This window comes from Telopea speciosissima, chromosome 9, assembly GCF_018873765.1.
Source record: "Telopea speciosissima isolate NSW1024214 ecotype Mountain lineage chromosome 9, Tspe_v1, whole genome shotgun sequence".
Taxonomy (NCBI): Eukaryota; Viridiplantae; Streptophyta; class Magnoliopsida; order Proteales; family Proteaceae; genus Telopea; species Telopea speciosissima.
In genome coordinates, this window is record NC_057924.1 from 1,722,280 (window position 1) to 1,846,701 (window position 124,422).

The following is a 124,422-nucleotide window of genomic DNA, read 5'->3' on the forward strand; positions in this document are numbered from 1 at the left end:
TTTTCCTCTTTGGAACCTGTGATGTGGTTACGATTCAATTTAGCTTCTTGCTATTTAATGGGTGGTTGTGTTAAGCTAGCAATCTCAATAAGGAAAGAGAAGGGCTTCGGGTTTATTGCCATTCTGATTACTTTAATCATGGATTGTTGCGTCCTTGGAATATGGAATATTGTATTATTTTTGCGTCATTGGAATGTGAAATATTGTATTCTCGTGTTTCGTAGTATTTCTCTTACCATTTATGATATCGAGATTCTCCTAACTTAAATAGAAAACCTAAACCCTCACCATTCTCATGTCTTAGGGTTGCAAAAATTGCTGCTATTTGTGAAGTCAGAGCTTCTGTTGAGAATCAGAGAAGCTTGGGAATGTCAATCCTGATGTGATCAATGTTCGTACAACGGATATTTGGTCAATTACCTAGGATAATTGGATGTTTTGTAATTAAGTGACCCTGTGTAATGGGTGAAATATCCTTTTTGCTAAGGTCCAAACTCACCATGTGTTTCTTTAGTCTATTTGTTATTATCTGGATCTTTGGTGAGCTATAAAATATCATGAGGTTGCGGAACAATTTTGGATTGGAAGAGCAGGTTGAGTACCATTACCGCCCCTACTGGAACTGTAACCAATTGGACTGGTCCTATCTATTAGACACAGTGGATGGGTCGATCTTCAGCAATTCTGTATCTGGTCCTCTGGATACTTATTCCTTTGTACCATCTGATCGATTCGAATCTGGATCAGTATTACCTTTTAATTATTGGGGTTTTGATACTGATTTAAATCCCTGAGGGGAATAGTTTGGTAGTTTGGTATATGAACCCTCCATATCCCAGAATATGAGAGAGAAGCTTTTCTCTCGGTATCCTTCAGGGAAAGCAAAGAAAGGCTTAATTCTTGTGCTCACTATCAGATATTAGAAAATTTTATTTCTATTAATATCTTGCTTTCTTACCTTTAAAAAAAGTTAAACTTGTCTGCAAGAAAAAACAGAAAATTGAGAACATGCAGGTTTCTTAAAACATACCTCTCTTTGCCCTCAATTGGGGTGTTATTTCCTTTGCAGATAAATTACTCCACCTTCTCCCACCAATAAGCTGATTTTACCTTCCTCTTTATATTCCAGCTATTAAAAGGTAGGTTCATGCCTACCACTCTTTCCCTTTTATGTGCCCTCCATAGTAGCTCAGTGATGTATCATTTTTTAACCTATCTTAGCAGGTGGACTGTAGTGGTGAAAACATGATGGTTGTGAAAGTTCGCCAGAATTCAACAGACTCTCCGAGAGCAGCAGAGGTGGGAGAAATAGACACTAGAGCCCCATTCCAATCCGTCAAAGCTGCAGTCAGCTTGTTTGGTGAAGGATCCTCGTCAGGGGAGAAACCTGCCATTAAGAAGTCAAAATCTATTTCTACAGAGGTATTTCTGAAATTGAGTCACTAGATTTGGAGAACTGCGACTCAAACTTATTGGTTTTTCTGATATTAATTAATTAGTTTGAAAATCTGAAAAATGAAATATCTATACCACCACTGTTTGATAGAAGGGGCTCACCTTCCTGGTCAGAAGGCAAAAAGTGGCTAATTGGATGTTCTTATGTTCAATGTGATGGTTATTTTGGCTTCTCTCTAGATCAAGGCCAGACATTATTAAGTTTGGGCCTAATTGACAACTCTAGACTATAATATGGAGACGGACTGTTAATTGGATTATGACACTCTAAAAGATTTTTTCCCCCATAGATATCCCTGTTTTACCACATTGGCAGATTAGGTTCTAGAATCCAATCCAACAGATGGGTGAAAGAGAGGGATAACTGTTAAATTAAACCTAGATAGTCTATAATCATGCCTCCCACTTTTCATCCTTTTTTTTTAGAAATTTTTATTTTTTGTTTAAGATTTTCTTTTATATGATACCAATGGTTCCAATAAATTATCTTAATTTGATTTGAAATGAAACTTAAGTTTCCCCTAGATACTTACTTTTAAGTAGTGGCATTTAATTGCCATAAAAATTATTTTAACTTGTGATGTATCATGCATTTGGCTGGTTGGTGCACACACTTTTAGAGCAATATTTTTATGTAATAGCCAGGGTCAATTGGATGTGAATTTAGTGTTATAAAGTCTTATATTGATGAGGTGATTCTCATTGGTCTTTAGAGTTCAAACTCCACAAATTAGGTAGAGATTACAAGTTCAATGTAATTGGGCTTGGAAGGCCAGGCTTAAATTCCCATTTCACAAACAAAATATATCCAATCCCAACCGTAGAGTAGCAAATTCTTGGCTGGCTGGACTCCAACAGTTCATACAGTGTTTAGAAGAATTTGAAAATACACATAATGCATTAATTTCAATTTGACGATATATGTCTAAGATCTGTGCTTCCAATTTCTTTTTGTTTTGCCACAGAAGGTATTGGCAACGGAGACACAACTTCTCCTGGCCCAAAAAGAGCTAAACAAGCTCAAGGAACAGTTGAAAAATGCAGAAACTACCAAGACACAAGCACTTGCTGAGCTTGAAAAGGCTAAACAAACAGTTGAGGATTTATCCAACAAGCTGGAAAATGTAAATCAGTCTAAGGAATTGGTAATTAAGGAGACAGAGGTGGCAAAGAGCCAAATAACGCAACTAGGAAAAGGGAACTCTAGTCACTCTGTCGGAACTGATGATGCGTGGAAACAGGAGTTGGACAATGCAAGAGAACAGTATGCAGCCACCATTTCTGAACTTGATGCTGCCAAACAAGAACTCAGGAAATTCCGGCAGGATTTTGAGTCATCCGTAGAAGGAAAAGCTGCTGCATTCCAGCAAGTAGCAGAAGCTGAACTTGCAGCCGAGGTTAATGCAGAGAAGGCCGCTGAGCTGTCGAAGGAGCTTGCAACCATAAAAGATTCACTTGGGCATGTGAAGCTTGCTTCTTTGCAAGCCCAGCAGGAGCAAGAAAAGATTCTTGAGGTCAAAAATGCTCAGAGACAGTCTTATAGAGCAGCCCTGGAAGAAGCAGAGAAGAAACTGCTATCTTTGAAGAAAGAGTTTGATCCTGAACTTGCCAGGAACCTCGAAGATAAGCTTGCTGAAACAGCTGCTGAGATCGGGGCTTTACAAAAGGAGAAGGAAAATGCCCAGGCTTCTGATATGGATTCTGTAAGAAATGTGACGTCAGAGCTTGATGGTGCTAAAGAAGCATTGCACAAAGTGGCAGAAGAAGAAAGCACTCTGCGGAGCTTGGTGGAGTCTCTCAAGGTAGAGCTGGAAACAGTGAAGAAAGAACATTCTGAACTGAAAGAGAAGGAAGCCGAAACTGAATCTATTGCTGGAAACTTGCATGTCCAGCTCCGGAAAAGTAAGGCTGAACTTGAGGCAGCCCTTGCCGAAGAATCTAAAGCCAAAGGTGCTTCAGGTGAGCTGATCTCTACCCTCCAACAGTTATCCTTAGAATCGGAAAATGCAAGAAAGGAGGCAGAAGAAACAAAGAGAAATGCTGAAGAGTTGAAGAAAGAAGCTGAAGCCACCCGTGCTGCCCTGGCAGAAGCAGAAAAGACACTACAGATTGCACTGAAAGAGACTGAAGAAGCAAAGGCAGCAGAGGCAAAGGCCCTGGATCAGATTAAGATATTGTCTGAAAGAACCAATGCAGCTCGTGCTTCAACATCAGAATCTGATGCAATGATCACATTATCAAAAGAGGAATTTGAGTCTTTTAGCTGGAAAGTTGAAGAATCTGATAAATTGGCTGAAATGAAAGTAGCCGCAGCAATGGCTCAGGTGGAAGCCATAAAGGCAAGTGAGAATGAAGCACTAAATAGGTTGGAGGCAAGCCAGAAGGAGATTGAGGAGATGAAAGCTACAACGGAGGAGGCTTTGAAGAGGGCAGAGATGGCAGAGGCAGCAAAGAGTGCTGTTGAGGGAGAACTTCGTAGGTGGCGTGAAAGAGAGCAAAAGAGAGCAGCTGAGGCTGCTGCTCTTATTCTTGAATCGGAGGTTTCTGCAGCTTCATCAACACAAAATGCCACGGTTCAGAAGCAGAACCAACCAGAGAAGGTTGTCGGTGTCCCTAAGCTGGATAAAACAAAATCTGGCTCAAGGAAGGTACTGTTGCCCAATCTCAGTGGTATCTTCACTAGGAAGAAGAACCAGGTTGAGGGTGCGTCTCACTCTTACCTCCCTGGGGAGAAACCAGTGTGATTTTTGTGTTTACTGATGACTGTTGTGCCAGTGTGTGAATGACATGAGGGGAAGAAGGGGGGAGGGGGTGGGGATGGGAAGAAAAACACCTCCATGACTTGGTTGTGTAAATTTCAGATCACTAGTGTCTATGTTATTACTTTCCATTGTCTATATCTGAAATATGAAAAGAATAATAAAACTAAATTCTGAAGTAGAGAAAAGAAGAACTTTCGGTGACACAGATAGTTTTGTGATTGTCCTTGGCTTACATAAATCATTAATTAAGGAAAAACATTGTAGAGAAATCTGGTAAGAGTGAGTGGGCAGACTTCTTTGTACCATAAAGGGAAGGCATAAATGATATTACACATCATAACCAAAAGTGATAAAAATCCATTCACTACCTAGTTTTTTATTTTTAGGGCGGAGGGGGTTGGGTTAGAATCATGAAATTATCACATCAGCACAAATGTAATAAAAATGAACCACCTAAATCTGAAATATGTGACTCATTCTGTATTGTTAACATAGCTGACCCCATTTAGTTTGGTGGGATAAGGTTGAGTTGTTGTATAATGTATTGGTATCACCCTATGATGGACTGTTGTGGGTTCTAATAGATTAGTCAACAACAACAACAAAAAACTCACCCTTTTTCCCAACTGAATGGGGTTGGCTACATGGATTTGTGTAAACAAAGTTAAAAAAACTGACGGTTACATAAATAAAATGAAATAAGACGAATGAAAAAACGAGAGATCATAAAAGATAAGTGAGAGAGTAAGAGGGAAGGAGAATCTCAGTTAAATGGGGTCGACTACATGTATCCTTGCTTTTCTAATAGGCTTTATCTGAGTTCATATTTGGGACAAGACCTAGACTATACATGTCCTTCCACACTACTATGGTCACAATTTAGAGCTGCCCCTAGTTCTTTTAACTCCTTCAATCAGGATCAACTCATTCCTCCTTACTAGGGCGTCCCTAAGCCTTCGCTGAATATGGCCATACCACCTTGGACGGCTTTCTTTGAATTTGTCATTGATTGGGGCAACACCCAATTCAACTCTAATACGTTCATTTGTCACTTTACCTTCCTAGTTTTGCCGCACATCCCTCAGTCCTAAAGAACTTTCTTTTAAGCTTTAAAGAGATACACCGATCACTTGTCAAATATTCTGCTGTTCTTTTTCTAAGATTTTTTCTTGGTTCTGTTTGTTTCCATGTAAGGTGGTGAAGAGAAAACTTTCCTGTAAAGTAGGATTATTCACTGTTTGTTTTGAAGTACAACATAAAAAATAAAAAAATGAAAAATAAATTTTTTTTAATATAAAATATTATTAACATTAAAATGTTTTCAATGAAACTAGAGCTCAGCATCTCTATCCAAATCTATAGATTACTTGCTAAGCACACAACATTTCAGGCAAATATGTTTATACATGTATGTTGCCTGTCTAGGAATAAAGAAAAGGTTTTCTTGAACAAGATCTGAGTATTGTTCTAGTAAATCCCCTTGTAGGGTTGCAATTGCTGGGCATGGTAGCGGTGGCAGATTAAGAGAAGGGTCTGAATATGACTAATAAAATTTGACATGTAACCACTCCATTTCCCCATCCATCTTTTATTAGGTCAGAAATGGGAAAAGATCCCAATTCTTCCAACCATTTAAAGCTCATATTTTTTTACTAAGGTTTACACTACTCTTTCTTTAGCTTTCTCAGGCAGAGATGGCTCCATCTGTATGTCAACTTACATAACCAAATTAGCTTTCCTATGAAGCCTGCATCAAGCTAATGCAAGCACGTACTATTACATCCCATAGCATGGACACCCACAATCTGGGAGGAGCTGCAAAACCCTACCCGTGGCCCTCATGTTGAGATGTCACAACATGATTGAGCCCCGAAGTGTCGAATTGTGATATCTTATGTTACATACACCATTTCCTCCCATCTCATTCACCATTGATTTTCAGGTTATCCGGTGAATGCGAGAACCCATTCTGATCCCGGAGCTTGTGGAACTCAGATTCAATGGTTTGAGCAATCTTCGTGTCTTCTGGGTTTGGCTCAGGCACATCTACATGGAAAGAACATTGTTTGATGGGTGCAACAGATTCTAGTCTCAAGGATTTCTGCTTGATGTAATTGTAGAGATCCTGATGAAAGGCATGGTCCAAGGAGAAGCAGTCATCCGTTCCATTAGTTGAATGCCGGGACGAACCCGAACCTTCTCTTTTGCAGAAATGCGGAAGGGATGCATGGTCCATTATCTACATACATGATGCAGGTTCACAAAAATTAAAGCTCTGTTATTGGATCATAAAGTGAGTATGATGATTAATAACGTGAATTTAATCGAGAATGGACCTAATGTCCTAAAATAAATCCTCCGCCAAGTACAATGACTTCCATATTTATATGCGGGCCTCATAAACTGGTCATATTAAAAAATAAACTACTTCACACGAAAAAATACATCAGATGATCTCACCTTCAGCAACTCAACTCTACCACACCCTTGCAGCACCTGAATTTTCCTCCTTGTCCGCTCTTGCAATAGAGGCTTAACTACCTGTCAAAAGTTTGGGAGAATGCACAAAGTTGGCATGCCAGCTGAGCTATACATTGTAATGGAAAGAACCACATATTTTACCCTTGCAAGAACTTACAAAAACAACAGCTGATGGGTGATTAAGATCTTGCACCGTATGCACAAAATCAAAAAACCACAACATAGAGGAACATTAGGTTTCAAATCCAGAAGAGAAGACAAAGGGCTAACCTTCCAACAAGCTGAAAATATGTATGGAGCATTCACAATGTAATATGTATCTGTCTTCTCTGGATAGTTTAGATCATCAACAGTAGATATAGCCGTCAATAGCTGCATTAGCAAATGATTTATAATAATGTTAAACAAACACTAAAGCCAAACTGGTTTAAGGTAGGAGCATACTTACATAGAAAATAATTATCTAAAAATAAGTAATTATCCAAAAAATGTTCACTATAAATGGAGACAAGCCTTTTGATCATGTAACTCTTACCAGAGAAATGCACATGAACAAAGATAAATATTGAAGAATCATAAAATGAAACAATAAATACTTAATGGGAAAATATACACTTCACAGTTGTTTGTGAACTAACATCAATTTCCTGCACATTTTTTGCTCCTAATTGCTCTTGGACAGGATACTAACAGAAAGATTAAAAATGGTCATCTCACTTATACTCCTTGAAAACTGTGGAAACACTTATTTCCCTCTAGAACATGTGCTCATGGACTTAAAGGTCACTTCATTGGGCTGCCCCTTGTCATTGACAGCAACAAGGGCATAGCTAACTGTTGAGGCCTTCTTTCTCCGATAACAGTTCTGCTAATATGACTTGTTCTAAGATGAGCTGTGGTTGGAATAAAGGTTTCTGAAGATGACAAGCACATCTCCTGTCTGAATGAAGTCAATCAAAAGTCAATAAACCCATCCTTACCTATGGCATTCAAATGGAAGAAAACTGATTTGACTTTTCTACGTCTCTGGACAGGTCTAATATCTTCTTTCCTCTCCCCTCATCTAAAGAATCATTGTAAACGGTACCAAACTAGCCTTCTCTCTGGTAGATCCCAACCACTAGAGATGCAGTTTTAAATGGCATTGTTGCTTGGCAGCACCTGAAAACCATCTGTGACTGGTATAATGTTGCAACACAATAGTAGATTAATCTAACACCAATCTCTGCAACTAAAAGGAGGCTTCTTAAGCTCAAGTCCAAGTGGGCACAACAGTTCAACTAGGTTAACGCCCACAAGGCCATCAACATGAGAGTAGTCATAGCTCACTTTTAGTGCAGAAAATAGGGTCGCTAAAGTTTTCTCAGCAACTTGAGCCCTCAGGGGAATGGGAAATGGAAAGGGACTATTTCCCTCATGCTCCAAGTACTACCTTCGTTTACCACTATACCCTGTCAAAGAATCTATACTTTAACTGTGCATTGATCATAGATTTTGTTCAAAATTGTGCTTTTAACCCTACATCAAGTCTCACTTCTACTACTGTTGATTTCAGGGCAAACTGGCAGAGTTTCGATGGCAAGTCACTGACAGTAATGCCAATTATCACTGAGATTTTATATATCAAAATCAATTCATGAATCAATTGAAGGGTAGAACATGGGTGGGGTTAAAAAAGAATCAACTGACCAACTCATCCCAACATTAGCTGATTTGGGTTGCCATATCAAAACCTTGGGGTGTGCTTGGGACAGCATATTCGTACCTGAACTCATGTCAGCTCAGGATGAGCTTGGGCTAGAAACTCATTTATTCAATATTTCAATCTAGACAGACTGTTCAACTGGTTCTCTAATAAGGATCAGTTTGGTTGGCTCCAGGAATGGCAGCAGGGCAGATTCAGTGGGGTTATCACCAATACCATTCACATACTCGCTTAGAATAGAGCAAAACCATACCTTACCTGCTCCACAAAACATGCACGGGGCTCCTAATTTTACAAGTTAAAGGGAATGAGTATCCACAGGCAGAGGTGTGGTGGGGCACGTACCCTGTGTTTTTCAAATACCATAACTGACCTTAACATGAAAATAGTTGCACTATACCTGAACCATATAGGGTAGGGCGGAGGTAGATACCCGCTTCAAGCCGCCCCATTGCCATTCCTGGTTGTCTTTGTGGGTCGAGGCAATTTTGCTAGGGAGATGGCCCAATTAGACCCTAACTTTTAAGTAGAAAATAAGCAAGCAAAATCATGCAAACCAAACCCAGAGAAAGGAAATGGATGGGTTCAGGTATGTCATTGTGTTGGAATTAGAATCCCCACAAGAGGCCTTAGAAAAGGGGATAACGAGGAGGGAGATTCAACTTGCTTTACCCCCTCCCTCTGGAGGGAAAACGGGGGGGGGGGGGGGGTGATGAAAATTTAGACCCTGCTTGCTTTTCCCCCTCCCTCCTCCATTTCCTTCCCCAAGCTACTTGGAAGTTTCCCACATAAAACAATTACAATTGACCAAAGAAAAAGGAGTTTCTAAAATCAATAGAAAATACCTTAATTTGGCTTAGTGCTGATAGCTTTAGACCAGTCATATCCAAAACCTTCACACAGGTGCCAATAAGATGCCCATATTTCTTTGTTGCTGAAGGCTACAACAAAATCTACTAAGTTACAAAAATGAATAGACACAGAAACTAAGCAGCTTTGGAATGTTATACTCACCAAAATAACACGGTCCCGATATTCATTAATTTGGATGTGTGACTGAATATAGTAATGAACCTATATGAAACAGAGTACAGTAAATTATCATAAAAACTGGAACTAAATGAAGGTATGCACAGATGCACCATGTAGTAAGACAACACAACAGAAGAAGCAAATCCCAATTTATGGGTGCTATTGAAGAAAATTCAATTAATTGTGTTGCATATACATGTATATTCCCTTGAAACTATATAACAATGACAGCCCTGTTTATCATTTTATGCCTGCCCCTCAACATGTTGGACACTGACAACATCTCGGCACAGCAGGAAACGTAATGAGGAGAGAGAGATGCAGGGATGTAATATAATCAAATTTGTTGGCATAAAGAAACACAATTCTAGTCACACCGAGATGACTGCCTAACCACTGGGGGCCTACTATGCCAAAAGCGAGAGAAACCCCATCCCTCTCTTTCCTTTTTGCCATGTCGCCACACAGAAGGGACATGGGGAGGTAAAAAGGGGGATCCTATCAACTTCTTCCGACCTAGGATAATAAGCTCATGGGCTTGGTCTTACTTCACCTCCTTTTCAGGGAGAACTAATGCTGTTGGGTATTATGGTTTGACATTGCTTCACACCCAAAATGAAGCGAGCTACGTCTGAGCTAAGCTTAGAGATGGAAGTCTTCTTTCATAATGGTAAAGGTCGTGATGCCAGAGGAATCATTACCGCAGGGCATAGAGGGGGAAGTTATAAGCGTCCGTTGTTTTCCTTTACTTTTAGAGAAGGAAACAGGGCGGCAGACTGGTTGGCAAATTATGCATGTGAATTGGGAACTAACTCTCTGTTTAGTTCTGATTCTACTATTCCTTTGGATCTCAGGCGGATATTGCGCAAGGATGTTACAGGTCTTCCAGTCTTGAGAAAGCAATAGGTGCTTTTTGGGTTTTGTAAGGGAGAGAGATCCTTTTTTTGAGTGAGTGACTTAGTTTGTTCTCCTTTTCAGGTTGGGGTAAGGCGGGAATGTTCCCCCCTTGTATTTATTCTATTTGATTGATTCTGATTTTAATAAAAATTTTAAGGGACAGCCCGGGTCCCAGAGAATGTTTGGGATAAAAAAAAAAGATGACTGCCTAACCCTAGCAGAATGATGCAGGTCCATGGATGTATCTGCATGTCAAGTTCTAGTCACACCAAGATGACTGCCTAACCCTAGCAGAAAGATACAGGTACATGGATGTATCTGCATGTCAAGTTCCAAGGCTTCCATGTTAGACACATACCCATGTACTTGCCACATATCCATCAGGTTTATGTAAATCTACACGATAATTTCAACAATTTTTTCCTTTTTGTCTTAATGACTAAAGCCATGATAAAGTATCAACCATTAATCTTTTTTAAGCGGAGTTATATTTTAAGAAATTTCATCAGAATCCTTAATCACTGAGCATAGATGTGTCTCAATTCCTTTAGGAGTTGCCTTTAAGGAGAAAAGCTGGAGAAGGTGTTTGTGTGGATTTTCCCACCATTCTAGACCTCTATTCATTCAGACACGACATTTCTCTGGTGGACGCAAACTTCTGTCTGACCCCTTTTCCATCTATAAGTTCCAAGCTCCCTTAGTGATACCATATCTTTTTCCTTCATCCCAGTCCACAGAAGGGCTCAGTGGTCTATCATTCTGGGAACCATTTGTGGATCTTTTAAAGCCGACAAAGAATAGAATTGTCAATAAAAGGAAGACTATGTTATCATTAACCTTTAGAGATTGCCCAGGGAGATAGAATAAGATTCAGTGAAAGATTTTAGCAACAGAGATAAAAAATTTCAGGTTCAGCATGAAATGGATAAAGTGACAAGCTACCATTAATCTTATCTGGGCAGATGCTACTTAAGAAGACATGAACTAACTTTTAGGAGGAGCTGTTAACACAAGAAATTTCATGATTTAGTGAACTTTGGCAAGTCTATTATTTTTGTACGAATCTAGCAGGTTAAATAAAGGTGGTTATCCTCTAGGTTATTTTTTTTTTACTTCTATTTTTCCTGACAAACAAATAAATGATTTAAGAAGACCACACACACGATCCCCATATTAAAATACTACATGCATTAGATCAAAATGGTTTGATCATCTAGAGTTTAGACAAAGAGAACGAGTTTTACCAAATTGTTAAATTATTTTGAAAAATACACACGTTCTTTTTGTTTCTCCACATTGTGAATCATAAGTCGTAATTTTTAGTTCAGCAAAAAAAAAAAATTAGCATCACAATAGTAAGACGGTAGAAAGAAACTAAAGAAATATGGTAAGCCTTACAGATGCTTTGTCATATTTGCTGAGCCCAACGCCAATGGCAAAAACGGGGACACCCTGTCAAAAAACCAAAGAGGCTAAAACTTAAAATGTGGACACAAGGGGAAAATTTGTAATTATCACAAAGGTGCTTTTGGTGGAATTTAGTTGATTTTGTCAACAAAGATGACAGCATTATTTAGCAAGACATTATACACCACACTATAATGGTATGATGCCAGGTGGAATTCAATAAAACTGCATGTATACCTCTTTTGTATAACCTGACATTCCTATAAGCTGCGAGTCACGCACTGCTCTATAGAGGTCTGTCGGAGAGATTGGTTTCTGTGCAAAGAAAAAGTAGTCAAATTAGTAGCATACAGGCACAATGCGAAGCATTGCATCTATAAGTTTCCTTCACAACAAGATCATCAAGAATCTTCTCAAAATACTGCAGTATAACTCTCCAACATTATGCATGAAGTTTTCATAGTAGTAGTAAAGATACAGGGCACAATCTTGCTGATTCAAGCCAAGGCTCTCTCCCATCTTATTTGTAAATCTTAACCAACTACGGTAATTTCAAGTTCTACAGCCTGCCTACCCTTCATATCAAGAAAATGTAATCTAGAAACGGTCATATACTTCCACATTTTCCACGATAGCATGAATATATGCTATTTGATGTTCAAGGATTGACTTATGAAGAGGAAATATCATTGCACAGAAGATAACACTAGATAATCAACAATTCATTTTTTTTATGAATATTCATGCACTGCATTCACAGCTGCTATCTACACCAACTCAGCAAGACAATTATGTTCTTTCTTTAAAATAATATATCCCACAAGTTACAACATGCAACAATTTAACCAGATCCATTCAATCAAACACTAGATGGCCAAATATATATTTTTGGCAGACAACAGAAGCAGCAATGAATTGTGCACATGCATAAAATGGGAAAGTATTTAAATTAGATTAGCTACATTGTAAGATGTAAATTTGATATTATTTATCTAGTATCATGAATTCTCACCGCCAATATATTGTCAATCTCATTTTGTATTCTCCAGTTTAAACAATCCACCAACTGAAACACAATAGGGGCATTATCAGTACAAAATAAGAAAAGAGAGGAAGCATATATTTTACACTTTGGCAAAAGCACAGTTCTGAAGATTAACAGAATCTCACCATTTTATGCGCTTTGGGAATATTCCACTCTCTTGCCTTGAGAAACCGCACCAAGGTTTCTTTCGGATATCCTTGATGCATATTCTGAATCATTAAGAAGCAAATAATAAGAAGAAGCATTTGTAAAACTCATAAATCAGAAAGTCTTCCCATTCAATGACTAGCCGTCAGGTATTACAAAAGACACAAGCAAGGTTGCCTAGAAACAGTATAAAAAAGAGCATCAAAGCCCGAAAACCAGACATTGACTTAGATGGCAACATTCACTGTGACCAATTACTTATTTCTAACCAACATGAGATCTAGGTTATCTTCTTATTGAATGTGATGACATCCCATCCGCCAATCTTCTTCTTTTTTTTTTTTAACTGTAACCATAATAAAGTCTACAGTTGGCATGAATTTTATACCAAGGAATTGTACCATGTAACCTGCAGTTTAACAGATATGAAAAGTTTCAATTCCATCATTTACCCTCCTGATACTCCTTCCGAATCTCTTCCCTGCTCCTTCCAGCCACTCATGACCTGGCTAATCTACTTAAGCTCAAGATTACTTGATGTGGAGCAACAGACATGAATATGTGAACCAAAATAATTCTTTAGTAGTTCTATCCTGTAATTTAGCTTGCTATGCGGGGCAGGAGAGGTTGACAATCATAAAAGAAAGAAACAAATGAAGAAGAAGGGCCCATATTATTTCATCACTAGCCTACTGAAAGAGATCAGGTAGTTCTAACAAAAAGAAAACCTCGCATCACATGGTTTCACTGAATTGAGGGTGAAAAGCACGTCAGATCCTCCAACTGCTGCACTAGATATGAGGTAAATTGGCAGCAAAAGTAGCCCATTGCCAAATTCCAGAAACACCCAGAACCCCGTGTGGTACAAATCAATTACAAAGCTCAAACAATTCTGTTTAATTATTACAAACATTATGGGATCAAACTTTAGTAACAACACAAAAGGAAAAACATTAAAAGGGCAAGCTCAAATTCGAAGAATGGCTGATTATATCTCAAATTTCACCATTTCAAAGAACAAAGTACCGCCTCGCCTAACTACATTCACAGAATCACAGTAACACTTCAAAGATACGATGAGTATGTGTGAGAAAAAACTCAAAATTTTTCATGGATCTTAAAATTAACAAATGGAACTAATCAAAAGAAGTCTTACAGCTGCACAACGCAAGCAAATAAACAGAGATCAAGTCGAGAGTACTACACCCAATGATCAAAAAATAATCCTCCAAATTCCCACCCGGAAAAAAAAAATACCATTACCATGTGAATGAAAAAAAAATAGTGTACAGTTCAAACGAACACAGATAGAGGTCTACCAACCTGAAAGGATTTCTTCAATGGCTCATCGACTGCAAACAAAGAGAGGGAGGAAGAAAAAAAAAAGTGAGAAAACTTTTTAGGGATTTTCAATCTAAGATCAGTGATCTTGAAGAAGAGAGGAGATCAAGTGAAGTTACCCTGATCGATTAAAGCTTGGAACTGCTTGATCGCATCTTGAGGAACGAGTCCCATTTTCCCCTTTTTTTTCCCTCTAAAACTTTCTCTAAGTTAAAGATATATATATTAAGTAAGTTGGATCAAAATTAGTTCTTTTTTTTCTTCTTTCTTTTCTCCTCTTTACTGAACAAAGAAGAAAGAAAGAAAGAACGAAAGAAGGAAAGAAACAAGAAGAAGAAGAAACAAGAGAGAGAGAGAGAAAGAGAAAGAGAGAAAGGCGGGCCTTGAGAACTCTCCTCTCTGAAGATTGAAGCTCTGACCTCTGGTGTATTTTATCATGAAAGATATTGCCAAAAAAAAATAAAAAATCTATATTACACATAATTTGAGTTTGTAAATAATTCAATCAAAAATATTAAAAGAATTTTTTTGGTAGGAATATACTAAGAGATAATTTGAAACGTAATATATATGACAATAATGTTTCGTCATATATATATATATATATTACTTAAATTTGAATTTATAAATAAAGAAAATGAAAGCTGTAGTAAAATTGACATCTTTGTCCATGTAGGGCAAAGCGTGTGCATTTAAGATCTTACACGCGTGGAGTGGAGGTGCTGAGAACGTTTAGCGTAAGGTTTCGTGACACGTATAAAAAAAAATATTCGGTATGATTTGGTACAGGTATTGGGTAAGGTATCGGTATGGTATGGTGTATTTTTAGCATTTTATCCATATCAATACCATATCAAATACCGATTCGGTACATGTATCTCATACTGAATTTATTCAATGCGTTTCGGTATAGATAATTCGATATAGAAACGATATCGATATACAGTACACAATTAACATTGACACCCTTAGCAGCAGGTTATTATTATTGTTAGGGGAAAGTTTTCATACATGGCTGTGTAAGGCGTGTATGTGAGAGGGTGAGAGTTTTCAAGGCATTAATTAATGAGTGGATGCTTACACGGCTGTGTATAAAAACTTCTCCCTTATTGTTATTATTATTATTTTTTTTAATCTTGGGTCATACCAATGAATCGGTTAATATTCACGATTGGCCTCAATCGATACTGATCCGCGATTCAGACAAATCAACAATCATATAGCTATGGGTGTCAATCAGTTCTCGATCCTATATTTTTTGTTCAATTTAAGATACAATATGTAAAAATGGAAATTGGATTTTATTCTGTTTTTTAAATTTGTTTCATTCGATCCACATACCGTTTTATTAATTTGGTTCAAATTTGATTTAAGTGGAATTATTTTATTGAAACAAAGGCCTTAATAATGAGCACCGAACCCCAACAACCTTCCCTGCGCAAACCTTTCCGTTTTGAAGCTCTCTGGTTTCAAGAATCCTCTTTCCATGACTTCGCCGCCAGGCTTGGACCAACCTCATAAAGGTATAGTCCTACAATGTCAAATATGATACATTTCAACAGCTTTCTCAAAACTTAACAAACACACATGATTTTGGGTTTAGTGTGATTTAAGATCAATTTATATGATTATACTCTACTTGGTTTAGTACAAACCGGTGATTTCTAGTCTAAAATCAAAATTGAAATTAAATTGAATGAATTTTAATTTTCAAAATCAAACTCGGATTGATTTTTTGCTCTCCCAGTTCAATTTAAATTTTAAGGGAAAAAAGTTTAGTACAATGCTAGCTCAGAAGTAAAATTACATAGTCCTCATACGAGGAGGTTATAGGTCATAAATGTTTCTCCACCTTTTATCGGATTCCAAAAGAGATTCCCTTATTGGTCCAAAACTGCATCACACTTTTAAATGATCAAATTTGGTTTTCGACTTTAAATTAACATTTTTTTTTTTAATTTAAAAATTAACTTCTTCGGGTAATAGTGCTTAGAGAAATATTTAAGGAAACAAAGCTGTTCAATGAACACATGATAGTCGCACATGGGGACCGGTGGTGGACCCCATTCCAAAAGGGCGTGGCCAGTGCACGGATTGGGATTCCGGCCATTGGGTGATCTCACATAGCATCTGGCTTACCTTTTTCCATAATTTCACACTTCTTATAGGTTTAAGCTTCGTTGTATTAGTGTATTCCACCAATTAAAAAAAACCAGTAGTATCTAATGATCTGGACCCACCACTAAATTGGGATTTACTGGATAAATTGGTTATGTGTGGAGGATTCCATTATTAATTTTTTTGGGAGAGGGTTGGGTATGGTGCCAGCTTTTAGTTTTCAAAGCAAATGGATCTTTTCCAAAAGGGAGGAGAGAGAATGACATATTCTGGTCACCTGACGGCTTGCTCAGCCTTTTTCTTCTTCTACTTACGAAAAGAGTGAAAAGAAGGGATCCGATTCCTCTCCACCGAGTGGAGAGCCCGATGAGGCATCTGACGATTGGACTGTGCCGCACACATCTCAACTCTTGCCTAGTCAACCATTGGGATGTGTGCGGCACAACCTAACCATCTGATACCTCATTAGGCTCTCCACTCAGTGAAGAGGAGTCCAATTTGAAAAGAAGAGGGAAGCTCAAAACTCAAAAGAAATCTTTCCTATACATATGTAGCCCCAGGTGATGAATTTGTAATTGGAGCCTTATGTTATCATTAACTTTCACCTTATTATACATATGATGAAAAAAATTTATTTTCCCCCATACTAATTAAAGGGTCAAATCTCCATGGTAAAGAGAGAAAGTGGATCTTTCGTAGATTACCACATGACAGTTTGGTGCTGGCTAGCTAGCAGTCTAGCACCAAATCTTTTCATATAAAAAATGCTAAAGTTAAAAAGAGAAATATATTAAAGTGGAAAAAAAATAAGATTACAGAAGTAACGTCGTAGTATGTTTGGATGGGAAACAACCAAGACTCGAATAGATAGATTCATCTTCATCTTCAACAAGAAAAACTACCTAAGGAACAAGACAACATGAAAGAACTTAAAGAAAACAAAATTGAGATATGCCAAAAGCATCCCACATGACATCATAATAAATAAGACCCGGATGATGATCAATAACAAATAACAAAAGCTGCCTTCTTCGTGAGGGCATCGACTACCACATCGCGCCAAATCCATTCATGGTGTCTACATTGTTAGTTGTTTATGTGTTGAATTTTATAAAAATTCTATTCGTTATATTTTTTGAAAATCGATTTGTTTATTTTATATAAAAAAAAAAAAAAACTAGAAAAATAAGAGAAAATCCCAATATATAATGGACACTAAAGTTGAATTATAACATATTTAGAATATGTATCTATTTGCAAGAAAAGTACCATATCATATTGTCCACATAATAAAGACTGCTGCTTGGGTAGTTGGTTGGAGCCTTGCAAGTAAAGTTCATGCTCCTTAGTAGGATGACAATATATATAAGGAAAAAGAACTCTGTCCTGGAGTGTGGCCTACAGTAGCACTCCTATGAGTCTATATCTCTCCTCTCCATATGAAAAGACACTTATGCCCCTTTATTTTGTGGAGGAGAGAGATAGACACATGGGAGTGCTGGCGTAGGTTACACTCCTGGATAAAAAACTAAAATCTATACTACAAAATTTTATCTACATTGTCTGATGTGTCTCCTATGTCAAATATAATACCATTAGTATATTTATTTTTTTATGACAACCATATATAATATTGGTCAACTAACATATACTGTCTTTTTTTTTTTTTTCTGGTAATAACTAACATGTACTATCTGAACATGATATTTTATGTATTGGTTATAGGAAAACTCTCATTAACTATTGCACTATTAAAAAAAAGTTTTAAGTAGAAATTTAAGGTAACAAAACAAACAATAATGGGAGTAAAATGGGAATCCAATTCCATTGACCAGATTTTATCACATGGCAAATCTAATGCAAGCTGTTATATGGTAAGGATACATAATATATTTGCTCATATTTCAAATTTGTGATAATGCAATAATGTTATCCATCATTTATTATTTCATATATTCTCATGTTCTTTTTCATTGTTCAAATTCTTCTCAACAAATTGTGTTTTTGGAATCTCTTTCTTCTTCCTTTTTTATATCTAGAGAAATGGAGCTAGTTTGATTCAATTATAGCATAATATAATTAATCTTTGTTAAAAAAATAAAATAGACACTACTTGAGCAATGATACCATTTATTTCTTCTTTTTTTTGGGGGGGGGGGGGGGTGTGCTTGTGGGAGCATAAAAAACACTTTAAAGACCAATATGGTGGGTGAAGTGGTGGTAATTAGTTGTTTAAATTAGAGTGGAAACAAAAAATTAAGGGAAGTAGTTTTTTGTCCAGGAGTGTGGCCTACGCTAGCTCTCTCATGTGTCTATCTCTCTCCTCCTCAAAATAAAGGGGCAGAGGTGTCTTTTCAAATGGGGAGGAGAGAGGTAGATTCAAGGGAGTGCTGGCGCAGGCCACACTCCCGGACAGAGAACTTTCTCCCAAATAATGTTTGAAACTACTTGATCCTTTACGAACTCCTCGTTTTCCCCTTGAGGAAGACCAAATTCTCACACTAGATTGGGATTGGGAACAACGGAAGAATCAATTCAAATCATGGATCTTCTAATTGAAAGAGATCTTGAAATTCTCACTAATTCTTAGTAGACCAAGTCAAAACAACTCAAAACATATGGATTTGGTATTTTGAAACTCGATTAGATTAAATTGAATCAAATACTTTGAAACCTAGATTGAGGTAAATCCCTAAAACTTTGAATTTTCTCAATAATAATTTTTTTTTTTTTTCCATTTTCCCTTATTTTTGGATTTGGATAACTGAATGCATGTCTATAAACATGATCAATGCATTCATCGCTGATTAGTTCATAGATTCAATTTTATATTTATACCTTATGTATCAAGGATGGCTCGAAGAAGTTTGACTTCTTGGAATTTTTTATTTTTATTTTTAAAATTTTATTTTGGGAATTATTAAAAAGGTAAAAAAACATGTTTTTTTAGTTTTATGAGAAAATGCTTTCAAAAAACATGAATTCATGAGAAATTGATGATAGTGACATTTTACTTTAATATTTTATGAAAAAAATTGACTCGAAATTGAATTGCACCAGAACTCATATTGTACATAAATTTGTCGCGTGTTTTGTTTAAAGTTGTAGATATTCAAAACTCCTTTGGCTTTTGAGGATTGATAATAATAGTTCATGGTTGTGGAATAGGGAAGATTTTATGTCAGCTATGCCTTTTTCTTTAGATGGGGATTAGGCATCCCTCATTATCTATCTATTATTTATGCTTGCGAAAGAAGAAAAAAAAAATGAGGACCCCCATTTCTCTTTACCAATAGTGAAGAGATTCTTTGTCTGTGTTGCGTTTAGATAGGACTCTAAAGTTAATGTCGGAGTTCTTACATTAAGAGAAACTTTCTCTAAAAAATAAAGTGTTATTGTATTGCCTCTTTCATTTCTTCTATGACGAAAGTTTTAAAGTTTTTTTTTTCCACTGTGGGTAATGAGAATCTAACCCTTGGAATGTCCTTATTCCTTCTTCCCTTCATCGTTCTATATCAGAAATAACTTTTGGCATTATTCTTGGAATTCCATCCAATAATCAAAATCCGTGGATAAAAAATTATCTCTTCAACGTGAGTGAAGGAAAACTCAATCTTTTTTCTTTCTATCTTTTAGTTTCTTTTTAAGATCAAATTTTCTTTGATCAGTGAGTTTGATCGATGTCCATAAGATATCACGCAATGTAGAAAAGATATGTTCGACCATTCATAAATAAGAGGAATGTTTTAAAAACTTACGATGATGGGTTTTCTATCACCGGAATACCGGATGGTCAATAAAAACTTTATTCTTTCTTTTTTATTGTTATAAAATGTAATAATCCATTTGAGATGAGAGAAGTTGCATCCGAAGTCCTTGAAAGTGCTTGGGCCATGCTTTCCCAATGTCCACTAAAGTCTCCAATGGCAATTTTATGGGACTTGATGTGGAAAACAACAACCATGAAAAGGAAATCTATAGACCAAGGTTCTTGCTTTTACGTAAAGTCAGATATTTTAATGCTTTCTTTTGTGGAATTTTTTTCTTTTTGCCTTTTTTTTCTTTGTCGTTTTAAATTTTCGTTTCTAATATTGTTTTCTGATGGGGAATGATAGGATGTGGCGATGCGTGGCACATGCAAAAGATGACACTATTTTATGGTTTTTTTTATTTTTTATGATAGACACTATTTCATGTTGGACTGTCTTATAAAAAAGAAAAGAAGAGAGAGACAAAATAAACAATCAGACAAACATGGCTGTCAACACGTGTTGAAGCTCAATTGATGCTCATCATAATATGTAAACCGTCGTATTAAAATCTTCAACAGTAGCCGGCGGGGTGGAGGTACACATTCGGTGGCACAGCAGAGACCATGTGTGCCATCGGATGTGCAATGCCGCCTTGCTGGTACTGCAGAGGATCTTGATCTATAAACGGTCTTGGTCGGTATCAGGGGAGTATCAGTCTCCCCCGATATCGATACTTATCGGTTGATATGATCGATATAATATTGATACCTTGATCCATGTCACACTTAGAGGTAACGGATTGTCTCTTCCATTCCTTCTTCTCTGATCTCCCTTCTCTGACATGTGATTCTACAATTGTTGATTTTTGGAGTTATAGAGTACTGGGAGAGGGTTGGGCACGCCGTTGGCTTTCCTTGAGCTAGCGGCTATGCCAATGGAGGGGATGGGATGAGGAGGCAAGTGGTCCTTTCTTTAGGAGTCGAGCTCAGCTCCTCATACGAGGTCGTTCAATGGGAGCTGACCTCCATTCAAATGGAATCCACTGGCATCAAGTGGGTCCAGTGGATTCCATCTGAGTGGAGGCCGGCTCCCAAGGAGCGACCTCGTACAAGGAGGTGAGCCGGACTCTTTCTTCAGGGGGTGGGAGAAAGACAAACTCATGGTGGGCATAGCACCAACATGCCCGACGTTTACCCTAGAGTTATATTTACAAATCCATAAAAAAAGAAAAAAAAAAAAAGAATTGAGTTTTCCTCCACCCATGATGAATGAGATTCAATTCCCGGTGGGAGAGAGTATCAGGAGGACATTTGGGGAACATACTGAAACCCTAGGAGGGGTCTGTGAACCCTAAGATGGTGGGTGATTCGTTCTCTATGGGTTGAGGGAAACTTAGTTCTAGAAAAAAAAGAAGGTATATTTACAGATTGGTTGGTTTATTCAGATTCTTATTACTTTCATATAATTAAAGACGTCCCTCTACTTGATGCCTTCATGTTTTGGGTTGGATTTTTTAATATGGTATCAAAGCCCATGTTCTTATGTTATTCTTCCTAAGTTATTTGTCCTTGTATAGAGTATATCAAAACTACATGTGACGAAGAGTGTTGAGATTATATGAGTTAACTAAATAATTATTCAAGTGCTCTTGTTGGATTGGACCCTCCAACAACAACAACTCTTAACTTGTCTTTTCTTCTATTCTATTAGTATATTAAGTTTTTGGGAGAAAGAATGCTACCTGGTTGCATGCGGTGTACAGTTCCTGGGCGGACACAAGGTCACTCGAAATAACCGTCGCGCCCCTATGAAAATGTGAAAATTCTTGAGGGTACGATGACCATTTCACACAGCCTTATGTCTAGGCAGAAGGGCAAAATACCGCACACAACCAAATAGCGCTCTTTCCTTAATTTTTTTCTTTAAATATTTGGTTTTGATCTATAGAATGTGTGATGTAAATTGTATAAGATAATAACGATAAATCCCTTTCTTTTCTTTGTTTTGCAAACTCATAATAACCCATATCTATTCTGGTGTTGTTATCCAAGAATTCGCCATATCGATGCCTCAAAAATCAAGATTGGTGATTGCTAATTTCACTCTAAACCAAAGGATTCTCAATCGGATTCTTGAGTGAATGGATCATCTGCACGTACGTACAAGTGAATGTACATCTGAGAGGCAACCACATGTCCCTTTTGTTTCCATAAATACCTCTCATCTTTTTATAAATGGAAAAAATGGGACATGTGTTTGCCTCTTACATACACATACACATGTACATATGTGCAAAGGTACTGAACTCGAATCTTGAAACCATAAGATTGATAGTTAAGGCCTCACCAACTATGATTGAAGATGAGTATAAATAATCTGTCATCATATACACAAATTGGCTTTGAGCATTGAGAAAGGTTGATTTAGATTATTTTCCAATCTCATGGTGACACATAAGGCAAACCACATTTGTTGAATAACACATGTTCTGCTATTACACTTATCTATCTACAACAAGGGTATAGATCACAAGATACAATGTGGATTTTCATCTTCTCAAGTGCGATGCATTATTCAATGCACCTTTAAAGTGTATTGGACGGTAACCACTACACTTAGAAAGATAAAAATCTAATGCACAAATGAGGTGCATCATCTGATGCACTTTAAAGGTGCACTAACTCGCTTGATAACCTTACGAGAAATAGTTTTTGGTGTTTTTCCGTTCTGAGAAATGAAAAAACACCCAAAAACCACTTGATAAGGAAGTATTTTTTGTGAGTGTTTTTGGAAATATAAATCAAAATTTATGCTCCCTGAAAGACTTTTGACAGAACATGTTGGATATGTTCTGTTGTTCTGTGCTGAAAATTAAAAGCTGTGCCCGATAATTTCGACAAGTCTACATGCCTTTTCATTTTCAGCATACGGAGTCCTTGGTTAAAAAAAAAAAAAAAAAAAGGAAAAAAGGAAAGAGAACAGTTCTCCAGAACAGATTTACCAAGCGAGTCAAAAACGGTTTCTCTGCACAAAAAATGAAAAAACTGTTTTGCTGTTTCTCAGCACATAACCAGAACAGAAACATCCGTAAGATTATCAAGCGGGCACTTAATTTCTATGTTTCTAGTTTACATATTTATGTTTTCCATTATAAATTATAAAAGGATTTATATGACATTAAATTAGGATTTGATAGAATTAGGATCGAATATATGCAGCTGGAATATAATGGTTGGTTGACCATATTTGGTAGATTTCGGCCATGGGTTATGATTTTGTCCAAATTTAGAATCCACCCTAGGGGTATATATTCTCTAATTTTTATGGGGGTGATTCACCCTCGAGAGTTAAAGAAAATAAATATCAAATTACTAAGTTCTCTTTCACTCATGGTGAATTCTTCACCAATGGTGATGTGAGGCAATGATTAGACTTTGGGTTTATCATTAACTTTCACTCTAGGGTTTTAAAGAGCTAAAGTGAGATCCAAATTGATTTTGATTGATTCTAATCCGATTGTCATTTAGATTATCAAGAACGGATCGAGAATCAATTAGATTCTACCTTAACTCTAGAAATGCAACAGATCAATCGCTCTGGATTGGCTTTGCTCTTAATCCCTATTGTTCTTGTTTCGAAATATCTTTCTCTAGGGACATTGGTCTTGGGTTGATGGTTGGGCCCACTGGTCGAAATGGTACCAGGGGTATGTTGGTTTTGAGTTCGAGACTCCTCCTCCCTTATTGCTTGCATCAAGTCATGTCTTTATTGGAATAAGTGTTGGTCTTTCGTAGACCCCTCCTAACCCCTTGTAGGTCTGTTGTCCTGACCCTTTCATGAGTTTGTCCTTAGTAGACCCCTTGTAGATATATCTTTCTTCAGAAAATCAAATAGGATGGATGAAGAGATTTTTCCTTCACCATGGAAGGAGAGAAAATGGGTGGTCCAATCTCAAAATCATAAATGGAGTGGTCGTAAAGTCTGGGCTGGGTTGAGTCAAATTGTGAGATTACAAAGCTTATTATTAGTCAAACCTAACTTATATTTGGGTATTAAGTCTATATAAGATGGTTAGAACTGAGACCCTGCCCCACCGCCACCCCGACCCTGAATTTTTATCGTATGCGGTTCCCTAACCGGTGCGGTTCCCTAGTGCCTCTCACAAGAGGAGGGTGGACCCCACCCTAGCAGAGTGTTCAGTCAGGTGCCCAGGTGGATCCCACCCCCCTCTTGTGAGAGGCACTAGGGAACCGCACCAGTCAAGAACCGTACAATAACGATTCACCCACCCCACATATTGAAATATAGAAACGATAAGTGTAAGTAAAGTAACTTTGAAAGGCTGAAACCTAACCCAAAACGTGTCGGACCCATTTTAGGTATGCCCTCAGTCTCAGTGGTCCAAAATCCACATCAAGTTGGGCCTTGTGGACTAGGGAACAAAGTCAATCTCTACCAGAAATTACTTTGTCCAAAAATTAAATTGGTCCATAAATAAATACTTACTTTGTTATTTAAAATAAGGCCAAATAATTCATACACGGCCGTACAAGCATGCTCCCCTCTCACAAAAAAATTGGAAAAATAAAAACTCCCACTCTCTCACATGCACGGCTTATACAGCCGTGTATGAAATCTGTCCCCAATAAATAATCTACAATATATTAATGGAGATAGTTTTCCTTCATCGACGGTAAATGGAGAATCCCTTTCTTATGTTAGATGCCTTGAGATGGGTATCGAAAAAAATGAGGAGGGGATTATCAATTTAGTCCAATAAGGGTAGAGTAATAATGACCCTAAAAAGGTGGTGAACCCACTTCACTAGTGGAAAAAACTTCTCCATAATTCAAACCCTAGTTTAAGGGAAAAGAACAACGCTACTTGGTCGCATGGCCCATGTGGCTCCTATGTTTAGGCACATAAGCATGCAAAAGTATTGTGCTGCCCTCATGGAAAGACAGAAATCCTACCCAAGGTGATGCTTGCATGCACACTCCCATCTCTTTCCCTATATTTTATTTCTATAGATTTGACGCATGTGGAAGGGGAAATAACTATGACAAAAGAATATGATAAGGGTTGTTTCTCTGAGTAGCCAGGGTAGGGTCACGCAAACATCTTTGTATCTATCTCTCTCCTCCTCACATGAATTGACCTCATTGCCTCTTATGTACAATATCATTTTATTCCATATCATTGGTGCACTCCCCCTATGTCGCTTGCTCAGAGAACCCTCTCTCGATGAGGGAAAATGTTTTCTGATCTACCAACTAGAAAACCAAGTCCACTGTGTAGAGTCATCCATCATGGGGAAGGCATAAAATACTCTCCTCGTCTATTTAATAAAGTTATCAAAATGCCCCCATCTGTTTCCCATAAAATCAAAGTTGGATTAGAATTCTAGAAAACCTCTTCCTTAAATTCATTAATTTTATATGAATGAGAATAAAATAAATTGTAGAAACTCTGTCAAATAATTCGGCTGCGGTATAGAATACATCAAAATCTCATATCATTTAAAAAATGTGTTGCACATCACATTTTTTTGCATATTATAAAGAGATTTACCAATCAAACTTTGAAGATCATTACTTGCTTAACAAAAATACGGTAGCTAAAAAATAATCATTATTTTACATAAGTTTTACAACACATATAGTGGAGAAAAGAACTAGCCACCACTTTTACTCGTTCAATTTTCCCTCTTATTTTCCTTACCAATATCTGCAAAGAGTAGACAAAGAACAAAAAAACAAAAAAAACCAGTTTTTCATCACCCATGCTGAAAGGAGAATCTTTTCAACTATTGGATTTGACCCTTTAATTGGAGTGGGATAGGATATTTTGACTTCGTCCAATAAGGGTAAGAGCCAAGGAAAACTTAATTAGGAGAATGAGAATTGGGTTCAGGGTTATAGGTATTCTAGTGGTGTCAATTGGTTGAGAATGAATGAATCCAAAACCAATTCAATAATAGTGCATCGTTTTCTTATTAGTTAGGGTTTCATTTTACCATGTAAATATATCCACAAGTATGGGAAAAAGTGTGTTTTTTTTTTAATGATTTTTGTGTTGATACACATACTTTAATATATGGTTGGGTTAAGGTTCATACTATGTTTTTGGGAGAATGTTCTCTGTGCCGGGGGCGCAGGCTGCGCCCAGACACATGGGGGTGGGTGCAATGATCACCCTGCCCCCTGAGTGGCAGGCTCACATGTCTGGGTGGAGCCTGCGCTACGGCACAGAGAACATGAACCCTATTTTTTTTGGGGGTGGTTGGGGGGACTAATTAGGGTTCTTAACTGGATATATAATTGTTTAAAATTGATATATAAAATTCATGCACTCGTATTTACATGGATATTCCATTCAAAAGTCCACATTCAAACATAAAATTTTTTAGGAATCCAAAGCTAATATTCAAATCTCCCCACCATAACATCTCATTAAACAAAACCCAAACTATTTCTCCTCATCAATGTGTCAAAGTTCAAAACTCCATTAAAAAACTCTGAAAAACCATTAAAATTACTGAAACAAGAACTTCCAAGTCTGCAACATCAATTTCAGAAGTTACCCAGAAGTGCTCTCACTTGAATTGAACACCTATGTATCTTTCCACGTATACTTGGCTAGTACGTACAGTGATGCATCCACAGACGTTTACGTGTACTAACAACCAAAAATCGTACATCAAAGATACAACAAAACAAGCAAGAATCTTCTGTCTTTTTCCAAAATGTCTTTCTCATCTCCCTCAAATTGAGACTGTAACTTTGTTGTGTAAGTCAAAGGCTTTCGGTGTTTGTCATTTTCTTAAATCTAAAGACTCAGAGAGAAACACGAGGCGCACACAGAACAACGGTCAAAATTGGGAGTTTTGCAAGTGGTGACATTACCAATCAATCAAAGGAGACAAACAAAGACAAAGTCTAGCGACTTCAGAGAACTACTGGGTGAAATCTGAAAATGGAGAAGGGGGAGATATGGGTTGAAGATGAAGGTGAAGGCGGGTCTTCTTCCTATCCCAACAACTTGATGATCAGGAGCAGTGTAAGTGAGATTATAGAAGAGGAGTTTGATGATCATAGCAGAGATAAGATCCTTGGCACAATCAAGGAAGAATCTCAGACGACCGGTACCGGTGGTGGTGTTAGTCAAGATTATGATGATGACAGCGTTTACGTTGCAATTGAGAAGAATGATTCAAGCATGGATGCTCTCAAGTGGGCCTTAAAGCACTCCCTCAAGCCCTCTTCCTCTGTCTTTCTCATTCATGTCTTCCCGGAGGTTCACCACATTCCCACTCCCTGTAAGTCTCTTCTATCTCTGTGTCTCTCTCTGAGCTGCCCTGGAACATAATTTCTCTATCTGAAACAGAAATTAAACAAAATTTATAAGAATTTGGACTTAGAACTGCTCTGGGCTCCCAAAACAAAATGTGAATTGTGTCACTGAAATTGGATGGAAGGAGGTGGGGGTGGGTGGGAAACTAGTCACTGATCTTCTTTTTCTTCTCTTTGTTGCCATTGTTGTTATCTTGGTTATTGGATGTGTTCTTGAGTTAAATCATGTAAAGCCATATGCATTCTCTGTGTCTTGGGTCATATATTTGTTTTGTTTTTGACTCTGAAAATCATGACTGAATTGAACACAAAGCAGTAATACTGGTTGACTGACTAATTGAATTGTGACAGTGGGGAAGTTTCCGAAGAGCCAAGTGAGCCCAGAGCAGTTGGAGAGTTACATGAACCAAGAAAGGAGCAAGAGAAGGGACCTCCTTGTGAAGTTCTTGAATCTCTGCTCTGCTTCTCAGGTAATAAAACAGTCTCTCTCACTCTCTGTTTCTGATTGCAGTAGTGGTCATTTCTGGGTTTTAAGGTTTTTGGAAACATTGACAGGTGAGAGTAGATACCATATTGATAGAGAGTGATCTTACAGCAAAGGCAGTGCTAGAACTCATTCCTGTTCTCAACATAAAAACGCTTGTAATTGGCACCGCCAAATCCAGCCTTAGGTATTATCTTCTCTCTCAACTCTGAAACTCTCAAGATATACTTCACTTTCAAGTTCCAAATTTCAATTTTAATCACTGGAAAGGTGAAACTGCCATGAATTGCTTGATGGGTAGTTTTGAAATATGATTTCTGTTTCAAATTTTTGAAGAAAAGGGAGGAGGAAAGGAATCGCTGATGAAATACAGAGGGAGGCACCGGAGTTCTGTGAGGTTAAGATCATATGTGAAGGCAAAGACGTCAGTCGACAGATGATGTTAATGGCGACTACGCCCACCACCGTGGCTTCCCCTGCCCATTCTCCGCGTACACCGACCCATGATGATCATGATGAGGAAGAAGTCCACGGTCGTCTGGATGAAAATGAGGAAACAATTAATCCAAGAACACCGAAACAGGGTTCACACTTGGGTTATAAAAATGGTAATAATAAGAACAGGGAAATGGATAATTCATTTTCCTCTTGTAGCTGCTTCTTTTCTAGGTTCACATAATGGGTTGGACTGTTGACTGTTGACTGTTGTAAGCATTGTAGCAGTGAAATTTTGAATGGAAACACAAAAAAAAGAGAAAAAAAAAGGGACCCTGCAAATTTATTTTGTTTTGTTTGGATGTTTGAATCTTCGGAGTTTAAAAACCTGGAATCAAGACCCAGATGATCCGGTGTGCGAGTGTGGTGTGTGTTGTGTGTATCCGTCATTCTACAGTCCTAAAAGTTGGTTAACCTTTTGGGATTGGTGTGTGGTTTGTGTGATTACACTTTCATCAAAAAAAGACCCAGATGATTCAGGATCAATGATTAAAATCAAGAAGAATCGACCCAAATATGCCCTAGTCCTAACTTTTGAAAAGGGATGGCCGAACCGGATCGGCAAGGGTCAGAATCAGTCTCGGCCAATCCGGTTGATCTGATCCCAAAACCCGGGTTCGAATGTTCAATTCCTCTGTTTTTCTGGCCTAATCAGTGGATCAACTCAGGCGATGTAGCTGGGGCTTACTTTTTTGTACAGGGACCAAAGTCAGAAATTGTAACATCTCCTTTTTCCACTTGTCACAAAATAAGTGGCCAGGGTTTAGGACCAGAATTTTTTCCTAGATTTAGTCATATATTTGGAGAAGCTTCCAAGATCACCGCCCCAATCAATGGCTATAAAATCTGCCCCTATTTATGAATGGTCGTATATACTTCGCTATTGACAATGTCTAAAGGAAAACTTGAACTTTATTTTTTTAAAAAAATTTAAAAGAAAATCCAGGCCTTCATTTGTTTTTATAGGTAGATCAAAAAAGCCTCAGGTCCATGTAAAAATCCAGCAATCCACATGAATCAAGAAAGACTGGTCCATGAGAACCATGAAGCCATTTCCATGGTGGTGGCCCCAAAGGGAGTAGGAGAGTCAAACTCAAGACCTTTTGCTTCCTTAGGCGTAATCCCTTGCCAACTGAACTCCTTGAATCCTGCATTAGCCTTTGCATGGTATGTTCCTTTCTCTCCTTCCTTCTATTATATGTGCTCGCCCTCCTTCTCCTTCCCAATCTTATCTCCCCCTTTGGGTCACTGATGATGCAAGCAAAAGCAATTCTTTAAAAAAAATTCCTAAAACATGTTTTAAAAAGAACTCATTCGAAATGACTGATTGGAGTGGCATATTTACAAATTGATTTTCCACCTTAATGTTTTCTATTAAAACAAACACAAATGGGGGATTATTGATTTTACAACTTAGGCTGGCTCTATTTGTTTCAACGTATAAATTTGCCTAGAAATTCTCAATTTTTAAAATTTTACATATTTACAAAGTAAAATTTATCAAGTAAAATTTTACCTCGCTGAAACAAACGGAACCTTCATGTTTTGTTATTGCAAAACCCCATCTAAAGGGGGATTAGTCATAACTCATGAAGCTCATATATACTACAAACAAACAAAAGGAGGACAGTTTCATGTTATGAGACCCATGATGTTGATGTTTATGTTGCTGCAAGATTTCAATACCTGCACTCCACCAGAGATTCTTCACCATGGGTGAAGAAAAACTTGGTCCTCGAACAAATAGCAACTGCAAGAAAGATCAAGAGCTAAAACAAACGTGTGAGACACTTGGGCAAAGCCATTTCCAACTCCAGCATGAATCTTCAACAATTATATAGAAAATAAAAAAAGAAGATGATTTAACACTTCTATTTTTGCAATACAAATTTGGTATCGTTCCCAATACAACAAACATATGATCTATCCATATATGAACCTCCTCCTCACCCAAACCCCTTCCCTGTCAAGAACCACCACCACAACCTATCTCTGAAATGTTCAGAAAACTCTACATCTTCCCTTGATTATAAACGAATTGCATGAGTCCACTGAATCACTAAAAGAAATCAAATTCAAGATAATTATCAGAGCTTTTCTGATCTGCAGCAGCAACCTTCTCGCTAGTTGATGCTGTGGGTGCCGGAATCTTCTCAATCTCTACCGGTTTAGGAATCTCAGGTGGGCTTGCACAGCGTATCAAAGCCCAATTTACTCCTTCAAAGAAGGGGTGTTGCTTGATTTCTGTTGCCCCACGCTTGTATGCCAACCTATGCTGTGGTTCCTTTACGAGAAGGCCCCTTATCAAATCCCTTGCTGAGAAACTGACAATTGGTGACTCCGGGAACCGAAGTGGCTGACCCACTACATTGAGAAGGGTTGCCCGGTTACCCGACCCTTTGAAGGGAGTCTTACCGAACAAGAGCTCATATAGAAAGATCCCAAAAGTCCACCAGTCTACAGCACTCCCATGACCTTCACCTTTGATTATTTCAGGAGCCAAGTACTCATGGGTCCCAACAAATGACATCGACCTTGCCCCTGTTGGCTCAGCGATGAGCTCCGGCAATGGACTGACTTGGTTCCCGATCTCATTTTTAGGCTTCCGCTCCTTCTTTGACTTGCTGGAAAAGAGGCGCGGCGAAAAGCATGTGGTTGGGGCTACACAAGAAGGTTGAATGCAAGAGGGTTGAATGCAAGCTGGCTGGACACAGTACACAGGATTCTTCCGGAAGGGGTCAGATTCAATTGACGCAGATTTCACAAGTGTTGGGCTGACAGAACATCGGAGAGAGAGATCAAAATCCGAGAGCATTATGTGACCATCTTCTCTAACAAGGACATTTTCTGGCTTGAGGTCACGGTAGACTATCCCAAGCATGTGGAGGTACTCAAGAGCTAAGAGGACCTCTGCTACATAAAACCTGCATATTGAAACCACTCACAATAATCAAACAAAATACAGAAAAGCGCAAGCACACACAAATGTAAGGATAGATTACAAAAAATCATGGATCTCTGCGAGTTCCAAATCTGGACCAGGGCTAAAGTTGCATGTAAAATTATTCCCAACGAGGAAAAGTTAGGCACCATAAGCACAACAATATAAACTTTGACCAAAAATAAGGACCCGATAAAGTGGTATAAAAAAATTCCTCTCATTCAATTCATCAGGCCCATACAAACCTTAGTAGCATATTCAGACTATAGCTTCCATGATAAGAAAGAAACATTATGCATTTTCTCAATTGGAAATGTATGCTTCCATATTCATGCTGTGATAATAGAAAAAAAGACCACCAACATGAAAGCTGGAGGATGAATGCTCTGCAAGACTCCAAAAAATATAGTACTTCTCTACCAAAACTATGTGTTTCTGTGGCATCTTTAAAAAAATTATGTGCTTTTACCAATAGGTAGAAGATATTTGAAGGATCTTTCAATATTCAGCTAAGACAGTCAAACTTAGACGGTCTTAGTTCTTGTATTACCTTGAACTCATCTACAGTGAAAAGAGACAAACTCTTCTTTTAGTTATTGTTTATATTTTGTGTGGTCTTCCACAAATACGGACTACATTCCAGTTTGCTTATAGGTAACTAATAACCTGACGTGTTCCAGAAAAGTTTCAGAGGTGTTCAAACATCTTATTATTGTACCTATTTATATTTATATGAAGGCAGATATAAATTTGACGCAAACACACCATTTAGGCACAGAAAGTACACAAGATATATAAGTTCCCAAGGAACAAATGCAATCAGGTACACATAATGTTTTTATTCATTATTATCCCAAAAAAAGGAAAGCACAATAGGTAAAGAATGTAAATAACAAAGCGAAGAATTTTTTAAAAAGAAAATGACAGAAGGATCAGATAAAAAAAAAAGTAAAGGCTAGCACTGAACCTGTCTAAGACCAATTCAAGTCAACATCCTGGATTGAGTAGGATCAGATAGTAGCTGGTGTAATGGACGAGCAAAGGAAAAGTAACACAACATAGAACAGATATCAGGACTTTTCATTCTGGAGTCCAGGCCTGTGCAATCTCATTTACTGAAAATACCTAAGTGTTCTAGTATCAGAAAAGAAGCCTAAGAGTTCACACTGGTATGTACCCCTATGTATCAGGTATCCACTACATTTTTGGTAACACAGTACACAGTGCACCATCTTATGATATGATCTTGAGATGCAGCCCCTGATATAACAGCCAAAAGATAGGTCCTGTGTTTCTTCAGTTCATCCTCACGTAGGATGTCCACTGCAGGCTTCAAAGACAATACATCTTCACCTATGACATCTCCTTTGTTATATCTACTGAAAAAGTTATCTCCTTTCTCATTATTATTAAATCATCAGCATACGTGGCAATGTGGTGAGACAACCATTATGATACAATTTTTTAGACCCCAAAGAGAATTTACATTGAGAGTACTTTTCTTAGTAATGCAATGTTCTCCTTCAACTTACTCACAGTCCTTTGACAACTGCATCTACACCAAATCACTTCCGAGTCCTTTTCAATCAACAAACTAAACCATGGACAGATGGGTGATGATGAATGCATGGACAAAGGATGGATTTTCATTATTAGCACTGAAATCTGCAGCTGCACATGTTAAGAGTGATTATGGCTTAAACTTAATACCAAGGCAAGGGCTTACCAACTCAAATCATTAATAATAACTAGCAGCTCAGTGCTGACCCCGTCGTGAAAACCTATTGCATTGGAAACCAATTTGTCTCTTGCAAGCAATCTAATTTTAAGAGTTTAAGAAAGTGACCACAGAAGAGCTGAAAACAATAAACACCAAAGGCATCCTGCAGGTCCGGATCCTCAAGGATAGCTTTAATAGTGTTTATAACTCTACTACCTCAGCTGTTCTTCAGCCAAATCATTGCATTTGACAATCTTTGATTTCTTTTCTTCCAATATATGGGACTCGGTCTGCTTTTCTTCAATCCTTGGTGGAAGTCTATAAACCGAAGGAGTATTGAGCATAAAAAGGCTAGGCATGTTGCTAGGGTGCCCCACCTATGTCACTCTCTCTCCCTCCCCTTTTGAAAATGACCCCCATGCCCTCTCCATCCCACCCTCCCATTGGTGCACACTGCTAGCTGGCAGCAAGCAGGCAGCATGCCCAACCCTCTCCCATTTTTCAGATAATTATACATCTCTTCAGTTGTCTTGGAATAAGCAGTTGCCACATCAACGGATCTGAAATCAATGTTGGCCAACTTTAGTCGAATCTTAGTACTCAGCCCAATGATATATCTCAGAGCCCGTTGTTGATTTGTCTCCTGAAATCGACACCTTAAAGATAATTTGTGGAACTTTGTCGTGTATGTATCCACATCCTTATTGCATTGCTGAAAATTGAGCAATTTGTGAAATAATACCTTCACACAATTAGGAAGGACGAACTTCTCGTTCTGAATCTGCTTCATGACCTCCAATTAGTAACGGGTCCAAGTCGTCTAATAAGCCTCGAGTGTAGTACATCATCCCACCAAGAACATGCATATCCAATAAACTTGGTGAGGATGAATTCACACCTTTTCTCGTCTAGATAGGATTTATAAGAGAAAATCCTGTCAACCTTGGTAAGCCAATCAAGAAATTCCTCTGGCCCCTTTTCACCACTGAAATCTGGAACCTCAAACTTGATGTCATAGTCCCTGTCAGAAAATTGTGCGTAACATCTTGGGGTATAACTGGATCAGGTTGCTGCCTCTGAAGTGCATCTTCGATCCGTAAGATAAGAAACTGAGGAGCTGGCATAGACGGTCTTGCTTCATCCCACTATTCGGCCCTCTTCATAAAGGCAAGAATCTCAGTGAGAATACCTTGAGTTTCTCCCATTAACTTGTCAAGCATGGCTTCAATTTTCTATTGATTCTCAGTCAGTTCCTGATATAACTTGTGCAACTCAAGATTAGTGACGTGACTTGTCATGGTTAGTAAATGCCATAAATTTTGGCTCTGATGCCAATTTATGCAAACGAGGGGTCAGAAACTTGTTTGGTTTGCTTATGGACCCACCCAATTAATCAATAGCTCAAATCTAAGATCCAATGGAAATATCATAATTAAATAAAAATTTCAGGGGGAGATTTGGCAGCTAAATAAGAAAGGACAAAAGTGAGAATTATAGTTATTAATTAGGGGTAGACTTGGAAGCAAAATAAAATAAAGGACATGACTAGGGTAAAGGAAGGGGTAATATTATCAAGCAAGGGATAGAGAATTAAATAACGAAAGGAGGAGAAGGAGACTCGTCTCCTACCACCAACCGAAATAGGAGGCGTAAAACCAATAGCGATGTGAAGAAGATAACTCCTCCATTAAAGCTCAAATGGTCCTGCAATTTTGAAGCAAAGATCTCAATCACAAACCCTATTGATTCTAAGTGGCAAATAATCGATACAACAGCCCTCAAACTAGAAAAAATATCAGGAGATAAGATACAGCGCAAGGATCAAAAGAGGAGGAAATCCTAGAGCATTGAATTGCCCTAGAGGGCCAACCTAATTCCCAAAACCTCAGGTTGAAAGAAAGTGTACCAAGAGAGATCGAACTCTCGCTTAGGGATCCTTACAGTCGCTGAAACAGGGTATTCGTCAAGGAGATAGAGAAAGAATACCAAGAAGTAGGAGAGGGAGAAGAGAAGGGGAATAGAAGAATAGAATAAGAAATAATAGAAAAGAGAACAAGCAATGCAGAAGAGAAGACACCAGGGGAGGAGAGAGAAGAAAAATTAAGGAAAAAGGTCTCAATGGGAGAGCGTTGGCATAACGGTTAAAGATGCACTATTGCAACCTGTTGGTTGCGGCTTAAAAAACTTGGAAAAAGCCTCTCCGGCGAAGCAGGGGGTAAGGTTGCGTACATTTTCCCTCTTAGGCTCTGCGGTAGCGGGAGCTTTGTGCACTGGGATGCTCTTTTAGAGGAAACAAGTCACACAACCTCTTGCTATCGTACCAACCTGGTATCATAAACCAGTCAAAACTTTTCATTCATCAAATCTGTCTAAACTTCATTAATTCCATGTATTTAACGAGGAAAATAAAAGACTCCTAATCCTTAACCAAAACTAAAACACAACTTAACTCTAACTTGGGATGTAAAATTGAAATAAAACTCTAAACCTAAAACGTGGAAAAGAACTCTAGCCTAAGAGATTACAAGACATAAATAAATCTAAATAATTAAATAAACTTTAGGAATAAAGAATGCCACCCAGTCGAGCAGCGCGGTGAGTACTTGCGCCCAGACATAGGCCGAACGCGAAATGACCGACGTACCCCTGGAAAGGTGGAAAGGACCAGGGGTGCGCTGATCATTTCGTGCGCGGCTGTCTGGGTGCAGGTACATGTCGCGCTGCGCAACTAGGTGTTCTTTTTCCCTAAACTTGATGCAGATTCGTCACCGAAATGGGCTTATTTCTTTAGAAATAAGTCTAGGGTTGGGTTATATGTATGTTGGGCCTTTGATCCCATGGGTTTTCTATGTAATAGACCACTTTTCTGGGTCTAAAAGAGGGGTACATAGGTTGCATACGGGATTAGCCCAATATTTAGTCTATTTTTATGTTTTTAATTGAACCAGTTTAAATTGGTCGCATCCAATTGGTTCAATTGGTCTAATTTAAGTGAAGTGATCCTATTGGCTAAGAGGTTCTTATATCCTATTGGCTAGTAGGGAATCTTCTTTATTTTAAGTAGTTTAAGTTGTTTTTAAGTCACCAGGACTCTATTTTGAGTCTATTTTAGTTTCCTAGTCAATTTAAGCTACCTAATAGGTTGGGGATTGGGTTAGGCCTTTCCTTTTTAGAGTAAAAGTCTATTTTTGAGTCTTTTATATAAGGTTGTAAGGGGGCAAAGCCTTGAACACGAATTTGATTAATGAAAAGCTTTTTGTTTGCTGCCATAACTGCTGCCCTGCTCTATTGAGTGTTGCTCTGTTGAGTGTGCATCCTTGTGGTTCTATCAAGGTGGAAAGGAACTAGTGGAATCCGGTTGACTCCTTACGCCGTGACGGCTGGGAGGATCTTCTTCAATTCGAAGGTGGTTCTATCCTTCACATCTGTTCAAGCTGCTGCCAGTGGAATCTCCAGTAAGTTTGACACCCAATTTCTTCTTCTAACCCTCTAATCCTTTCCCCCAATTGATCCCCTTTATTTTTTGTTTGAATCCCATAAACCCTAACTCCATTAAACCCTAGATCTTGCTGCCTAGTTTTACAGAATTTTCAAAACACTTAAAAACTCTATAATACCTACATTATTAGAGTCCTATAAACCTGCCTAGCCATACCCCCTAAGCCCCCCTTCCATTATCCTAACCTAAGCCCTAGATTTGACCTAAAACTGCAATTTTGTCCTACTGAAACTGCAGAACCAGCAGCCCCTTTGTTCCTTGTTATTGGTCCTGGTTTAATTGGCTTCTAGTAGGGCTTTACCCTATCTAGAACTACATTATTTTGGTATCAGAGCTATGGCAGAGGGAAGCTCCAACCAAGCCTCGAAAGACCCATCTCCCTTCGTTTTCAAGACCCGAGTTTATCTACCCAATGGGAGCACAGCCATATTAGTTGTTGATGAGACGCGACGTAACAACATTATTTCACAATCTGTGGTGGATATGTTGTCCCAGTCAGGAGAGATTTGCATCATGCCTACAGGTCAAGTCTTTGTTGAATTTGAGTGTTCCTCATACTCTGACAGTGCTTGGTGTAAGCCGGTACCATCTCCAAGGAGCGTTATTGTAGTAGGTTGTAATTGGTTGGACGAGCGACAAGGTTGGATTGAACCTGAAAATAACTCGTGCGTCCTACCTGATCAACACCGTCTATACCGTTTGTTTACTCTAAAAGGGTTACAACCAAAGGTGACCACATCGACTGTACAGCCACAGGGACTACTGAACATGTCAACTCAAATGCAAGTGGCATCGACTGTGTTTGAAGTTTCACCAACGGCTGATGCGCCAACAGAAGATTCTACTAAAGCAGTCAATGTTGAAGAAAACAAAGTAGACAAAGCTGAAACAGCAGAAGATGAAGAGGTGGTTGACACAGCACTCCACGGGAAATCGTTGGCATTCAAGATGTTCTTCTTGAAGAGGTACAGCTTGTGCCTCAAGTTTTAGATGAGAAGGTTATCAACGTTGAAGACTCTATGAACACGACATACATAGTTGATATTGATTCAAAGGTCGAACACATAGAGTTTGTTATGCCACCATGGGTCTTTGAAGAGAAAGCTCCACGCCTTGAAGACTTCATCCCTAATGTTCCTGCATCACCAGAATTTTGTTTGGAAATGATTGAAGCTGCTACGCATATGTTGTTTCCCCCTCATCACTACAAAATTCGAGGACGAATTTTTTCAAGTTGGGGAGAGTTGATGCAGATTCGTCACCGAAATGGGCTTATTTCTTTAGAAATAAGTCTAGGGTTGGGTTATATGTATGTTGGGCCTTTGATCCCATGGGTTTTCTATGTAATAGGCCACTTTTCTGGGTCTAAAAGAGGGGTACATAGGTTGCATACGGGATTAGCCCAATATTTAGTCTATTTTTATGTTTTTAATTGAACCAGTTTAAATTGGTCGCATCCAATTGGTTCAATTGGTCTAATTTAAGTGAAGTGATCCTATTGGCTAAGAGGTTCTTATATCCTATTGGCTAGTAGGGAATCTTCTTTATTTTAAGTAGTTTAAGTTGTTTTTAAGTCATTAGGACTCTATTTTGAGTCTATTATAGTTTCCTAGTCAGTTTAAGTTACCTAATAGGTTAGGGATTGGGTTAGGCTTTTCCTTTTTAGAGTAAAAGTCTATTTTTGAGTCTTTTATATAAGGTTGTAAGGGGACAAAGCCTTGAACACGAATTTTATTAATGAAAAGCTTTTTGTTTGCTGCCATAGCTGCTGCCCTGCTCTATTGAGTGTTGCTCTGTTGAGTGTGCATCCTTGTGGTTCTATCAAGGTGGAAAGGGACTAGTGGAATCCGGTTGACTCCTTACGCCGTGACGGCTGGGAGGATCTTCTTCAATTCGAAGGTGGTTCTATCCTTCACATCTGTTCAAGCTGCTGCCAGTGGAATCTCCAGTAAGTTTGACACCCAATTTCTTCTTCTAACCCTCTAATCATTTCCCCCAATTGATCCCCTTTATTTTTTGTTTGAATCCCATAAACCCTAGATCTTGCTGCCCAGTTTTACAGAATTTTCAAAACACTTAAAACTCTATAATACCTACTTTATTAGAGTCCTATAAACCTGCCTAGCCATACCCCCTAAGCCCCCCTTCCATTATCTTAACCTAAGCCCTAGATTTGACCTAAAACTGCAATTCTGTCCTACTGAAACTGCAGAACCAGCAGCCCCTTTGTTCCTTGTTATTGGTCCTGGTTTAATTGGCTTCTAGTAGGGCTTTACCCTATCTACAACTACATTAAAACTTTAATATCCTACTAGACGAAAATTAAATTTGGACCTAGTTCATCTCCATCTAGGTTCCCCAACGGGCTTAAGCTGATCCAAGGAATTCTCCTACATCAACCCCCCCCCCCCGGTGTTAAGGAAAACTCGACCTCGAGTTTTCTAAAATGAGAGGATCAGCTCAACTCGATCAGCGACAACTATCATCGGCTTTGATGGGGCGACGATCCAACAATATCTCATGATCAACTGTCACGATCTCTTGATGGTCATTAGCAACACCTTAAAAATCCCTTCGTGTGCAATGAATCAGCAATCTATTTGCAAATAAAACTCCACAAGAGATCTGGATAGTTGCCTCGTAATCACTTCACCCTTGTGAAACAAGAATCCTCTTCCTTAGCCACCTAAGAACCACATACAGATCTTCACCAGCCAGTTTCATCCCCTATAGTGGACCAATCAAAAGATTCAAAACCATCCTGATATATTTTGAGGGAAGAAACTGAAATGCATGTCAAATTCTTAATACTAGCTGAAACCATAGTACTAAAACTCGTTTCGTCTCGGTCGAGATTTCGAGAATTTCAAGTATCTCGGTCGAGTCGAAACGAAATGCAACATCGAATCGAAAAATGCAATATTTCCAATATTTCGGTCATCTCATTTCGGAAATCTCGGTAATTTCGGTCATTTCGTTTCGGAAATTTCGAAAATCTCGGTCATTTTTGGCATTTTACACCCACAGAAAAAATACCATATTTCGACGAAAATTTCAAAATTTCGGTATCTCGGAATTTTCGGTCTGACCGAAACACCGAAACGAAACGAAACGAGTTTTAGTACTATGGCTGAAACAAGCTTGATCATGATGACACGACCTTTTAAGGTGATCTCAAACTTCACTCAAATATTTCCCCTGAGTTTTGGATATTAAGCTAGTATTTCCGGGGCACTTAACTGACCCTGTGGATCCCTTTTAACTCCATCCATCAATCATGCTTGTGCAATTCAACATGCAGATCCATTGTAGAAGAGAAAAACTAGCAAGCGAACTCTCACAGTTATTGATTACTTCTGGTTTTATGAAGAAAATCACCACAGAACAATGTAGCTGGCCAACAGTTGCATGTGAACCTGGATCTTTTTTCTAGTTTCTGCTCATCCTAAACGCACGAGTGGATAGCATAATTATTTCCCTCCGCATTAAGGCCACACAAGCTAAATTAAGAAAGGGCTGCTGCAGCAGGCATCTTCAAGAGAAGATACGAGCATCACATTCATACTATTCTTCTTAATTGTTTAGGTTGTAATGATATAAACTACACCAGGACAAATCCCAAAGCAGGGTGTCCAAGAAGTATGTTTTTTTTTTTTTTTTGGTAAAGGTCCAAGAAGTATGATTTAGAACTGAAAGAAAATAACTACCCTAAATTACCACAAAAATATGTCTAGAAAAATACCCAATTCCATGGCTAAGTAAGAATTTAACTTAAATGAAAATATGAGAAGGATCAAATGTCATACTTCACTGCCTGCTCGGAAAAATGCTTCCCTAGCTGTCTTTGCCTAAGTGTGTGCAAGTCTCCACCAGGACAAAATTCCATCACTAAACATGAGAACTTGTCAGTCTCAAAGTGGGTATACAATGTTGGGAGAAATGGGTGATCCAAAGACTGCAGTATCTCTCTTTCTGTCTGAGCCCGAAGCAGCTTCTTACGGCTTGCCAGAGAAGTCTTGTCCATAACCTTCATTGCAAAATAAGACTTCGTCCCACTCAACTCTGACAAATAGACACTCCCAATATCCCCGCAGCCCAACCTCTTCAGCAATCTGAAATGGCTCAAACCCAGCACCCCATCTTTGGCTCTTACAGCCTGTATGGCTTCCCATCTCGAATCGTTTGCTTTGTGAGGCTTGCTGATGCTGCTACTTAAGCTGCTGCAGCTGCTCTCATCACTCACATCACTGCTTGTACTTCCTCTGCATATACTGCTCTTGCCACTCTCAACAAAATCAGCACGATCGCTAATTTTGGCACTACCACTGGTCTTGGTGAGACTGCTGGTTCCATCACTAACTTTGGCAGAAGCTGAGCTATCCTTCACACTGCTGTACTCAGATGTTTTCTTTTCTTCCCCAACCCCTTCAATTGAGCCCCTAGTGTCATTTACAGCAAGATTTGCCTTCTTTGGCAGTCCCTTCAGACTATCCGACGAGGCATTTGACTCTAATTTATCAGGTCCCAAATTGGCTGAACCCTTCTGTTGAAAATATTGTGTTTTTTGGTTATCTGTACTTTCTACATTGGCCTGCTTCAATGGATTTTGTTGCACAGATCTTGGTAACTTTTTGGGTGTAGCCGGCTCTGATTTGCTTGTCTTTGAAATCTGTAAAGGTGAGGGCCTGCGAGATTTTGTCTCTACAGTTTGATTACTAGCTGTTTTTTGCTGCTGTTCTGAGGGAGCCCTACCGCCAATTCTTGAGGCCATCGGACAAAGAAATACAGAAATTTATATAGATGAAATTCAGCAAAGCCATCACTCAGTCCCCAGTTTCAAAATCACGTGGCTCCCCATTAGCAAACACAAAACGTTCATTTTTTCAACCCAGCTTTAGCGTAAAAAGATATCTGAGATTGACATAATTGGCAAGATCAGAATAAAAGTCAGAAAACAATAAGCATAAAACTTCAAGATCATGGAAAAAAAAAAAACCCAATAAGCATAACACATCAAGCTCTTCTAAGACATGAAAACAGTATCAAATTTTCATGTCTATCCCAGAAATCTTCTTACGCTAAAGCTGCACTTTGTGATTTTTTTGATCTTGCCAATCACAAAATACAGCTTTAGCATAAGAGATTTCTGGGATTGACCTAATTGGCAAGATCACAAAACGTTCTTTTTCTCAACCTAAACTGCATCTTTAGCAAAAGATGATTTCTGGGATTGACATAATTGGCAAGATCAAATTTTCACTTCAATCTTCAATACTGATATAGAGAATATTAATTCCCCCCAAAAAAAAGGAAATTACAGCAATAAATTTAAGAAGAAAATAGAATTGGTTTCAATAGTATAAAACCCAGTAACAGAGCTAGATCAGGACGACGGCAATTACCAACTAAAAATAGACCTATGAAACCAGATAGCTTCAAGAAGAAAAGAAAAATAGAAAGATAGGAAAACATAGATCACAAACCGAAAGCAGAGGAAGTGTATCTCTAAAAGAAATTTACCTATAGTATTTGAGGACCAAACATAATGAAAACCTAATACCCAATTAAAGGTGAAGGTGGGGGTGGGGGGGGGGGGGAAACTTATTTAACAGGGGGAAAGAAAGAAGACTAAACGAAGAGGATGCAAGCACAGAAGTTCATGCAAGAGCATGATCAAACGCTGTTCCCAGGAAATGATCAACCAGTGGAATTTTTCAGCGGAGTAAAATATAGAAAAAAGGAACCCACTTCACAATACATTTTTATACTCCGCCGAAGTAGAAATAGATAGAAGAAAATAAAACCTGAACCCACCAAGAAGAGGGGCAAAAGAAAGGAGTATTACATCAGAATAAAAGGATCCAGAAATGAATCAAATGCAGTTTGTCAACAGCTCCCAGCAAACTCAAACAACCCAAATAGAGAAGAAGAGGAAGGGAGAAGGATCAAAATCCAGTATGACATACAAAATTCAACCAAGAGTACAAATGCATCGAGATCTTAATCAGAGACTCACACCCCACCACAGATCCAAAACCCCACAACAACCCAGAAGGATAAAAAGAAACTCGAGAGTAAAGCGATGCTAACCCATCAAGCAAAACGCAAGGTCACTTAAAAGTAAATGGGAAAGAAGCCCAAAAGAATACCTGGTTTCATAGATCAGAACTTTAGGGTTTTGCTTTGGCTGATAAAAAAGCGCACCACCGTATAACAGAGAGAGACCTCTTCCTCTTCTTTGATATCAGCGGAGAGAGAGAGAGAATAAAGAAAAGCAAGTAAGTGTTAGAAAACTTAGAAAGCGTTGGGTGTGTCTGGATCTTTATGTGTCAGAGAGAGAGTGAGACGGAGGTGGGGTTCAAACTCAAAGTTAAAGTGAAGCTTTTCTCCTTCTACTCATTCAATTATTTTCTTCTTTTTTGTTTTTCCCTCTGAACCGAAGGGTCCGACCGAATCAACAGATGGCTCTTTCCTCGGTCTACAGGGTTTCAAGAATCAGAGAATTGGATCTGAATCGATCGAATCACTTCAGCATTGGCGGTCACTGATCCCAATTTCTGACTATTTGATATGGTCGATTCCAGGATAAAAACACTAGAAATATTCCTCAATCGTAGAATCACATCAGTATTGGCGGTCACTGATCCCAATTTCTGACTATTTGATATGGTCGATTCCTGGATAAAAACACTAGAAATATTCCTCAATCTACGATTCTAGGGCTTTTCCAAACCGATTCATCGATTCAGATTGGAATCAACACTGACCGTTTCCATCACTAAGTAGGCATTTCAAAACCCTATCTACCTCTCTCTCTAGCAGTGAGTGGTCACACGTCCATCCTTTCACGAATTGGGAATCGAATTGATGAAACGGTCGATTCAGATCAGACTCGGCTGTGATAGATCTTGATTTCGATCGATCTTGTTTGACGGATTTACCCCAAAAATTATTTTTGGATGAGGGCCAATTCTAGGGGTTCTTGGGAGACCAATTCTTGAGTTGGCTTCCGATTCCTGTCTTTTAAAACCTTGTTTGTGTATAATGTCTCTCATCTCATTTGCAGGAGAGAGAAATTTTTTTGCTACTACAAAGGTTGTAGGAATGTTCCTGCTACAGTCAAAGAAAATGGAATAATTCACTTCCCCTTTGGGTTCACAAATACCCTCCTATGTTTAATTATTTTTCAAAATATCTTATTAGATCCTATTTCTTTGGCTGTGAACCAGGTAGCAGGAACATTCCTGCAACCTAGGTAATAGCAAAATTTTGTTCCCAAGAAAACCATGAATTTTGATCACTCATTTTCCTTGTGTTCACAACCTTGAATTTCAAGGAATAACAAGGATGTCATCAAGGCAATATCACACTCTCTCCCTCTCTCTCTCTCTCTCTCACAAAGCTTCATTCTTTATCAGTTCACCTAAAACTCTAAAGTCTAGTTTAATTTTGGGAAAATCTGATTGTGATCAAGTTGGTTGGAAAAAATGATTATTGTAATAATTTTATTCTTTTATGGGGAGAAGAACACTGTGTGGACCCTGATTCTGTGGCTTGCATGGCTCCTGCGCCTAAATATAGAAGTGCATGAAAGTATTGCACTGCCCCTATGGAAAGACAGAAATCCTACCAGCGCAATGCTTGCATGTATGTTCCCATGGGCCAGCACATGTTGTATGGGTCCAGGCAACGATCTCTTTCCCATTTTTCATTCTCTTTTTAAGTGAGTATTCTTTTGTAACTTCCCTTTTCTCGTTGGCTCTGACTCTAGCTTTGATTATGGTTTTATCTCGCCCTCTCTTCCTCACCTGTCCCCCATCCCAACATCTCCCCCTGCCCACCACATCTTGCTCCCTTCTTTCCCATCCTCCCTTCACAACCCCCAGCCCATGTTGCATAACCAAATAACAATATCATTAGGGATCAAATTAAAGGTCCTAGACAGGATTTTAAGAATTGATAAATTGATTGATTTGGTTTAAAATCAACTCTGACTGATCTTGATTTCCACCAATCTAATACGGCCGATTCACACCAAAAAATCCTACAAATTTGATTCTAAGAATCAATTCTAGGATTCTTAAGCTAGCATTGATTCAATTGGTCGCTTTTCAAGAATGGATATAAAACCTATTGAGGTCGAGATTGGAGGCAAGAGGGTTATCCTCAAAGAATTAGGTAATTTCACATGATTATTGTTATTCATGGAAGGATGCAATGCAAGTATGCAACAACCTAAAATAATAGGGCAAAAATAAAGGATCAGGATCAACTCCAGGGAGCTCAACGCCCAAGGGCTTCCAGCGGTTAAGCTGTGCCACACACATTTCAGTGCACGCCTAGAGATGTGTGTGGCATAACCCAACGACTGGATACACATTAGGTGTGCTGGGCTCCCAGGAGACGAGCTAAATTAAAATATAAATGGGTAGCTCAAATATTAATAAGATGGAACGGTAGAGCTACTCTTGCCTTCCAAGTAGGAAGTAGGGAGTAGGAGATACGGGAGACAGATGCACTAGAGACTTAAAAAATGACCCTAAAATGGTAGACAGCAAGAACTAACTGTTCAGCTTTTGGACCAGACCAGACCAGCATTGAAAATCATAAGACAAAATGGTCCCACGTGAAATGCTCACAGTTAACTTGGTGGTCAAAGTGGGTGTTGGAACATCATATCATATGAATTATGAAAAATAAATAAATAAGAACCTTTCAATCTCCAACTTCCCTTACTTCCTACAGAATTAGGGTTGATTGGTTCATTAATCTCCAACCAAACAAAAAAAGAAAAATTCATCACCTATGGTGAAAAAAGAATCTCTTCTTTTATATTGGATTGAGTCTCATCATTAACTCTCGCCTTCTATCAACGAAATTTAAAAATATCATTTCTATGTTAAACCGAATGATCAAATCCCTTGGGTGATGAGAGAACTATAATGTAGAAAAACTCGGTACTAAAGACATAGAACAGGAAAAAAAAACTTCTTGGTATCTTCTCTAATCACATGTTGCTTCTAACTTTAGTTTGTTGCACAGCAATGGCTGTGGGTTTCTTCTTACCTTCCCACTCTTCCCTAGGGTGGGAGGAGTGGTTGGGCAGCTTCCTAATGAAGATTGATGGATACTTAATTTAATTAATGTCAAAGTCATTTTGCCTTCATTTGTGAAACATGTCATGGAGTATTGGGCAGTTATAGTCACCCACATTCTTGAGAGGTGGTGAGATCCTTTCAGCTAGCTGGCTTAAGATGAGTTTCTTCTCTCTTTGTTTTGTATGGAAGAGTGGATTGTGTATGAAAGCACTACAACAAATATGGTTTTTTGCTACATAAATTTTTCATCTTAAAAATTCTTTTTCGTCGCACATTCGTCGAATAAACTTCAGTTGTATCTAAATACGACGGTAAAATAGCCATTGTCGATTTTATTAGTTTTTACGACGGATACAAAATTCTGTGGTATAAAATATAGTATATACAATGGTAACAAAATACCATCGTTTAAAATTATATATATACAATGGATAGACTTAAGTGCACATAGCTTTTGTGAGTTGGATTGTATATTTGGGGCATGTAATCTGTACAAGTGGACGTACTGAGTACACGAGGCTCCCCCCACTATGGGGTCTGGAGAGGGTCATAATGTATGCGGCTACAAGTGATTAAATAATGAGTAATTTTATTTTATTTTATTTTATCTATTTAATATAAAACACTTTTTCTTTCACCGAGTGTCATTTTACATATATATTTAAAAATTATGTGTGACAATGAAAATCTTATAATGATAAAGTACTTTCAAATAATTTAAAAAACCCTTTTTTACTCAAACTTATAGAAAAGGGAGAATGTTCTCTATGCCGTAGCGCAGGCTGCGTCCAGACACATGGGCCTACCACTCAGGGGGCAGGATGGTCAGTGCGCCCACCTCAATGTGCTTGGACTCAGCCTGTGCTACGGCACAGAGAACAACGCCCCTATAGAAAATTGCATGTTCTAAATACACATTTAAAGGTTGATTCACACCATCCCTTTTTAAACACATGATGAGCCATTTTATTGACTTAATTAGGACCACAACTTTTACTATGTTACCAAAAAATGGTTTCGTTTTCCCCTTAAATTGGGTGAACTAGGCCATCAAACATGCCGTATGCAGCAATTGGAGTGCAAACATCTTCTTCATCTAACGCCTAGCACGCCATTGATGAATCTCCCAACCAACTTGAGAAAATTGAAGCTTTAGGGGAATTGGTAAGACAATCATAGATAGTTGTGACAAAGCCCATCAATATCAACCTACCATTATCTATAATTATTGTTCTTTTTAATTATAATAATAATAAGCTTATCAAGGCGATTCAATTATTTAGCACATAGCAAATTCATTAAAACCCAAATTTAATAGACAAGCATGCCCCCAAACTCCTTACTCATATTTAAAATTTCATTTCGAATAAAGTTTCCAAATCGTAAAATATAGGTTTGAAAAATCATAACTATGTTAGAGTGCACAATAGTAGTCGAAGTAATGAAAGTATGGACATAAAAGATGATGCATACTAATACACAAAAATGTATTTGATTAAAGGACAAGAGATCACTGTTTGATTGCGTGACCTCTGCACCAACGTGGGGCCAATGAGAGCATGCATAGGAGCATCAACATAGATGAGATATTTTATTTCATGAGAAGTAAGGTAGTAATTTTGCGTGCTCCTATGTTTGGTGCAAGGGCCACGACACCAAACATAATTTTTTTCTTCATTAAAAGTAAACAATAAAATTTGACATGTGACTAATCGAGAACATGTTCTAAAGATCCAAATGAGTTTTAACACATCATCATTCTACATGACACATTAAGATGAGAGACTATTTAGATGAGTTTTTCCCTTAATAAGTAAACACAGAAAATCTTCAAAATCCAAATTAATCAAGAGCTTAGGAACACGTCTCATGAGTCATGATGTACATAATGTACACGCAAGCATCATTTACCATCCCTTGTTCTAAATTAGAAGAAATAGTATTAGCAACCAACAACTATTAATTTCAAGGCCTCACTTGCCTCTAATTTTTTTTTTTCTTTTTCTTTTTTTTTGTTTTCTAACCCAACCTTTGAACACTTGAACCACCTAATCTCTAATAGTTATAGGGCAAAAGAAAACCTTTGGCCATCGACTCACTAGGTAAAAATCTCACAGGTTCAAGTTATGGTTGATTATGATTTAAAGGAGAAAGAACGCCACTCAATCATGCTAGACACGTCACCTTTGCGCCCTGATACAGGGACACGCAAAATGACCACCACACCCTTGAATTTGTGTTAGGTCACAGGATGGTGTGCGCTACACAACCTGATGGCATTTTTAGAGTTAAGGTCAAAGAATAGCTCCAAATGCATAACCATGGACCCCTACCCCACTCAAGGCTACTCATATCATAGCTTTCATTGAAACAATAATTAAATTAAAATATGGGGGAATTTATAATTTTTTTTTCGGGTCCAGTGAATGTGACAATAATCTATGGTAGTAGCTTAAAAGGGTTACAACTTACAAAACCTAGTTATGCTTACCCAAATTTTAAGATAATTGTCAAGTTATTAATTAATTCCAGATTAGGAAAGAGAATCCAATAACAAATACCAACCATAAACCCTATGCTTGGGAGTATGAGCTGCCCACATGCTTTTCTTTCTTTCTCTATCAAGCCATGGAGTCTGAAGGCCTCAAGATTATTTTTTTAATTAAAGAAATGAAGGCCCTAAACTTGGTGAACTCAACGCGTCTAGACTCTAGAGTGACCAATTTTCCCTCCACCCATAGAGAAGTGGGAGATGTGATCCCATGATTGGAGTCTCGGCTAATCAGAGTTAAGGGAAACTTGAGCTGTGTTTGGTATGTATTCTTAGTTAATAATGTATTTTGAAAAATCATAGCAAACCTAGCTTTAAAATTTTCACCCGGCCATAATCTTAAACATCAGGACCCACTCTCTATGTTATCTCATCTTCTCAACATCAACATTTTGGGGGTTCCAACCACTCTAACCCCTAAAGATCTAACTCTAAATTATGGTTAAATAGAATGGATTATACAACTATATTTTGAAAGCATTAAGTGAAATTTTTTAAATTAAGGCTGCATTTGGTATGATTTTTTGAAATATATTATTGACCTTAGAATGCATTCCAAGAATGCATACCAAACACAACATCGGATTCATTTCTGTCCCAACTTCCTCATTCCCTTTATTTCCTTTTCTTAGAAAGTAGTAACTCTAATCGCAAAATATATATATACACACACACTCGTTATAATATAGGGAGAAGGTTCTCTAAGCAAGTAGCACGGGTCAAGGTTGAGGCCTCAGGCTGAGCCTGGCTCGACCCATTCTTCTTCTATTTTTTTTTTTTTTGGTTCTTCTTCTTCCCAGCCTGGCCAGCCCATGCATCTCCTTTTCCCCCATGGTTAGGGCCAATTAGGGTCAACCTGGTCCGATCCTGAGGGTGGGTAAGGGTTGGAATTTTCCTGGTCCGGCCTGAGCCCAGCTAAGGGGATTCAAGGTGGGGTTGGGATTTTAAAAGACCTGACCCAACCCGACCCTGTTGCAGCCCTAGGGAGTACATCAATGAATAGCAACGAAACAGTTTGTACATAAAAGGGTCAGAAAAATCATTTCACGTGAAAGAAAAGAATAGGAAGAAAGAGACTGTGTGATAGTAAACCCTAGTCAACCCTCAACCAGCCTGCTCAGACAACCTTTTCTCCATAAAATATCCTTCTTTTCATTTAATAAGAACTATACCAACCTTAATTATGTGGGAGGTGAGTTAACCTCTTGAGTTCGGGGTTTATGATCTCGGGGTGGGGTCAAGGCATAATCTAAGTGGGTCCAGCTTGTTGGTGAGATTGTGATTCAGATTTCCGACAACACTATCTCTTTGAGACTTTGATACATGAAGAGCATACCTTTGTCATCTACTTTGAGACAAAGATGATTAAAGCTAATGACACCTACTTAAACATGTTTAATCAATTAGAATGCTCAAAGTACTCAAAAACATTTTAGCTGTAACCTATCTTACCAACATGATCATGTGCTTTTATATTCTAAGATAGAATCGAATCAAAAGCAACAGGTCTTGAACAGAACTTGGCCTTCTTTAGTATCTAAAGAAATAAGAAGGGGCAAACTTTTTTCTATTTCTGAGGCTCCACAGCTTATACCTTGTGAAAGGCTGTTGGTGACTAAAGGCAATACCATGGTGAAGAGTATCTCTTGCTGATAATAAGGTTGTTAATCAGTCGGTTCAATTCGATTTCGGTCACGACTTGGTTAAACCAAAGTCGGCCTATTAAAAAGAGGGTCGGTTTCAGATTTATACTGAGTTGGATTAACAAGCTTTTCCCGATTTGTTATTGAGTTGGTTGGGTTTAATTAAGATGGTTAATTGTTTATACAATCATAGTAAGTAATGATTACAAAAATTTCTTTTTTTAAGTTTGAAAATTTTTACTTTCCTTTTCAATTTCCCTTGCAATCTAACACAGCAGATTACTGAAATTGACTTGGTGGTTTGTGGAGGGGGAAAATTGGGATCCGGCTCCTCTCCAAGGAGCCCAGTGCCCAAGGAGTGCCATGGGCATCCAATGGCTGGGTTGTGCCCCACACATCTCGACACACACCAGTCAACCATTGAGAAGTGTTCAGCATGACCCAACCGTTTGATGCCCCCTAGGCAGGCATTCCCTGGAGATGAGCTATATACTTTAAATTGTGATTGGCACCACAATTATTCACTACATTTAATCCTTCATCAGTGAAGAAGGCAAGATTGAGTAATAGCCAAAAAATTGACCTCGATAACTCTGTCCTTTAGGCTTCATTTGGTTGCAAGGGAAATTAAAGAGATGGGAAACGAAGATTTCAAACCTAAAAGAAAAAAAAAATTGTAATCATTATCTCACATGATTATATTACTTACTCTAAATCATTCTATATTTGATTATTTTACAAGATCCCTTGAATATGAAGGAAAAATAAAAATCACATCTAAAAACTATCATCGCTAAATATGATAAAAGTTTTATGCAGCTTATACAATCAGATTAAATAATAATTACAAGAATTCATTTTTTAAGTTTGAAATTTTTATCTTTAATTTCCCTTGCAACCAAACATAGCCTTAAAGTAGAGGTGAAGCTCCATCAAGGTTTTAGTAATCAGTATTGGTCTCAATCTGATACCAATCCAGATTGGTTCAAATCGGATAAATTTATCCAATTCATTTTTTTTTTTTCACATTTTGACCCTGGTCTGTTCCAATCGGTCGATCCGATACCGATTCCTCAAACCATGAATATGTCAACTAAAACCTCACTAAAGCTTCTTTAACCATCTCGGCTAAACAGGTTTCAAGAGTCGCTTGTGCAATGCTAATAAAATGCAAATTTACTAGTTCAGATCATAGTTAGTTAAAACGCATTTAAATGTCTTTTATTTAAATAATTTAAGATTATATAAACTTATAATTCGTACATCAAATATTTAAATTTAATTAATAAGACATGAATTGATCCCACAATTTATGCTGTTTTTTTGTATTCATCCAGTGCACAATGGCATTCAAAGGTAAAAAGATGTTGGTCACAAAATTATGAGAATTTATAACTAGAAAACATCACATAAAAAGTTATACAGAAATTGATAATGTCTCAACTGCACTGAAAACTATTAGCTCAAGAAAGGTAAACAAAGATGAGTTCACAGTTTCATTCATATAACTTTTGAAGCTCATGTTTGAATTTGGCCTTCAACTGTTCCCTCTTTAACTTGAGAGCAGCAGTTACTAATCCAGACTCGGGTGTCCATGGCTCTGGCAAAAGCTTCATTTTTGCTGGAAATTCAAACTTGTCAAGCTTAGCATCTTTTGCCACCTGTTCACAATAATAACAAACTCTCAGACATATGTGTCATCTCTCTCTCTCTCCCCCCTGTGTAGATATGCATAGGGGAATTGTATGGAAATTCTATAAGAGTAAGGTTTTCGCAGATTCGCTTTTTTATTTTTGACAAAGTAAATCTTATATAGATTGTTTCCAGCAACATGCAGACTAACCTTAGAAAGGGATTGCTGGACCTCTCGAACTGCTTCATCTTTGAGGCACAAATCTGAGAAGTCTTTGTACTGGACACCAGCCCCTTGGGCCCAGCTTTCAAGGGTCTTCTGTGAAGGGACTACCAATGCTACACAATAATTGTGGAAAGGATCTGCATAGACCATGATATTATCCACATAGTTGCTTGACGATAGTGCTGCCTCAACCTGAAACCAAATGATACAAACAATTCAAATTTTTTTAATCAGAAAAAAAATATACGAAACAAATCAATTTAATTACTTTAATGACATTATAATGAAGAAAAAATGCTAGATACGACAGTCGTAATTTCTGACTGTTAATCCAGCCATCAAATGCAGTGGGCCCACAGTGTAAAGCAGCTGGACCCAGTGTACTGAATGGCAGGATCAAATGTGTTGAACTCCAAACTTTCCCTCTACTGATATGGTCATACCATATTAATGGTATACATGCCAGAGAGTTATCCGCTCAGAAGCATAACACTGCACGGTGGATGGTTTATGATCATCCAAATTGGTATGTTACTTATCTCCTAGGTTAGACCCATTGTATTTTGACCTGAAATATGTGTGATATATGTGATTCATTAGGCAAGGTAGGAATTCTTTAATCTGATCATCATTCCATAGTGCAAGCATAAGAGCACCTAATTTTATGGTATTTCATAAAATTTCTATATGCACCTTCCCAAGGGAGATGTACTCTCCATGCTGAAGTTTGACAATATCTTTCTTCCTATCAATGATTTCAAGGCATCCATCAGGGTGAAACTGTCCAATATCACCAGTGTAAAACCATCGCAGACCATTCTCATCCACCTGTTACATTACAAAATCAGCATTGTCTAGAATTGAGAGTGAAGCTGAAGGGACCACCGATTGAAAGCGACCCTCAAAAGGACCTGCCTTGTTTTGGAATCAAGGCAACTTGAGTCAGCTCTAGGGCTTCTGTTGGTTGACCTTGAATCGGAAACAGCACAGGTCCTTTGGGGACCACTTTCCTTAGAATTTCTGCTAAATTGGGATGTGGAACAAATAAAAATGTAACTACTTACTTTGTAAACCTCTGCAGTTTTAGCATCATTTTTGAAGTACCCGGAAGTTACACTGCATCCTCCAATTACAACCTCTCCTCGTGGCATTGGTTTGTCAGAAATCCTATAACCCCCGTCTTCCCAGGAAATCAGCTGTGAAAGTGGATGGAACACCAGAAAAAATTAGAATCTATTCAAAAACATAGGTTTCCATGGATAAACTTAAACTTTTGACTAAATTTGATGTGGACACTGTTCAGTGACCTACACAGGATAGAATTTCCCCCCTAGTTTGGACAAGGAAAAATACTAACCCGTATTAAATGAATTTATATTAGTCACAAATAACTGATAGTGCATCACAAAGTTAAGTTTCCTTGCATACGCAGTATGTTGGTAAGGATGAATTAGGCTAATAGACATAATTGTGCTGATTTTACAACATAAAAATACCAGTTCTGCACGTGATATCAACTGCTATAATCCATGAATACTCAAAAAATTATAAAAAATGATAAATAGGAGTATTCATGAGATGATGAGATAATATCTTATAAGTCGCATTTAAAAATTTTAAACCTCTACAATCAATATCAAGAAAATGGTCATCCAAAAGAATCAAAGAATATAGTGTAATTACCAGCACGATTATTCTTTCATTCTCAATAGGTAATGAGGAGGGTTGCCCGTAATCATCGCAAATTACATAATCTTTTTTTGAAACATAGAGGAAAAAGGGTGGTCCCATGTTAAAAGACTCTCTACAGCTAAATTCTTAGAAACATCTCTTTTTTCAAAGGATCTGTCTGATGGCTCAACTAGATCAATGCCACCTTTTGGACCTCAAGAACACTATATCAAAACCATTATTCTTTGCATGCCTTAGTGAGCACTTGTCAGGATCAGACTTGGTACTTTTTCCTGGCAGAGTTGGTGCGCACTCAGTGAGATTCCAGCCTCTGCTATGAATATCAACCATGCTAACAAAATGATGGCAGATAGTGGCAGGGATCAACAGTGCTAAATGGTATCAGTGACAACTGAGAACAGTATCGATGTCTCCAATTCCATTCATGTTGCCATTGATTCTGTCCAAGATCCAATGAATTCTGTTGAAGTGTATGGCCCCTCCCCTTTGATTACATCCAATGAAGCCATGAATTAAAAATATTTCCAGCAATGATAATTTATTTACTTTTGCCAGCAATGAGATTGAATGGTTATTAAAATCATGATAATGAAAAAGGAATTGGATAAAAGCACTCATCAGAGAGAAGAAAGGAAATGAGAATGAGAGGGGGGGGGGGGGAGAATATAAGGGGACAATGGGAGGAAAATTACCTTTCTATATACCAAAGAATGTAGCACAATAATATATATTAGTTAAGGATTATTTCTTGTCCTTATGTACACACACAAAGAGGTCCTTAAATATTATTCCTCTCGAGTGGAAACAAACAAAATAAGAATTTTAAAGAAAACCGTAAGAGGAAGGGCCACAAACAGCAGTAAAGGGTGTACCCAGCGCAAAAGGCTCCCGCCACTGTGGGGTCTAGAGAGGGTCATAATGTACGCATCATTACCCTCGCTTCGCAGAGAGGCTGTTTCTCGACTGGAATCTGTAACCACTAGGTCGAATGGAACCTTACTGTTGCGCCGAGGCTTGCCCTCTGGCCCCAAACAGCAGGATGGAACAATAATTCCGACTTAATATTATGCATAATTTTAGGATTGCCATGGGCATTACATGTAGGATGATTATTAATTGTTTACCGTAGCTGTTATTTAAGTACAATTTTGCTTCCAACCAACTTAATCGTAGATAACCAACATCAAATCTTAAGACTTTCCCTTCAAGAAATTATGATTACATTTTGGCTTTGCCCATGTTTCTTTTCTCTTATCTCTTATTAAAGAACCACACACATGCGCATGCACGCAGACACACACACACACACTTGCTTTCTTTCCTTTTTTTTATTTCCCTATTTAGTTACGCTTACAAAAAAAATGCAGACACAAACACACACACATAGGTAGAGAGAGAGACCTTAATGTAAGCGCAAGGAAGAGGTGGACCCACACGACCCACAGTGTCATCATCCCATTCAGAAAATGCTGCTCCAGCGCATGTTTCAGTCAAGCCATATCCCTGGCCTATAGGAGCCCTGAAGCAGGATGCCATGTTAGTGTAAATTTATGGGCATTAGGTTCAAGAAAGGGCGAAATGAAAAACATAGAAAATTTTAATGAAAAATGGAAGAATTAACACTACACAACCACCACCACCCCTCCCTCCCCCCCTCCCCATAAAAAAATAAAAAAATAAAAAAGGGCGGGCAGATGAGGAAGCCCTTTCCTGGGAGATTCATCCAGCATTTATTTTGAACCACAGAAGATTTCTACCATTCCCCTCCAACATGTTGGGCCCATTTGGATATACTCCTAATCACATTGGACTTGGGTTCATGATCATTCACAATGGTGCTTCAAGTTTACCAATAAAGTTTATTATCCATCTACCACTTCAGATGATAGTAAACTACTCTGTCACAAATGACAATGCCATGTATTTCTGCCCATGATTTTGAAATCCAGCAAGCTGTAAAAACTTTGGTATGTAATGTATCAAAATCATGATACAAAATTTTCAACTCTAATCAAATACAATAAAAGCTTCCCAACACAGCACTGAGATGACTGTCCAGGTGTTTCCATGATCGTAGGACAGAAAAAACTCCAAAGGGAGAAGAGAGAGAGAGAGAGAGAGAGAGAGAGAGAAATAAAATTATGCAGATAAATCATATAAATAGGCTTATTTTATTGGAAATAAGCTTTAGGATAACTTATGCATGTGTTGGGCCGTGATCCCATGTGTTTTCATTGTAATGGGCTCTACTTAAATGACCCAATAATATGTGTAGAGACTAGGCATATGGGATTAGTTAGTAAAGTGTCTTTATTTCTTATTTTTAATTGTTATTTTTGTTAAGTGTTTTAGTTAGGTTGGATTAGGTTTCTATATGTCCAGTACTGTTTTGAGTCAGTTTCCTTTATTATTTCAATTTCCTAGTCAGTTTATGTACCTAATTAATTAAGGATTGAGTTAGGCCTTTCCCTTTTAGTGTTTGAGTATGTTTTTGAGTCTTCTACATAAGTTTGTAAGGAAATCCAGTGATGTAGATTCTGACCAGAAGAAGAAGAAGCAGAAGAACGAACCAGGTCCTTTTTGGGCCAGAACTGGAAAAACTCAAGCCAGCCCAGTAGGGCTTCTAGAAGCTGCCCAAAGATGCTCCACAATTTTGACAGCTTCTCCTTCGATCAGTCAACTAGGATTGGTGCACCTTAGTTTTAATTTTTGCAGCCTTTAGTAGTTATTATATTTACTAGTTTCTAATTTTGTTCCTTGCATGTTGGCTGAACTATAAAGCCTAGTTTCTGTTTTCATTAGGTTTCTATTTTTAGAAGTCACTAGTTCTTAAGTTTCTAATTTTGTAAGCTGACCTATTCCATTAAATAGGCAGCCCCTCTTGTAATAGAAACAGATTTTGGAGGATAGAATTTTCAGGCCATGTTGCCATCGGTTATGAGAGAAATTCCATGTTTCAACAGTTGGGATAGCTGTGGGTGAGAGACCCAGGCTGAGAGAGCCATTCCCCTACCCCCCCCCCCCCTTTTCTCTTCTCTATCTTCTCCTCCATTGCAATCGATCACCTGTTGTGTTGCTGCTATCCTGTGATCAATACAAGTGCTGTGAAGACTCACTAGAAGGCTGCAATTAAACCCCAGATCCACCCAAGGCTGCTGTTTCTGTTGCTGATCAACATAAGGAGATTTTCATACCTTGCGGATTCAGTTCTGCCCCAAGTTCCTGCTGCAACTTCAAGGCTGCATATCTCCACATTCATCCAACGAAATCTACTGTGTTTTGGAGCATAGAACCACACCATCAACCCCTCCATTTGGTCCCCACTTCTACCCCATTCTTTTTTTTTTTAAATCCGAATATTCTCTAGGAACCGGGCCGGCCTCTAACCTTATAATAAAAATCAATCAATCAAGAAAACAGAATACAAGGGGGGGACATACCCGCCTTACCCCAACCCGAGAAGATAACATACTCAATCACACACTTGAATAGGAGACCTCACTCTCATACAAAACCCAAATAAACAATTCTACCCCATTCCATTAGCTAGAATCCTCCATATTTCTGTCCATCAAAATTACACCAAACTTGCTGCAGATCACCTACTCCACAAGGCCTCTACTCGATCCTCATTGGAGCCCAAAGAATGTGCTGGTTTGTGAGATAATTCTTAACATTATATTTTGGTATTGCTGCCATATCTTCCAATTCAATCATCAGAATCAAGTGAGACTTTCAGCAGTGCTTCTACTCCATACAAGCACCAATCGACCTGAGTTTGGTTCCCTTCCAGTGCCTGGTTTGGTTTTTACCTACTGATTTCTACTTTCTAATTTTGTGATCTGTTGATAATTGGTGATCTGGTCATCCTATTCTGTCCCTGTCTGGAGGGTTTGCTGAATACCCTGGGGCCTTCACTCAATCTTGCTATCAGCCCTACTGAGTGGTTGAATTTTGGATTACAACCCAAGTTTTACATCTGAGTTTCGGCCCTTGTTATGCCCTGCTGTTGGGGTTAATTTTGATTGACTGCTGTGAACTATTGTGGGTTATTTGGGACTAAATTAACCCTAATTTAGTCTTACATTATCCAGCATTCTACATGAATTTGATTAATAAAAAGCTTTGTCTTTGCTGCCTATCGTGGTATGCTCTTCCCTTGTGTCTGATCAAGGTTCCGTGGGTGTTTAATCCAACCAACACCTTGCAGTGGGAAGCCCGGGTGCATTGCTTTGCTCCTCTTTAAGGTACTGATCTACTATTTATTTTCTGCAATTCTGTTCATCCTTGATTCCTGCAATACTTCCGTCCCATCACCACTAGGATTGCTGAATTCGAAGGTGAGTCTCTACTCTGATTCATGTTCTGTTTTCAGATTCATCTTCTCCATATTGTCGGCTATTTAAATCTGTTCTCAGAATTTAAATCTGTTGGCTGTTAGTTGGAGTCCTACTTTGAGTAGGATTGGTATATTGGGTTGAAAGCTGAACTCGATACCTGTTCTCTATTGGTATGTTACTTATGATTTTAATAGCATAACATCAATTTTGAGTTGGGTTTAAGAATCTGCAACCTTGGCGCAATGGTAAGGTTGCTCCATTGCGACCTTGTGGTTGTGGGTTCAAGCCGGTAAACAGCCTCTTTGTGAAGCCACCCGGGGGGGGGGTTAAGGCTGCATACATTATGACCCTTTTTTAGTTTTGCCCCTTTCCAAGTCTTATTGGGAATTCTCCATAGAACCAGACCCACCCATTGCATCTATCTGAGATTTTCAGCAAGGATTATCTCCTTTAAGAAGAGAACCCGACCTGGATTTTTAGGTCCATCTGAAAGCTTGATTCTATTATATGAGTTTTTTCCCTAATCTGTATTTGGTTTCTCTGTTTTTCGATTCTGTTTTGGTACTGATTTAATTCTTTAAATCGGTATTACATTAAAAGAAAAATGAAAAACAAGACGGATAACACATATAGATACTCTTCCAAGATGGTTGATCTATCAGCCCAAGCCCTCCGCTAACATCGCAAACCTCAGAAAAAAATCCCATTCGGAATGCCACCAAAAATGTCGGAGCGAGCAGGTCTTCGAAACGGGTACAGGAATTCGAAACACACATAACAAAAAGAAAAATGAAAAACAAATAAAATTAGTTTGACTATGGTGCAAACTATCAAAAAGAGCTATCAGTATCCACGACCATAATATCTGAAGGAAATTCGAAAAACTTAGTGCATAAACAAATAATAATAATAATTTGAGCACTTTGAAATGTTATAGCATTATTTACATGATGCAAGAATGAATCTTTGCAAAAAAATGCTGCACACCCTCTTCTATCTCGCTAAACCTTATTTTTGGGGTCAACCAAAATTAGAGAACTCATGTCTCATGTCCATGTTAGATTCTAACATCCACACCATCAAGTGGTGAGCAGTTGACATACCATAATGGCTTTGATGAATAAACCATCATAAAACTAGAAGAATAATAAGTTTGAATAAAGCTCAACAACTGGGATGGAAAATAAAGAGCAATTACCCTACGCAGATATTGATGAAGCGTTGTGTATCACCAGACAAAGGAGCTCCACCGCAAAGCATAAATCGGATATCTCCTCCCAGAACAGAGCGTATTCTTTTAAAAATTATGGCATCCCACAAAACTTTTTCTAGTCCCCAAGCTCCAACCCAGCTTCCCTCAATAGCTGCCAGTCTGCGTTTAAATCCAATGTTGAAAAGTTTTTTTCCTAACCCACCCTTTTCCTCAACCTACAATAAAAGAATATAACTAACTTATTAAAGTACATTAATAAACATCAATCTGCAGAAAGGCACTGCATAATAAGGCCTCAAATGGCGTAAGCTAGTAAATCAGATAAAGCTAGCTCAAACCTTGTTCAGCACCCCGTCTCGAACACGATCTAAAATAGCTGGAACTGCAGCCATAAGGGTAGGCTTCAACACAGTTGCATCTCCTAACGTCCCTTTCTTTATTTTACTTGAGGTGTCAGTTAAGGTCAATGCTGAACCGTAGCCAATTGCACAACCCACAGACATCATCACAACCTAGATAAAAAAAATACATATGAAGTTAGCATAGAACCAATAAGTTCAATTTCTACATGCTTTCAAGAAGGATTTGCACATAAAGACCTCAGCTGCAAGTTCAAACACATGTGCTAGGGGCAAGTATGCCAGGTATACATCACTGCTGCCTAATCCAGGAATCACTGTCATAACAGCAGCTGCAGTCGCTACAATGTTGCCATGAGTCATCATCACGCCCTTTATTTCAAACATAACAATGTGTTAAGAGAATCAGGAAACTTCACCTTTCGACATGTTATCACACAGGCTTCAGTAGTAGCAGACAAACAAAGAAAGTACTAAATTTTTTCAAAAAGTGTTCCTCAGATTTTGAGGCACCCAGTTCAATACTGATTTTGGTAGTATTCAAAATCATTTTCTTTTCAGTTGCTTGTCATGCCATTAATTGTTAAGAATCAGGACATGCTACTCAAGCTAAGGTACTCATGGTGCACTCTGCAAAACAACAGTTTGTGAGATACAATGGAAAAAATGGTTGGAACCAACCTTCGGTAGCCCTGTACTGCCACTTGTATACATGATGACTGCAATATCAGTTTTGGATGGAAGTCTCGCAGGAGTAGTATTTGCTCTCCCCTGCTTCTCCACTTCAGAAAAAGATGAAATTGTCCAATTGCTCATACTAGCTAAGAGATCCGTAGGAATAGTAGATCCATCATCTTCAAAGTAAATGATGTTTTTAATAGTTTCAAGACTTGAGCTTATCGCAGCCAATTTTTTCAATTGCTTGCAGTCACAGATCAAGGTTGTTATTTGTGTCTGCCAAAAATGAGTGTGCAAATGACATAAAATCAATGCTAATTTGCCTCCAGAATAGAAAAACTTAACAGAAATGATAATGTTCCCACCTCATTAAGTGAGTGGATGAGTGCATCTTCTCCTAGAGACGCATAAATTGTGACAACTGTAATATTCTGGCGGAAACAGCCCTGGGATGAAGAATACATGTTCATATACTTTTGTGAACACATATTAAAAAGAAAACACACTGCAGTTAAGCATAAATTAGCTAGACTACCTGAAAAGCAAGGAACCACTCTGTTCGAGTTTCAGAAAAAATTGCAGCAGGGCTACTCATACTGTGACCCAATTTTACTAGACCTGATGCAAAGTTGCTAACACGATCAACTGCTTCTCCATATGTTATCCATTCATACTCTCCCAGATGGAACTTTTCAAACTTCCTTCCATCCTTGGCTGTGATTTCGTCTTTAGCGATGAGCTTTCTTGAACCAAGGAATCGAAACTGAGCATGCTTTCTACAAGTTTGCTCAAAGAGAGCTGCCATAGTTGTGGCTCCTTCCCATGGAACTTCAACCAATTCAGTGAATCTAGCATTGCGCATTGTAAGACCGGTCTCACCACCAACCTCTACTCTCAACCCCCTTTGTTTACCTTTTTTCTTACCCACAATTGCCAGGGAAAGTAGTATTGGTATGAGAAGACCAAGAACTACTGCACCCACAATTCCATACAGTCCATAGTTTTTCCCAAACAAAAAGTACTCTCCCTCAGCCAAGCTTTGCAACAATGGTGAGCTAAAATGGCTTTGCTTAGAATCCCCCATAGTGTATATTTATTAATGGATTGGCTGCATTTCTTTTTAGAAGTGCAGAAATGGATTTCTGACCAAAAAAAAAGGGGGTTAGGATCAGCGAAAAAGATATCCAGATTCAAAATGAATATGTGATAAAAATGATAGACTATCAGAAAGGGAACACGTTTATCATCTATCACAGAAATGACTTGCTAAACTTGGTGTAGATCATTGGTGGATCATTGCCAAGATAGTCTGGCACAATAATCAATTTCAACAAACTTTAAGAATGATACAATTTGAATTCAATAGCAGAACCGGAGGTCAGTATGTCAGCATCACATCCGGCAGTTTGGCAAAATATTTACATTCTATCCAACATCAGATACCGCGGACGCGAAAAACGGCAAGTATCACCTAAAACTCAATGAAGGCGGTAGAGAACTACGATCATATAGAAACCAATGAACTAAGGTAATAAAAGTACGACCGCCTTTGAATGAGTGAACTAGTTGCGATGAATTTTCCAACTCTGAATAAAAATTGAAATTAAACATAAAAGATGAAATCACCAAGAGTAATCACGATCGGAGACTCCAGAGCACTTTTGTGACCAATTGGATATCTTTCATTTTTTCCGCAAACAAAAGCCAATCCATTCTCAATAAGAAACCAAATCCTGCATATGATTATCAACAGAATCGAGAAAGGAAACCGAGAATAGATAATATACTTAGAACAGGAAAGAATAATCTAAATCATAAGATCTCATCTTCGCACCTCCACCGAAGGAGAAAAATGGAGAAAATATTAAATCCTCCTGCTGCTCTGCTTCAGTGCTTCTTCCTCTGATTTTTCTTGCTTGGAACGGCAGGCGATAGAATTTAACCTTATCATCCTAAACAAATACGAGTCCAACTATTAAGATAAATGACTGTTATACCCTAGAAAATATTTAATTATCTTTCACTTTCCATTAATGACATTTCCACCAAAGCCGGGCGTTTCCGGTATTATAGGAGAGGAGACCCTAATCCTGATATGTTTTGCAGTTGTGCTTTACGAAACCAATAACGTGTCCACAATGAAGAGGTGACACAATCACATATACTTTGACGAAACATCGAGATATGGAGCTATTCGGTAAGGCCAGATCCGCCGCCGCAATATAAAAAATCTCAAAAGCTTCAAATCTCCATTAAACAAGTGGTTGCTAATTGGAGTTCGTTCGCGTCTCTTTCACGCTTCAAAATCTCCAGTTTCTAAAGATACTTTCAAAATTACTGGTGACTTCGTCTTATCTTCTGGTACAGTATTCCGATTGAGATCGTGAATTGTAAGAACTATTACTGAAACATTACTTTTTAAGTTACAGAACTGTATGAATTTGTTCTTTAAGCGCGACATGGAAGGGGATTTCAGTTGATTAAATGATTCTATTTATTCTGAGAAAGTATTGCAGGAGCGCATTACAACACCAACGAAACTTAGACGAAGTACCAGACCCTAGAAGAGACATTCTCACAAGCAAATTCTACATCAAAAACACCATAGCATATCACAAGCAACCAATACACATTATGGTTTTATAGGTTGGAATTGGAGTAGGAAGTATTTAGCCGGAGATATCGATGGTCTTGACCTCGGGCTTCCTCTGCTCTTCCTTGGGGACAGTGACCGTAAGCACTCCGTTCTCCATATTGGCCTTAACCTGCTCCATCTTGGCATTCTCAGGCAGCCTGAATCGCCTCAGGAACTTGCCGCTGCTCCTTTCCACGTGGTGCCACTTGTCGTTCTTCTCTTCCTGCTCCCTGCTCCTCTCTCCGCTAATCTGGAGGACTCTTCCGTCCTCCACCTCTACCTTCACTTCTTCCTTCTTAAGCCCAGGGAGATCGGCCTTGAACACATGAGCTTGAGGAGTCTCCTTCCAATCGATGCGAGTACTGGCGAATGCAGAGGTTTCACGAGTTGAATTGGGAGCTGAGGTAAGGGAATTGTTATTGTTGAAGGGGAAGCCCTCGAACGGATCCCAGATGTCCAGTGAGAATGGATCAAAGATATTGCTTCGTCGACCACCGAAAATGCTTGGAATCATCGACATTTTCTATTCGACTTCGGCTTTGAAGAACTATAGAGAAAAAACAGAAAATTAACAAGGGTTAAGCGAGCTAACCTTCCGAATATCAGAGCGTCTATGAGCGTTGGTCGATAACTCTACGATGCAAAACAGCGCCACCGTCAGGGACCTTATATAAAGGTGGAAAGAGGATTCCAGAAGTTTCAGAGGAATTCGCCTCTGTGGCTCCTCGTCCTCATGTTCTGATATGACATTCTACAATTCTCCAGTAACTTCCATGGAAACTGATTCTGCAATTGCGGTTGAGGAACAAAACCGGTTCATGAGTGTGTTTTCAAAAAGGGAAAATGTTTTGTACAACGCGAGTTCAAAAATGAAATTATACACCCCTCTCATGTGACTATGTGAGGGGTCACGACTCACGAGGAGTGATATGTCATTAATATCGCGGGTCCTTTGATTAGATCCCTAAGAAGGTTCTTTTATTTATTCAAAACTATACCCAGGCCTCCGACAGTGTAGGAAACCCTCTCTCAAAAAGGGGAAAAGAACATTACTTGTCGCACGGTCCCTTCATCTAAACACAAATGTGTGTGAAATGATCGCCCCACCCCCAGAAAGGTGGAAATAGCATCCTTCACAATGCTAGTGCGCATGCTCCCATTGGTTCACGTGTTGGCACAAGGGCTATGCATGGACCTTTATCTGCTTCATTTTCTGGGCAGCTCCATTTCCCCAAGTTCCTTTAATCGAAGGGGGGTTGGAAATGACGGACCTTTATCTGCTACTAAACATCAGTCATTGCTGTACGCATTGTGTGATGCAGTAGTGGCCATGTCTGCACAATGGGGCCTACTGTGCACACATGGCTGCTATTGCGCCGCATGATGCGTACATCAACGAATAAAATTTCAAAAATAATCACCCTACCCCTGCCCGAACACACTGCTTGGATGGGGTCCACCCCCCTATATTAGAGGAACATGGGGAAATGGAGCAGACAGGAAATGGAGCAGATAAAAATAGACGCGACGAGGAAGCACTCTCTTGTCCTAAATCCAATATTCAAAATCTCTAAGCTTACAATTAAGAGATCATGATTTCAACTCTTCTAGAGTTCTTGGTGTTTACTTATCCAAAAAATTATTTATAAAAAAAAAAAAAAACTTTACATTGACATGAATGCCAAAGTTTTCTTGTGAATGTTTTGTTTTTTCTAGCCTACACTAAACCCAGGGCCCAACAATTCCTTAGTGATGCTATCGGGATTGATTCTTCAAACCATTCTCTAAAGAATTTGTTTTTTTTTTTCACCTTAATGCAGTCATAGGGCATATTTTAGTTAATGTCTTTGATTCCAATGTAGCATAGATCCATTGAAAATTACTTCATGGTTCCCTTTGCATTTCCATTTTTTAACCCTCCCCTACCCTTTCTGTTTTTTCATGGTTGTTGCTATCTGATCCAATAAAGAATCATTGATTTAACTGAATATCTAAAGACAATAGATAGACCTTTTTTCTTCGTCTCCGATGGATCTTCTCAATTGGAAGATCTCTTATATGGAGAATACACATTATGGGATGTCATGTTTTGTCCTAAATAATATGCTGTTGGTCCTATCAGGTTATATATGGTCCTCATGTGACCTTCTCCTCCCTCATAGTGCCTTCTCTTGCAAACCCCAAAAGGAATGAAGAAATGTTGGCATTGGAAGAACACTTCTACATTTACCTTCTACATGAGGTGTTTAGATTTTTTTTTAATAAAAATTTCTGGAGATTTTATAGTTCAGCAAGTCTAGAAAGTATCTATAGATTGAGACAAATATCTATCACATGGAAGATTAGATCGATTTGAAAATTTGTGACAGGTAGGGCTCAAGGTTCTTTGTTTACATTTCAAGTTTCAGCCAAAATAGAGTTAACCACATGATGAAATAAAACTTAAAAATCGGTGATTTTTTTAAAAAAAAAATACAATGAAAATATGTCAATATATGGGAGGATATGTGATTGCATTTGACTTTGAAATTTAACACGAAACCAATTTAGACACATTTCTTAGATACTCGTATGATCCAAATTGCCACATCATCTGCCCATTTGGCAAACTAAGTGCCACTTTAGAAATATCCTTTAAACTTGTCAGTTTATAAACAAACTTTTGCTTTTTCATTTACTCTTTACAGGCCAATGTGGAGGAGTGTAGGTAAATTGGCGGGTTTTGTAATCCCAATGAAAACATTATTCACTGTTGCCCAACCAACCTGCCCCATAAAACATGTATGAAGAGGTACCAACTTTTCAATGGCACAGGTACTCACTGTGATCCTCTAGTTTCTTTTGTGTACTCATACAGTGCCCCTTCCCCCCTCCCCCCCCCCCCCCCACCCCCAAAAAAAAAAAAACCGATTTGATCATCAAAACAGAAGATCCAAATGCATGAAGCCCAAACAATACAAAGAGATACCATTTGGTATTTGTCCTGCTCAGTGCTTGAAGCCCAAAAGAAGTGAAGAGCAGCCAATTGGTATTAGTCCCTCTCAATGCCTTTAGCCCAAGAAAGTAGAGAGAAGCCATTGGGTATTCAGTCCTGCTCAGTTGTGGTTGAAGTGAGGGATATTGGTGCATCCGAAAGTGATGGTCGTAATATTACATATAAGGCAGGACCCAAGAATGGAACCAGTGATACAGGCAGAAGCCAAGAACCTTTATCAGACCTGCAAACAGAGTTCCCATGGAAATTATAAAAATTCAATCCATGTAAAGGGAATTTAAAGCTGAATTATGCAAAGCTCTCACCAATTCCGAGTGGTCATATCATTGTAGACCCAAAAAGGAGCAAATGTTGACAATAGAGCAAAATCAAGGCATGTGACATGGATCTGCAACGCCAAACAACAGGGAAGTAAGCACATTATGATTTCCTACTATCATAAGGTCATGATGGAATTGACCCAGCTTCCCACAACCAAGGGCATAGATTTAATGGAAAAACCAACAATAGAGTGGGTAGAGTTGTTACAGTAAATCATGCAAGTTATGCAATGGAGATATCTTATGACCCTCCCTTTGAGATATATCAATCTCAATAGGTTAGATCCTAATCTATAAACTTTCACCAAAAAAGATTCCAAATAGGATCTACCAGCTCAGCCTTACTGTGCCATGTAGAGTACAGGATGAGGGGCTTGGACCATCCATCTGAAAGGTCCCTTGAAGATTCCGAAGGCCAAAGATTTAAGCCCATTCCACTCTTCGACCATTTATGTACCATCAAATAACCCATTCCAACAACATATTTAGGCATTACAAATCAAGTATCTTAGCCATCTATTCAAAATTCATTCAATACTGGTCAAATCCCTTAGCCATTCCTTCAGAACTCACGCAGTATTTAACTATATACACAGCATGGGAACTGGAGTATCATAATTCACAACACTTACAAATTTGCTCTCTCTGAAGTACTGGTAAAATTCCTTCCACACATCCCCACTTGCGAGACCTGCATAAGCAATTATACCCAATCCTGCAGCAAACAATATCTGATGTGCAATGGGGTTAAATGATCAAAACCAAATAAACTAACTTAAAATACAGAGATATGCAAAGACCACAATATAAAGCCACTGTACAAAAATCGAGCTTCCACTCTAACACTCATATCTACCAAAAGAACATCGATAAATTTAGTACAGAACTAGGAAGAACCAAACATTTATCATTTTTCTATTTATTTCTCATCTTTCATTTGTCCTTTTCCTTTGTCATTTCTCATCTCTTTCCCCATCTCTCTTCTCCTATCTTTTATTCACCTTTTTTTTTTTTTTTTTTGACTATAACTCTGTTTTCTTTATTTTGTTTTGTTTGGATCCATGTAGCAGACCCCATTAAGTTGGGATAAGGCTGAGTTTGTTGTTGTTGTTTTTTGTTGTTTGGGCAGGCTAGCACATGCACATGGCTAAGGAGAAGGCCCTTATACTTTGCTCTCTCTCACCCCTCTCTTTTAGTAAGTTAAAAAGCATACCCCTGCAGCTATTTTTGAATCCAGAAAGTTCAGAGGCCATCTCCCAAGTTCAGCTTCTTCAACTGGTGGCGGGGGTGGTCTCCAAATAACAAAATAAGGGATAAGAGCATATGCACCACCAAAGAATGAAAACACTAAGAACGGCCATGCAGGAATTTTGCGTCTTGAGCTGCAGATTCAAGGATACCATAAATGTCAGTGCATTAACCTCAAAGTACTTATACAGTAAAGAAAAAAAAAAGATAGTTATTCCCTGCCTCATGTTGTAAATCTCCGGACAAAAGATTGACCTGAAGTGCTTTCCAATCCAAACCATTGCATGAATTCATGGGCCAAAGCCATGATGCAACAGGTCCTGAAGAGAACCAAATTGTTTTCATCTAAGAGATTTCTTTAGCCCAAGAAAAGCTTTTCAAATCTAATTAACTGCTATCACATGCTGATCAATCCTCGATGGTTGATACCATGGTCGAAATTATCATTAAACTGCAGCAGTGGGCCACAGCAAAGCCTAGAGTCCCATCAATCAAGAAACTTCAAAATAGAATCTTGGGAACCTAGCCCCATGAAATAATAGAAACGACTAATGACAGTTAACTCATCAGAAGATTCACAATGATGACAGGAAATATTGCTAAATCTGTTTTTTTCAAGCCTTTCTTCTTGACAAATAAAAATAAATAAGGCTTTGGACCTGTGTCATAACATGGTCCAGGAACAGCAGGGAGAGAAAAGGAAAACATAATAATATTGGCCAATCCTGACTGTAAACTGTGGAGAAGAATTGATAGTTCATTTTATCATACTGAACTTTGGTGGTCAGTCTGCTTTTTCCCACGAACAACAGGTCATGCAAGGATGGCCTTTTAAGATTCTTCTATGCTGAGCTTACAATTTCTTCCCCCATCCACCATATAAGAAAACCCCAAAAGCAAAATTTTAATTGGGGAGGGGGGAGATGGGAGTAAAAATGTAGCATTATGATATCACACAGAGGCTGATAAGAGACACTAACCTTCTGCCACTTGGAAGCAGAAGCATGCTATACAACAACGGCCACAAACCCATAATGTACCACAGGGACACAAGCACTTCATTCATTATGAAGCCATCATCTCCCTTCAAATTCAGAAGCTTTTGCAAGAAATACATGTCCATAGACTGAAAATTTTAAGAGTTAGTTGATATGAAGCTAAACACAAAAAGCAAGGTATTTGTTCTATGATCTGTAACCAGACACTTAATGTTGCAGCATATATATATTCCTAAATGGGATATTAGTATGAATCGTGCGAATGCAGGAGAAATGAAGCCAACAATTAATGCGTCATCAAAGGAAATCCCCTGCTTCAAGGTTACCCTGGTCATATGATAATAAGCATAAAAGGGCGTACCCAATGCACGAGACCACCAAGTCGTAATGGAGCAACCTTACTGTTGCGCTGAGACCCACGCTCTATATGATAATAAGCATCCAAGGTTTAGAAGTTCCCTTCCTGTTCCCCATCTTCTGGGTCTGGACAGTGGAAAAATTGGGAGGTTGTAAGGTTATATTTGATCGGGCTAAATTTGAAGCAGGAGATTTCCTGGAATACTTGAGGAGGCCAATTACGCAAATGCTTCTCAGGTGCCAGCCAAGGGAACCTATGCAAGCAAAACAATAAAACAGCTCTACAAATAACGTATTTAACATTATGAATCTCCAAACCTGAAATATTGCCCAAAGCAATGAAAACTAACAAAAGCAACGGCAAAATTAAGAAGGGAAAACCAACAGTCATCAGTCGTTGCCAAAATGAAGAGAAAAAGATAATACAATTGGGCAAATACTTCTCTGAAATCAGCCTTAATTAATGGTCTTCCCCAATAATTTTCTTCATTTTTTCATCCCATTTATTGTTTATTGCATATAAGCACACTATAAGCAGTTCCAAGAAGATAGAACCGTGTTCATCACCAAAAAAAAAATCACAAGATGATAATTAAATCAATAATGAACAAATAGAAGAATTTTTTCTTTTTTTCCCTGGAGAAAAAAATGCTCTCTCTCTCATGTGTTTCACAAAAGATTTACATGGGAGAACAATCATACCGGAGTCTGGTTAGGTGTGAGCATGAAAACATAGTACATGAGAGCAGCCCAAAAGCCAAACAGCAGAACCGACGTCGTCCAGTCCTCCGAATCCCCACCATTTCCACCACCAAACTTATCTCCAACAGCAGATTCTTCTTTCAAAAGTGGGTCTTTTGGGTTTTGACTCTCAGAGGTGCTCCGAGAGATATGGAGAATACCCTTTCTCCTATACAGGGAAAATGCAGGCAAAAGATTGTAGGCAGTGAGAGAAACTCTACGGTTTATAGCTGTAAGAATCCCGCCTTCCAAGTTAAAATTTTGGGCTCTGGGAGAGTATAGTGGTTGAATTCTACGAGTTGGGGTCACAAGTACGGAAGGAATAGGAGAGAAGTTGCAGGAGATGAGGAGGTTGGAATTGGGTGACATATTTCCAGGGAAAGGAGCAGAGAGCCTGAGAGTTGAGACTACAAGATATTTTTTTCGTTATTTTGCTTCTATTTGTATTTGAAGAAAGAAAAACAAAACAATCCATGTGGAATATACAGAAATATCCCTAAGATTCTTATCCTTAATTTTGGATAAAATTTGCATTGTTGTCAGGGTGACCGACACTGGAGGAGAGATCATCCCTGAAAAATATCGCCTTCTGCTACTACTATGAATATACCGGGGAATTTCACGAAATTTTCTACCCGAGTTTTTGAAATTTTCATTATCAGCGCTAAATGGAAGCGACGCTTAGGTTTTCGTTTCCAAACGTTTCTGGCAGTTGCAGGCGAAATTTCATTGGTAGAATGTCTACTATAGGAGGAAATCCAATGGATGGCGGAGCCAAAACTGTTTCTTTACGCGGCATTCGAGCGCAGCAGGTTGGTAATGTTCTTGACTGTTGATATTCCCCAAAAGACTAAACTAGGTTTTGTAATCTTCCATGTGAATTGGAACTTGGTTGTCGAATATCGAGGTAGAGTAATCTTTGTGTTTGGTGGTTGTGTGAATATTTTGGCTGGATTCTATGTGCATTTTTGTGCCTTTTTTTTTTTCCTCTTCTTTTTCAGATATGGTCGAGGAATCGATTGTTTTGCTAGCGTTTGGATCGGGTTTAGCACATACTAATGGGAAAAAAGATAACAGAAATAGTTGTATGTCTTTCGCTGGATTTTGCAGCTTTGTTGATTATTGTAGTTAGGATGACACCCAGGAACGTTAGGCTCTTGGAGCTCCAAAATGAATGCTGACTGCAAGTTTATTTGGCATTCTTTCACTGATCAGAAGCTTAAGTAAATGGGTTGACTGAGAAAGATGAATGTTAAACCATATAGAAACTAGAAATATTATATTGCCTCGGTCATCTCTACAATGGTAGAGATTATATATATACAGCAAGATAGCTTGCCCTAGTTGGCTATACATCTTGTAGTAGGTATCGATTAAAATTGGAAGTGGAATAAAAATAGAACTCTGCATGTGGAACCAGATCCCATATCCATCAACACACACCCTCAAGGGGAAGAGTCGGAATAGCAAATCTTCAATTTGTCACGCATAAACTGAAAAAGAGCAGTTGGTAGCGCCTTGGTGAGAACATCGGCCAGTTGATCGGTAGTTGAGATGAATTGGACGGAAAATTGGCATTTGGCAATCCGATCACGAACAAAGTGAAAATCGATCTTAATGTGTTTCATACAAGCATGATATACGGGATTGGTAGATAAAAATATGCCACGCCAATATTGTCACACCATAGGATAGGCGGGCCACACCAAGGAAAACCGAGTTCCTTGAACAACGATCAAGCCATATGAGTTCTGCAGAAGCGTCAGCTAGGGCCTTGTACACGGATTTAGTGGAGGATCTAGCAACAATTTTTTGTTTTTTTGGAGTTCCAAGAGATAAGATTGGGCCCTGGAAAGATTGCATACCCCCCCAGTAGACTTACGATCGTCACCGTTGCTCGCCCAATCAGCATAAAAAAAAGCTTGTAGAGACATCAATAAAGCGCTCAATAAGGAGACCATGACTGTGAGTATACTTAAGGTAGCAAAGTATACGCTTGGCAAGTATCCAATGATCTTCAGTTGGAGCATGCAAATACTGGCAGGCGTGGTTGACAACAAAGGACACATCAGGGCGGGTAAGGGTGACATACTGTAGAGTGCCAACAATAGAGTGATACTGAGTGGGATTGGCTAGTAGGGCACCCCCTGTAGTTGATGGTTTGAGGGTGGTGGCCATTGGAGTTTGAATAGGCTTATAGTCAACCATGCCTACATGTTGAAGTAGATCACCAATATAGCGAGACTGTGAAAGCAGGATACCCTTCGAATGAGGAAGAGCCTCAATATCAAGGAAAAAATGGAGAGGGCCTAGATCCTTGATGGAAAACTCATCCACCAGTTGACGAAGTAAAGTGGTAATCTGATGAGAATCATTACTGGTAACAAAAATGTCATCCACGTATATTAGAACATAAATAATGTGCGTACCGTTCCTGTTGATGAACAAAGATGGGTCGGTTTGAGATGCCTGAAAACCCAACTATATGAGAAACTAGGATAACCCGTGGAACCAAGCATGTGGGGCCTGCTTGAGACCATACAAGGAACAATGAAGCTTGCACACGTGATGAGGATGGGTGGGGTCCTCAAACCCTGGTAGTTGAACCATGTACACCTCCTTAGAGAGAACATCATGGAGGAAGGCATTATGAACATCAAGTTGATGAACCGGCCAGCCCTGCGAGGTGGCAATAGCAAGAATGGAGCAAACAGTAGTAGGCTTCACAACAGGGGCTAAAGGTCTCTGTGTAATCAATCCCATGTTGTTGGTGGAACCCCTTTGCAACAAGATGCGCTTCATAGCATTCAAGAGAACCATCAACCTTCCTTTTAATACAGTAAACCCACTTGTACCCAACCAGATTCATATTGGCATCACGTGGAACAAGGGACCAGGTGCCGTTGTGAATCAGGGCATTGAACTCATTGGCCATGGCCATGTGCCACTCTGAAAATTTGTTGGCTTGAGAGATCGCTTCAGGGCGTGCAAGGAGAGTGAACACAATGTCTTGAAGATCCTGATGGAGCGCGCGAAAAACATGTTGAAATCTTTAGGAGTGAGGAGCTTGCTGGTGATGGTAAGTTCATCTGCAAGGGATTTGGTATGCTGCAAGAACTGAGAGACCAATTCATCTTGCTTGTGAACCAGTTGCTGAAGGCCAAGATGAAGGGAGAGAATGTGCGTGGAGGAAGCAGGGCGCCTAAAATAGGACAAGAGAGTAACCCAGATGGACTTGCTAGTATCTTTGTTGAAGATGGGCGGCAGAATTTCTTCAGAGAGAGATGCAATAAGGAGACTCATCAGAGTCGCATCTTGTTGTTGCCGAGCTTGAGAAGCATCAGGATCGGTAGGGCAAGGCGTGTAGCCATCAACATATCCCAGTAACCACTGGTCTTTGAGAAAAGGCACAATTTGACCCTTCCAAAGAAGATAATTTTTGGGAGTCAGTTTCAAGGAGAGGAAGTGATGAGCGGAGCTCATGGAGAGATTGGAGGGATGGACGGTGGGGGTAGGAGGGGCGGTGGTGTTGGCTGATTCGGCAGTGATGGACATGATGGTAGAGATGGTGATGGCGGTAGAGAAAGGAGCTGACTAGGTATGGTGGTAATGGGAATGTGATGTTATGAGAAGTGGTGGGTTGTAGAGTAGGGATGAAGGAGATTGGGGGTTGGATTTTGGTATTCGTGGAGGGTAATGGATGGAAATTGTGAGATGGAGAGAGAGAGAGAGAGAGAGAGAGAGAGAGAGAGAATTAGGGAATGATGAGTCCGTGTAATATGGGAGAGGGTAATGATGAGGGCAATATGGGAGAAGAAAATGATGAGGTTGTGGAATGGCAGTACATTATGCCACTGGGAATATTTATGCAACTGGAAATATTGGTGGTGCAGCAAGGTGAGGGCAGAGACTAGTGGTGATACAGCAGCGATCTCAAATTTGAAGACTGATTGTAAAGAGGCAGCGGGCAGTGGCAAACAAGATATGGCAGCGGCAACTCATTGGAGATGCAGCGAGACAAAATGAAATCTAGGAGAAGATGCTCGGTGGAGCTAAATGCTCTGATACTATATATAAACAAGAAATATTTTATTGCCTTGGCCAGCTCTACCATGGTAGATATTATATATATACATCAAGATAGCTTGCCCTAGTCGATTATACAACTGGTAGTAGAAATCGGTTAGAATCGGAAGTGGAATAGAAATAGAACTCTACATGTGGAATAGGAACTGGATTCCATATCCGTCAATAAACCAGATTTGGTAGATGTCAAGTTTAGCATGTAATGAGAGAGGAGCAGTTTTCCTTTTCCCTCTCTTTCATTGTGCTCCTTTAAAGTCATTAATCATAATAAGATAAAGCTAAATACGGATAGCTATACTTCTTTAATATCTGCAAATACTAATTGTGAAATGTAGCTGCAAGAAGACTTAATTTGAGCTATGTTGAGAAATTTTGTGAAAATTCTAACATAGACAATCAAAAAATCACATGATATTACTTCTGACTTTGTCTTTGGTCATTTTTGCAGTCCGAGTCTAATGATTTATCTGCTATGCTTTCTCCCAAAAGTGATTCTGCAGTTGACGCCCTCAAAGTCAAGCAGTTGGATGTGGGAAGTAACCAAGATGAAATAGCTGCCAGCCAGGGTATCAGAATTAGAAGGCGACCACCTAGTAGTGCCCCTTTGCACCATTTGGGCCCATTTGAGTTCCGGATACAGAGTGAGGGCAACACTCCTCAAAACATTCTGGAGGAAATAATATGGAACAAGGACATGGAAGTCTCACAAGCACGTTCAAACTGCACTTTTGGGATCATTTTTATTTTGTATCTCTATTTCTGCAACAGTCTCCCCTAACTTTTCCTCTCCTTCGCCCAGTTAAAAGAGAGAGTGCCTCTGTTGTCGCTGAAGAAAGCTATGGCGAATGCTCCTCCCGTTAGAGACTTTGTTGGGGCGTTGAAGGCATTTCATCTGCGAACTGGATTACCAGCCTTAATAGCTGAAGTGAAGAAGGCTTCTCCAAGCCGAGGTGTATTAAGAGAGGATTTTGATCCGGTATGATGTGCTACATGAGCCTTTTTTCCTAGATTTTGTCTTTGTCATGCTATTCTCCACTTGTGCAACTACGCTTAAACTATATGGAAGTATTCAACTATGTCTTATTCTTTCTTTGAGTACCCATGAAGCTGAAGAAACCTGGTAGAAAAATTGAAGTGTTATGGTGTTACAGTCTTTACTTGAACAGTTCCTTGCATCTCCCATTACCTATATTGTAATGTTGTAAACCGTCACATTGACTCGCCTCATTGTGATGGTCATTGCTTATCTATCCTGAGGATTTTTTCATAGTCTGATCCCCACTCAAACCAGTACATTGTTGTATTATAGTCGTATATGCATTTTGGATCAGTCTAGTTCATCGAAACCATCCCCCATAATGGACAGGTACCTATAGATATGATTGGAGTTCCATCTTATGGGAAGTGCTACAAAGTTGTATATAAAAATACTACTTAAAAGACGTTGGTAAATATGAGAATGAATGACTCCACTGGGCTGTTAATTACATGAAGCTGAACATTGGATTAGATGAGGTGTCCGGGTAATGGGTTATCTCAGATAAGAAATTTGAAACTCAAATCATTAAAAGACGTTGGTAAATATGAGAATGAATGACTCCACTAGGGTGTGGCACTTCTCAGCCTAGCCTGCCTCACCTACTCTAACCCACCAAAGTCCAGCTCGATTTGTAAATCAGTTGATATTGGTTGGACCTTATCGTCTGATTGTTAAATGTGCAGGGCTCTGCAGCTGATGGGTTGGTGATTCCCCTTAAACCGAGCCAAACCCTGCCTAAATCTGCCTAGCATGCCCAATTGTTATGACCAAGTCCACCTAATTGCCTGATTAAAATGCTTTTAATATAATAAAAAACCAAATAATAAAACTTGAGGTTATTTTTTTTCTCTTTTAAACATCTTAATCTTTAGCAGGCTTTTGAACCTCAACCCAACTCAGCTTTAAAAAAGGGCATACCTAGTGCACAGGAATTCCGCACCTGTGGGGTCTGGGGATGGTCATAATGTACACAGCCTTACCCCCATTTCATGGAGAGGCTGTTTGCCGAACTTAACTCAGCTCTATTCAAAGGCATACTTTACCTAACTAAATGAGTCGGCTACATGGATCCTTTTTCATCAATCTACCTCTATTCAAAGCTATACTTTACCTGTCCTAAGCAGGGCTTTTGAAACTGGCAATTATAAATGGGCTGGGCTTGGGTGTGCCTTCCTCATGCTTGTGCCCACATCATAATCAGGTGGTTTGGGGCTGGCCACCTGACCTGAAACCCACATGGTTGCCTTCCTATCTTTTCTGAGTGAAAAGACCTTTGGAACTGACTTTTTGAAACAAACGTTATGTTTCAACTCACTGTGTTTGTTTGGAATCATTCTCTGATTCCATGGTCTTCCCTTGGTCATGAAATAGGTTCAAATAGCCGAAGCTTATGAGAAAGGTGGGGCAGCATGCCTTAGTGTTTTGACAGATGCGAAATACTTCCTGGTAATATTGTCTGTTTGAGATGACTACTGCTAGATTGGTTTTTTTTTTTTTTTTTGGGGGGGGGGGGGGTTGGAATAGTGGGAGGGTGGTTGGGTGGAGTGAGCTGAATACAAGTCACTTGTTTTTCAGGGAAGCTTTGAAAATCTGGAGATCATACGCAATGCTGGAGTAAAGGTTTCCCTCGTTAAATGTCTTCTCTGCTGCTTTATCTGGATCGTTTACGTGTGTGCTTTAAATATTGGTTTCTCTGACTTGGACAAAAAAAAAACAGTGCCCTCTTCTCTGCAAAGAATTCATCATTGACGCCTGGCAAATTTACTATGCTCGAACAAAAGGGGCAGATGCAGTTCTTTTGATGGCCGCTGTGTTGCCTGATCATGACATTGGGTACATGACTAAGATATGCAAAATTCTTGGGTTGGCTGCACTTGTTGAGGTTTGTGGAATTCTTTTCCCTTGTTGTGATTAACTTTATTTTTTTGTTATTGAAATGGTTTTGACTCCACATTTTGTTGATGAAGCGAAGTTGGGTTTTATCTATTCAATACTGAATTCAAACTCTAACTGGCCTTCGGCCTTTAAGTTTAGTTCACTCTTTTGTCCCACTGTATATGGTTCTTCAATATTTCTATTGCTTATATGCTATTACTTGCCAAGTTTTCTCTGGTTGCTTAATTTCAAGGAACCGGGCTTTGATTTTTAAAAATTTTGATTTAGGCCCTTATTCTCAACAACAACTCAGCCTTATCCCAACTAAATGGGGTCAGCTATTTAGGTCCTTATTCTCATCCCTTGAAAATGTGATAATTTCGTGGAAATATTGCAACATGTATGAAATATATGTATATATTCTTTTAAATATAGAAATGATGGAAGCTTTAAAAGAAACTTAGCATAGTTATCAAGGCGTCACCTAGGTGACCGCCTTGGCATCCAAGTGCCTTGACAACTAGTGTCGCCTTGGTTGCCTAGGCGGGCAATTTGGTCACCTTGTTGGTGTCGACTTGCGTCCAGACCCCCTTCAATGCCTTGGGTCGCCTAGACACTGTGACAACTATGAAACTTAAGGGAAACGAACAACTATGAACTAAGTCATGCCTGAGAACCAGTGCATAAGCAAAGGATATGTCAGAAGATTGATTGTGACAAATTTTTGTGATGTTGGGTTCATTACACTTTAATATTGGTGTACAATCATGCTCATTGAGTAAGACTTCACAAGTGTTACATCTTTGACATACAAAGACTAGGCTTGAACTTTGATTAAATCATCATTAAACCTAGGGAAAATATCTACCCCCTCCCCTCTAAGTTTGCCTAATATCAATCCAGTACCCAAGTTTTGAAAAATATCTACCCCCTCCCCTACTTTATAAAGTTACTATCAACCATACCCCAACCGTTAAAAACTACCATTAATTGATGACGTGGACAAGTCCACTTTATCTAAAACCCCAAATTACCCTTAATTTATTTTAATTCCATTTTTACCCCTCCAATCCCAAAATCCCCTTTTTGCATCGTTTCCCCCCAAACCAAAAGGTTTTTTTTTTTATTTATTGTTTTTCTCTCAAAATCAAAACCCATTTTCATCATTTTTCCCCAAAAGCCAAAGCCCTTTTTCATACCTACAACAACAAAAATGAAGAAATAAACAAAGAAGAAGAACAAGCAGGAGAATCATATAACAGGGACAGGCTCGCCTGATTCCCCCAAAGCAGAGTCATCATCGGATCTCCCTGCAACATTGTCTACACGAGCTCCACAAGCAGGAGCTACAGCCCCACCCAAAATTTCCCCTGTAATTCTCGGCCTTGTAGAGTCGCAACTCTGCACTCTATTCTCGGCCTTGCAGAGTCTCAATCAATCCAGGCGCCTTTCGTTCCACTCCAGGAATCAATCCAATCACAACCAGATTACCACTTTCTTGTTGAAACGGAAAAAAATCCATAAAACAATCTTCTTTCTTCAACAGAAAAATGAAGAGGAGCCGATAATGAAAAAACAAAAAGGCGAATGAAGCAAAGCCTAGAAAGTTGTCTGAAACGTCTAGTAATCACTCACAACTTTCACGCACACAGAGACAGAGGAGAGGAAGACGAGTATGGTCTATGGACTTAGATGGATAGAGCGAGACATGCGTTGGATGGGTGGTTTTCTAGATGGATGGATGGATTGAACTAGCAAAGTGGAATTTCACACTTGTTGAGACCTGAATTTTGGATTTTGTAGATCAACAATTATTTACCCATGGCCATATCACTATCTCGGTTGTTCTGCATTCCACTTCACCCCGTGGCATCCAAAACCAACCGCCTCACTGTTTTGGTGGTTGGGTTGGGTGCCACATGGACCCAAGAAGAACACGTCATACAGGATAACTGGATCTTTTCGCATCATCGTAGAGAAGGAACAAGATTACTGGTTCTGGTTTCGCCGGAGAAGAAGACTTGCAGGTGTGACGGTGGTGGTGTTCGCCGGAGAAGAAAGAAAGGGGCTGTTGTGAGGGAGAAGGAAGGCTTTTGGCTTTTGACTCTACATAAAAGGGTAATTTAGTCTTTTCATAAGTAAGGGAGAAAGACATTTGCTTTCAATAGAGATTAAAAAGGGTAATTTTGTCTTTACACATGTTTCTTTAACAGCATTACATATTTAGGGTACGGTTGATAGTAACTTTATAAAGTAGGGGAGGGGGTAGATATTTTTCAAAACTTGGGTACTGGATTGATATTAGGCAAACTTAGAGGGGAGGGGGTAGATATTTTGCCTTAAACCTACTATTCCTTGTTCAGAGAGAGAGAGAGAGTACTGGGTTTCCCTTTAAAAGAGTTGAATTTTTATGTTTCAAAGCATTGTAATTTTATTATTACATCTGCATTTCTTTCATAGTTGTTGTCAATGGAGATGCTGTGTTTCAATTAAAATTTTAACTTAAAGTGCTAAACTTTTTCTCTTGTTGGGGAAAAGAGTTCTTTCTTCTCCGAGGCATTACTCTGAACCATACTAATTTCTTTTATTTTCTTTTGGCAAGGTGCAAAATGAAAGAGAAATGGATCGTGTGTTAAGAATTGAGGGGGTTAAACTTATTGGCATCAACAACCGTGACCTTGGTAATCTTTGCCTCTTGTAGAATTGTCTTATTTTGTGGGATTCCAATTATGTAAGCCCTTTATGGTTGGCTATTTGTTTGATGTGGAGTGCTGATTTGGTCATTGTAACAGCTGCATATGTTAGAGGCATTCTTGATTAGGCACTTCTTTTTTTTTGTGTCCCATCTGAAGTGTGTGGCTCACTGTTCTCACAATAGTTTTCCTACTGCATTTTGGTGTTTGATATTCACATCTGAGGTTAGTTGCTTTGTGGATCTATTTATAGCACCTAACATTCGTGAGCTATGTTTACACCTTTGGTTAGAGGCTTCTCCATTACATTTTATCTCGTGTTTCTTTTATTTTTTCTTCTTATGGGTGGCCATCTGTCGATGGGTTTTGTACTTTATCTTTTCTTTGTTGATTGTTTCTAAATAGATTAAAAAAAAAACTGTTATGTTTCTCTCACACGTTGAAACTTTCCTTTGTCCCACAAAGATATGTATCTAAGTTAGTAGGTATAAATTCTCCTGGATAGGTCCAGTGAGATTTTGCATGCATGTGTTCCTCTAGGTTCAGGTCATACAGGATTACCACTAGCTTTAATGGAAGTATAGGGACCATCTTACAAGGTATTCTAGCTTTACCATATTTTTGTTCATGGCCTTCTGCCTAATTTTAGAAAACAGATTATCCAACTATCTAACTAATCTTTAAATACATTGGCGCAACGGTTAAGTTGCACTATTCCAACCATCAGGTTGTGGGTTCAAAACTTGGAAACAGCCTCTCTGCGAAGCAGGGGTAAGGTTGCATACATTTGCCCCTCCTATACCCTGCAGTAGTGGGAGCCTCGTGCACAGGGATGCTCCTATTATCCAACTATCTTACTAATCTTTAAATACCATTCAATGCTCTGTAATAGCATGTGACAAGTATGCAAAGCAAGGAACTTGGGGTTGACTGTTTCTATGACTTGGATTAGTTTTGTCACAAGTCAAGAATAGTCGTAATATTCCTGAATCTAAAATTAATTTAATATTACCATTACAAATGTTACATGAATTTATATGGTGAATACAGAGGAAATGAAAGATTGTGACTTCTCAAGAATTGTTATCTTGATGTAGAACCTGAAGTGTCCTAGGTTTTTTGTGGTAGCTTAGAGTTTGTAATAACAGGATAGGGTCAAATAGTGGGTTGTTAAGGGACATTCAAGAACTCCCTATACATTATGCAAGTTCGGTTTTGGCTTGTAAGCTTCTGTTCTGGTATTCCACTCTTGGTTGATGGTTATGGGATATGGAGGTTTGCAGTTATCAGTAAGGAATGAGGTCGTCTCTTATTGTGTTGAGACACCAGGGCAATGGAATGTTCTTGACATAGACATAAGTTGTGTAAGAAAGCCGCAACTTGAACATGATGTGACATGTTTAATAATTCGAGTCATGTTCAATTAGTGCAACATGACATACAAATGATAATAAAAAGCACGAAACAAGTACAAGAAAAACGACAAAAAACAGAATCTAGCATTCAGAAGTGCCAGTAGTAATTTAACTGAATTATTGTCATAAAGTAATAAGGTAATAAATTGGTTGGAGGGTTCACTTTCGGTTTTTTCAGTTTCAGCCCAAAATGACCTGTTCACTTAGTGTCTGTTTTGAGTTAGACTGAAATTGGCTGAACAGGGATTTAGCTGGTTGTGTTCTTGTTGGGTTGACAATTTGAATCAGTACTGTATTTGTGTGTGTGTGTGTGAGAGAGAGAGAGAGAGAGAGAGATTGTTACCCTAATACCTTGTAAGTTATTCTAGTCTTCTTTTTTCTTTTTTGAGGATAACCTTTTAGACAATGTTATTGATCAGTATGCACCTGTAAGACTTGGATGAGCCTAGAAAACTAGTCCAAATTTCCAAGTTATGCATGGATCCTCTAGGACATTCTCAAGTTGAATCTAGCCATATTTAGGGCTTGTCTGGTCATTATGACACTTGACTAAGTTGACTTAAAACCTGACTTGGCTTGGTGATGCACCCAAGTCAAAGCCCATTGTTCCACCATGTTGTGATGTATGTTAGCTGTATATTTAATACTCATGTCCTTTTATGCACTTTTTTTTTTCCGGTCATTGTTTATCATTCATATTGCAGAGGATATGAAAATACTTTTCTGCATACTATTGTGCATGGATGGGAGAATCAAGTCTTGAATAATAAAAGGCAAAGGTTTTCTTTGTGGTCCATGGAGAGAAGCTTGCCTTCATGGTTCATTTGCTCCCATGTGGCAGTTGGCACTCAAATTTTTCATGTTGTCCATATCATGATCTGTGGTTCTAGACTTCTAGTAAGTCTGAGCCCATTCTTATTTTCCTACTATTGATATACATTGTTGTGTTCCCTTCTTAACTGCTTGAGCTTTTGGAATACGCGGTTGTAACATAGGATCAAAGTGAGGAGGTTGCGTGTTTGATCCCTGGTAGGTGCAGGAGAGTATGTTGTGTCCTGTACCCTCAGTGCCACGTGTTGGTGTTACGTGCAGAGCCGTGTGTGTGGGCCTGCATATACAGATGGTGTTGATAAACATTGTTGTGTTCCCTTTCTAACAGCTCGAATTTTTGGGATAAGTGGTTGTATCATCTATGAATACCCAACACCTGGAAACATGGCTAATCCAAGGATGAGCTTCCCATCCAATGGTTGGTGATACCATTCAAGCCCTCCACATGGCTCAAAAGGGAGGGGGGGGGGACCATGGAGGGAAGCCTTTCTCCACAGGGCTGTGAGAAGTCATGTTCCCCAAATAATATGTGGTCTCAAAATAATACATCAGTTCTGGGTTACCTGCAGAAACATTTGAGGTTGATATTAGTAATACAAGGAAGCTTCTCGAGGGAGAATGTGGCCAAGTGATCCAAGAAAAGGACATGATTGTAAGTGATTTTTTCACTTATTTAATTTTTATCTAGTGGGGCTATATTTTTCATCAGATTTATATTTCTTTCCTTTATTTTGGGTCTTAGGGGGGAGGGTGTTACGTTGTATTTTCTTGTTGTACGTGTATGAAATTTACTCTTCTCTTCAGGTGGTTGCGGAATCGGGTTTGTTTACTCCAGATGACATAGCTTATGTACAGAAAACTGGAGTTAAAGCGGTAAGCCTTGCAAAATTTTAGATGCCTATAAATATTCTAATATGTTTCTTTTAATACTATTGCTCTAGTGCATTAGTTTCATATTTTATGTAAAAAGATATTCTTTTGCCACTAATGACAATCTTTAATACCTAAAAACTTGGCATGCTTGTCTTTAGATGAGTGAAATATCTTTGGATCAAGGCATGCCATCTTTGCCTATGATCCACATAAGTGATGTTGCCTGACACATATCAAGTATGGGGAGTGAATTTGCTCGCATGAGTGGGGAAATAATCCCCTTGTTCTTTTCATGCCTTAGATATCTGTTCAACTCAAAGATGCATGCATATGTTTGAAGGCATGCTGTGCATTTTTGTGGTGTCCAAATTTGTGACAGATGCTCGTGTTTGTACTTGTTCTAAGGTGAAAATATTTTGCTTTTGCCTTGTAGATTTTGGTTGGTGAGTCCATTGTGAAACAAAGTGATCCGAAGAGAGGAATTATGCAGCTGTTTGGTAAAGATATTTCTTCCTGAGTCGTGAGGTTTCTGTCCCCACTTTTTCTTTATTTCTCCTTTCCAATTTTCCTTCAAGCCTGTACAAATGGATTAAGTTGTTGTATACTTTATAGATAATTATATAGGAGAATAGTCGAAAAGCAAACCTAAAAGCCTGCTTCTACTTATCCTTTTCAAGTTGAAGGCAATTAACCACTCATGATGATTGAATTCATTATATAGTTTTAAGGGGTGTCTATGCTGGTTAGTGAAAATACATCTGGGGTTGGAAGTTGGAACTGTCAATATAATGGCATTATCATGCAATTAAGAGCCAGAAGGTGGGAATTCCCTTTGTACATGTAACCTTTTAATCATGGACTCAGTTGTGTGCAACAATATCAAGTGGTTTTGTCCAGCCAGATGAGCCACAGAATAGGTTATCCTTCGATCATATGGACAGAACGTTGTTGAAGAAGATGAATATCCCAAATGAGCATTACTATCTGATGAACAAATTCAAGCTAATGCATCTGATGGGTAGTAATGTATTCTTTAGGGACATGCACCGTTGTCACTCGTGTTTTAGGTGTCCAGCATGGGTGGAGGATGTGTTCAGTTCTTTAGTCTTACCCTGCTTCTTCAGACTGAGTCATCGTACTCTCTCTCTCTCCCAATGGATGTGAGTTCATTCACTTCTGCGACGCCTTCATCGATACTGTAGACTTTATGTAACCTTCATCTCAAACAAGTCTGTTTATTTTCTACTTTAGCCTCTCTGCTTCTTATTACATCTTAATTAAATTGCTTTTACCTTGCACCCTTTATCTACCTAGGCTGTGTTTGGTATGCATTCTTGGAATGCATTTCAAGTCAATAATGCATACTAAGATGATAATTTTCACTGTTTTTATCATCTCAGAATGCATTATCTACCTAGAATGCATCCCAAGAATGCATCCCAAGAATGCATACCAAACAGTCTTAATTTCTTCATTTGATTTTCTTTCTTGTCGTTTATATTTAGGATTGAAATAATTGTACAATCGTGAAGAATTTAATGCACTTCTGTCAGAAACAAAGCAAGTGAGTTGAATTGATGACTCTTCCATCACCTGGATTCAGTCACTCGAAATACAAATCCATTACAATTAGGCTGACGGTTCAAACTATTATTTTTTTTAGGGTTTTTGACAAATGCCCCCCTAAAAATGCCCATTTGTCCAAATGCCTCCTTACAGTTTTTCTAATTGTAAATTTCCCTTTACTTTCAAAACATTGTAGCATTTTGATCCAATCCGTTAGAATGGAACGTCATGTGCAAACTGGCTGGACTTTTTTTTACCATTCTACCCTTAATAGGGTAGAATGACCAACTTGCCCTCACTAACACTCAACCCTGCAACTCATCTTCCAAATCCTAGCTATCTATCTCCACTGTAATCCATGGCCAGAAACCCTTCTTCCCTAAATCGATTGGTCTCCTGCTATGTTCTAAGCTCCCATCTAGTTTCCTGTTCTGTTTAAATCTTCTCTTTGTGATTGTTTGGTTATTTTTCTGTAATTAAATATGAAAAGATTGAGATCCTATGTTGAACCATGCTCGTGCGTCTTTTCATATGGAAAGTGTCGTTTGTGTCCACCCATAAATGAGGGGTATCCGTGTTGGTCTCTCTACCGAACAGTTCGAGCTAACTCTCTTTGTGTAGTCTTTACTGGGCTCAATAAGTGATGATGATTGGCGACCTAACAGGAGAAGGAAAGCAACAAAAGGAGGAGAAATAATTATCCTAGTCATGAATTAATTTAAAAAAAAAAAGTGATAGCGAGTAGACCATTTGGACCTCGGACAACCAATGGATTAGAATCTTTTATCTTGGGACTGGCAGACAATGAAAAAACCTATCTTGACTAGCACTCTGCACTACAGTCACTATCGTAGTAGATCTGCAGATCTTACCCCTTGTTTAGGGTTGCCCATTGAGGAGGGAAGAAGACGTAGATGAAAGATATGGATTTAATTCATGGGGATTTATATAATAGGGAAAATCTTATTGTAAACGAACCAGGTTTGGTTTTCGTTCCGAAATTCAGTTCTATACGGTTCTTACATCGTTTGGTTTCGGTTCTTGTACTCGGTCTATAGAGAAAAAAAACGCTACTTGAGCACGTTCGGTGCACTATCTCTATGTCTGGATATAGGGGTGCACAAAATGACCAGCGCACTCAATGGAAAGATGGAAAATCCCGAGGGTGTGATGGTCATTTTGCATGCCCGTACGTTTGGGCATAGGGGTAGTGCACCGCACACGCCCAGATAAGGTTCTCTTTCTCATAATACTAACATTAGTAATATATACTATAATCTATTAGTATTATAATATACTAATATCCTTATTATACTAGTATCCAAATTTGGTTCGTTTCAATTTCTATGCGAGACCTGGAATCGAATTGAGAACCAAATCGGTGCTACACCCAATACTCAAACCTTATCGAATTTTATTCGATTAAGTTCAATTTAGCTTATTCAGTCCGATTTCGATTTGAATTTGACACCCTATCGAGGTAAAATTACATTCAATCCAAAGTGTTTAAATATTCAATTCCATGGGTAGAACCGTAGAACATAAAGATTAATATGAATATTCATATTCTTTTTTTTTTTTTGATAAGGGAATATTCATATTCAACTTGTAGGGTTTTTTTTTTTTTTTTTTTTAGTAAAAAACTTGTAGGTCATACGAGGCTAAAGAGATTTTTTTGTTTTATGAGGTTGAAAGGTCAAAGAGATCCACATTATTATATATTAATGATTGATAATAAATAGGGAAAATTGTTCAGATCTATTAGATAAAAAAATTAATTGCAATATAAGTAAGTTTAAAATTTATTTTACAGCCATTAATTTCAATTTTAAAAGTATTTACTTAAACCCTGTAGTTAGTTACTACTCATGAGTTCATGATTGAACTTCCTAAAATACCCTAATCCTTCATCTTTTTTCTCCTATTTTATTTTATTGTATTTTTATTTTTATTTAATTCTTTCATTTTTTATCAATTTGACCCACCACCACCTCCTCTTCCTCCTCTCTTTCTTCTTCTTTCTCTCCGTGCAAGGCTGGCAGCATCCCACCGTTGCAACCCTGCAACTCCACCCCCACCTGTAACCCGCCCCACCATGCTCACATCAACCCCCAGTCCCCCACCCCATGACCTGTTGAATCCTTCTCTCTAATTCCCTTTATCCTCCCAAAAATTACTGGAACATTCTCATCATTACTATCAAGATTTCTCATAAAATTTTCTTCCCTCAATACCTAACCATCCCGGCCAGTACTAAAGCGGAGTTAGTTGTGGTGTCAGTGAGAAGGTAGGAAGGATTGGTCCGTGACAGAACTTGGCGTAGACGAGGAGGAGAAAAATCAACGAGAACATTATGGAGAAGATTCCAATGACGACAACGAGGCTTGGTCAGAACCCATTAACCATGTTGTCGTTGTAGTTGAAGCTTCAGCATCGTTGAAGATGAAGAAGAAAGATGAAGATGGGTCTCCCTGTGATACGAAAATAATATATATGCTTATTTTTTATGACTTTGTAGGGGCTTTGGGGTAGATTTTCCCTATTAGTGATAGAGCTCTTTGTTTATTGCCCCCTGTATTCAATTATTTTTTGGGATTTTCTAATAAAATCGTAGGGTTGATCCGGGTCCCAGATAATATTCGGGTCAAAAAAAAAAAAAAAAAATAAAGAAAAAAGGATTCAAGATGATGATGGTGGTGGTGATCGAAACCAGATTACGCATAGCGATTCGCGAAGTGAAGGAACAAACTTCGCTGAAATGCTCTAACATAAATTGCGAAAAACGTATCGCCAGGGAATTATTTCTAATAGCACAATTAGTAGAGAATTTGAAAAGCTTTGGGTTTTGACGTTTTGTATTTGCAGCCCGACTAATACCATAATAATCAACATTTTATTGTAATATTAACAATAAAGCACTAGAAACATCGAATTCCGAATAGGGCGGCATTGAAGTGAGAGGGGAGAGTGAGAACGGGAGAGGGAGGAGGTGTTATAGGTGGGGGGTGGAGTTGCAGGTTGCAGCGGTGGGATGCTGCAGCCTTGTGCGGAGAAGAAAGAAAGAAAAAGGAAGAGAGGAGGAATAGGAGGAGGTGGTGGTGGGTCCTTCATGTTAATTAATTAATTAATTAATTAAATAAAAATGTGAAAAAAAGAGAAGAAAGAAGAAATAAAAAACGGAGAGAGAAGATGAAGTGTTAGGGTATTTTTGGAAGTTCAATCATGTTTTTTCATGGAATGCAAGAGTAGTAACTAACTCCGGGGTTTAAGTAAATCTTTTTAAAATTGAAACTAGTAGATGTAAAACAATTTTTAAGCCTTCTTATCTTGTAATTATTTTTCTTATCCAGTAGATCTGGACAATTTTCCCTAATAAATATTTACATATGAAGAGTTAGATTGCAGTCATTGAATGAAAGTGAAGAAATTTTGTGTGTTCGTTGTCAGTCAAATCAATTATATATTCATGTCCTTCCAAAAAAATACTGTTTCTATGCGGAAGAAGTTTGTGGACTAAATCCATTTGTGTTCGTTAAAGATTGCAGAGTTGCGTTCATAGGGGAATTTTCTTCATGGTCTCTGGTTAAGTCTCAGTTGCTTGTTCAATTGAGAGAGAGAGAGATGGCCAAGTCTCAGCTGCTTGATCAATTGAAAGATGGCCAAATCTCATTTGCTTGATCAATTGTGCATGAGAGAGAGAGAGAGAGAGAGAGAGAGAGAGAGCATGGCGACGGCAAAGGGTGGGTATCTTCCACTCTTCGAAACGAAGGAAGCAAAGGGTCGAGTGGCTTATCTAGTGTTTGCTTTGTCTACACTTGTGGCCATTTGTATGATTTTGGTGTACAGAGTAAGGCATGTCCCAACTGGAGAAGGAGGGCAGGGTGGAAGATGGGTTTGGATTGGACTGTTTGTTGCAGAACTCTGGCTCTCTCTCGCATGGCTCCTCCGTCAATCTCTTCGATGGAACCCTGTCTATCGCTACACCTTCAAGGACAGGCTCTCCCACAGGTATAATAACTACCCGCCGTTCGGATTTGGGTCCTCTGTAGCGACATGATGTGTAGCCATCATCTGATGGCCTGCAGTGCTTGGGCATGCAACCCAACACATAGACGAGGAGTTGGGCTGCGTGCCCAAACACTGTAGACCCTTAAATGTGCGCTACAGAGGAACCAACGCCTTTCATTTCAACTTAATTCGATCTACTAAATAATCTCTTTACAGTAAATGTAACTGCCAGTAATTAATATTTTGGGTCTCTTCTATTATATTATATTATATATATAACACAACACAACAGGTACGAGAGGGAATTGCCGGTGGTGGATATATTTGTATGCACAGCGGACCCAAAGGTGGAGCCACCAATAATGGTGATAAACACTGTGTTATCGGTCATGGCCTATGATTATCCGCCGGAGAAGCTCAGCGTTTATCTTTCGGACGATGGTGGGTCTGAGTTGATGTTCTACGCAATGCTAGAGGCCTCTCTCTTCTCTAAGCATTGGCTCCCCTTCTGCAAGCAATTCAAAGTGGAGCCTCCTTCCCCTTCAGCTTTTTTCTCCGGTCACTCTGACCCTCTTCATCCTCACATGGACAATCACTATTCTTCCATTAAGGTCAGCTATAACTTTGCTATGTTCAATGTCCTTTTAAACAGAAAAGGACAACTCATAAATTGAAAACAAGTAGGTTTGACTTTGTTTTACGGGCAAGAGATTACTACCTGGTCAATAGCTCCTATACCAGCACATGGGCTAATAGAGCCTGGGGTGGTAATTCTAGACACATGAGTGTATGGGTATAAATTGATCAGACAGTGTTCTTTTTCTCTTGTTTCAATTCATATTTACTTTGTCCTGTAAAACTATTTGTTTTGTTATTTTTTTTTATATCGCAGATCTAGGAAATTGCTGGCCCCTAAATTATACGTTTGCTTATTCTTCTAATTTTGAATGGTAGAAATTGTACAAAGACATGGAGAATCGGATCAAAATTGTGATAGAGCTCGGTCGAGCTCCAGAAGAAATCCGCAAGGAGAACAAAGGTTTTCTTGAGTGGGATACAGTTTATGGTCCACGTGATCACCAAACCATTCTTCAGGTAACGTTACATTATGCCATGGTCCACCTTTTAGTCAACAAGCTAGCTAGGTGGTGAAGTGAGAAGTTGTAACTTGTAACTTTCTTTTGTTTTCCGTTTATCTTATTTTTAAAAATTATTTAAGTTAAAAATAAAAAATAATTTTCAAAAGAATTTGAAAGTGACTTATAAGTATATCATTTTTGAGGTTTGTCATTGTTCATTGAAATGTCGGGATTTACCTTCATTGAAAAAAAGAAGTGAATTATTTAAAAAAAGCAAATAAACATAAGATTACTTCTTTTTCACCAATCTTGGTTATAACAAGAATTTTCCTTTATATACACAAGGTTGCCTTTTGATTCCCCGTTATCTACTTCCCAAAAGTTCTTCAAGTTATGTGCAAATTTAAAAAGTTGTTTTTTTTTTTTAAATAATTTAAAGTAAACTTGCTATTGTCCTTGTCTTGCATACATTCTAATTACACATGTGAAAAGGATTTTGACTTCAGAAGAAGTGTAATATACGAAGGGGGCAAAAGAAAGAGTACAAATTATTTGACATTATAAGGGGTGTTAATAACAAAATATCATATGTATAATCGGAAAAAGAATGCAAATTATTTGACGATTTAAGGGGTGTTAATAAGAAATTTTCACATGGGAAAAGGCTGGGCATACTGAAAGCTAGTACCTATTGTGTCTATCCCTCTCTTCCCCCCTTTGAAATGACCACCTTACCCCTCCTGTTATCCTGTATGTTACCTCATTCCGCACCCTATTGGTATCGCTCACTAGTTTATTGCACACGGGCAGTGTTCGTATCCCTCTCCCATATCATATATATAACTTGAGATTTAGAAACTTGAACCAAATTTTATTTTTATTTTTATTTTTATTTTTATTTTTTGAGATTCTGTAGTCTTTGATTTATATTGGGTGATGGTGATGATATGTTATTAAGTTTTTGGTCTTATTAGGTATTAATTGATGGAAGAGACCCAAATGCTGTGGATATGGAAGGACAACCATTACCAACCCTGGTATACATGGCCCGTGAGAAGAGACCCCAATACCATCATAACTTCAAGGCTGGAGCTATGAATTCGCTGGTAAATTAACCATTAATTAGCTAGAAACAAACCCTTATTCTCAATTACATTTATTAGTATCGCATGCTATCCGGTGACTCTTCACGTACGTGAACGATTCACAGCCATTCAAATGGAATATTCTCACAGATTGAATTCCATCTGAACGGCTGTAAGTCGTTCACGCATGTGAAGATTCCCCGCTCACTACACATAGAGCAGCTCTCATTTAATTTTGATGTCACTGAAAATACAGATAAGAGTGTCTTCGAAGATAAGCAATGCCCCAATAATTCTAAATGTCGACTGTGATATGTACTCAAACAATTTGGATTCGGTGAGAGATGCCCTTTGTTTTTTCATGGATGACGAGAAGGGCCATGAGATTGCTTATGTACAGTATCCACAAAACTTCTACAACATCATTAAGAATGATCTCTATGGCAGTTTTCTCAGAACAAATTTTGAGGTAGGTCATATTGGCATTTGGTACATACACGTTTATCTATTGAGGTAATAATCCCACATCGGCTGTGGGTGATCCGACTATCAATTATAAGAACCACAAGAGGCCATCCCATCGATGATGGGCTCTGCTCCATCCGGATCTTTATTTTCTCCATTTATCTGTCCCTCCATTTCCTCTCATAGGGGAGCGGAAATGACCACCCTACCCCCTGCCCGAACACACTGCCCGGGTGGGGTCCACTCCCCCCTACTACATGAAATGGAGGAAATGGAGAGACAGCTAAATCAATAATTTTCCGTTCCACCCACGAAGACAGAACCCAGAAGAGGCCTGCACGTAAAGGGGAGTATTGAGGTAATAATCCCACATCGGCTGTGGGTGAAAAAAGTTTGTCTCTTATATTAAATCTTAACTTATTCTTGGAATGTTTGGTTATGAAGGTGGAGCTCTATGGTATGGATGACTGTGGAGGGCCTCTCTACATTGGAAGTGGGTGCTTTCACAGGAGAGATATCCTGTGTGGTAGGAAATACACTGAGGATTACCAGAGAGAGTGGAAAACAGAGAATGATAGAATTGCTGGAGAAAGTTTGATTGAATTAATAGAGAGAATAAAGGGACTTGCGGATTGTAGTTATGATGATAACAGTCAATGGGGAAAACAGGTATCTCTCTCTCTCTCTCTCTCATGCATAAACTTGTGTTTTCCTCAGATGACTGATGGGTTCCTTGAATATATTGTGGATTTGCAGATTGGAGTGAAGTATGGTTGTCCAGTTGAAGATGTGATAACTGGGTTGACAATTAAATGTAGGGGATGGAAATCAGTGTATTTCTATCCAACACAGAAGGCCTTCCTTGGTGTTGCTCCTGTTACGTTGGATCAGATGCTTGTGCAACACAAAAGATGGTCTGAAGGTCACCTTCAAATTTTTCTTTCAAGGGACTGTCCCTTGTGGCAAGGCCATGGAAGGATCAATCCTGGACTTCAAATGGCATATTCTTACTACAACTTGTGGGCTACTTATGGCCCTCCAACACTATATTACATTGTCATCCCTTCACTTTGTCTCCTTAAAGGCATTCCTCTCTTCCCAAAGGTACTCTCTCTCTCTCCCTGACCCTTTTTTGGGAGTCGTTTATCCAGTAATTTTGTACTTTCGAGGATTAGGGTTTCTCTATATTGTAACACGGTAAAATACACTATATATAGTATGCCATCTCATAAGGAGGAGTGAGTGAAGATTTTGTACTTTCTTCACCAGAATAGTGGAAGGTTATATAATCGCTTGGCCGTAGACGTAACTCATCTTGGAAGAATCACATTAATCTGTGTTCAGTGTGTCATATTTTTTTTTATTTTATTAATCGTTGTTCTGCTACGTTGTTAATTCCTAACACTTTGTTGGTGATTCAAACAATATAAATTCTTACTACACATAAGATCTCTATTTCTTCTTGTTCTTACCATTAAGAATTTTTTTTTTTCAGATTTCAAGCCCATGGTTCCTGCCTTTTGCATATTTGATCATTGCCAGCTCCGCATATAGCTTAGGAGAGTTCTTATGGACTGGTGGATCAATCCAAGGTTGGTGGAATGAGAAAAGGATATTGATCTACAGAAAGATAGCTTCCTACAACTTTGCCATTATAGAAACAATGCTAAAGGTATTAGGGTTTACTAAGTCGGCATTTGCAATCACAGCTAAGGTGGCTGACGATGATGTGATGAAGAGATATGAGCAAGAGATCATGGAGTTTGGAACCAATTCTCCCATGCATAGCATTCTAACAACAGTTGCTTTGCTCAACTTGTTTAGTTTGATTGGAGGGATGAAGAGATTGATCATGGGCCCTGCAGTTACTGAAATTTTTGATAGTTTAAGCTTGCAAATCTATTTGTGTGCACTTGTGGTAGCCATCAATCTTCCAGTCTACCAAGGCCTCTTCTTTCGCAAGGACAATGGCCGCATACTTTTCTCTCTCATGTCGAGATCAATTGTTCTTGCTTTAATAGTCAGTATACTACCTATGTACTAGTTTGTAGACGCAATATATCACCTTATACTGGAATTTTACCGAAATACCTATATAGTCCTTAACTATATGTAGCGAGGGTTCTTTCTCTGTAACACACAATCTGAGAGAGGCGTGAGGACAACCAAACACCCGACATTGGTGTAGTTGATTGATCACTTCCATACATATAAAAGAAGGGAACTAGTCTAATTCTTTTTACTATATAGAGAAGAGGAGGAACTAGGTAGGCTAGGATAGAGATGGAATTTTCTCTCTTTGGCACATCTCACTCAGAGAGAGAGAGAGTCTGAACTTTAAAGGGTGTAAAAGATAGGTTGGGCAAGGAGCAGTACATAGGGCAAAGATGGGGGCAGAGGGTAAAGGGGGAAAAGGCCGGGGTGTGGATGCAGGGTGAGCGGGTGAGGGCATGGTGAGAGAGAGAGAGAGAGAGAGAGAGAGAGAGAGAGAGAGAGAGAGAGGGGGAAGAAGAGAAAGGTAGGATAAAACTGGCTAATAAAGGAATTCCAAACATAATAATTGAAAGGACTAAGTTTTCCTTTAGCCACGATCAAAAGAGAATTCCTAGGCCACTGGATGGGCAAGAGAAGGTATCGTGCTCAACCTGGGAGTATGGAAGAGACCTAGTGTTGTGGATATGGAAGGACACCCATTGCCAACTCTGGGTAATACATGGCCCCTGAGAAGAGACCCAAATACCATCATAACTTCAAGGTTGAAGCTATGAATGCGCTGGTACGTTAACTAGTATATATAAACCTTTCTTAAATCATTCGTTAATATTACAATGCATGATACTTGGCTTTTGTATTCTCATTCAATGTTAAGAATGCATTCCAATAATACATACCAAACACAGCCTAATTAATATTACAAAGTTTTTTTTTTTTTTTTTTTTAATTTTTTTAATTTCATTATCCGTTGTTTTTATGCATGTAATGAAATTCAAATAAGGGTGTCTTCAAAAATAAGCAATGGTCCAATTATTCTCAATGCCGATTTGTGATCAATATGTACTCAAATAATTTAGATTTAGTGAGAAATGCCCTTTGTTTTTACATGGACGAGGAGAAAGGCCATGAGATTGCTTTTGTACAATATCCACAGTGTTTCCACAATATCACTAAGAATGATCTCTATGGAAATTCCTTTAAACCAATTCTTGAGGTAGGTATTAGCGTTTAGCAAGTATTCATCAAGGCTATGTTTGGTTGCATACGAAATTAAAGGGAAGGGAAGAGAAGTTTTTTAAACTTAAAAAAGAAATTTTCATAATCATTATCCCATGTGATTAAACTACTAAAATTTCTTACCATATTTAGTAATGATACATTTTAGATGTAATTTTTATTTTAGTTTTTTAAATTAAAGGGAAATGGATGCAAAGTAAATTAAAATTTAATAACCAAATATGGAATATTTTAAACTTAGTGATCTAGTCAAATGGGATAATGATTACAAAAATTTTTATTTTAAATTAAAATTTTTATTTTCTTTTCCTTTAATTCCCTTACAACCAAACGGAGCCCAAATGTTTTAGGAAGTCTGTAAATTAAAAGGAATAGTAGTAATGGAATTAATATTTGGTTAAAGGTGTAGTTCTTTGGTATGGAAGGCTATGGAGGGCCTGCCTATCTTGGAACCCGGGTGGTTTCACAAAAGAGATACCCTTTTGTGGGAGGAAATACACAGAGGGGTACAAGACAGAGTGGAAAACAGAGGATGACAAAATTGCAAGAGAAAGTTTGAATGAATTTATGGAGAGAATGAAGGGCCTTGCAATTATAGTTATGATCATGAGAACACTCAATGGGGAAAAGAGCTCTCTCTCTCTCTCTCTCTCTCTCTCTCTCTCTCTCTCTCTCTCTCATACATATGCTTAAACTTGTGTCTCCCTCAGATGACATATGGGTTCCGAAAGCCCCAAATCCCTATTCCCTATTATCTCTCTCATCTCTTTCTCTCTTTATTATTTTTCTTTTTTCTTATTTTTATTTTTTAAGAGTATCTTACACGTATCATACTATGTCTTTTTGCTAAAAAACAAGATAACTTTTTGTGGATAGGATGGATCCATTTGTTTATTTTGAAGGTACAAAGATGCCCCTTCAAATCCTCTAAAAGGAATCTTCTTGATGGTGAGTGGCCAACTAGCAGCTTTCTTTGGTCAATTAGTAGAGAGCGAGAGAGAGAGAGGGAGTATTGGCGATTTTAATTATCCTTTGGGACTTGAGTTGGTTATTTAGGATTTGTTTTGTCCATTGATTTTTTTCTGTATTTTCTCCCACCCGGATACGCAGAATCTTTTTCGAGTCCAGTCCCAGATAACATTCGGATTAAAAAACAGAAAATCGCATTCGTTTGGATGCAGATAATCCAAACAAAAGTTAATGTAGCCGCTCCATTTACCCTTGTTTTTTGTTCTTTAGAAGTTGTCAAGTAGTCCAAACAAAAGAGAGAGAGAGAGTGAGTGAGTGTGTGTTGGCGTTGGGCAAGCATGGGGAGTGCAAAGGATGGGTATGTTCCACTGTTCGAAACGAAGGAAGGCAAAGGTCGAGTGGGTTATCGATTGTTTGCTGTGTCCATGCTTGTGGGCATCTGTATGGTTGTGGTGTACAGAGTGAGTCATGTCCCATCTGGAGAAGGAGCTCAGGGAAGATGGGCTTGGATTGGACTCTTTGTTGCTGAATTCTGGCTCTCTCTCTCTTGGCTCCTCAATCAGTCCGTTCGATGGAAGCTAGTTTATCGCTACACCTTCAAGGACAGACTCTCTCACAGGTAACCCACGATCGAATTTAGCTCGTCTTCAGGGTGCTGCCAGCCGTTGGGTTGTACCACACACATCCTTAGACATGAGCTGAGATGTGTGTGGCTCAACCGAACTGTTGGATGCCACCTGGGCGCGCCTTAGGCGCTGGATTCCTTGAAGACGATCCTGATCCCCCTACCTCTCTTCCTTTCATTTCAATTTCTAATAACAATAATAATAATAAAGGAAATTGCTAGTACAGGTACGAAAGGGAATTGCCAGGCGTGGATATATTTGTCTGTACAGCTGACCCAAGAGCAGAGCCACCAATAGTGGTTATAAACACTGTGTTATCGGTCATGGCTTATGATTATCCGCCGGAGAAACTCAGTGTTTATCTTTCCGACGATGGTGGGTCTGAGTTGACGTTCTACGCAATGCTAGAGGCCTCTCTCTTCTCTAAGCATTGGCTTCCATTTTGCAAGCAATTCAAAGTGGAGCCACCCTCCCCCTCCGCTTTTTTCACTACCACTCATTCTCACCCTCTTCATCCTCACATGGCCAGTCACTATTCTTCCATTAAGGTTAGTTTTGATGTACAATCAGAACTGTTGTTCTGTCAATGTCACCCCATAATTATCACCTCTAATTCGCTTTCCCCCCCATTTTCTCCCATTCTTCACATAGGAGTGGAAATGACCATCCTACCCCACTTTGGGCAGTGGGTAGGATGGTCATTTTCGCTCCTATGTGAGGAATTGGAGTAGGCGGGCAAATTGGAGGGGATAATGATTCCAACCACTTCCCCATCCCCAAAAAAAAATATATAGCCTTACTTCTTTCAACTTTGATGAACGTACGGCAGAAATTGTACAAAGATATGGAGAACCGGATCAAGATTGTTACAAATCAAGGTCGAGTACCAGAAGAAATCCGGATGGAAAATAAAGGTTTTCTTGAGTGGGATACAGTTTCTAGTCCACGTGATCATCACACAATTATTCAGGTAATAAACATTACATTTACATGATTCCAAATACTATACGGGCAAAAAAGAAAAGTTACATATAAGGGCAAAAAAGAGATATTACATATTATATAGGGTTCTTCTATTCATTACTATGAAGATTGAAGCAGTTCAATTCACTATTATTTTATTGGGCAAGAATTCTCGGGGGTGGGGGGGGGGAATGTGGCCTCTGAACGTATACGGGGCCAATGGGAGAGCACACAACGACATCAACAGGATGGTCATTATTGCCATTCATGAGGTTGGGGTTGTCAATTCACCCCCTCTATGTCTGGGTGCATGACACACACTCCCCCATAGAAAAATTTTCCCCTATTTTATTTTCCTTCTTAAATTGTTTTGGTGAATTGAAATCGAGGGGTAAATTTATAAATTCACATCTAATGGAATCTTGTAGGGAGAATTGTACATCTCCACTTATTAGGTATTTGACTAATATACCAAAAGCTTCGAAGCTGATAGAACGCATTAAATCAAACCCTTTAACCTATCTTATACTAGGCTGGCCCAATCTAACACTCATACACTACAATGGGCCCCATTAAACACATAACACCTCTCCTCTTGCTCTCCCTCTTTCTTCCTTCTCAGACTTCAACAATGACTCCCCTCCCCTACTTCACTGCTAATCCTGCAACACGCCTGATCCCCATGATATCTACCCAAAACCCCACAACACCCCTTGCCCCGCCCACTCCTACCCCTTCACCCCACCTAGCTTGCCCTTCCCTCTCCTATGTGTTATTGCAAGGAAGGAATGATCAGAGACAAGAAAGACTCATTCACAAATCGTGAACCCAGGAGAGCTGGAGGCAAGGCTAAGGGTGGGATGGGGACAGGATGCAGTAGGGGCGAGGGAGAGGGAAAGACAGCAAGGGAGGGGTACTCCAACTAGGGTTCGTAGTTGAGAAGGGGAGAAAGAGTGAGAACGGGGAAGTGGAGGTGATGGCAGGGGTGGTGTTGTGGGGTTCAGAGAGAGAGAGAACAAGGCGAGGGGAGGGAGATTCCACGAAGCCAAAGCAGGATTAGGTATAGTTCTTTAATATGTCAAATTCCTATATGCCATCCATACATTGAACAACAATAACTGAAATGCGTTGGCAAAAATGTTTTAGTGAAGCAAACCACTTCACTTCCCATCTCTTTCGATCATAGATGAACAACTGCAACGATAAAGACCTCTTAGGCATGGGGAGCAACAACTATCACAGAGAATCTATTGCTTAAAACAACTGACGATAGGTAGTCTATGCAAGATTCTTAGATGATCCAGTTCCATACACATACAATATGAATACTCGCATTTACATTCTTGAATAACGTTTTGAAAGATATACAACAAGACAACCATTTGAATAAAATACCCAATTTTATTCCTAATTGTGAACACTTTAAGGTATAATCTTAGGAGAACATATCATACATAAAGTGATAACTCAAATTAATTTAATTTGAACACTTTATTTAATTGGGTTTGATAGACACATATATCCAATAATGATAGCTATGGATTGATTCATTATAAAAGAAACCACACACATCTCAAGAATCAAGTTACAGGTCCAAACACATAGAGGTAGTGACCCAAAAGTGAGTGTAAAATGATTAAAATTACAAAACACATTAGATTAATGGCAATTTTCATTACAATTAAAGTATCAAATTGAAGTTGTGGTACTTGTATAGCCATCCATACAGGAAAAGCAATTAAGTCCTTGAGATTTAGAAGTCCTCGATTTATATTGGGTGATGCTAATGTTGATATGTTATAAATTTTGATCTTATTAATTAGATATTAATCGATGGAAGAGACCCTAATGCTGTGGATATGGAAGGACAAGCATTGCCAACTCTGGTATACATGGCCCGTGAGAAGAGACCCCAATACCATCATAACTTCAAGGCTGGAGCTATGAATGCGCTGGTACGTTAACCAGTTTAAACCCTTTCCTCAAATACCTTCATTAAGAATGCATTCTAATAATACATACCAAACACAGTCTAATTAATATTATAAAATGTTTTTTTTTTTTTTTTTTATCTTTTTTAAATTTTATGAAAATACAGATAAGGGTGTCTTCGAAAATAAGCAATGGCCCAGTTATTCTCAATGTCGATTGTGATATGTACTCAAATAATTTAGATTCAGTGAGAGATGCTCTGTGTTTTTTCATGGACGAGGAGAAAGGCCATGAGATTGCTTTTGTACAGTTTCCACAGAGCTTCCACAATATTACAAAGAATGATCTCTATGGAAGTTCCTTCAAACCAATTTTTGAGGTAGGTATTGGCATTTAGCTGGGTATTCATTAACTGTTATTTGAACTCTGTTAAAAAAAAAAAAAAAAAAAAAAGGAATAGTAGTAATATTGTACTTCAATTCATGGGCAGAGAGAATTTATCTTATTTTCATGGAATTAATGTTTGGTTATGAAGGTGGAATTCTTTGGTATGGATGGCTATGGAGGGCCTGCCTATCTTGGAACTGGGTGCTTTCACAGGAGAGATACCCTTTGTGGGAGGAAATACGCAGAGGGGTACAAGAGAGAGTGGAAAACAGAGAATGACAGAATTGCAAGAGAAAGTTTGAATGAATTTGTAGAGAGAATAAAGGGCCTTGCGAATTGTAGTTATGATCATGAGAACACTCAATGGGGAAAAGAGGTCTCTCTCTCTCTCTCTCTCTCTCTCTCTCTCTCTCTCTCTCTCACACACACACACACACACACTCACACATATGCTTAAACTTGTGTCACCCTATTAAGGTAATCCCACATCAACTATGGGTACTCGGACTATCAAGTACAAGAGACACAAGAGGCCAACCCACTTTGAACCAATTGGTTTTAAGATGAAAGTTTAATATGGTATCAAAGTGGGTACGTTGGGCCTTCGTCAATGATGGACCCTTTTCCACCCACGAAAACAAAATCCACAAAAATGCCTGCATGTAAGGGAGAGTAGTAAGGTAATCGCACATCAGTTGTGGGTGCTCCGACTATCAAGTATAAGAGCCACAAGAGGCCACCCCACTTTAAATCAATTGGTTTTAAGATGGAAGCTCACTCACTCTCAAACACACACACATGCTTAAAATTTTCTCCCTCATGACAGATGTGTTCTGAATATATTGTGGATTTGCAGATGGGAGTGAAGTATGGTTGTCCAGTTGAAGATACGATTACAGGTTTAACAATTCAATGTAGGGGATGGAAATCAGTGTATTTCAATCCGGCCAAGAAGGGCTTCCTTGGTCTTGCTCCTATTTCGTTGGATCAGGTGCTTGTGCAACACAAAAGATGGGCTGAAGGTCATCTTCAGCTTTTTCTCTCAAGGTACTGTTCCTTCTTACAAGGTCATGGAAGGATCAAGATAGGACTTCAAATGGCATATTCCTTCTACAACATGTGGGCTACTTACGGCCCTCCAACATTCTATTACGTTGTCATTCCTTCACTTTGTCTCCTTAAAGGCATTCCCCTCTTTCCAAAGGTACTCTCTCTCTCTTGAATGAATGAAATCGAGGATATCCAACACTTATTCTTTCATAGTCCATTCTTTTATGGATCTTGGGTTTATGTTGACCCACCAATCGGAGGATAAGGGACCTAGAGGTAGATCGAATAGAGGTGGATAAAGAAAAATTTTAAAGGATAGTCATTCTAGATTCAATTGGTAAGATTGTGTTTGGTGCTTCCATCTACCACATTTGGATGGAACAGAACATTTGAAATTTGGTTAGGTGATCTAATACTATTCACCAAATTTGGGAATCCATCTCATTTGAGGTTAGGAATAATTAAGGTGCAAGCCTCCTAAGACTCTTGTATTGATACTCCCTGCAATGGATTCTTAGTTGCTTCTTGGGACTTGGGGCTTACCAACTCAGATTGTGGATCATTTTGCTTCTCCCATTGAGAGGGGAAAAAATTCTGCTGCTACCAAGGTTGCAAGAATGTTCCTGCAACCTAGGCTCCCTTTGGGTTCACAAATACCCTTCTAGTTTTTTGTATTTTCCAAAATACCCTTTTAGATTCTGTTTCTTAGGTTGTGAACCAGGTAGCAGGAACATTCCGGGTAACAGCAAAATTTTGTCAAGCTTGCTCTTGATTGTATAAGTTTTTGAATTTTTTTTTGTTCTTCTTCTTTTGCTTTCCCCCCCCGGCTTCTCTTCTAAGGGGTCCCTTTTTTGTTGCGCTTTGTTGAATATATTGACATGCACGACAGTTTGGCCAGTTTCCACTCCCTAGTTGCGAGAGATATGTTTATTCGATCTCAATGCCTTGAGTTGTTGCATGTTCTAATAAATCTCTTCTTTCATACCAAAAAAAAGAATTATTAAGGTCATCGGTTCTTGTTTAAACTATAAAACACTTGACCTCTTTATTTTTTCCTGCTCTTACCATGAAGAATGTTATGATTTCAGATTTCAAGCCCATGGTTACTGCCTTTCGCATATTTGACCATCGCCAGTTCCACATATAGCTTAGGAGAGTTCTTATGGATAGGTGGCTCAGTCCAAGGTTGGTGGAATGACAAAAGAATATGGATCTACAGGAGAACAACTTCCTACCTCTTTGCCATTGTAGACACAATGCTCAAGTTGTTAGGGTTTACTGAAACAGGATTTGTCATCACAGATAAGGTTGCTGACGATGATGTGATGCAGAGATATGAGCAAGAGATCATGGAATTTGGAACCAATTCTCCCATGTTTAGCATCCTAACAACAGTTGCTTTGCTCAACTTATTTAGTTTGTTTTCAGGGTTGAAGAGATTGCTCATGGGTCCTCCTGGAACTGATGACGTTTTAGAGACATGGTGCTTGCAAATCCTTGTGTGTGCATTTGTGGTAGCCATTAATCTTCCAGTCTACCAAGGCATCTTCTTTCGCAAGGACAAAGGCCGCATACCTTCCTCTCTTGTGTCTACATCATTTGTTTTGACTTTAATAGCTTCCATGCTACCCATGTACTAGTTTGTATTCATAAATAACCCTTTTCACCTTATAAATGATGGATAGTAAGTGAGACCTAAGGTCTGACCTAGTCATCAATACTTGGGGAGATCTTAAAGCGGATGGAAGTGGTCTTAGAAGGAGATGGGTGGTTCCTCTCACTCCTCCCTATAATCCTAATGGGAAGAAGGTCAACTTTATAATCTCATGATTCGTTGCTTGGGACCGTTTATGTCATTTAGTTCCTCTGCGTGTGGTTTCCTTTAGCTTGATTTGATTGTAGGACGTTTGTCTATTGTTCTGTGTTTCCTCCTCCTTTTGAGGTTTGGGGTTTATTTGGCTTGCTATATTTTTTTATTTTTTCTCCTTCCTGATTTCTCGGGCCCGTGTTCTTTCTTCTTTTGGAAATGAATTTCTTATTCACCAAAAAAAAGAAAATTAAAAAATGGGACAAGTGTTGACACCTAAATTGTATGCACAAGTGAATGCCAGCAATGTAGCAGGAACATTCCAAAATTTTGTTCCTTCTAACCTCTATCCTTCATTCCCCATCTCTCACTGCATAGATTCTATCGTGCATTTTTTGTGACACTTTCTATGCTTCGAACACATCAAGACAACTCGTGATTCTTTGGATTTCTCGTTTTCTTTTCCATTGAAAATGCTGCAATGATGTTAGAGAAGCTATTCTAACCTAACATGTTGCCAATTTTTAGCTGGCAACTCCTTGGGAGAATAGAACCAACCTCCTCCACCCTCTACCACCATTGAATGGTTGAGATGCAAATAACAGAATAAAATGCTAGCATGTATGATTCCATATTAAAGTGAAGACAAGGAAGAGAGAGAGAGAGAGAGAGAGAGAGAGAATAAAATGCTAGCATGTATGATTCCATATTAAAGTGAAGACAAGGAAGAGAGAGAGAGAGAGAGAGAGAGAGAGAGAGAAGGAATATTAAAGTGAAGACAAGGGAGAGAGAGAGAGAGAGAGAGAGAGAGAGAGAGAGAGAAGGAGAAGGAGAAGAGACACACAACAAAAGTAGCAAAGGTAAAGCTTCACACTAATGTGATTGATGAGAGACACGGTTCTCCCTTCTTATAGTTATAGATAAGGGGAGAATCAAGGAGATAGAAGATTCTATGGAGTGATTGATTAGAAGGGATAAGAAAGGACAGAAGTATCCGTTTACATGTGATAAAATATACAAGAAATATAGAGCTGTTTGAGAGCCAAAGAGGATTATGGTGACACTTCATTAATCTGCTCCCATAATTTTTTCCTTTGCTGGCTTTTCTTGTTTAGTGGATTTGAAGTTATCCAAATCTAAATTTTTGGATTCATATCCTCTAATATTCCATTATATATCTTTGATGAAATGCTAATATATAAGTTTGAAATGTCTTACGATTGGATTGGGGAATCCAATGTTTCCATTGAAGCAATTTGCCTAATTTTGATTCGCTAGCTCCTCCTTATAAAAAAAGAACAGGCAATAATTTGTTCATAACCCCACCCACCCGCTAAACAAACAAAGGACAAAAACAGCAAAGGAAATGCATTGCATTTGGGTTCGGTGAGTACTACCATGAATTTACCCAAAAAAACAAAAAAAAAGGACTACTTGCATGAAGTTAAAAAACAAAAAGGTATTACTAGGTAGAGAAGACCTTTGGGTATATGCAATTATTTGCTTCATAACCCCACCCACCCACCCACCCACCCAAGGTTTGAGGTATCGGATTGGATCGATTAATTTTGATCAGATTGGATTGGTATCGATCGAGATTGATCCGTTCCAATTATACGAGCAAGGATAAAAATATAAAAAAAAAAAAAAAAAAAAACAAAAACAAAAGTGTCATATTTGCCCAAGTTTTGGTGATCCCAATCAGATCTCAATCTGATCCGATTCAGCCGATATCGACATCACGAATCATTTCCTCACCCCCTAAAAATACACAAAAGACAAAAACAGAAAAAGAAAATTGCCTGGCATTTAAGTTGTTTGACTGAGAAAAAAAAGGAGAAAATTTATCCTCTCAAATACTAAGTGGAGAAGACTTTTTGGGCAAGAATGACATTTTGAATGATGAGACCAAAAAAATAATTATTTATTTATTTTTGACGTTTGGGCATGGCGGCTGCAAAGGATGGGTATCTTCCACTGTTTGAAACGAAGGAAGCTAAGGGTCAAGTGGCTTATCGATTGTTTGCTTTTTCCATGCTTGTGTCCATCTTTTTAGTTGTGGTGTACAGAGTGAGGCATGTCCCAGCTGTCGGAGAAGGAGCTCAGGGAAGATGGGTTTGGATTGGACTGTTTGTTGCTGAATTCTGGTTATCTCTTTCATGGCTCCTCCGTCAAGCTCTTCGATGGAACCTTATCTATCGCTACACCTTCAAGGACCGGCTCTCCCAAAGGTATCATTTCCTCTCATTTCATCAAATACTACTAAATATATAAGAAGAGGAATATGTATTGTTGCCGTTGTTTTCTGTCTGAGCTGAGGTGGAAGACCTGCAAGATAAATTGAGAATGTTCGGATAGATCCAGGATTAATTCGGGATAACTCCGATGATTAAGTTAGAACCGGGCAACTATTGATCTGAGTTAGAAACGATAAAAGTAATAAATGTGAATACCTACTTCGGTCAGACACTATTCTTTATATAGTCCGGGTCAATTTGTATTATGATCCGACTGAGTAGATAGTCGGTTGTGACCTGTGTAAGGTCGGTCATACTGAGTCGTCTTGAGAAAGGATTGGAAGACATAATAACTTGAATGTATTAATGAAGGGTGGCCCACACGACCGTGTATTGTTAAAAGAACCTTGTGGACATATTGACACCTGTATAAGTATATTTTCATGTATATCATATATATTTTCTCAATCTCTTTTATTATTATATGAACACTGCAGGTACGAGAAGGAATTGCCAGGAGTGGAAATATTTGTATGTACAATGGACCCAAGCATGGAGCCACCAATAATGGTGATAAACACTGTGTTATCAGTCATGGCCTATGATTATCCGCCGGAGAAGCTAAGTGTTTATCTCTGCGACGATGGAGAATCTGAGTTGACGTTCTATGCAATGATAAAGGCGTCTCGCTTCTCTAAGCATTGGCTCCTATTCTGCAAGAAATTCAAAGGGGAGCCTCCCTCCCCTTAAGCTTTTCTCTCCACTGAGTAAATTCCTTTCAGTAGGATCTTTATCCTCTCAATTACGTCAAGTACGGGCAGGCAAATTGAGAGGATAAAAATTCCTCGGATCCCTCTTCATCCTCACATGGCCAATCAGTACTCTTCCATTAATGTCGGTTATAATTTATAATAATATATTACACGTCAATGTCGCATTACTGATGAGAGGAGTTATTCTTTTTCAGGGAACAATTTATATGGTTGCTTTATTCTTTGAACTTTGAATGGTAGAAATTGTACAAAGACATGGAGAACCGGATCAAAACTGTGACGAAGCTAGGTCGAGCTCCAGAAGAAATCCACAGGGAGTACAAAGGTTTTCTTGAGTGGGATACAGTTTCTAGTCCACATGATCACCAAACCATTCTTCAGGTAATATTACATATTATATACACTTGTGAATTAGTATGGTGTGCTTGCTACGTCCACAAGCAAAGCTGAAGATGTTTCATTATGTAAATCGGAGAAAGTTACAATGAAGATCTCCCAAGAACACCCAAAAACGGTGCTGCTTCTCTCTCCAGAAACTCTAAATCGAAACCCCCAAATCTCACTCACTTTATAACAAAGCGGGTAAAGAATATAAATAATCCTTCATCGGGTCGGGTAACCACCAAAAAGTTCCATTTGGATCGCCACAAAAATGTCAGAGTAGATCATTCTTCAAAATGGGTACAAGAATTCGAGACATATTTAACAATATCAATATCGGTGGCCTTGTTTATATTAGATGACCTTGATATGTTATTGATTTTGATCTTATTAGATATTCATCGATGGAAGAGACCCTAATGCTATGGATATGGAAGGACAACCCATGCCAACCCTGGTATACATGGCCCGTGAGAAGAGACCCCAATACCATCATAACTTCAAGGCTGGAGCTATGAATTCGCTGGTAGATTAACCAGTAGAAACCCTTCTCATCAAGTTCATTCATTACTATTGCATGCACGCATTGAGTTCTTCATTTCATTAATATGTCACCAAAAAATGCAGATAAGGGTGTCTTCGAAGATAAGCAATGGACCAATTATTCTCAATGTGGACTGTGACATGTACTCAAATAGTTTAGATTCGGTGAGAGATGCCCTTGGTTTTTTCATGGAAGAGGGGAAGGGCCAGTTCACTCTATTGACGAGATGATTCCATTACCCAATTAATGCTAACATATAGGTTGAAATGCCTTACGATTGGATTGGGGAGTCCAATGTTTCCATTGAGGTAATTTACCTAATTTTGGTTTTACCAAAAAAAAAAAAAAAAGAGCGTAACTTGGGATGTTAGAGGTAATAGTTTGTTTCATAAACCCACCCACCCCCTATGAAAAGCAAAAACCAAAATAGAAAAGGAAATGCCTGGCATTTGGGTTCTTTGACAACTTCGTTTTTTTTTTTTGGATAAATAGAATTTATTAGCAAAGGAACAATGTTCCTATAAAATCAAAGTACAAGCAAGAGAGGATACAAGGAGGGGGGGGGGAATTAGAGAAACTAGAACATTGTGATTCAGGTCCAACGGAGGCTAGGCAGTCTGCTATAGAGTTACCCTCATGAAGAGTATGAGAGAAGTATCTCATCAAAAAACTGAACCAAAAACATACAATTGGCCACAATGGGAGCGATGCACCAAGGGATGGATTGAGTTTTGCCATTGAGGATCTACACGACAAGGAGATTCTCACTCTCTATGATGATCTTTTTAATATTAAGAGACATCACAATCAAAATAGCTCTTTTGGCGGTTGTTGCTTCTGCTACTAAGGCATAATTCCAGCTGATGCCTTCTGAAAAGCAGCAAAGGAAAGCATTGGAACTTCTACAGATTCCTCCGATATCTAATTTGCCTGGATTTCCTTGGCTGGAATCATCCACGTTGAACTTGAAAAATGGAGTCAAAGGCGGAATCCATTTTACCAGTCTTGGAACCGTCCTTTTTTCAAATGAAATGCTTCAACTTGCTCTTTCGTTCCAGAAATGGCTCTTAAAATGATCTCACTAGCATTGAACCTCTTATGTCTGAAAATAAGGTCCCAATAGCCAATCCAAATATTCCATATGATGCTGTAACTTAAAGCCGTTTTGAGAATGCTTTCTTTGCTAGAGTTCCTTTGGTTTTTAATGAGACTTATGATTGCGGGGGAGCTACGAGTGTCTCTGTTGTTGGATATCAATCCCACTTGATGCCATATATGTTGTGACCATGGACAATCCATGAAAAGATGATCCTCCGATTGAATTTGATGATGGCATAGAGGACAAGAAGAATCAATGTTAAGGCCTCTACTGTTGAGGAGATTTGGACGTGGAATTTTGTGATGAAGGATTTTCCATACAAGATGTTGGGCCTTTGGAGTAGCCGGTAGATGCCAAATCTTATTCCAATAAGATTCTGTAAAGGAAAAAAAATCCTTTTATAGCAATGCTGTAAGCCAAAGCAAGAGTGACGATTCCATTAGAATTGGCAGTCCAAATGAACTTGTCTTCAGTGTGAAAGCTTGGAATGGAAATTAAAATGATTCTAAAGGCAATTTCAGGAGACCACCACCTAAAAATCACCACATGCTTCCAAGATCTGGTATGATTATCTATAAGATACTCAACCCTTGTGGGGGCTTCTTGAGGAAGAAAAAAAAAGGTACTACTAGGTAAGTAGATAGAGAAGACCTTTGGGTACAGGCAATAATTTGTTTCATAACCCCACCCAGCCCTTAAAAAATGCAAAATAAAACAGAAAAGGAAATTCCTTGCATTTGGGTTTTTTTGATTGGTATAAAAACAAAAAGGAAAATTTATCCTCTCAAGTGCTTGGATGGGGAAGACTCCTTTTAAAAAGGCATCTTTGTACGTCAAAAATAAATAAAAATTATTTTCTTTTTGGGCAAAGAGACATAAAGTCACTCTACTCTGCCCAAAGGTCTTCTCCACCTTGCACTCACTAGCTTCTTGATGGCGAGTGGCCAAGAAGTTTCTTGGTCAATCAATTAGTATAGTGCCGAATGCAGAGAGAGAGAGAGAGAGAGAGAGGCATGGCGGGTGCAAAAGATGGGTATCTTCCACTGTTCGAAACGAAGGAAGGCAAGGGTCGAATGGCTTATCGATTGTTTGTCTTGTCCATGCTTGTGGGCATCTGTATGGTTGTGGTGTACAGAGTGAAGCATGTCCCATCTGCCGGAGAAGGAGCTCAGGGTGGAAGATGGGTTTGGATTGGACTGTTTGTTGCTGAACTCTGGTTATCTCTTTCATGGCTCCTCCGCCAAGCTTTTCGATGGAACCTTGTCTATCGCTACACCTTCAAGGACAGGCTCTCCCACAGGTATTAATTAATTATCACCGACCTTTCATTTCATCAAATACTACTAAATATATAAGAACTGAGGAATACACACTGCAGGTACGAGAAGGAATTGCCGGGAGTGGATATATTTGTATGTACGGCAGACCCAAGCCTGGAGCCACCAATAATGGTGATAAACACTGTGTTATCAGTCATGGCCTATGATTATCCGCCGGAGAAGCTCAGCGTTTATCTCTCCGACGATGGTGGGTCTGAATTGACGTTCTATGCAATGATAGAGGCGTCTCGCTTCTCTAAGCATTGGCTCCCATTCTGCAAGAAATTCAAAGTGGAGCCTTCCTCCCCTTCAGCTTTTTTCTCCACCGAGTACTCTCACCCTCTTCATTCTCACATGGCCAGTCATTACTCTTCCATTAAGGTCGGTTATAATTTATAATATATTTGCCCTATCAATGTCCTTATTGAGGGATCTAGATCCTCTACTGCCGAGCTGCCCGGCAGGACCGTGCTGCCGAGATACGGTGCTGCGTGCAATTACCGTCTTACTCCTACTCGGGTAAGGCGTTTGGACAAGGGTAAGACGGACAATGCGCACAGCAACGTGTCAGGGCAGCACGGTCCTGTCGGACAGCTCGGTAGTAGAGGATCCAAATTGCTTATTGAGTGCCACTATTATTATTATTATTATTATTATGTTGAAAGGTGGAAAGGTTCAGGGGTGTGGTCAATTCAGATGGTCTATGGCCAAGCTGCCCGTAGCGGCCTGTGCGGTGTAGACTGGGCCGCGTGCGCAATGACCGTCTTACCCCTGCTCGGGCAAGGCGTTTAGGCAGGGGTAAGGTGGTCTTTGCACGCGTGGCTCAATCTGCGCCGCACAGGCCACTATAGGCAGCGCGCCGTAGAGGATCTGGATCCGGGTATGACAGGACTTGGCTCCTGTCTAGAGTGAGGCGTTAAGAGACCGCCTCACCCCTACCCGAGCGCCTTGCCCGAGCAGGGGTGAGGCGGTCTTTTCATGCCTCACTCTGTCCGGCGCTGCACATGCAGCCTAGGCAGGGTGCTGGACAGGATCTTTTTGGGGTGTAGCTGTTCTTTTGAGCCGGGCTTTGTCTGGGCAGATACATGCCTAAACACCGCACCAATTTGGATCCTCTACTGTCGAGCTGCCCGACAGGACCCAACTCCCAAGACTAAGCAAGGCGGTAAATGACTGCCTTACCCCCACTCGGGTAAGGCGCTTGGGCAGGGGTAAGGCGGTAATTTACCACCTTATTGTGTCTTGGCAGTAAGGTCTTACCGGGCAGCTCGGCAGTAGAGGATCAGGGTCCGCACAGCACCGAGTAACGTTTCCTTTTCCCTATTTTATTGACACTCTTTTACCCTTAAAAAATACAAGGGAAAAATAATAATAATAATAAGATGCTTAATTGCTTATTCTATGAATTTTGAATGGTAGAAATTGTACAAAGACATGGAGAATGGGATCAAGACTGTGACGGAGCTAGGTCAAGCTCCAGAAGAAATCCGCAGGGAGCACAAAGGTTTTCTTGAATGGGATACAGTTTCTAGTCCACGTGATCACCAGACCATTCTTCAGGTAATATTACATATCATAGACACTTGTGAACTAAAACCTTAATTGTTTTATAATATTGGATGACACTGAAATGTTATTACTTTTGATCTTATTAATTAGATATTAATCGATGGAAAAGACCCCATTTCAGTAGATATAGAAGGACAACCATTGCCAACTCTGGTATACATGGCTCGTGAGAAGAGACCCCAATACCATCATAACTTCAAGGCTGGAGCTATGAATGCACTGGTAAAGAGCAGCTCTCATTTAGGCCATGTTTGGTATGCATTCTTGAAATGCATTCTAAATTGATTTTTGAAAATACAGATAAGGGTGTCTTCGAAGATAAGCAATGGACCAATTATTCTGAATGTAGACTGTGATATGTACTCAAATAATTTAGATTCGGTGAGAGATGCCCTTTGTTTTTTCATGGACAAGGAGAAGGGCCAAGAGATTGCTTTTGTACAGTATCCACAGAGCTTCAACAATCTAACTAGGAATGATCTCTACGGCAATTCCCTTAAGAGTAATTCGTGAGGTAGGTATTACATTTGGCAAGTAGTATTAATGAAGGAGGAGGAGAGTTTTGTCTTATTTTCTTGAAATTAATTAATGTTTGGTTATGAAGGTGGAGCTTTGTGGTATGGATGGCTTTGGAGGGTCTCTCTATATTGGAACTGGATGCTTTCACAGGAGAGATACCCTGTGTGGGAGGAAATACACAAAGGACTACAAGAGAGATAATTGGCAAACAGAGAATGGTAGAGTTGCAGGAGAATGTTTGAATGAATTTGTAGAGAGAATTAAGAGCCTTGCGAATTGTACTTACGATCATGAGAACACTCAATGGGGAAAACAGGTACCCCTCTCTCTCTCTCGCTCTCTCTCAACTTGTGTCTTATTAAGATTCCATCTTAAAACTAATAGATCAAAGTGGGGTGGCCGCTTGTGGCTTTTAACTTGATAGTCGGAGCACCCACAAATGTGGGATTTTCAACGTATCAACTCTGATAACATAGTAAACTTCCATCTTAAGACCAATTGGTTCAAAATGGGGTAGCCTTTTATGGCTTTTATACTTGATAGTCGAAGCACCCACAGCCGATGTGGGATTAACCCTCTCTCTCTCTCTCATGCATATATAAACTTATTGTGTCTCCTTTAATCAAATGAGAGATGGGTTCCTTAATTTAATTATGTGTATTTTTTGCAGATGGGGTTGAAGTATGGTTGTGCAATTGAGGATATAATTACAGGTTTGGCAATTCAATGTAGGGGATGGAAATCAGTGTATTTCAATCCGGCCAAGAAGGCCTTCGTTGGTGTTGCTCCTGTTACGTTGGATCAGATGCTTGTCCAACACAAAAGATTTTCTGAAGGTCATCTTCAGATTATTCTCTCAAGGAACTTTCCCTTCTGGCAAGGTCATGGAAGGATCAACTTAGGACTTCAAATGGCATATGCCTACTACAACCTGTGGCCTACTTACGGCCCTCCAACACTTTATTACCTCCTCATCCCTTCACTTTGTCTCCTTAAAGCCATTCCCCTCTTCCCAAAGGTTGGTTCTCTCTCTCTCTCTCTCCCTCTCTCTCTCACACACACACACACACACACACACACACACAAAACACTCCCATTTGGACCTGGCTCCTGTCCAGTCGTGACGGGAGCTGTAGCACTCGAAAATCACCCCAAAAACAGGGATGGTCATTTCACATGTGGGGCCAAGGTGGGACCCACTTGTGAAATGACCACCCCACCCCTGTTTTTGCTATCGTCATGGCTGGACATAATACTTTTCCCTCTCATGTATGAGTTCTCTAATCTTCATGTTCTTACCATAAAGAATGTTATGCTTGCAGATGTCAAGCCCATGGTTCCTGCCTTTTGCATATTTGATCATTGCCAGTTCCACATACAACTTAGGAGAGTTCTTAAGGAGTGGTGGTTCACTTCAAGGTTGGTGGAATGACGAAAGGATATGGATATTCAGGAGGACATCTTCCTACATCCTTGCTATTGTAGAAACAATGCTCAAGACATTAGGGTTTACTAAGTCTTCATTTGCAATCACAACTAAGGTGGCTGACGATGATGTGATGCAGAGATATGAGCAAGAAATCATGGAGTTTGGAACCAATTCTCCCATGCTTAGCATCCTAACAACAGTTGCATTGCTCAACGTACTTTCTTTGTTTTCAGGGATGAAGAGATTGGTCATGGGTAGTGGTACTGAAGTTTTAGAAACATGGTGTTTGCAAATTCATTTGTGTGCATTTGTTGTAGCCATCAATCTTCCAGTCTACCAAGGCCTCTTCTTTCGCAAGGACAAAGGCTGCATACCTTCCTCTCTTCTGTTAAAATCAATTGTATTGGCTTTACTGGTCAGTGTGCTACCCATGTACTAGTTTAAGGTACCCCACCCCACCCCACCCCACCCCACCCCAATTTTAATAACAAGTGAAGAGTTAGTAATATTCAATAAGATTTTGAAGTTACAAAAATCAATATTGTGGAATGTAACTGGAGTATTGTAACACTAAAAGAGGGTTAACACTCTCCTTAGTTGCAAAATTCATTGGAACTTCCCTCCATCAGGGTTTGTTAAGGCAGCTTTCACTCTGGCAGTAGGTAGTCCTTTTCAAATGGCTCTACTCTGCTCTAGAGTTTTTGCATGATGGCAAATAGCCATTTCTTGACGGTTTTCATTCTACTCTAGGTAGCCCTCTCTTAGGTAGTCCTTTCTGTGACTCGAACCAGTAACGTATACCAAATGTTAGGTACTTGACCTATATGCCAAAAAATCCAAAGCTAATGGAGTACGTTAAATCAAATCATTTAAACTATCCCATATTAGGTTGGTCCAATCTAGCGCTCATACACTAGAGTGAGACCCATTAGACACATAACATGCCCATTACTATATATTTCAAAAGACCCATTTCAAATGATTTTACTAAAACCCATTACCTTTTTTTAATTTTATTTGATAAAGGTACATATAGGAGAATTGATCCTACAACCTTCTAAGATACAACGTCTACTAATAAGAAATCAACAACTTCATTAGCAGTTGTGAAGAACCAAAATCTTCACGGTCTGATGATACAGACGATGTCGTATCGCATTATCTAAGAATCTAAGATCTCAACTATGGAAGCACAAGATTTTTATTGATCAAAACTACAAGAACTCCACATCTAGAAGTTAAGGGAAAATGTTAGGTACTTGACTGATACATCAAAAGCTCCAGAGATGATAGAACATGTTAAATCAAGTCTTTTAATCTATCACATACAAGGCCCATATACTAAAGTGGGTTGATCTGTCCTTAGCAGCTCTCACTTTGGCAGTAATTCCACTCTGTTTTAAGATTTTTATCCGACAGTAAATAGCTCTTTCTTGACGATTTTTACTCTACTCCAAGTAATTCTTCTCCTAGATAATCCTTTCTATGACTCCAACCTGTAACATGGTGACTAGTCTATCTCCTAAGCTGACCTAATCTAACACTTATATGCTAGAATTGCTCCATTAGACAGATAACATAAGAGAAAATGTTGGACACGCGCCTGACTTTCCTAGAGCTCACGGCTGTGTCCAATGGAAAAGATGGGACGCGGGAGGACAAAGAGTTACTTCCATTGGTGTGGGAAAAAGACAAACTCAGACTGGGAGCACAATGTGCGCAACCTTTTCCTTCAAGTTAATTATAAATTATAATTAACTTAAAAAAAATCTACTCTTACCCAGACTTTGACTTGCCTGACATCATTGCTAGCGTCAAAGAAAGCGTACAAATTTGACTATGATGCTCACAGATATGTGAGGTTAAGGTTGTTCTTTTGGGAACATCATGACCACACTATGGGATTCGGGTCAAATTTCGACTTTAAAACTGGCTTTAATGACCATAAGGGTTGGGTATTTGGTGTTGGATTATTTTTGCCCTATTACAAAAAAGAATATAAACAATTTTTATTTATTGACAGAATCACTATGAACCAATCCAGAATCTACACCCCCCCCCCTTTTTTTTTTCTTTTTTTTTTGAGACAGGAGGGGTATCCGACTTTAAGCTGACTAAATCCCCCTGGGCTAGTACATGACTCAGCGCCACACACGAACTGGGAGCTTCTGGGCCCTATTGAGCCTCAGACGGGTGATCCCAAGAAATTATGCAGCGGCGAAGGTTTGTTTTGTTTTTTTATAAGAACAAGAAACTACAATCTATTCATTCATGTTAGTGACAGAATCACTTATCGAAATAAGAACCCTAGAACCGGGATTTAAATCCTCTCCAACACTGTCATGGAGCTGGTTGAATGACATATGGAATATTTTAAATTTAACTGTTGTTAATCAATTGACTCAGTTCTTCTTCTTTTATCCAATCTTTGGATTTAGAATATTTCACGTGTCAGTCAGCCTGCACCTTACTGGCAGATGAGGGAAGTGGAGAGGATTTCTTTTGTTTGATCTTTTGAACTGTAGCATCATAAGCTTTCGCAACTTCTTCAGCAATGTTGAAGGTTCCCAATCAGACCCAGACCCCTTAGTTTTGCCAAGGTCTTTGGATACGAGAGGAGAGGAAAGGATACCATGGGTTATTTGGGGTTCTAAAAATATCAGGAGAGAAAGAGAGGTAAAAGTTATATTTTATAGAGGGGAATCAAAAAAGAAGTTAAGAGTAGGGAAAATTATCGCCCCCAGTACTTGGGTCGGTCCAGTGTGCATCATGCGGTTGGGCACCGCCCATGTGTGCACAATAAACCCCACAGTACACACATGGGTGGTGCCCAGCAGCACGATGCGTACAGGACCCCCCCAGTACTGGGGGCGATAAAGATCCTAAGAGTAGTGCAGTATCAACAAATATAGGCAGAGCATAAAGAGTGATAGTAATTGTTCCTTTGTTTATTGAGCAACAAATATTTCTCCGGTTTGGTCATTGGTGACGATTTATTGTAGGAGTGTCAATATCATGGTTCGTGATCTTGGTATCGGCTGGATCGGATCAAAACGGTCGATACGGATCGGGATCGTCCAAATTCAGGCAAATATGATACTTTTATCCCTGTTTTCTTATTTAAAAAATTGTTTTTTACATTTTTACCCTTATCGTATAACTAGATCGGTCAGTATCAGGATCGATCTTGGTTGATATTGTCTGATCCAATCTGATACCTCAAACCATGGTCAATAATCGATATACCATATTATATCTTTATGAGAAAAAGCATTTGGATTGGATGGATTTTGGATCCTCTCCCGAACCACCCCAACTTATCTCACACCATCTATGGCCTATGGGGTGCATGTAGAGAATCTCGATATGGATCATGTCCTTGAACGGCACTTGTACAAGGACATGAGGACATGATCTGATCTCGAGAATCTCACACCATCCATAGGGTGTAAGGACTACAACCCCACGGATGGTATGAGATGAGTTGGAATGGTTACTTGGAGGGAAAGGGAAAGGGATCTGGATTCTTCGATGGATCCATTTGTTTTTGTTTTTTTTTTTGCACCTGTACCGCTCCAACTCATCTCACACCATCTATGGTGTGCATGTGGAGAATCTTGTACAAGGACATGATCTGATCTGGAGAATCTCACACCATCCATGGGGTTTGGTGGACACCCCACGCACGGTATGAGATGAATTGGAATGGTTACTTGGAGGGAAAGCGAAGGGATCTGGACTCGTTCCGGACTCGATTCGATGGATCCATTTATTTTTGTTTTTAGTTTTTGTCACGACGTTGCAGAGATTTTCCTTTTAAATAGTCTTCTTGACTATGAGTAGCTAACTAGATAGAGTGTGTGTGTGTGTGTTTTGCCGTTGGGTATGGCGGCTGCAAAGGATGGAAATCTTCCACTGTTCGAAACGAAGATAGCCAAGGGTGGAGTGGGTTATCGATTGTTTACTTTGTCGATGCTTGTGGGCATCTGTATGGTTTTGGTGTACAGAGTGAGATATATCCCATCCGGGGAAGGAGCTGAGGGAAGTTGGGCTTGGATTGGACTCTTGCTTGCTGAACTCTGGTTCTCTTTCTCTTGGCTCCTCCATCAACCCGTTCGTTGGAATCCTGTTTATCGCTACACCTTCAAGGACAGGCTCTCCCAAAGGTATCATCTCCTTTCATTTCAAATATTTGCTCTCTTCTATTATTATTATATATATATATATATATAACACACACGTACACGTACAGGTACGAGAAGGAATTGCCGGGAGTGGATATATTTGTATGTACGGCGGACCCAAGAGTGGAGCCACCAATAATGGTGATAAACACTGTATTATCGGTCATGGCCTATGATTATCCACCGGAGAAGCTCAGCGTTTATCTTTCCGACGATGGTGGGTCTGAGTTGACGTTCTACGCAATGATAGAAGCCTCTCGCTTCTCTAAGCATTGGCTCCCATTCTGCAAGAAATTCAAGGCGGAGCCTTCCTCTCCTGCAGCTTTTTTCTCCAGTACTAACTCTCCTCACCCTCTTCAGGATCCTCACATGCCCAACCACTACTCTTCCATTAAGGTCAGTGGTTTATATATATATCTACTCGTAGGAATTACTTATCGGTATCAGCCAAGGCAGAAACCGATATTTCAAACCATCCCCCCCCCCCCCAAGAGGTATCCAGATCATTCACGGTGAACTGCCCGTAGCGGCCTGAGTGGCACACAAACAACGCATGGCGCAATGACCACCTTACCCCTGCCCAAGCTCCTTGCTCGAGCAGGGCTAAGGCGGTCATTGCATCTCGCCTTATTTGTACACCACTGAGGCCGCTACGGGTAACGCACCGTAGAAGATCACGACCCCTCAACACACACACAGGGGAATAAATTATAACCTTGTTTCTTCCAACTTTGCATGATAGAAATTGTACAAAGACATGGAGAACCGGATCAAGACTGTGACGGAGCTAGGTCGAGCTCCACAAGAAATCCGCAGGGAGCACAAAGGTTTTCTTGAGTGGGATACAGTTTCTAGTCCACGTGATCACCAGACCATTCTTCAGGTAATCTTACATGTCATATACACATGTGCAATGATAGGATTCATCTTTGTTAAAAACAAAATGTTTGTGATTGTGATTGGATCCGCATATGAGGGCCAAAAGGATTAATCGAGAAAGATCTCATATTCTTATTATAAGATTGTGATTGGGTCTGCATATGTTTGGTAATTTCTTTTGATTATTCCTTCTTTAATTTTCAAAAATTATTTAATGTTGTAGTAAAATGGGATTTTCAAAATTATTTGAAAGTGACTTGTCCTCATGTCATTCTTAAAAACTGTACATTTTTCGAGTAAACGTATTATATGCTAGGATGTTCCTTTATTGAAAAAAAAATTGTAGGGATCATGTTCTCTATGCCGCAGGGCAGGCTGTATCCAGACACATGGGCCTGCCACTCAGGGGAGCAGGGTGGTCATTGTGCCCACCCCCATGTGTTTGGGCGCAACCTACACCCCGGTACAGAGAATATTCTCCCAAAAATGTATTATACTTTAAAAGGACAATAAAATAAGATATTACGACTCTCCTCACCAACCTCTTTTTTTTTTGATAAGTACTCCTCACCAACCTTCTTTACATCAAGATAATATAATATAATATAATATATAAACTTTTGTCCATAAACAAAAATCAAAGATTGATAGTAACATTTCTTTCTTAATCACTTTCCTGATCTATATAGCCTTTTTTTTTTTCCTAAAACCTGATCTATAGAGCTTAATTGTTATTGTAGAACCTCAAAGATGTGATGTACATGTATGATGTATTGTCCCTTACATTGTTGCTAGAGATGTGACAAAGCTTTAACCTTTATGCCTCCACGTACCGCAAAGATGTGATGTACATGTATGCATACACTACTCCTTACCCAAGCTATTTATTTATAGAGTGAGTGTGAATCCTTAATTTAAAAAGATTACATGTCAAGAGGAATGATCCTTTTGGATCGATGATCTAATTAGGGTTTTCTTTTAAGAGTTAGACTCAACATATGTAAAGAAAAGTAATTGCTTGAAAACTCAAAAGTCTTACTTTTAAGCATTTAAGAATTTATTCACATGTGGCTATACCGTAAATAGTAATAACCAAAACTCCTTTAATGTGATAGAAATAATTACGATAAAGTCCATCCACTTAACAATATCATATAACAAGCTTGTAGATATGGAATATAAACGTTCTACCAAAAAACAAAAAAAAAAAAAAGATATGGAATATAAACACCGTCAAAAACCTAGCCAGTCAAAGTGACTTTGTCAGAGAATATTGACCATTGATTAGAGATTAATAAAAAATTAAAAATTAAATATAATTATTAAATAAATAATAATAATTTATATATGCATTTGTAAACTCTTTACAAAATTGCCATCGAATTTGGAATTCTATCCAATCATAGTTGGATAATTCTCTCAAGATACCTTATTCAGGAAGTAGATTCTTTATTGAGTATCTCTTTCATTCACAGATGAACATTGTGAATCCGGCGCACTGATATAGGCATCAATCATTGGTACACCAAAACACATAAGGTGCAACTACAATGGAAAGGTTCTTAAAACAACTGACGATTGTCCATCCAAGATTCTCAAATGATTCAGTTTGACACACACATACAATATGAATAATCCATTTTATATTCTTGAATCACATTCTGAAAATATACAACGTGACAAACTAACAACCATATGAAAATAATGTCTATTTTTGTCTCTAGTTGCGAAACTTTAAGGTATAATCTTAAGACAATATATCTCACATAAAATGATAACGTAAGTTACTTTAATTTAAACACTTAAATTAGGTTTGATGGACACATTTATCCAATAATGGTAGCTATGGGCGGATTCATCTTATAAAATAAACCACACCTATCTCAATAATCGAGTTTCAGGTCCAAGCAAGTAGAGGAAGTGTCCCAAAAGTGAGTGTAAAATGATTAAAATTACAAAAACAGATTAGATTCCATTACAATGAATGGTATTCTTGTATAATTTTATAAAAATTTAAACTCACATTTTTAGCCCCTTGACCTACTTTTTTTTAGCCCAAAATTGATCAATGATACCATTGTGAAGTCCTCTATCAAATGGGCCCCCCTAAATCCATCCATGTAATCCACATGGTAAGATGGCATGTAAAATTATCCATGGTTAAAACTCCATTAGACTTTGTGTTCCCCCTTATGATAAAAAATAGCAATTTTAATTACAATCCAAGTATCAATCGAAGTTGTGTTACTCTCTTTAGCATAATTTATATTTATATTTATGACCTATTTATTAATAATCAATTATGATAATAGGTTATAGGTTATAGGCTATAAACAATAATCATTTGGTTACTACTAGACATAATAGATTATATAATGAAAAATAGGTTTGGTATGCTTAAGTAAAGAATATATTATGTAATATGGTGGGGGCGGAGTGGGGTTGGAGAGAGAGAGGGGCAAAAGAGAGGCTTTGTTCTAATTTTCATTAATTTTACTAATTTACCCTCACTTAAGTAATAATTTTACATATGTTCATTAATGGTACCCGCATAAACAAACATTAATAGTTTATGGTGATAAATCATAAACAACTCTAGAATTGTTTATGAATTTATGCTTATATTGATTTACTTAATGAGAAATAGAGATCATAAATCATACCAAACACATCTACTTATGTTTATATGTCAGATAAACATAAATTTAAATTATACCAAAGAAATATTAATATCGGTATTGTATTGGCCGCTGATACTATCAAAAACTGGTTTTTCAGCCTAATAGGGATCAGGAATGGATAGAATCAATCCATATCAATATCGGTATCGGTGGCAACCGATACTGTGAACTAAAAACCTTGTTTATAATATTGGATGACACTGAAATGTTATTAGTTTTGATCTTAATAGATATTAATCGATGGAAAAGACCCCAATGCGGTAGATATGGAAGGACAACCATTGCCAACTCTGGTATACATGGCTCGTGAGAAGAGACCCCAATACCATCATAACTTCAAGGCTGGAGCTATGAATGCGCTGGTAAATTAACCATTAGCTAGAAACAAACCCTTATTCTCAAATTCATTCATTAACATTCCATGCACGCATAGAGTTCTTCATTTCATTAATATGTCACCAAAAATGCAGATAAGGGTGTCTTCGAAGATAAGCAATGGCCCAATTATTCTCAATGTGGACTGTGACATGTACTCTAATAGTTTAGATTCGGTGAGAGATGCCCTTTGTTTTTTAATGGACGAGGAGAAGGGACACGAGATTGCTTTTGTTCAGTATCCACAGAGCTTCAACAACATCACTAAGAATGATCTCTATGGAAGTTCCCTTAGAGCAATTTTTGAGGTAGGTAGAAGGAATATTATTAGTAGCTAGCTAGCTAGTAGTGTACTTCATGTTTGAAGAGATTTTGTCTTATTTTCTTGGAATTAATGTTTTGTTATGAAGGTGGACGTCTATGGTATAGATGGCTTAGGAGGGACTCCCTATATGGGAACTGGTTGTTTTCACAGGAGAGATACCCTGTGTGGGAGGAAATACACAGAAGAGTACAAGAGAGATAATTGGCAAACAGAGAATGATAGAATTGAAGGAGAAAGTTTGAATGAATTTGTTGACAGAATAAAGGGACTTGCGAATTGTAACTACGATGAGAACACTGAATGGGGAAAAGAGGTTCTCTCTCTCTCTCTCTCTCTCTTCTTTGATCAGATAAGAGATGGGGTTCCTCAATTGAATGATGTGTAATTGCAGATGGGGTTGAAGTATGGTTGTGCAGTTGAGGATGTGATTACAGGTTTGGCAATTCAATGTAGGGGATGGAAATCAGTTTATTTCAATCCAGGAAAGAAAGCCTTCCTTGGTGTTGGTCCTGTAACGTTGGATCAGATGCTTGTGCAACACAAAAGATGGTCTGAAGGTCATCTTCAGATTTTTCTCTCAAGGTACTGTCCTTTCTGGCAAGGTCATGGAAGGATCAATATAGGACTTCAAATGGCATATTCCCACTTCAACTTGTGGGCTACTTATGGCCCTCCAACACTATATTACCTCCTCATCCCTTCACTTTGTCTCCTTAAAGCTATTCCCCTCTTTCCAAAGGTTGGTTCTCTCTCTCCATTGTATGTAGCTTTATAAATTCTTACTGCACATGAGCTCTTTATTTCTTCCTGTTCTTACCATAAAGAATGTTGTTTTTTTTTTTCAGATTTCAAGCCCTTGGTTCTTGCCTTTTGCATATTTGATCATTGCGAGTTCCACATACAGCTTAGGAGAGTTCTTATGGATTGGTGGCTCACTCCAAGGTTGGTGGAATGACCAAAGGATATGGATCTACAGGAAGACAACTTCCTACCTCTTTGCCATGTTAGAGACAATGCTCAAGGTATTAGGGTTTACTAAATCGGGATTTGCCATCACAGCTAAGGTGGCTGACGATGATGTGATGCATAGATACGAGCAAGAGATCATGGAGTTTGGAACCAATTCTCCCATGTTTAGCCTCCTAACAACGGTTGCCTTGCTCAACTTATTTAGTTTGCTTGGAGGGATGAAGAGATTGCTCATGGATCCTGGTACCGACGTTTTAGAGACGTCGTGCTTGCAAATCTTTCTGTGCGCATTTGTGGTAGCCATTAATCTTCCACTTTATCAAAGCCTCTTCTTTCGCAAGGACACAGGTCGCATGCCTTCCTCTCTCCTGTCGAGATCATTTGTTTTGGCTTTAATAGCCTGCATGCTACCCATGTACTAGAATGTGGTTGTACCAAAGTGAAGAGTATTATGCAAGAAGATTGTTAAGTTTCAAGGATTAAGAGATTCTTTGTGCTGAGATAACCCTGTCTTAATGTTTCAGTCAAAACAAGGGAAATGCACATCTTTTCCTTTCTCTTCTCTGTGTCTTCCACATTTGCAAAACCTCCCTCTGGAGGAAGAGCAGATTCTAAATGAGAAAAATCTCAAAGTGTCTTTGTCTGAGAGAGCTCTGCTGATCATCTCTTGTAGCCTGCAGATCTAAGATGAAATGATATGATATTTCAGATTGGGAGATGCAAATGAAGATGGAGAAATACATTTGTTGTTGGAGCTAGTCTTATCGCAAGCGATTGAGACCCTAGTTCTGTGAGGTGAACCACAGCCACCAACATAGCAGCTCCATCCTCTCCATTCCAAAGGTCTAATGAGCAATTTCTGTAAGGGGGAAATCCTAAAATTCAAACCCCAACTCAAACTTAACTCCTCCTTCCAGGTCACCTGCTTCAACATCCTATTAGGACTAGGTTGCAAGCTTAGGTTGGATAAATAATTAGTGAAAGATTAAAAAGGAAGTAAATGGAGATGATACTTACAAAAATCTCTGAAACAAAGGCCATGGCTGAAATCCCTTCTGACCAGTAGGTCAAACTTCTTTAATCCTAAGAATTGAACAGGTGCAACTATAATTTTGGAGGGAGCATGATGAGCCATCATGTCTGCTTGATCTGCTCTGTTCTTTTTTCGAAACTGGAAGCAAAGTTACCATATGGGTAGTTCTGATTTGTAATCTGGCTGATTCACAGAGAGAGAGAGGAAACAGGGGAACAGTGTCCCTGCTTTGGCTGTTGATCAATGAACACACACAGGCCATTTTACTGTAGGGTTTGATCTTATGGCATTCAAGTGAAAGAGTCCCTTAGAAATTTTAGATTCAATTTTTTACTTCCACCCATTTTACTCCAAAACAATTGGAGCCCATCTCAAAGACGTAGCTCACATTTAAATGCAGAACTTTTTGTTGTGAAAATGACAGTGGGAATCTACGAAAAAATTCATGAACCTGTACCCACCATACACAGAAAACCCAAATCCACTCAACTCCAATAGAACAGTAAATGCGATAAGGAAACGGAAGCAGAGCTCAGCATCTAATAATGCCCGCCCGGTAATCATATGTAAGAAATATAAATACAATAAAGTGTTTTGTCTTCTTTCATCATCCTTTCAAACCCACATTTCCCATCTCCCCCAGTTTTACAGCACACCAAACCAATTACGACAGGACTCATAACAGCCTTTTGTGCAACTACAGCTCCAGTCTTCTCGGCGAATATGGTGAAGCTGATGGAAATTGCTTTCTATAAAGGCCCTAAACAAGTGAGAGTCTCTGCATAAGCAGGTTGGACACAGCAAAACCATTTTTTCAGCAAAACCATGACAAAACAGAGACTCGTGTTCAACATCAACCTTCATACATAGGAATGAATCACTGAACCGCTTTTCTATCAAACTAAATTGGATTTAATATCTTCACAGGATCAGGTATGCCTATAAGCTGATGCTCTGCTAGAGTGAATATTTTGCAGTCTACAGAATACTATGGTTATATGACGGATTAATGTATAGTCTCTACCTTATGTTATTTCTCAAGGTTTCCTTTGGAAAAATCAATCAAAAGAACCTGTTCCAAAGCATTGTACAAAACTAATATTGTGACTGTCTAGCTAATTTGGTATTATTATTTTTTTTTTCTTGGGGGGTGGGAGGGGGAGAGGATTGGAGCTGATCAGCTGACCAGTGTTCAACATCAATCTTCATCTATAGGAATGTTTAATCTCAGCCTTATGTTATTTCTCTAGCTTTCCTTTGGCAATTAATTCAGATTTTCCTCTATTTGCGAGAAGATACTTAGCATCTGGTGATATTATAGTGCAAACCACCAGTCAAATTCAGCCCTGAATGTGCATAATGTATATGGTGAAAGTGGATTAGGCAGAACTTATAGGAGAAAAAACTGGCTAGCCTAGATTGGCTCTTTTGTATCAAAATGTTTTCAAGATGGTGATTGAAAGCAGCATTTTTATGCATGCAAAAGTAGAAACTACAAAGGTGAGAGCAAAATAAGCAAACTTACAGCCTGGGGCTTGCCAGGATCTGCAGGATGCCTGAAAGCAGGCTCATCCTTCCCTGGTGAGTCGGGCTTGGCACCTGTCTTCTTCTCATTCCTTGCCTCGTTGAATATCACAGTGAATCCCTTCGCTGAAGCAGGGTCATTGACATCCCATTCACCAAACTTTGGCAAAGGCTGACCCTTGTCCTGTTGAAAAACAAATTTCCAATTGGCAGCCACAGAATAAAATATAACAAGAATGTATTACTTGATAATAATCCAAACACAAATACATTGATTGATGGAGATTACAACCGCAAATAGACTTAATTTTCCACCTGAATAACACTTCAAAGTGATAGCATAACAGTTCCCCCATAGACAAGGACCCCCTCGGTGCGCCTCTCAGATCCCCCGTAGCCTTGTTTTATTATTTTTCTTGGGTGAACGAGTGGTTTGTTGCCCTCGCCAATATGGTTTATGACTGAGTTCCTCTTTTTAAGCTGTAGCTTTCTTTGCCAGTAATCTGTCATAGACTTGTTTGCCTCCTTCTATATCTTCAATAAAAATTTTATTTTCTCCCCCAAAAAAAAAAAAAAGTGATACCATAACAGTTTTACTTTCCTGAGTTTGATTTCCTGCAAGCTGCATGGTCCACATAGGAAGGCCTTCTTGTATGGCCCTAACATCTGCCACAAATCAGATAAGGCCCAAATTGTCTGGAAGGTAGAGCCTAAGATTCCATGCTCAGATGTCAATTTTCAGTCTAATGAAGTTGTCCACCCGGCGAGAGAAGGTTTTAAAGGTCCAATAAAGAGACAAGCTTCAGAAGTTATGTAACTTCACGTACTAAAAGTGGTCCAAAAGTAAAACTATATCAATTTAGTTAGCTTATTTTTTCTGTTCTTTATTCAATTTTCTCTTATTTTTACACACTAATCTACAGTTGTTCACTTGCACCACAAGATCACCCATTATAAACCCTAGCTACGCCAAACCCTAATCTCAACAATTCATCAACAATTAACCTCAAGTCGTTAATTGAGCCCTTACAGCCATAGATGCTCGAACTTTAATCTTCCCCTTTTTTTTCATAAGCAAGCTGGCAGGGAGGCGGCAAATTTTTATTGGGATGGGAAGGCTGATGGGTTTAAGATTCATTGGATGTCATGGAGGAAGTTATGTCACTCAAAAGATCATGGAGGTATAGGTCTTAGGGACCCAATATTGCATAATAAAACATTACCATCCAAAGTAGCTTGGAGA

General features: G+C 38.9%; 11 protein-coding genes and 2 long non-coding RNA genes across 15 annotated transcripts; 6 read left to right on the forward strand and 7 right to left on the reverse strand.

The window, feature by feature from the left end:
• The first annotated feature begins 1,248 nt into the window (after nt 1-1,248).
• On the forward strand, nt 1,249-4,392 carry LOC122641030 (WEB family protein At5g55860-like). Its single transcript, XM_043834346.1, has 2 exons — nt 1,249-1,422; nt 2,421-4,392. The coding sequence occupies exons 1-2, from the start codon at nt 1,249-1,251 to the stop codon at nt 4,197-4,199; spliced, it is 1,953 nt and encodes a 650-aa protein (XP_043690281.1). The 3' UTR covers nt 4,200-4,392.
• A 1,541-nt stretch (nt 4,393-5,933) lies between these two features.
• On the reverse strand, nt 5,934-14,512 carry LOC122641034 (SEC14 cytosolic factor-like). The gene is made up of 11 exons (XM_043834349.1): nt 14,392-14,512; nt 14,255-14,283; nt 12,910-12,993; nt 12,752-12,805; nt 11,977-12,054; nt 11,731-11,784; nt 9,418-9,477; nt 9,249-9,344; nt 6,969-7,070; nt 6,678-6,758; nt 5,934-6,456 (listed from the first exon to the last, which is right to left on the reverse strand). The coding sequence occupies exons 1-11, from the start codon at nt 14,444-14,446 to the stop codon at nt 6,139-6,141; spliced, it is 1,011 nt and encodes a 336-aa protein (XP_043690284.1). The 5' UTR covers nt 14,447-14,512; the 3' UTR covers nt 5,934-6,138.
• A 12,589-nt stretch (nt 14,513-27,101) lies between these two features.
• On the forward strand, nt 27,102-28,696 carry LOC122641036 (U-box domain-containing protein 37-like). The gene is made up of 4 exons (XM_043834351.1): nt 27,102-27,460; nt 27,846-27,964; nt 28,050-28,165; nt 28,315-28,696. Exons 1-4 carry the CDS (start codon nt 27,118-27,120, stop codon nt 28,655-28,657), a joined length of 921 nt encoding a protein of 306 aa, XP_043690286.1. The 5' UTR covers nt 27,102-27,117; the 3' UTR covers nt 28,658-28,696.
• Nucleotides 28,697-30,277: 1,581 nt separating this feature from the next.
• Nucleotides 30,278-41,544, reverse strand: LOC122641031 (serine/threonine-protein kinase D6PKL2). Its single transcript, XM_043834347.1, has 2 exons — nt 40,440-41,544; nt 30,278-31,397 (listed from the first exon to the last, which is right to left on the reverse strand). Exons 1-2 carry the CDS (start codon nt 41,402-41,404, stop codon nt 30,533-30,535), a joined length of 1,830 nt encoding a protein of 609 aa, XP_043690282.1. The 5' UTR covers nt 41,405-41,544; the 3' UTR covers nt 30,278-30,532.
• Nucleotides 41,545-51,295: 9,751 nt separating this feature from the next.
• LOC122641128 (long chain acyl-CoA synthetase 8) lies at nt 51,296-61,943 on the reverse strand. Its single transcript, XM_043834456.1, has 12 exons — nt 61,900-61,943; nt 60,601-61,207; nt 60,431-60,511; nt 60,069-60,341; nt 59,628-59,759; nt 59,367-59,540; nt 59,014-59,243; nt 54,877-54,994; nt 52,848-52,979; nt 52,477-52,611; nt 51,769-51,975; nt 51,296-51,586 (listed from the first exon to the last, which is right to left on the reverse strand). The coding sequence occupies exons 2-12, from the start codon at nt 61,147-61,149 to the stop codon at nt 51,422-51,424; spliced, it is 2,196 nt and encodes a 731-aa protein (XP_043690391.1). The 5' UTR covers nt 61,150-61,207; nt 61,900-61,943; the 3' UTR covers nt 51,296-51,421.
• A 643-nt stretch (nt 61,944-62,586) lies between these two features.
• LOC122641134 (18.2 kDa class I heat shock protein-like) lies at nt 62,587-63,275 on the reverse strand. Its single transcript, XM_043834462.1, has one exon. It carries the CDS (start codon nt 63,218-63,220, stop codon nt 62,735-62,737), a length of 486 nt encoding a protein of 161 aa, XP_043690397.1. The 5' UTR covers nt 63,221-63,275; the 3' UTR covers nt 62,587-62,734.
• A 2,334-nt stretch (nt 63,276-65,609) lies between these two features.
• LOC122641132 lies at nt 65,610-69,761 on the reverse strand. Its single transcript, XM_043834461.1, has 6 exons — nt 69,321-69,761; nt 68,244-68,389; nt 67,229-67,397; nt 66,648-66,746; nt 66,001-66,083; nt 65,610-65,918 (listed from the first exon to the last, which is right to left on the reverse strand). The coding sequence occupies exons 1-6, from the start codon at nt 69,726-69,728 to the stop codon at nt 65,786-65,788; spliced, it is 1,038 nt and encodes a 345-aa protein (XP_043690396.1). The 5' UTR covers nt 69,729-69,761; the 3' UTR covers nt 65,610-65,785.
• Nucleotides 69,762-70,011: 250 nt separating this feature from the next.
• LOC122641130 (indole-3-glycerol phosphate synthase, chloroplastic-like) lies at nt 70,012-82,887 on the forward strand. The gene is made up of 10 exons (XM_043834458.1): nt 70,012-70,171; nt 73,894-74,154; nt 74,245-74,421; nt 75,856-75,930; nt 76,060-76,104; nt 76,202-76,366; nt 78,962-79,040; nt 81,868-81,950; nt 82,103-82,171; nt 82,605-82,887. The coding sequence occupies exons 1-10, from the start codon at nt 70,028-70,030 to the stop codon at nt 82,686-82,688; spliced, it is 1,182 nt and encodes a 393-aa protein (XP_043690393.1). The 5' UTR covers nt 70,012-70,027; the 3' UTR covers nt 82,689-82,887.
• On the reverse strand, nt 74,924-75,354 carry LOC122641137. Its single transcript, XR_006329814.1, has 3 exons — nt 75,215-75,354; nt 75,141-75,177; nt 74,924-75,069 (listed from the first exon to the last, which is right to left on the reverse strand). It is a non-coding gene; the product is annotated as an uncharacterized LOC122641137 (long non-coding RNA).
• Nucleotides 81,553-101,186, forward strand: LOC122641127 (cellulose synthase-like protein E1). 2 transcript variants are annotated; one of them, XM_043834455.1, is made up of 9 exons: nt 81,553-81,565; nt 87,457-87,745; nt 88,038-88,356; nt 88,700-88,840; nt 89,799-89,930; nt 90,166-90,378; nt 90,819-91,043; nt 91,131-91,478; nt 100,621-101,186. In XM_043834455.1, exons 2-9 carry the CDS (start codon nt 87,462-87,464, stop codon nt 101,170-101,172), a joined length of 2,214 nt encoding a protein of 737 aa, XP_043690390.1. In that variant the 5' UTR covers nt 81,553-81,565; nt 87,457-87,461; the 3' UTR covers nt 101,173-101,186. The 2 variants fall into 2 exon arrangements, with proteins under 2 accessions (XP_043690390.1, XP_043690389.1); XM_043834454.1 differs by lacking the exons at nt 90,819-91,043; nt 91,131-91,478 and adding exons at nt 98,631-98,858; nt 99,339-99,686.
• Nucleotides 92,119-101,042, reverse strand: LOC122641136. The gene is made up of 3 exons (XR_006329813.1): nt 100,995-101,042; nt 96,682-96,685; nt 92,119-92,233 (listed from the first exon to the last, which is right to left on the reverse strand). It is a non-coding gene; the product is annotated as an uncharacterized LOC122641136 (long non-coding RNA).
• Nucleotides 101,187-103,284: 2,098 nt separating the features above from the next.
• Nucleotides 103,285-104,326, forward strand: LOC122640207 (cellulose synthase-like protein E1). Its single transcript, XM_043833358.1, has 2 exons — nt 103,285-103,570; nt 104,074-104,326. Exons 1-2 carry the CDS (start codon nt 103,287-103,289, stop codon nt 104,324-104,326), a joined length of 537 nt encoding a protein of 178 aa, XP_043689293.1. The 5' UTR covers nt 103,285-103,286.
• Nucleotides 104,327-107,390: 3,064 nt separating this feature from the next.
• On the forward strand, nt 107,391-121,092 carry LOC122641126 (cellulose synthase-like protein E1). Of its 2 annotated transcripts, none has more exons than XM_043834452.1 (8): nt 107,391-107,673; nt 115,462-115,789; nt 116,136-116,276; nt 119,184-119,315; nt 119,424-119,636; nt 119,739-119,966; nt 120,045-120,392; nt 120,499-121,092. In XM_043834452.1, exons 1-8 carry the CDS (start codon nt 107,447-107,449, stop codon nt 121,042-121,044), a joined length of 2,163 nt encoding a protein of 720 aa, XP_043690387.1. In that variant the 5' UTR covers nt 107,391-107,446; the 3' UTR covers nt 121,045-121,092. The 2 variants fall into 2 exon arrangements, with proteins under 2 accessions (XP_043690387.1, XP_043690386.1); XM_043834451.1 differs by lacking the exon at nt 107,391-107,673 and adding an exon at nt 115,089-115,375.
• Nucleotides 121,093-124,422: the final 3,330 nt, after the last annotated feature.

Bases quoted from the DNA above. Each gene is read 5' to 3' on its own strand.
- LOC122641036 (XM_043834351.1), top strand. From the start codon at position 27,118: ATGGAGAAGGGGGAGATATGGGTTGAAGATGAAGGTGAAGGCGGGTCT. The intron at 27,461-27,845 runs GTAAGTCTCTTC...GAATTGTGACAG, and splicing joins TCACCACATTCCCACTCCCT to TGGGGAAGTTTCCGAAGAGC. The intron at 28,166-28,314 runs GTATTATCTTCT...AAATTTTTGAAG, and splicing joins ACCGCCAAATCCAGCCTTAG to AAAAGGGAGGAGGAAAGGAA.
- LOC122640207 (XM_043833358.1), top strand. From the start codon at position 103,287: ATGGCGGCTGCAAAGGATGGGTATCTTCCACTGTTTGAAACGAAGGAA. The intron at 103,571-104,073 runs GTATCATTTCCT...TGAACACTGCAG, and splicing joins AAGGACCGGCTCTCCCAAAG to GTACGAGAAGGAATTGCCAG.
- LOC122641031 (XM_043834347.1), bottom strand. From the start codon at position 41,404: ATGGCCTCAAGAATTGGCGGTAGGGCTCCCTCAGAACAGCAGCAAAAA. The intron at 31,398-40,439 runs GTATGACATTTG...TTCAATATGCAG, and splicing joins TTTTCCGAGCAGGCAGTGAA to GTTTTATGTAGCAGAGGTCC.
- LOC122641130 (XM_043834458.1), top strand. From the start codon at position 70,028: ATGGAAGCGACGCTTAGGTTTTCGTTTCCAAACGTTTCTGGCAGTTGC. The intron at 76,105-76,201 runs GTTTCCCTCGTT...AAAAAAAAACAG, and splicing joins TACGCAATGCTGGAGTAAAG to TGCCCTCTTCTCTGCAAAGA. The intron at 79,041-81,867 runs GTAATCTTTGCC...GGTTACCTGCAG, and splicing joins CATCAACAACCGTGACCTTG to AAACATTTGAGGTTGATATT.
- LOC122641128 (XM_043834456.1), bottom strand. From the start codon at position 61,149: ATGGGGGATTCTAAGCAAAGCCATTTTAGCTCACCATTGTTGCAAAGC. The intron at 54,995-59,013 runs GTAATTGCTCTT...ATCCTGCTTCAG, and splicing joins TTCATCAATATCTGCGTAGG to GGCTCCTATAGGCCAGGGAT. The intron at 52,980-54,876 runs GTCTCTCTCTCT...CCACTTTCACAG, and splicing joins TTCCTTGCGCTTACATTAAG to CTGATTTCCTGGGAAGACGG.
- LOC122641134 (XM_043834462.1), bottom strand. From the start codon at position 63,220: ATGTCGATGATTCCAAGCATTTTCGGTGGTCGACGAAGCAATATCTTT.
- LOC122641132 (XM_043834461.1), bottom strand. From the start codon at position 69,728: ATGTCACCCAATTCCAACCTCCTCATCTCCTGCAACTTCTCTCCTATT. The intron at 66,084-66,647 runs GTAAGTGTTGTG...TTGGCGTTGCAG, and splicing joins ACTTCAGAGAGAGCAAATTT to ATCCATGTCACATGCCTTGA. The intron at 65,919-66,000 runs GTGAGAGCTTTG...CTCTGTTTGCAG, and splicing joins GATATGACCACTCGGAATTG to GTCTGATAAAGGTTCTTGGC.
- LOC122641126 (XM_043834451.1), top strand. From the start codon at position 115,095: ATGGCGGCTGCAAAGGATGGAAATCTTCCACTGTTCGAAACGAAGATA. The intron at 115,790-116,135 runs GTCAGTGGTTTA...TTTGCATGATAG, and splicing joins ACCACTACTCTTCCATTAAG to AAATTGTACAAAGACATGGA. The intron at 119,967-120,044 runs GTTCTCTCTCTC...GTGTAATTGCAG, and splicing joins ACACTGAATGGGGAAAAGAG to ATGGGGTTGAAGTATGGTTG.
- LOC122641030 (XM_043834346.1), top strand. From the start codon at position 1,249: ATGGTTGTGAAAGTTCGCCAGAATTCAACAGACTCTCCGAGAGCAGCA. The intron at 1,423-2,420 runs GTATTTCTGAAA...GTTTTGCCACAG, and splicing joins CAAAATCTATTTCTACAGAG to AAGGTATTGGCAACGGAGAC.
- LOC122641127 (XM_043834454.1), top strand. From the start codon at position 87,462: ATGGCGACGGCAAAGGGTGGGTATCTTCCACTCTTCGAAACGAAGGAA. The intron at 88,357-88,699 runs GTCAGCTATAAC...TTTGAATGGTAG, and splicing joins ATCACTATTCTTCCATTAAG to AAATTGTACAAAGACATGGA. The intron at 98,859-99,338 runs GTCTCTCTCTCT...GTGGATTTGCAG, and splicing joins ACACTCAATGGGGAAAAGAG to ATGGGAGTGAAGTATGGTTG.
- LOC122641034 (XM_043834349.1), bottom strand. From the start codon at position 14,446: ATGGGACTCGTTCCTCAAGATGCGATCAAGCAGTTCCAAGCTTTAATC. The intron at 9,345-9,417 runs GTGAGTATAACA...ATTTTGTTGTAG, and splicing joins ATCGGGACCGTGTTATTTTG to CCTTCAGCAACAAAGAAATA. The intron at 7,071-9,248 runs GTATTTTCTATT...TTGCTAATGCAG, and splicing joins CAGCACTAAGCCAAATTAAG to CTATTGACGGCTATATCTAC.